Source organism: Cryptomeria japonica, chromosome 3 (assembly GCF_030272615.1).
Source record: "Cryptomeria japonica chromosome 3, Sugi_1.0, whole genome shotgun sequence".
NCBI lineage: Eukaryota > Viridiplantae > Streptophyta > Pinopsida > Cupressales > Cupressaceae > Cryptomeria > Cryptomeria japonica.
In genome coordinates this window covers 975,419,593-975,563,771 of record NC_081407.1, presented here as the reverse complement: position 1 = coordinate 975,563,771, position 144,179 = coordinate 975,419,593, and the positions used below count along the sequence as shown (strand labels likewise).

General features: G+C 36.2%; 1 protein-coding gene and 1 non-coding gene across 4 annotated transcripts; one reads left to right on the top strand and one right to left on the bottom strand.

Annotated features, from left to right (window-relative positions):
* Window positions 1-19,658: 19,658 nt before the first annotated feature.
* On the top strand, window positions 19,659-19,770 carry LOC131078388 (small nucleolar RNA Z279/snoR105/snoR108). The gene has a single exon (XR_009113778.1). It is a non-coding gene; the product is annotated as a small nucleolar RNA Z279/snoR105/snoR108 (small nucleolar RNA).
* A 56,740-nt stretch (window positions 19,771-76,510) lies between these two features.
* Window positions 76,511-126,064, bottom strand: LOC131078378 (uncharacterized). Of its 3 annotated transcripts, none has more exons than XM_058016053.2 (6): window positions 125,550-126,064; window positions 125,285-125,344; window positions 102,934-102,997; window positions 79,031-79,099; window positions 77,021-77,072; window positions 76,511-76,856 (listed from the first exon to the last, which is right to left on the bottom strand). In XM_058016053.2, exons 1-6 carry the CDS (start codon window positions 125,869-125,871, stop codon window positions 76,710-76,712), a joined length of 714 nt encoding a protein of 237 aa, XP_057872036.1. In that variant the 5' UTR covers window positions 125,872-126,064; the 3' UTR covers window positions 76,511-76,709. The 3 variants fall into 3 exon arrangements, with proteins under 3 accessions (XP_057872036.1, XP_057872037.1, XP_057872035.1); XM_058016054.2 differs by having other exon boundaries at window positions 125,527-126,062; XM_058016052.2 differs by having other exon boundaries at window positions 102,934-103,046; window positions 125,527-126,059.
* Between the last annotated feature and the right edge of the window lie 18,115 nt (window positions 126,065-144,179).

The window sequence follows — 144,179 nt, the reverse complement described above, 5'->3', positions numbered from 1 at the left end:
CCTTCTCCACTATAGGCTGGTTGTTGTCATTGCCTAAGCTGGCACTATGAATTGGACTATCTTGGTCGGACCCATCCTCAACTTCCTCTTCCTCTACACCCACGTCCTCATCTTTCTAGATTTCCTCATCACCAGACTCATCTGTTTCCATTTCATTGTCGTCTTTTCCAGTTTCCTCTGTGTCATTCTTGTCATCTTGGGTTTCCATCCCAGTGGCACTCTTGCCTTTTTTGCTCTGAGTCGACTCTTCCTGGCTGGGTCCGCCTTCCTCTAGCTTTCTCTTACCTTTCCCTGGGGAAGCCAACAACCTCTTGTTTTCCTAAATGGCAAGGATTTTGCAGTGCTCATAAATGAGCAGAATGAGGCCACAATGAAGCACTGGGTTCGAGGGGTTCTTGTTGTGTTTGTTGAGGGACCTCAACAAAGACCTGAAGAGATAGTAGGGTAGGGAAACCCTTTTTTCATGCCTAAAGTGGTTTAATAGCACAAAGTGGTATGTATGGGCCCTAGTAAAATGACCCTCAATAGTTATGTATTCCATGATCGCATTCAAAACCCAGCCCCAAATTTTCTTGATGTTGGAGGCATCATAATAACCCCCTATGGCTTTACCAATTTTAGCCCTCTCCTTTTCCTTACGTGGGAATAGTTTAACCGCATTATTGGAAACTTTAAGATATCTAAAAAAATTGAGCCCTAAGTGGGGCATACTTGTAACAGTCACTATGAGGCTCGCATCCAGTTTGAACCTCACACCATGGATTTTAAAAGACCTGTTACTCCAATTTTTCAGTTATTTTGGAGACTGCAAGATTAACCCTACCTTTATCGTAATCAACCAGCTTCTCCATAAAATTCGCCAGGGACCCTTTTTCTAGCTTCGTCCATACTTTTGGCATTTCCTTCCATCTAGAAATGTTGTCTGGTTCCTCCCTCCTTAGATCCCCTCCCATATTCAGTTTCAGAATGTCACCTCTATTCTTCTGCAAGCTCAAAGCTTTCTTCCCGTTGTCTCTTGGAATTTTGAAAATGAAAACCCACAAAGTGTGCGGAGTGTTAATATCTTTGATTGCAATTCTGCCACTTTGCCAAGTAATCATCACCTTTCTATAAATGCATAAAATACTCATTTCAACTATCATGATTATGCGGTCCTTCTTTCCCCGTAAATCTATCCTTTCTTAGGAGATCTTTAATACTAAAATTAATATTATCTTCCCCGTGCCAAATAGTTTGAGCTTCAGAGTTAACGCCTAGGTTCGCCAAGCCATCAACAACCAATTTTTTTTCTCTAAAGGCATGTTCAATTATGATAACTTTAAAACTAGCAATAATTTCTCTTGCTTTCAAAATTATGTTTTCAATAGACCACGATGGCTCGGTTTCCCCCTTCAAGCACTTGATAATATTTAGTGAGTCTCCCTCCAGCCATAAATTGTCATGATTTAGGTTCTTAGCAATAATCATAGTATTCAGAGCAGCAGAAGCTTCAGCATAATGACTGCTTTGACTACCCAGAGGGCCAACAATCGTCACTAGGCAACTTCCAGTAGAATTCCTGACTATGCCCCCATAACCAGCTTTATCTGGATTCCCCTTCGACACCCCATCAAAGTTGGCCTTTATCCATCCCTGAAGAGGAAAGCACCACACCAGACCTTCCCTACCCTTCTCCTTACTGGTTTTGGTTGTAGAAAGGTTCCACCTATCATTAAAGTCTTCTTTAGCTGCTAGACCATGATCAGTACCATTGAGAAATTCAAATATACTTATGTATATTTTATCCACCACAACTTCGGGATTAGCAATTTTATCCCTAAAAATTAAATAGTGTAATTTGCATTTAGATAGATATTTAAATAAATATTAATTTATTTAAATGTGAATGTGAATTTTAGATTTTATTTAAATAAATCTTAATTTATTTACATGAGAAAAAGGAAGTTAAAGCATTAAATGATTGAAGACTTTGAGGGAAACCATTAAAGACTTAAGAAGACTCTAGAAAGAAGCCATTAAGTTTGAAGACTTTAAGGGAAACCATTAAAGGCTTAAGAAGACTCTAGAAGGAAGCCATTGAGTTTGAAGACCTTAAGGGAAACCATTAAAGGCTTAAGAAGACTCTAGAAAGAAGCCATTAAGTTTGAAGACTTTAAGGGAAACCATTAAAGGTTTCAAGTGGGTGAGGATAAATAGGATTTTAAATAAATAATTTATTTATTTAAAATAGTTGTGCAACTTGCATTTGTAGGAAAATGCAAGTGGGTGGAGGATAAAGGTGATTTAAATAAATGTCAATTTATTTAAATGTGAGAGATGGGATTTTGGGGGATTTAAATAAATATTAATTTATTTAAATGTGAGAGAAGTTTTTTTTTTTTTTTTTTTTTAGGTAATAGGCCGAAGCCGCCGTATTTTGTATTATTATTATGTTTGATTAGATTGACCCTAGACCTTCCCCATTTTTATGGAAGGCCAAGAGTCACAGCTTAGAATTCATTTTAGATGTCCCTATTGAGAATTGAACTTGGGTCTCCATAGTGTGAACCCAGTGTTTTAATCAGTTAAGCTCAACCCCTTGGACAATGTGAGAGAAGATTTAATTAAACAAATATGATTTATTTATTTAATTAATGGTTTGAATTTGGTTAAGTGAATTAAATCAAATAAATTGAATAATTTATTTAATTAATAGGAGAAGAGGGTTAAGGTAAATTAATTAAATATTAATTTAATTAATTATTGATTGATGGTTAAATAATCAAATAAATACTAAATATTCATTTAATTAAGTGGACAAATTTACGTGTCTACAGAAACTATTGAAAGGCTACAGGAAAACTTCTGCATTAACATAAATTCATTCAAGCAATACTGGCTAAGTTCAATGTCGATAAACATAAATTACTCTGTTTTGGTTTGGCTGCACGAACAGTCAGTGGATCTATTTCCAGTGGCTACAAGAACAGTCAATGCAAGAACGTCTGTTGCAACTAAGGAAAGAAAACTAATCTTTAACAAATGCACATGAATACTCACCAAGTGGGCCCCCTTGGGTGAGTGATCCCAAGCTTCCCAAAAACAACTCTAAGTGCTCAGAATAACATATTTTCATACACTATTTAATGGAGAAAAATGGTTGTCCAACAGACAGAACTGATACAAAATCAGAGAGCAAAGTGGCATGATAAATATATCAAAGAGAAAAAATTCAAAGCTGGTGACTGGGCAATATTGTATGACTCCAGATATAAAGATACTATGGGAAAGTTGCAAACCAGATGGTTAGGTCTATATGAGATAGAGGAAGTTTTCAACAACGGAGCTATTCATTTGACCACAATTGACCCAGTTCAGTTTAAGCTTTTGGTGAATGGTCACCGATTGCATCTTTATCATAAGTTGGCTAGTAAAGAGGAGTTCCTGTAGCAATTTGCTAAAAAGGATCAAACACAAGTTCCTGCAGCAACTAATCAGGTTCCTGCAGCCACTGATCAAGTTCATTCAACAATTGAGCAAAGTAATGGAGGTAAGGTTCCTATAGCCATTGCAGTGAACATGCTTGCCACTTCATAATTCTCCTCGCATCATATCACAAAAATATTTCCATGTCTAATGGAAATATTATTCTCCATAAATAAAATTTCATCCACATCATCCCATCTCATTTTCTTATATGTCATTTCATTTCATTTCGCCTTTCTTCTCGTACGACTGCAGGTATGTACATATTGTATTTTATTTTAATTACACATTTATGATTTCATTATGATTATTGTCTTTCCTAAATCCTTTCCCCCTGTATGGACACGTGCCAACGTAAGTTGGGGGGTGTTTTATGGTTCGGTTTCCAAAATTAGTAATTACTCATCCTTTTCGGTACCTTGATTTGATTACTTGCCATCATTTCTTTAACAAGATATTCTTTGGCATAACTCTGCCACCAAATTTGGAGATATGTAAGGAAGTTTCAATTTTCAGTCTGTAGAATATTTTGGTTCTCTGTTTCTCAACTGCAAATTTTGTACATTAACAGAGTAAGAAATGGGTGGAGATCCAATCCGCCATGAACCAACAGTCCATGATGCATTGCTACAGGATGTTCTTTGTGAGCATTATTTTAGGCAGCATGGTTGGATTGTTTACTTTTTGAAAATCAAGGGTTATAATGAAGAAATTGTCGTAGATTTTATGCATTCATTCAACAAAGGAGAGGCTACTGTTAAAGGATTAAGGGTCATTGCTACGGAGCAGTGGATAGTTGAAGTTACAGGGTTGCCGCAAGAAGGAGAATTGTTTCCAGAATCAAAAGACGTCAAAAGTGCTAGAGAAGAGTTTACACTTCCCACAGATGGACCTCTAACAATGGACAAGCAAGGAACCAGGAGGGTTTCCCTAGCAGTAGAGTGGCCCCAAGTGGCTTTATATGTAATGAAATACATTACTTGCGAAGGGAGGTATTCAAGTTTACATTCACCCCATTTCAAATTTCTTAGTCATTTACGACATGGTCGGAGAGTGAATGTCCCTAATTTTCTATACCACCTCATTTCCATAAGTGCCAAAGAAACACGGAAGAACAAAAATCGTTCTGTCAGCCATCATGGTTTGATTAAATTGATTGTAGAACGTTCTCTTAGAGATTTTTCATAGATGGAATGGGGGGTATTTGAAGACATATTGCAGTTTAGGGTTGAAGATGCTCCTGTTGCAAATGTGCGAATATTTGAAAAAGAAAATATTGAAAAACCCTCTTCTCCTATAATTTTTGCAGAGAATGAATTGTTCATCGCTGAAGGAGCTGTGGCTATTATGGAGGAAGAGATGGTTGAGACAAATGTGGAGTAGCCCTCCACTTCTCTTCAAAGAGAATCACCATCTTCTAAAAGAAAAGGGAAGGAATTGAAAATAATTGATGCAGATGAAGAACCTGTGGTTCAGCCGCAGGCAACTTGAGTTTCTCTTGCAGCCAAGAGGCGTAGGTCTAAAAGAAATACTCCTACAGCAAAGCCACAGGTAGAAACCATTCCTGTAGCCACTCCAAAGGTTTATGTGAGAAGGACTCGGAGTAAAACCCAGAAGGCCCAACATCAGAAGAAGGGAGCCCTATAGATGTTGAAACTCATAAGGAAGATGATGTTGATAGACTCTCAAATCTTGTATATGTGGCAGAGTAGCTTAAGGAACCTATTAAAGATATTCCACGGCCTAAGGTAACACCTATTAGACCTCCATCATCCCTAAGCAGTTTATCTATTGCGTTAACATTTTATAGACAATGGGAAATAGAGAAGGCTAGATTGCAAGGGGTTATTGACAAACAACAAAGAGAAATTGAAAAGAGGGATAACAAAATTGAAAAATTAGAGGCTAAAGTTGATACAATCACTAGTATGGTCCCCGAATTGATGCAATGTAGAGCACCGCCAAGGGTTTATGCTCTACATTTAAGGGAGCGGTATTTAAATTTCAAATTGAACCGCATTGTCAGGGACCTTAGCCCCTCTTTAGAAACCCCTAAAGAATTTTATGATGCTTACCAAGCTTCTCCAACAGCTATGAAAAATTTGTTATGTGAATTTTATTTACATAACTATGTTGCAGCTTCAGGTAGTCAGTGGAATCCTTTGTTATATATTGGTGATATTCATATAAAAGCTTTAATGTCATGGATTCAAAATGAGATCAGCATGGGGGCACAAGCCAGAGCATACAAGGATTTTGAATTTCATTATCCATTTCCATTGAGGAAGGAGGCAAAAGAGCCAAGAGTTCTTTATTATGAATGGCAAAAGTTACTAGTAAGGCAAGATGTTAGGAATCTAGTGTTGTCGATGAGGGAAGAAGTATACCAAGCATATGAGCATTTAGTTCAAACTGAAAGTGCAGCTGCAATCGATGCTTTAACTCAGCACTAGAATAACTTGCCAGAAGAATTGAAGCAGGGAGAACCTCATTCACTGCCAAATTTCCAGGCAGCTATGCAAAGAGCCACTAAATATATACAACTGGGCAGAGAGAAAACCAATAACTGGGTACCTTTGATCTTTCAACCTCCAATTCTTATGTGGCTACTATTGGGATGTAAGACTACAGATAAGCCCTATGAAGCAGTTACAAAAGAAGCCAGATGGTCCAAGTTGGAAAAGATGAAAGGATTTTACTGGAATTTAGCTTCAAGAGGAACAGGTTAAGGAACCATTGGTGACCTAAGAGTTAGTGCAAGAATCAGAAATTTTCTTCTTGTTGGAGGATCACCAAGATCTTAATGTTGGAGGGCATGATGAGTTGAGACATTAGCATATTTTTATCCTTAGAACTCTTGAGCTTTTGTCATATTTTTATTTGCATAGTAGTAATGATGTATCAGAAGTTTACTATATGTATTTCAGATGTTAGCCTGAACCTATTAAAACATGTTTTGTCTTTGCCAGTTTATTCCTGCAGCCATGTTATTCATTCTTGTTGCCATGCGGATTGTTTAGGGCAATATCATGTGTGAAATTAATAGATGTCCTGATTAAATAAAATATGTATGTATGTTCTTGTATGTTATTTCTTTTGAAGTGCAAGGAATAAATGATGTTGCGATGGAATTTCGCCTCACGCCAGTTGCAATAAGAGATATTCAAGAAGATGACTAAAAGATCGAACAACAGAAATGTTGAAAATCGTAAGGAACGACATAGGAGAAGCAATCACGCGATACTACTGATGTCTAACTCAAGTGGATATTGGTGTTGTAAATACCGCCATAGTATGTTATGATTGTGGTTCGGTTTAGATCCGCATTTTTTTTAGCTTAACTCCAGCCATCTCCTTTCTCAATTAGTTATCTGCTTCTTCTCTTTGGCGTGATCTGTGTTGTCTAAAGTAGATGATTTATTTTAAAATAAGCTCTTCATCTCTTCTCAGAGGTTAGATAGAAAAGAGAGAAAGCAGAACAGGGGATTTTTACAAGTGTTTTTTAGTTTCTTTTTATGTTAAATCATGTAATGACTTCCAAAGAACAATGAATAAAAATATGTTATTCTGAGCACTTAGAGTTGTTTTTGGGAAGCCTGGGATCACTCACCCAAGGGGGCCCACTTGGTGAGTATTCATGTGCATTTGTTAAAGATTAGTTTTCTTTCCTTAGCTGCAGTAGACGTTCTTGCATTGACTGTTCTTGTAGCCACTGGAAATAGATCCACTGACTATTCCTGCAACCAAACCAAAACAAAGTAATTTATGTTTATCGACATTGAACTTAGCCAGTATTGCTTGAATGAATTTATGTTAATGCAAAAGTTTTCCTATAGCCTTTCAATAGTTTCTATAGACACGTAAATTTGTCCACTTAATTAAATGAATATTTAGTATTTATTTGATTATTTAACCATCAATCAATAATTAATTAAATTAATATTTAATTAATTTACATTAACCCTCTTCTCCTATTAATTAAATAAATTATTCAATTTATTTGATTTAATTCACTTAACCAAATTCAAACCATTAATTAAATAAATAAATAATATTTGTTTAATTAAATCTTCTCTCACATTGTCCAAGGGGTTGAGCTTAACTGGTTAAAACACTGGGTTCACACTATGGAGACCCAAGTTCAATTCTCAATAGGGACATCTAAAATGAATTCTAAGTTGTGACTCTTGGCCTTCCATAAAAATGGGGAAGGTCTAGGGTCAATCTAATCAAACATAACAATAATACAAAATACTGCGGCTTCGGCCTATTACCTACAAAAAAAAAAAAAAAATCTTCTCTCACATTTAAATAAATTAATATTTATTTAAATCCCCCAAAATCCCATCTCTCACATTTAAATAAATTGACATTTATTTAAATCACCTTTATCCTCCACCCACTTGCATTTTCCTACAAATGCAAGTTGCACAACTATTTTAAATAAATAAATTATTTATTTAAAATCCTATTTATCCTCACCCACTTGAAACCTTTAATGGTTGCCCTTAAAGTCTTCAAACTTAATGGCTTCTTTCTAGAGTCTTCTTAAGCCTTTAATGGTTTCCCTTAAGGTCTTCAAACTCAATGGCTTCCTTCTAGAGTCTTCTTAAGCCTTTAATGGTTTCCCTTAAAGTCTTCAAACTTAATGGCTTCTTTCTAGAGTCTTCTTAAGTCTCTAATGGTTTCCCTCAAAGTCTTCAAGCATTTAATGCTTTATCTTCCTTTTTCTCATGTAAATAAATTAAGATTTATTTAAATAAAATCCAAAATTCACATTCACATTTAAATAAATTAATATTTATTTAAATATCTATCTAAATGCAAATTACACTAGTTAAACCTTTCTATGTTATGTAACCGCTAAACCCCACCAGTTGCTTTCTATTAAACCCTAACCGATCAAGTTTGTTGGCTTAAGATCTAATGTTGAGCGGTAATGATGGAGACATGTGTGATCATTGTATGAGGATTTGTTCGGATTGATTTGACGTGTTTGTTATCTTGGAAAGGAGCAAAGTGGATTGCATCTAATGCATAGCACGTGATGAGTTACAAAGTCTGATGAAGCGGTTGGAATTTTCTTGAAGAATGTGAAGAGATTGTTATGATTTCTAACGGTCAAGATTGTACCGACTTGTTTGTAATCTCAATGATGAGAATTAGGATTTTGTTGTGTTACCGACCTAGTTGATTTGTATTTAAGGTCGATGATATTGTTTTGTTAAGCGTTGGCAAAGTTGACAAGATTGGGAGAAACCAGTTGAGTGTATGGTTGCCTAACCGGTGGATGGATCTGCAGTTTGAGTAAAGGCAGATTGAAGCTTAAGAAGGATCTGATCAAGCAAATGTAGTGCTATTCAGGTAGATCAAGAAAACCTGTTGTTTTCTAACAATTACAACAGAAATTAAAATCCCCTAACCGGGTAAGCTCTAGCAAGCTTGGTTACTTTCTAAATCCTCTAACAAGGTAGTCCATTAGTTTGGATTCTCAAATCCTCCAGCGAGGTTACTCCTAACAGGGTATTGTGCTTTTCATCAAGGCATATTTGTAAATCCCTTAACCGGGTGATTCCTAACCAGAATTAGTTCTTAACATGACTTATTGTAAAAGTTTTAACAAGATTGGTTCCTAACATGGCGAACTTCAGAAGAGTTCAGATAGCTATCCTTGTGAGTCTCATCTCACCGTGGTTCTTACCTATTTGGGTTTTCCACGTATAAATATTTGTGTCAAGTGGTGAATGCTTTTGTGGTTATGATCTTATTTGTTGATTTGATTAACTACTTAACTATTCTGATAAGGCATGATAATTGGAAGCATTGAGAGATGAATATGTTGACATATGATTAAGCATTTTTATGTTTACAAGATTGAAGTTGTTTACTGTTAAGTTGTCATAACAGTCAAACCGGTTGATGTTGGGTATTCATCTCGATAAGTGAAAGTTTACTTTGTGAGTTTGAATTTGAGTTTGGGAGTTTGTGTTAGTTTTTAAGTATACTGATTCACCCCCCCTCTCAGTATTCTATCAGATACTTATTCTTTCATCATACCATCGTCATTAACAAGGTGCTCAAAAAATTTGGGACTTGGAAGGGTGTGCTAGACCTACTTGTCATTCAATGTTGAACTTAATGGGAAAGTAGTCTAACAGGGTCACCTCTAGAAGAGGCATAAAAAGCAAGGATTTGCAAGAGACAAAAGAGAAAAATGATTGTGCCAAGATCATGAAATGATCAAGCTAATAAAAAACTCTATCAAAACCCACCCAAAAGTTACTTCATGTATGTTGGATGGGTTGAGAATGATGACAATTTAAATTAGGGTCATAAAGGCTCAATTTTATTGCACATGTAATACCATGCCTCATGCACACCAGTAGTACACTAAAAAGGAAAAGTCTTGTCTTTATCATATGCCACATCAACTATATTAAATTCACCGCATAGAACCCAAGTTGCTTGGGGCATTGAATCCACAATCCATTAACATAGGGTAGATCTCTCAACAACATCATTGGAAGCATAAAAATTATGATCCTAAAAGAATGATTATCAATATTCATGAGGATCTAGAAAATACATTGATTCTGACCAGACCCATGATTCACCACAAAGATTGTCAAGTTGCGGCACAAGAAAGGTGACACTCAACTACATTTTCATGTATACTTCTGTGTGGCTACCTTTGCATAATATTCTTGATTGAATTGGATCATGTAGGGAAGATATTATCACTTAGAAGGAAAGCATGGGTAGCACCTACCATGCATGGCATGTTCATCTCACAACACCAAAAAAATGATAATGAACTTATGTCAAATGGACTAAAAGATATAGAGCAGCTTGATGTAGAGGACATACACATTCTATCATCTCTTCACCCAAGGAATGATGTTTCTATTGATGAGATAGGCACACTTGGATTCCAAGAATTTGACACAAGATGCAATTGAGTTACCACTATAATTTCCCCTTCTTGGTGGACAATGTTATTGTATTCATTGAATACAATTGCTCAACACATCCTAGTCTTAAGAAACTAAATTCAATTGAAGCATCACAAAGGGGAAAGTTTATTTACATCAACAAACATCTTTCAACATTGTTGTTCATTCTTCTCAATCTAAAAGTGAAGCACTACTTCTAATGATCATACAAGAAATTTCAAGAACAGGGAAATCACATTTCTTTAATAGATTTCACTCTTCATAATTCCACCCCATACATAGAAACCATCACTTTTGTTCATCACAAAAAGTGTGACAAGTCTTTTAATGGAGATACATTAACCATCCATTTAGCAATTCACATACAAAAAAAGACTTGAACCCTCTTGAAGGTCAAACTCCATCAACTTTCAAAGAAATTTATTTCATTCATTATAGTCTAAATAATGGAATGGGCTTCATTCAACCAAGGTTTGTTAGAATGCATAAAACATTTCTATATCGCAACTATCCTCTTCAATGAAAATTACATTGTGCTTGTTGGTGACCTAAGACAATTACCACTAATGTGTGACATTCCAATATATGATAGATTGCCATATAGAATAAAACTTTGGACATGCTTTCAAATAGTGGTAACAATAGACATTTTTCTAACAACATGGGGGTGCACTTGCTTAAATGAAATTCCCTAACCTATTTAAATATATAAGGAATAATGAGGCAAAACACGTAGATTGGAAACTCCTCATGTCACACACAAGTACCAACTTATGTGCAAACAAACAAGATGTATTATATTCATACGTACACTTGATAGCAATAAAAAGTTTGGCTAAAGCACATAACACAAAATGTTAAAAGATTTGTCCACAAATGATATAGCAACAAACATGCATAACAAACTCATATTCAAATGCCAATGTTATGCTAAATGCAAATTTGTGGGTTGCAACTAGATTGCCATTGTCTAGAAAAATTAAAGCAAGCCACCAAATCAAGTTTTATTTGTTTGGATTTGCATGGAACAAAAAAGAAAAAAATGGTTCCAATAACTCCAGTCACACATGGTGGACATCAACAAATCCCACTAAAAATGGTTTGGGCACAAACAATCCATAAACCAAAAAATCTAACTAAAGATAAAACAATGATAGATATTGGAAACATTGATTGTCAAGGACTTACCTTCACAACAATTTCAATAATAAGAGGTTTGTCAAATCTATGAATATTCTTTATATTTTTATTCAAAAGATAAAAAATGTATGGAAAAAAAATGTGAACGTAAAAATGTCTAAAAAGATTCCTAAAAATTAATCTACTAAATCTATGCTTGAAATTATTTTGAATTTATTGTCCATCTTGATGAATTACAATGAAGTTATCTTATTTTTTCAAACTCAAATTTTGTAATCTATGAATACTTTGGTAAACTATTTTGTTTTAAGAATCATATCCTACATTCATAAATAAAATTAAAAAATGTAACAAATAAAAAGCTTGTAAAATAAATGGATGGTTTGATGAATTAATATCTAAATAAATATAAAATATTATACTATTGTTTTGTTTTGTTTTTTTTTAAAAGTGGCATAGCCACTAAACTTTATTTTATTAATAAAAGTATTTACAAACCTGGTTCAAAAAGGGCATACCGGCAGGAAAGAACCAAGAGAAGGAATCCTCTGGTTGTAGCCCATAAAAAACCTAAGCAAAACTACCCATGAATCCTGATATAATATCATCCACCCATGCACCCAAAAAAGAAAACCCATTACATCTGATATCAAGAAGAAAAAACTCAACCCAAACCCAACCAACCACCACCCAAAAAAACCCCATTACATATGTAGAATATTACAAAAAAGAGCCAACCCAATCATAAATCCACACAACTCATGAGTCTCTAAACCAATTGCTAGAGCTCTCATCTGGAGGGTCACCAAGAGGAGGAGGCACCACACCATCCAAAGGAGGAGGAACCACTTGCAAGGGTTTAGCAACCTCACGCATGCAAGAATTTGCATTTTCCAAAAGCCAAACTCTTCCCACCACTTTTCTAACTGCATAAGATACCTCAGGAGAACATAGATTAAAAATTTTACCATTTTTTTCATCATTATAAGCATATTCATCCTGAAAATCACCAAGAATTGGAGGAGCCAAAATTCTATATCGACCTGGCAGAATTGAAAACGACATGGAATACCCAGAGAACTCCCAAAGCAACACAAAACAAATGCATGTTCGAAATGGGGAGAAAAAATAAATAAATACAACCAGGAAAAAAAGGATAATAAAAGCTCACACAGATCGACATATGCAATCATCATAACAACAACAAATTCATATATGCACAAAGATATCTTTTGCAATATAAACATCCTCAGCAAGCCACCACAGTACCTTAACGAAAACGAAACATACAAAGCAATGATCAAAGCAGAACTTCGCACGTACCAAAATCCCTTACCATAAGTTAATTTACACACTTGACAAGACATTATACCTTTCCAATTAAATCACCAACTATTTAAAGTATCAAATAAAAAACGAAGCCATCATCGTATTATAAGAAGGAGGAACGAACTATAATTGTCAAGTACTCCCATGTGTACCATCGAAACAAATGCGAGACCTAAGAAAGTACAAGGTAAATTATATTTATTTTTTATGTAAAATTTAATTCTAATAATTCTTCTATTACTTTGCTATAAAAGTCATTACCATATATTTGATATCATTTACTATATAATAAAATACCAAATTTATCTAAGTTTAACAAAATTTTGCTCTAATCACATTATTATCAACGTACCTATTGAACTTATAGATTTGATTGATAATTTTATCTCTAAAATATAAAAACAAATTATTTTTTAATGAGAAAATGAGTCAACATGAATAAGAAAATGAAATACATATTTATTACACAAAGAGGTGTATTATAGTCACATGATGAAAAAACCTCTATCGATAAAAACAAAAAGCAAAAGTAAAACAAAATATATTCTTATTTTTTTATTAATTTTATAAAAGCAATATTTTTTATTTTAAAAAATTTCTATGACATTTTATGAAGATAATGTTTTTAAATAAAAAATAGCAAAACTAAAACAAAATAGATGTTATTTTTGTTATTAATTTGATAAAAGAAAATGTTTTTTTCTTTTAAAAACAGATAAATAGGCATTCTATTACAAGACAATATTTTTTGTTTTAAAAGCAAAATTAGAAAATCTATCATTTGTACAACAAAAACTCATTGTAAACACAATATTATTCTTTGTTTTAAAAACAAATGTGTACAAACACTATTTAAAAAAAATAGAAATACTATTAATGATGCAACAGGTAAAATTCTATTTAAACTAAGCAGGAAAAGAAACAATGATAATATCATCTATTACTAATCTAGAAGAGTTTGACTAGTAGAAGAAGAAGGTATAGCAATCTAAAGAGATTCATCAGGTGTGTTATGAATAAAATCTTAGAAAATTGAATATTATGAGTGTTTTTAATTATCCGTCTTCTTCTTACCATATTGGCTTGTCATTTATGCACTTATGGTCGTTGGAAAGTTGTGTTTTTTCCCTTACATTATTGTTCTATTTCCTCAATGATAATGCAACTACAATGATTGTCTAATCTAAGTTTGATATAGGTTCAACATGTATTTTAGGTGGTTTAAGAAAGTTCTATTATTGTGATCTTCATTTGGATGATTGTGAATTGGTAGACGAGTTTGATAGAACATTTTATTTGATCTTTAATTCTTAGAGTGATTTTGATTTTTTTTCAAGGCACATTTTCCTTATGTTTATCCCTGCTTATCATGAATTAAAGTTCGGTAAATGTTGTAAAATCACATAAATAAATTAATGGGGATGGTTAAAAATATCAATATTAACACTCAAGCGGAGGCAAAAGAGCCTCGTAGGATTTTGCCTGGTGAACAATTCAAAAGCCCATTACCAACTTTGCTAAATCCCCAAAATAAAACTCTAATGGCAAAATTCTTCATCAAATTTTAGGGCTGTAAAAAATTCAAATGACATAGTTATAAGATGATCCTTTAATGTTGCGCTATGCCTACAAGAAAAGAGAAGACTAGTTTTCAAATTTGATTATTATATGTATATTGTATACTCTTAGATTAAGATATTATCTCATTTTGATTGTTACATTTTTTGCTTCAAATTCATTACAATAAAAATCTTAATTACATTTAAGGCGTTCCCTTATTTGAAAGGGATGACCTCAATTCGGCTATCAACTATGTATAACAAAGGAGAAATGATGCAAGACGATTTAGAAATCGATGGTCGTTAAAGATTATTTTTGCAGATTTCTTTATTTTCCCTCATTATTTTCGTTAATCATTTTCGACATTCATTGCTTCCCATGTATATGTGCATGTTTCATTTAGACCAATTGCACCATCATCGCAACCATTTTAATGGCTCCATTGCTTCACAACTATTGTTTCCGCTTTGCGTTCAATAAGCTCGACATAAATATTGAGTACCGACACACAATACTATAATTCCATTCCACGAATCATTTATTTTGATTTGACTTTTAATAATTTTTACAAACATAAAATTTTGTATATTATACTTTTTAATTATATTTTGAGTTTTAAAAATAATTTATTTTAATTTCTTCTTTTAGATTTTTATCTATTATTTTTTTATAATATTGAAATGATAAATATAATATAATTATATATTAATTTAATTTAATAATAAGTTATCTCTTCGTGACTTTTTAATTTTTTTTCTTATTTATTTTAACAATTATTATATTATAATATAAGGGAAAGGACTCAGTAGTTGAGCATGTTCCAATTGTTGTGATAGAAGTTGTTGATTTAATACCCATACTTGTTGATTTAATGTCCAATTTTTTTGACAACATTGCACCAATAGTTGTGACTTTAATACCCATAATTGAATGAAATTTACCCTTAGTTGTAAAAAGCAACCAATCATGCGATGCTACATCAACTGCATAAGTATGGGGGGCCCTAATGCACGACTATTGGTCTCACCTTTTATTTGGGAGCCTATTTTAGACACCTTGGAATAGAGTATGTTGATGTAGCATCATATTTAGTGATGTGAACTTGAAACCTTAGTTATAAGCATGGGACTTGCAAGTAAGCTGCTGTAAAAAATTGGGAGTGATTTAAAATTTCCACATATGATTTTGAGAAGCACAAAGTTAAGGTGTTGGGTCCTCTCCCCTATATTATGTAAATAAGTGCATAATAAATAATAAAATATTTATATGGGGATGACCCCACAATGTGATGGTTAAGTCAAGAGCCTCCCATTGAGGAGGTCATGAGTTTGACTCCCACTACCCCTCTGCATGGAGGAGTGCTCAAGGTGGTAGTGGCGCAATCAATCAACTGCTTACAGAGCAACCCCGCACCCCAAGGAGGTGAAGCAGACATGACGTGACAGGAGGCAGAGTGCCCCAAGTTTGTGGTGGCCACAACAGAGCAGGAGAGGGAAGATGTGGTTGACCAACCCGGTGCAGTGGAGTGCCAACTTCAGTGTCAGTGCCAGTGGAGAGATAAGGAGTCTCAGCTGGTAGTCTCAAATATTGGAGAAATAAGGTGTTGCCTAGGTGTGGTCAATAGAGCTAGATGACACAAGGGAATATAAGGGTGTAATAATTGCCAAACATATATGAGGATGAGACACCTAAAAAATGTGATCTCACTAGTATGCTCCAGTCAAACGCAACTATATTGCTTTGGTTGTGGATGATAAAAAATAAATAAATACATAAAATAAAATATTTATATTATTTTTATAGTATCCTTTTTTTAATTAGTAAGGGGTTGTTGCCGATATTTAGTATTAAATATATAAAAACATTAAAAACATTTTAAAAAGTTTGAAAAAGATTGAAAATGAAGCCAGAGACCAAACCAGACAATTCCATCTGGGCTTCTTAGTCAAATGCCCATCCAGGGTAGGAAAAACCAAAACCATTCGAGTGGCCTAAGAATTATATCTTCGAGTTTAAACAAAATAATAGAGAACCCTAATCAACAACCCAAAATTTTAATGAAAATAAACCAGAAGTTGAAAAATAGTTGAATTATAGAGCTTGAGATGAAGAGGAGGGAGCCAAAGACCCATAACCTGAACCAGAGGAAGGGAGCATCATTGCTTGTCCTAGAGGGACCCTGCTACTATCAAAGACAACCTCGTGAGCAAATCAAAGGAGAGGAGCATGAGGGAAGCAAATCGAAACATCTGAAGGCTTAGGAACTAATTTCACTACAATTTCTTCAAGCTTTGCCACCCAAGTATTAATTCTCTCTTAAAAAATGGACAGAGGAACACCATCATCTTCCAGGTATTCTTTTATCCATCCTCTATTATCAATCTTGGTAAAACAGAAGAGCTTCCATAGAAAGTTTACATTTTCCTTGATCCCTAATTTTCTAGCCCAAAATGGCTTCTCATCCTTGATGTAGAGAATGGGAAAATGAGGAGGGGGTTTCCCATTCCTTATTGTGACCATATAGTCAATTGGGAGAGGAATTGTTAGCTTCTCATCAATGTTTCTCATCACTTTGCTCGAGTCCCCCAACAATCCCGCCTTGAAGACTTTCCTGCAAAAGGCCTCTGTCTTGTCCTTAGATAGTCCCGTGTGAAGGAGTGTCACCACAAAGACCATCGGGATCTCCATATTCACTCTATATTTGTGGTTAGTCCTAAGAAATTGTTATATAAGAATCTTTTTAACAACCCTAACTATCACAGGATGAGCCAAATTCATCACTTCCTACAGATGATATTGTTATATTATCCTTTATATATTACAATATAATTTTATTATTACATAATAAAATTATATATATATATATATATATATATATATAGAGAGAGAGAGAGAGAGAGAGAGAGAGAGATTATATAAAATACATAAGATATAGTATTCATATTATATTACTATTATATATTTATAAAAAAGAATTAAATATAAATATAAGTTATATAATTAATATTATTATAATTTTCTATATTACAAATCAAATTAATATATAAATATTATTAAATAAAAATATAAAATTATAATAATTAAGATTAATATATTTTTTATATAATACAAATTAAACTAACATGAAACTATAGTAGAATTATATAATTACATTTTAATGTTATTAATAATAAATATTATTTATATTCTATCTAATATCATATAATAAATTATAAATTATATCAATGTTATTTTTTAATCATAGAAACAACCTTGTTATACATAATTATATTATATTTATATTATTAATCGGTAATAGATATTATTTGAATTATATTTAATATTATACAATAAATATTAAATTAGTGTGATACTATTTTGTATTTTTTATTTATTAATCTAATATCATTTCTAATAATAGAAATAATATAGATTTTAGTTAATAATTAGATATATGAATAACGCATAGATATAATAGAAGAACTTAAGAAAATCAAAGTTAATGTCCGTTAATTTTAGAATGTAATTATCAACAAAAAAAATCATTAGAATGGTGCAAGGTTATATGGAATTTATGATGACTTGCCTCATAATGTATGGTCATAAGGTTTTATATTAAACTAAAGCATGAGAAGCATGAATACAAGAAAAATCATAACATAGTGTAATTTAAGATTCACGAAGGTGAGAAACAAGTACAAACAAAAGAAGTGAAAAAGAAGATACAATAGCTCAGTTGCAATGAAGTCATATCAATAAATTTTTTGTAACATCATACATATCAATGAAAAATGACACCTACTATGCAATTTCTAAGTAGCTTCCTCCATTGGCCCTTTCTCAACCAAATTCCTCATGTTTTCTATTTTGAGAAGTATAAGTGGATAAGGCCACTAAATGCCAATGCATACGTGACAAAAGAAAAATAAGGTTATGTATGTCAACTACAAATAATTCAATATTTTGTTAAAACTATTATTCGGTTAAAAGATTTCCCAAAGGCATAGCCGCCATACTAGGTGTCAACCTAAGTCAACATCTTCGTTGATGAGTCGGTTACAAATTGACCCATGCACATCTCTCCCCCTCTCCCTTTATCTCTATATCTCTTTTTTCTATCTCGCTCTATCTCCTTATCTTTATCTTTATCTCTCCCTCTACATCTATATTTCTCTTTATTTATATTCCCCCCCTGCGCCCCCCCCCCCCCCTCTCTCTCTCTCTCTCTCTCTCTCTCTCTCTCTCTCTCTAGACATATTTCATTCTCTTTATCTATCCATTTATCTCTCTCTTCCTCACTATTGAAAACATAACATGAGCCTCTTGTTAATGGATTCCTTTTATCTTCTTGATTCAAAGGTTTTCTTTCACTTATGTTTGGTTCCCTATAAATAAATGCATAGATGATTTTAATCTACCACTTCTTCATTGGGACCATTGTTGCATAAACAACACAATTTTCTAAGTGGCCTACCAATTGCCCTTATGTACTAGACAAATGTATGCAAAAAAGACCAAAATTTTTCGTGACTGACTTTCCATACAACTTCAGCGTACCCATTGCACACCAAGATGCGATTGCTAGTTATTATTTATGAATATTATATACTTACAAATTTGATATCTGTTGGTATATTTTACATAGATTTTTATGCCGAGAGGCATGTACAGTGACATCAAAATGTCCGTAAACAAAAATTCAACTTTGAAACAATTTGACATGCAAATGACGGGTAAATGCATGAAATATATCATCTTTTGGTTTTTGTGGAGGTGTTATTTTATTACTCCAAATAAAATAGAACCCTCGCCACTTGTTTCCAACTATATGAAACTGGTACATTCAAATGATAGTGGAAGAGTGCCATGATATTTTTGAAACTCTTGTATACTACTAATATTGTTGCAATAGTCAGATTCCTTTCTATTATAAGATATCTCTCGACATAATTTACCTATATTTTTTAAATATAGATATACCAGTTTAAAATATAGATATGCTAGTTAAATTATTATTTTTAAATAAAAACTTTATATATACAAAATCTTAATTACTATCTTAATTACGATAAAGCATATAAAGGATACTCTCCTAGAACTCCCGTGAAAAAGGACGGCAAAACGAAAGCCCGATTTGAATAATATCCCACATCGACTAAATGTTCGGATGTTAAGCAATAGGGCACTATATATAGATTGGGTGAATTAACATTCAGAGTATGCAGGTTCAAAGGGCGATGATGAGAGGTAGTTACTCACGATGTAATCATGTGAGAAGGGTGTCCGCCCGGAATTTTTCTTGTTACGCTTAATGGACACCCACAAACAAATCCTTTCTGATCCCTGTTGTTTTATTTTATCTTTCGCAAGGAAGAGAAAACGACGTTCCATTGTCAATCGGAGATAAAGCGGCCGTTATGGCGTTAGGGCATTAAGTTAGAGTAATGATTTTCTTTTCTGCAAGTGTTAGGGTTTGTGTTGTCAATACAGTGAGTGTGTTGAATATTGGAAAGTTGCTTCTGAAAGCTCTTGATTTACCAAATATTAATTCATTTGGGAGACGTCATAACTAACCCATAAAAAACACACAAGTTTTAAACCCTAGAAAGAGTATTGCTTCTGTATTAACGCTTTGCAAGTTTCTTTAATCAGGCTAATAGAGCCCCATGTAAGATTGATTTTCTACGTTGCGCAGGTTCTATCTCCTGGCTTATGGGGTGTTGACGGCGGCACATATTATATTTATAAACACATTGTTTTACTCTTCGTTCATTCAATAGGTTTAATTTTTAGGGTTTCTTTCAGATATAACAAAATATCACATTTTTTTGAAAATGAGGTTTTTCTATTTTTTGGTTTTTTTCATCCTCTTGTTGCTTATTTATCTTTTAAGGGAAGAGTGTGTTTTTGTTTTTTTCTTATTTAATCAAAGCTTGTTTATTTAGGTTTTTTATCGCATGGGTTTCGTATTTGGAAGCCTCTTTTTTGCTTTTCAGGCACTGTAGCAATCGCGAGCTGTTAGTTTATTGCGGCACTCTTAATTCTTTTTAGATGTTATTCAGAATAACGCACAAACTCGATTTCAACATCGCTCACAGGGTCTCTGCAATTCTTGAATGAATGAAATGAAGTCTTTTTATAGTGTCAAAGATCAAATTGTGTATGAAACACAGTTGAATAAATCTGATTAATAACCGTAACATTTAGATGCGGTAAAAAGAATGTGTTTGTTAAATATAGAATTTTTATTTTTTTTCTTTTTGGTTAGTTTTTCTAGAATTGATTTCTCTTCTAGACATGTTTTCATTGATATTTCTCTATTTTTTTATTGAAACAGGATAAAGCAGATAAATATAAAGAGCAGAGCATGACAACAGAGGACAGCAGCCGCAAAAACAAACCAAGGCTGCTGTCACACAGTCCAAACAATAAATGAATACATTGTCTTCCGAAAGAAATGAGTTTCAATACCATAAAGAAAAAACAAACACAAATTTCATCATCCAAGACGGTAACCATTCTCGGAAAATAATCCAAATGAAACTCCAGATCTATGCTAGGAATCCTATTTAAAACAGTACAATGATTTGTGCCAATTTTTGTCTCCAACTTCAAAATCTACCCACAAAATAACTCTATACTTTTCTAGGAGAGTGTTTAGTATGGAAGACTTTCTATGCAAAGAGTTGAGATTGGGAATCTGTTTTGGACTTTCAGATTTGAAAGCTGAGTTTGTTCCGTTTGAACCTAATAAAGGTGCATTTTTGCTTTTCATTGAAACTATACAAAATGGTCTGATTAGGGGAAGGAGGTGTTTATAAATGATATCAAGGTAAGAAAGGCAGGTGTTTATAAATGGTTTTTAAGGGGAAAAATTTTGAAGCTTAGCCATTTAAGAGATTGATGAAAAAAATTGAAGCTTAAGACATGAGTAAGAGATTGATCAAATCGGATCAGTCTTGGAGGTGATTTGCCAAGATTTTTTTAGACAAAGTTGGAAGGGTGCATATCTATGGGCTTTGAAAAATCGAGTTCAAAGTTATTGCAAGACAAATTCCTAGTGTGAAAAATATCAATGATTCTCAAGCTCCTTTTAAATAATTGTTTTGGTTGTATGCAATGTTGACACTTCTGGTTGTGTGCAATGTTGACAAGAAGTAGAAGGTAGAAAAAATTCTTGATAAGTTGGGTTAGTTGATTGCAGTAATTTTTTTAATGGCAGCCAATATGAAGATATATAGATGTGACGAGTAAGGAGAATTTTGCATGCTACTTATATGTGACCAGTCATGGAGATGAATTTATTAGTTTAATTCATGAATTAGTCTAGGAGAGGATTTTACTAGTTTAACTCGTGAATTAGTCTAGCTTCACATGTCTTTGATAGAAACTCCAATACGATTAGCCATGGTTGGTTGGGACAAGTCATAATGAATATAGTCTTGTGTATATAGCTAGTTTAGATATAAGGTATCAATGGTATTAGTCACCTTATTCGTAGAGTTTCTATGAAATGTATACCATCATTTGTAAAGTGTGAGCTGACAGCATAGTGGCCATCTAATGTGGTCATAAGATTTATCAAAATCCAATCTTGGACATTTTGGGCCCATTTAGTGGTTCCCCCATTTAGTGATTTCCCAAGCCATCAATAAATCTTCTTCTAAGGAACTTAGTTTGTTTTGGACGCACTATCATTTGGGTAATGTTAACGCTTTAGCTATGATCTTATAGTAGGGTCCAATCTTCTTCTTAGGAACTCAATTTGTGTTTTGGATGTACTATGGGTAATACTTTTTCTTCCCCCATTTAGTGATTTCCCAAGCCATCAATAATTCTTCTTCTAAGGAACTTAGTTTGTTTTGGACGCACTATCATTTGGGTAATGTTAAAGCTTTAGCTATGATTTTATAGTAGGGTCCAATCTTCTTCTTAGGAACTCAATTTGTGTTTTGGATGTACTATGGGTAATATGTTTTCTTCTATGAGCTAAAGCTTTAGCTATGATTTTATGCAAGGTATTAACTAGGGTTGCCAACCAATCATCATTTTTATCTTTAAGAATGTCATTTTTATCTTTAAGAATGAGTTTGATGAGTTTAAGAGACACATAATAGAAAGTTTGGTAGAATTCATTTAGCCACACTTTCTTCAACTATGGAAATTAAAGATTATTAGCAAAAATGAGCAACAAATTGTTGAATTGAAAGATCATGGGGATTGTTAACAAGGAGAGAACGACCGTGCACAAGTTGTTCATTAAGAGAATTTTATAGTCTTTGCCATTTAGTGGTAGCTTTTTGACCATACTCAAGAAAAGAGGTACAACGAGCAACATTTATTTTTCACTAATTTAATCCATCTATCTTGTTTAGCTCACATTGAGCTTATAGGTAGCTAAAAGGCCATCAATATAGTCTTGATGTTGGAGGCGAGTCACATTGAGCTTATAGGGGAGGTCATTGAGCTTATAGGGGAGGTCATTGGGAAGAGTTCGGGAATGAAACAGTTGGGGGAGATTAAAAATTTGTCAAGGCAACTCATTTTCTTCAAAAATCTTTCATGACAATTAGACTAGGTGAACTAATGAGGCATGAGAAGATTTTTTTGGCCCAAAGGTGGTTGATCATACACACCCAAAGCATTATGGGTTAGAGTCCAATCATCGAGTTCTAGTTGGGACAAGTAGGAAGGACTATCCCAGTTGTGGTCAATGGAGTGCTCCACCATATCAAAATCACCTCCTAACACCCATTCAAAATTAGGGAGGCCATCCATTTCCAAATTAGAGTCGGGTTCAGGGTTGTGTTGGGAGCATAAACTGAGGTGAAACCATATAAGGTACCATGGATAATAACAATAACCCAAATGCAATAGTTATTTAGGTCACTCTTGGAAGCAACCACATGTTTTGCAAGACAAGGGGCAAGACCAAGCACAACTCCACCACAATCATTAGAGTGATTGGTATGGAAGAAAAGAGCATCTTGCTAGATTGAGGCAAGAGTGGCTTTTAAATGCACGTCACTAACTTTCACCTCTTTTACCATGATAAAATCAAAGTGGTTATTTTGAATAGATTGTCTAACATGATATTTTTGAGGATATTGATATTTTTGAGTTAGATCTTTAATGAGAGGAAGATCAAGAATGAGATCTGGCATACAAAGAACAAAGGTGATGGTAGGGATGACTTCTTTCTATCTATTGATTGGTCTCAAGCTATCACTAAGGGTAACATCTCTAAAAGAAGGGGGGGCATGGGGTAAGGGTATGAAGGAGAAGAGGAGGGAATGGGATTATGTTGGAGGGTAGTAGAAGATGGGGGAGTGGAATTTGCATGCATTGGAGAAGAAGCTTTAGGGGTAGTATGGGGTTTAAGTGGAGTAGTTGACGAAGAATTGGCAATGTTAGGGTCCTTGGAAGGCATAGGACATGGTTTACGAATAGGGTAGTCTTGGATCAAATGACCTTCTTAACAGCGGAAGCAAGCATTTGGTTTATCTAGGTAAGAGATACATTGGTCAAACTCAAACCCTGTACCTACAAGTTTAATGGTGTCTGGAAGAGGTTGGGTAAGATCCATTTCAATGCAAGCCCAAGGTTGAACATGTGAGCTTGACCACTTATCAACACTTTGTTTGCACCACAAAACCCTACCAAGTTGAGAGGGTGTTTTATTCATGTAGGGGCATAATGCCATATTTAGGAATGGGAACTCAACTCACATCAGATACTTCAATTTTGAGATGCTCTTAGGGTGAAAGTCAAGGTCCCAAACTTGGACTTAGCAATCACAAATTATCCATGATCCATATTGAAGGATTGCTTGGGCATGGTCAAGATCCACAAATGTGCAAGCTGTATACCTCCTACCCAATCCTCTAAAGGATACAATGATCCAACCTTTTAACTCCCATGTATTATGAGTACATTTAAAGAATCCTTGTTCACATGGGACACCTCTAAGAAAAAAGGAATTCTTTGTTGAGAGACTATTGGAATTACATTATCCATGTAATTATTTATGTTCAAGTTGGTATGTGTGATGTTGGTTATTAATATGAGAGATGTTGTATATGCATATTGATATGTGAGAGGTTGTATATGCCGAGTTGCAACACAGTGGAAGAAAGGTATGTATGTTACATATTGCATGATCCTTCTTGTTGTTGATGTTGTTGTTGTCGCAGTATTTGAGATGATTATTACTCCGAAATCATGAGGATATGAGTGTATGAATGTGAGAGTGTTTTTTTGGTGTAGGTTGTGACATTTGTTCATGTGCTTCAGAAGTTGTTTTCTGGATGTCTGCTTCCGAAGCTGTTTTCCAGATGTTGTAGTTCAATTGTATGTTCGGATATGTTGTGGTTAGCAGATTCTTGTGCTTCAGTTTTTTTTATTGTTGGTAACATTCATTTGGTGTTTTGGTTCTCACGTCTTGAATCATGTGATGTTGACTTGGATCATGATTAGTGTGCTCCAGAATCTTTGGTCTTAGCTATGATTCAATTATTCCATTTTGTGCTACGGTAATTGCAACATTATGGTAGCATGTTGTTTTGGTGCTTCGAGGATTTTTTTTTTTCTGGTTTGGCCGACCTTGAAGATTTATATTGATATTTTGCTCTGGTGATTGTAGCGTGTCATTAAAATGCTCTTTTGTAAAATATCTTAGAGGTCGACTTGATGTATTTCCAAATTGATATGCATGTATATATATACAAGATCCCTTTATGATGAGAAGTGTGTGTGTGTGTGTGTGTGTGTGTGTGTGTCGAAGCGTATGAGCAAAGAATAGAAGTGGTAAGTTGTGTTCGTTCACTATAAGCAAAATCATGTAGAGAGTTGGTGAAGTGATTTGCAAAGGTTCCTAATTGGATCTGTTGAAAACAACCAAAGTACTGCAAAAAGTTGGTGAAGCGTTTTGCAAAGATTCTTAACTGGATTTGTTGCAAGAAGATAGTGAGATGTCAGAGCTTTAACTGGAATTGTTTTCATGCATGTGTAAATGCAACTTTCTCAGTTCACTCATTTTGGCAATAAGCCTTTCCAACTGTAAGTTGTTTGTATTTGAGCAGTAAAATTTCCGGGCAGTGAGCTTGTTTTATAACCTCATATAATTAGTTATATTATCTCAAGAGTTAACCCTCTCTCTGGTTTTTCCCTCTTTGGGTTTTCAACATATAAAAATCTTTTGTCTCTTGTGTGGCTATGTTTTTTATTAATAAACCAATGTTAACTAGGGCGCTGACCCTTAACATAGCTAGAGACTATCAATATTACAAAAACAACAACCAAGGGTGTTGCACCTTAAAAACACAGCCCAAAGGCAGTAAAGGAAACAACATAACAAGGGTACGAACCCCAGAGGAACCAAGGTCAAAAGGGTGAAAATAACATATCAAACTTGCAACAACTCAAAACCCAACTCAAAGATGGGGAGAATCATCAGAGCCAAAGCAAATTTGGGGGAGGGGGAAAGATTTTTCCTTTCGCCTACGACGAACCATGGTCCACATAATACAAAATTAAGACCATCAAAAGAAGGATTGGGCGAGGAGGGCCTCGTAGAGTTATACATGTAACATCGGGCCACTGCAGCAGAATGGCAGCAGGTTGCTGTAGCAAAACATCAACAGGCTATTGCAACAAAATAGCATCAAGAGCAAATTCGGTAGGATTGTGTGGCTATGTTATGTGATTTATTTCTTTTCAGTTATGTTCGACATATTAACTGTTTCAGTTTTAGAATTTGAAGTGGAATATTGCCCCCCCTCTCAATATTCTGGTTTGTTCAATAATTGGTATTAGAGCCTAGTCCCTTGCTGCTAAGCTTAACTGCTTGAGGGAGATCTTGATTTGAATAGATGGCTCCCATGGAAATAGATGAAGAATTGAAGATAGCCTTTGAAGATCTTGAAAGTGTGGAATATGAGAATGAAGAATTGAAAGAGAATGTGAAGGTAGTGCATGAATGTGTCCAGAAGCTAAGAGATCAAATCCAAAAGTTCAAAGCAAGGCACAAAGAAGTTAGCAAGGAATTGGAGCAAACAAATGAAACTATTGTGAATCTAAAATTGCAAATAGAAGAAAGCAAGAGAGTGGAAGAAAGCCAGAAGAACATAGTCAATCCAAAGTCTGAAGAAAATGGAAAGCTAGAACAGGAATTGCTAAAGCTAAAGTTTGTGAAAGTAGTGCATTATTGGATCAACTACTGTCAATGTAGAAAGCTCACAAGGATAAGGATTAGGATTCATCAGTGATTGTTCAAAAGACAAAGGTAAAGAAAAGATGGAAAAGAAGACTAAAGGTGCAAACAAAGTTCGGACTCCCGGACCTACTTCATACAAACCTCTAGTTCGGCAACCTAATGCTCAAAGGCATCCATCATTTAATGGCTATTGTTTTCGATGCAATTATTTTAGACATAAAGTTGTAGATTGTAGAAGAAATGTGAATCCGAATATTAAATGCTTTAGATGTGGAAATTTCGGACATAAGACTAACAACTACAATAGTCAAGATAATAACAGAAGTTATAGATCATTTGTGAATGAAATAAATGGATCACAAGTGAATGCATTTTTTCAAGGTCAATGTCACGCATGTCATAAATTTGGTCATAAAGCTAATCAGTGAAGATTCAAAGGAAATCTAGTGAATTCAGGATAGAAGAAGGTAAAGTGCTTTAATTGTAACACTAATGGAGATTTTGCTAACAATTGCAGGATTAAGAAGGCTCCAAAAATTAAACCTAAAAGGAATGTTATGGTATGGAAAAAGAAGGAATCTACTGAACCCTCTGCATCCATGTCCAACGTAGGTGCTTCTTCCTCCGAAAACTAATTCAGTAGTTAGTGGTCAGGGGGAGATTCAATGAAAAATTTGTTTGTTCCCCCTGTAAGAAGGGAATGCTTGTGATAGAACATGTTGGTGGTGATATTGCTAATAATGTATGTTCTGGTAGATTGCACATGCAGAAGAGTAAAGTTTTGCCTGATGTCATGTTGATAAGACAATTTTGGTGGTGAAACCTTGTGTTTTGAGTGAGATAAATGTTCAATGTTTCAATCATTTTAGCATCTGGCATTGAAGAAATTGAAGAGCAGAGCAAGCAGAGAAAAGAAGGAGATTTGGAATTTGATTCGTACATAAGGTATTTTTCACATCTCTTCTTATGGATTCTAAGTTAGCGACTGTTCAAATAATTGAGGATGTGTCTGGATGAATACAATCATGAGAAAATTAGGGAATCGAGAAATTCTCTGTCGAATGAAGATATGCGGGAAATAAATTTTTTAGGACATTAGGGTTTATATCTTTGGAATGAGTTTCCTTGGTTTGAAAATGAGGACATGATAAAATATCTCTTGAATTGCATTGAGAATGATCATATGATTTTGGACAAGCCATATTCGATTTCGAAATTTGTTTTTACTATAACTGGTTTATGTGATAGTGAATCCCTTATTGTAAAGAAATTGATCAAAAATAAAGAGGTTGAAACCCGAACTGATGTATGAGGTGATCAACGGACACTCATAATTGACACTATTTCTGACCTTGTTGTGAGGTATGTTGCTTATGGAGATTCTTATAAGATCTATTTCAGAAATAGAGAAGGTTCTACTTCAGATATTGTTGTATACATTGCGCATTAGATGGTGAGAGAAGACAAAAAAATTTGATTTATGTGTATTGTTGAGAGCATAGTTGGCAGAAAACATTAAGATGACTAAGAAACAAGGTTATGCTTTTAGATTTGGCTCCTTGATTGTTTGTTTGATGTTTTATTTCACAAAGTCTTTGCCCCTAAAAGAAAACATTACTTGAAAATCAAACATTTTAGTTGGAAAACAAATTTTTTAGGTATTTAGCTTGTTTGGAAAACAAAGATGTAACATGCAAAGAATATTTCTTGGAGTTTCAGAAGAAAAAGTTGTTCTCCGGTCCAATTCCTAGTTCTTTTTGTTTTCCTAAAGGAAGTGCCTCTGGTAGTAAGAGTTCAAAGAGGAAAATTGTGATGTCTCCTCCGGTATCAATGAAGAAGGCAAAAAATGAAGTTGTTCATGAGATTACTTCTTTGGATGATCCAGAATCATTTGTTGTAATTAAGGATGAGCATGTTGCTAAAGAAAGAAAGGATGAAGAAGATGATTCGTGGCATGTTGACAATATTCTAAATTTGCTAAAGGAAGAAGTTGGATTGAAAAAGGTTGGTGAATTGTGGCTTGAGCATCCCTCTTATGACCAGGATCAAATTGAGGAATTTTTTTTTGATTGATTATCTGGTCCGGAGCTGTATTTCTTTGGATAGTATTGCAGACATCTTGTCAGATGTCCTATGTGATGTGCTTAGAGATCAAATGAAGTAGTTTGTTAAGGCATTAGTTGCTAAAGAAGATATTCAAAATGACATGGAGAAAAAGTGCATATATGCTCATAATAGATTATTTGAAGACAAAGAATATGAGAGTCTACGTGGCTAAAGCAAGTAAATTTTATAGATATTGTTTCCAGTGGCCTGTTGATGTGGAGCATTTCAAAGCAAAAATTGACTTTATTGAATCTGAGTTGTGCTCCTTGGGTGAGGAGTTTGATATTTTTCAGTGATATTGATGGTGTGCAGAGAAGGAAGATAAATTCTTTGCAATTAGATCTTACATTTTATCATAAACATAAAGAAGATGTGGTTAGTATTTTCTTGAAAGTAAAAGGGATTGTTGAACCTTGGTTAGAACATCTTTCTGGAATTCTCTTTGAAGTTGAGAAGTGTGTGCGGAACATCTCCGTTCCCGATTCGTTGTCAGATGCAGTTGATATAATTGTGCAAAATGACAATTTGAGCTTAAGTATCCATTTGGAAATAGATTCTTGGAAATATTTCTATCCAGAATTGAAGGAGAAGTATAAGAGGATCTTTTAGGAGAGTAAGTGAAGTGTTCTTTCATTTGCAGTGTAGTTTTTTTTGTTTTGGTAACTCATTTTTTTGTTACCCTTTGTCCTTGATGTCAAAGGGGGAGAAGTATTGTGTATTGAAGATGTTGTGTTGATTTTTGAATTTTGGAAATCTTGGAAGCATTATCTAAGGGAGAGTTATGACAAGTTTTGATATATGTATTTTGCCATCAATGAAAAAGGGGGAGATTATTGAGAGACTGTTGGAATCACTTATCCATGTTGACATTGATGTCAAATCTAGTGCTCTGAATTGGTATGTGTGATGTTGGTGATTAATATGAGAGATGTAGTATATGTGGATTGATATGTGAGAGGTTGTATATGCTAAGTTGCAACAAAATGAAAGATAGGTATGTATGTATGTTATAGATTGCATGATCCTTGTTGTTGTTGATGGTGTTGCTATCACAATATTTGAGATGTTTATTGCTCTGAAATCATGAGGATATGAGTGTATGAATGTGAGTGTTTTTTGGTGTTGGTTGTGACATTTGTTCATGTGTTTCGGAAGTTGTTCACTGGATGTCATAGTTTAGTTGTATGTTTGGATATGTTGTGGTGAGTGGAATTCTTGTGCTTTGGTTTCTTTGATTGTTGGTAACATTCATTTGGTGTTTTGGTTCTCACATGTTGAATCATGTGATACTGACTTGGAACATGATTAGTGCACTCCAGAATCTTTGGTCTTAGCTATGATCCGATTATTCCATTTTGTGCTCTGGTAATTATGGCATTTTTGTGCTCGGTAATTGCGGCATGATGGTAGCATGTTGTTTTGGTGCTTCAAGGATATGTTCTTTTCCGGTCTAACTATCTTCCCACCTATTGAATTCTCATTGCTCCTCTAATTGAATGGTTGTGGTGACTAAACTGTCATTTATATCCTTTGTTTTTTTGGTACAAGTTATTCATTGTAGTGTTTATTAGATGCTTGATTGAAATATACTCATGAACATCAAATGATCTTTATCAATGAAGATCCATTAGTTTTGTGGAACACTAGATGTATTGTATTTGGCTACTCATCACCCAATGGCATAGTAGAATAAGTGTTAAAACCTAGGGATATGCGCTCAATGCTAGTATGTGGAGCCAATTGATACTTTTATTAATATCTATGTCAAGACTTTCCTAAGATCTAACTTAGATCCTCAACCAATTGCACTATTTCTTATATTTTTAAACCAATAAAATCCAATATCATGTGCATGTCATTGATTTATCATCTATTTCAATTGCCACAATTACTATACTTATGTCTTGGCTTTGTGAAAACAAAGACCCACCATATACAAATCAACATTAGTTAAGCCAAAGCACAATAAATTGGTTTGTCAAAAATGACAACTTTTGAAGTTTGTGAAATCCTTAGACATGGCTTGCTACTAGTTGAGAATTAATGATTAGAAAATATCCATGATTCATTACTTTTGATGAAGCTTCTACACATGGTGGCCTTAGACACAACTTGCTCCTAGTTGAGAATCAATCATCAGAAAATCCCTTTGTCATTAATTACTTTTGATAAAGCTTCTATATATAGTGGCTTTGTCGTTGGGTAAGCGCATAGAAATGGGAGACAAATTATTAGCCAATATTGAGATTTTCATTAAAATGTATTTGTGTTATGAAAAACATAACATGTATTTGTTTTCATGTGTATGCATTTTTAATGCCTTGAATTATTTCTTTTTATGATCCCACCCATTTAGACTTGCATTTTCAAACCTATAGGTTGGATATCTCTAATGACTCGTAAATTCGTATTTTTAACATAAAACATTTGAATTTGAACTTCAACCTCATTAGATTTTACATGTTTTGCAAACAAATTTTACAAAACCACGAGACAAATGAAGAGTTGCTTTTTAGATTTCTAGCCATACATATTCTTTTAATATTTCGAATAAGTTAAAATTTATTTTTATTTTTATTTTTGAAAGTGTTCATATTCCTTGCGTACATATATATTGAGTATTTTTAACTTCCAATGCATTTATCAAAAAACAATTACAATTATATAAGATTATTTACAGTTTATATTAATAAACATTCAAAAAAATCAATCAATTTTGTGCAAGTTATGTAACATTCACACTTAGTGATTTAATTTTCAAAATCCATCCACTTCAAAAAATCAATTTAAAAAAAAAATAGTATTCAAAACTACATAATGTATCAAAAAAATATAAAAGTACACGCTAAACTATATTATATTTTAATAATAAAAAAATAACATTTTTTGCTCAAAACTACTTAATGTATCAAAAAAATATAAAAGTACACACCAAAGCTATATTATATTTTAGTAATAAAAACAAGAACATTTTTGTATAACATTTGACTTCTGAATCTCTACCCATTTTTGAAATCTTCAATAATTTAAAAACTTAATTTATAATACTATTATTCTTATCTTATAATATTTTCAAATCTATTTTTAAAATTTTCAATAATTTAAAAACTAAATTTATAATATCATCTTGATGATCAAAACATTGATAAGAAAAAGATGCACAGTCAAATCCAAAAGCTCAAATCACAACAATTATAGGCTGTGGAAACTTAATGTCTATAATATCTTCAAATTTCAAAGTTTCTATATGTCCAAATTTAACTCTCAACTGATTTTTATTTTTTCAAAATGATCATTTGGAGAAGCCATTGAACTATTTAGTAATGTTCTCCCATGGACTGAAATGGTTTCATGATATGCATGGATCATAATCACTGAAAATGTTTAAAAAACTTGCAAGCAAATGCATTTTTACCAACACACTCAATGTCTATGTATGCATGTAAATGGGAGGTCTGATCAGATATGGATGTCTAAAAAGGACGTCACCAAATAGACTGAAATGATTGCAGGATTTGCATAAGATGAATTCATTGAAAAGTTTTTTGAAACTTTCAAGCAAATACAAGAATGCATTCAAAAAGCAAATACAAGAATGCATTCAAAAACCTCCTAATCAGTCGATCCGCAAGTTTCAAGACTTTCTAAATCCTGACTATTTTGAAATGAAGTCATTGGCAGTTTTGACAACTTGTGAAGTTTACAAAATGTCAAGGGAATTCTTGCCAAATTAAATCTCTGTTTGCAACATCACAGAACACAACAATTTGAGGAAAATGCCCAAATTGGTTTTTGTTAAACTTGAAGCAAATGGATAAAAGGAAATCTTCTCATTCTGAGTAAACCAGAGAGCAAACTGAATCATCACAGGCCTGAGTGTGATGTTAGAAAGGCCTTTTACAATGACAAAAAGAAAGGAAAAATGTGTCCTGAATATTGGGGTCAATCATACATGTATAAAAAATTCCTTTCTAATTTTGTGATGATGTTGAAGAAAATTACTACAAATAAGGGTGGGTTGAATGTACCAAATAAAAGTTAGTCTATTTAATAAATATGGGGCAACACATACAAAAGAGAACACTTGGCTCTTTCTTATATATGTTACAATTTAGTTGGCTAGAACATTAGTCGAAGTATGTTGAGTCCATTGCTCTCAATCCTTCTATGTACTTAAATGACATTTAAACTTTGAGTGCATTTGTGATAATTGATGAGTACTAGGGATCACAATCTAGTCTTAAGCCACAAAAAAGAAAGGCCACAGTGGTAAGTAATTTTTAGAGTGAATCTGATAGAAGATTTTCAAATAGTTGGAGTTGATACCATGAAAGGATATTTATTTAGAATGACAATAAAAACATGGAGCTTGTTAAGACTCCATGTCTCAAGCTGACAATCTTGTTATAAAAAAGGGGAAGAGGCAATTTGACTTAGTAATCATCATATATCATACTAGCTCTTAAAATGTTTCCCAAATCAACATCTAAATTTAATTCGTATTTTATTTCAATGAGTTGAATATGTATGCGCATTATAATACTTTATAATATTATATGAAAGGCAATAGGAAGAACTTTCATGCAAACACAACAACAAATAGCACAAAGGAAAAAACAAATGGTGAAACAACATGAACAAATATCATTATTATTCCTCCAAATGTTGCAAAGCATGAATAATTCTATTAATTTTATTAGATGTACACAAACTAATGGAGTAGAAGGCAACAACTCAAATCAAAATGAGTTTTGAAATCATACACATAATAGCAAGTTTCCAATTGGATAGACATCCAAACCCACTGTTGTAAATCAAGGTGAAGAAAATTTGCAATGTGAGTTTAAACTCAGTTATTGCAAATCTGAAACTAAAGATTAACCGTTAACACAATGATTGTAGAATCAAAACAAGAACAAGAAAACCATTTCATAAGAAACACAAGATTTACATGGAGAAACCCTTTTGGAATTAAACTCCACCACAAAAAGAGAGGCAAGTATATTACTAATCCAATGAAGAATGCAACAACAATACAGTTCTCTGTAAACCTCTATAAAACTCGGTAGCACTCTGTTATCCTTTGAAATGAACAAGATTGAACGAAGAATACTAGCTCAAGGCACTAATTTATAGGAGTTTAAGAGGATGACTACCACTATGGTATCATCAAACAACATGCAACAAAACCACTAGGAAAAACTTACATCGACCTCCCAAAACAACCTCTTATAGTTGTCATAAGGCATCTCTCATGCATGTGCACTTGTGTAAGGATTCTATCATAAATATTGTCATAGATGATGTCATAGCAATAATGACTGTCATAACCAGTATATATTCTCTTACACCTCCTGACAAGTGTCCAAGCACCTGAGGGGTCACCTTGCTATTTTTTCCTTTTCCTAAAGGAAAAACAATAAAAGTAACTTTTCCTTTACATGGTCTCCTTCACCACCATTGGTTAAACGATTTGACCTCTTATGGGTAAATTACAAAGATTTTAAGGAAAACAATAAATTATAGGATTTACAAGGTTGATGGCACTTAAATCCTAGCATTCTCCCACTTGACATCATGCATTATAAATTACCCCATAGAGATACATAATACAAATCAAGTACGGTGATCAAGGCCCATGGTCGTCTGACACCAATAGAACTTATCCATGGTTATTGGCTTCGTAAGAGAATCTGCAACATTATCCAAAGTATCGACTTTTTCAATCAAGACCTATCTACTCTCAACCATCTATCACACAAAGTGGTACTAAACATCAACATGTCTAGTATGAACATGATACATAGGATTTTTGGCCAAATGTATATGTCACTCTGACTATCACATCCAATCCTTGCTATCCTACAATCAAAGCCTCCCATTATCAAGTCTCTATAACCAAATTGCCACCTTGGAGACATGTGTAGCAAACATATACTCAGACTTCAGTGGTGGACAATTCAACTATAGGTTGCCTTTTAATCATCCAACTCACTACACCTTTGAACAAAGTAAACACATAGCCACTAGTGGACATCTGACGTAATCTGCATCAACAAAACCCTGTATGTTCAATGACTTACCCACATCATTAGTACCATGATAAACCAAACAATAATCAGAGTACCTCACAAGTATCTTAATACCCTTTTAACAAAAGTCCAAATCTCTTTACCCTAGTTAGAGATAACCTTGCTTAGAACTCTCACTACTTGAGGTATATTTGGTTTAGTACAAATCATTGCATATGTTAAACTACTAATGACACTAGTGTTGAACACACGACGGGATTGAGAGGCATGGTGAATCAGTCCGGAACTTCAAAATAGATTAATTATAAACAACACCAACTAACATGGCAATAACAAATCAATCATCAACACATGAACATCAACCATGAACACCAAATTTACGTGAAAAAGCCAAATAGGGAAAACCATGGTGAGAATCTAACTCACAATATGAATATGATTAAAAACATTTAGGCTCACTGCCAAGGAGCAACAACACCTGATGGAATTGCAAAGCTAAGACACACTACCTTAGGGAAAGATACAAGGACTTGCACAATTGAGGCTCATTGCTTCAGGATAACATACAAGTTGTTGTCAAAGGACTCACTATCAATCAAAAATGAAATAAATAGTAGAATTGAAATTGACAAGGATCTCCTAAACATGAAATTTTCCTTGAACAACTGGATCAAGCGACCAACATCATGGCAAACACATGTGAAAATCACCAGTGTCACAATTGGCTCACAGAATATATCACATTCAAAGCTCTGACTTTTGCACTTTTGCAATCTCAAACCTTCTTGCAAATCATTCACATACTCTTCTCATCAATTCACACACAATCCATACAACATAATCTCAACTCATACATCCACACTCCTTAAATATGAGATAGATCATCAAAAAGCTAATTGAGGGTTGGCCAAAAATAGAATAAACATTATTACACAAAATAAATCACCTGGACCAAAAATACTCAAAGTGTTCCACTCCAAAAGAAAGAGGGAACCAAAACACATCACAATACATCCTTCCAAGACGAATCCAACAATCCACACACACTAATAGATTCTTCAAAGATGTTGCCAAATAAAACCTTCCTATATGAAATACCTCATGTGGATCTCCACACGACATGGTGAAACTCGTAACAACATCTTAATACATCCACCAATGCATGTCTAGACCAAAATAATATGATCCAATCAAGATAACTCAATCGGTCACACCAAATCATAACACAATTGAATATCCCCAACATGAATCAACAAAGCTCTCTTGCGAAACAAAGAAACCATAAAAATAACATTCTAAGAATATTCCACGAGCCATAAAATCGTGTCCACTAAACCACAACACAATCTACGACATATCTAGAGGCCACCAAAGACTTTTCGAACCAGTCTGACATACACACTTACTACCATAGAATAGAAATAATCATTCGAATTGAAATACCACAACCAACACCAAAAGTACCAAACTCAACCTAAAACACAAACCACAACTGCAACAACCAAGAGCATATCTAGACCAGAATCCATCCTAATAACCAGGTTTGACATCAATGACAACCATACAAGCTCACACTTCCAATAACTAGCATAAGGAACATTAAACATTTTTTCAATATCATCATTAGAATTAGGGCACATGTCTAAATTCAACTTAGTACCAACCGAAAATGGAATACTTATGCTTACAGTCCTACATTTTAAATCTTTGCAAAGTGGTATCAGCATACTTACTTTGACTTAACCAAAGCTTTCTATGACCCCAATCCAAGCTAATTTCCATCCCAAGAATATAACTAGCAACCCCCAAATCCTTCATATCAAATGTGCTAGAAAACTGAGTTTTGACCTCTTTAATCATTTCTTTGTTGTTACCAATAAACAACATGCCATCAACATACAAGACAATAATCAATAATTGATCATCAATAACCTTAATATAAACATAGTGATCCTCTTCGCTTCTAACATAACCCAACTTTAATGCAAAAGCATCAAAATTCTAGTACCATATCCTAGGTGACTATTTCAAACCATACAATGATTGTTTTAACTTGAAAACCAAGTTTTTTTTTCCTTTCTCAACAAAAATGTCATGTTGTCGCATATAAATCTCTTCTTCAAGGCCCCCATGCAAAAAAGCAGTTTTGACATACATTTGCTCTATCTCAAAATCACAAGCAACGAAAATAGATAATAGGAATCTAATAGGAGTTAGCTTAGCAACAAGAGAGAATATTTCAGTAAAATTTGTTAGGAAAATGGTGTCTCAACCTTGCAATAATAAAGGGTTACTATCAATAAATAAGCACATTCTAATTTTATGTATAATTTGTGATTGTAAATCTTGACCATTTATCATTACGTCATAGATCTAACGGTGGATATTTTGTGAGCTTAGTTTGCCCAAGAAGGAAACTCTATTTTATGAGGGTATTGTATTACGAGTGTATATTATGATGTATTCAAAGGGTCTGGTAGCTGCTGAGTTGCCTCTGGATCTTCATTTGTGATACTCATATAAGAAGCCCACTCTACAAGTATATTGTTGCTGATTTCTAAATAATATATTGGGCGTCTTTTGGATTGTGGGTTTTTTCTCTTGAAAAGGTTTTCCCCACGTAAATATCTATGTTGTTGTATGCATTCTATTTATGTTTATTTTTGTAGCTTTTGTAAAGATTTATAAAAAAAATTGCATTATCCTCCTCTCAAGGTTAGTGTAGGAAGTTGTGTTGCTACTTAACTTCCTTACAAAATCAACTCCCTCTCTTCGGGAGTAGCCCTTGGCCACTGATATAGCCTTGTACCTCCCTAACCGACCGTCTACTCCACATTTCTTCTTAAATATCCACTTGCATCTAATGGGTTTTCTTCCTTTGGGAAAACTAACAAGATCCCAAGTGTCACAACTATCCAAAGTTGTCATCTCCTCCTGCATGGCCTACATTCAAGACTCACTTTCCTCGAAAGAGAGGGCTTCCCTGTAAGATCTAGGTTTATCATGAATACTTAATAAAATAAACGTACAATTAAAATCTGGTGGCCTATACCTATCAACTAGATTTTGTTGTCTTGTGGACCTTCTCAAAGATGGAGTAAGAGGTTCTTCCTCATGTTATTCATTATTTTCAACTTCTTTTGTCACAATTGAATCTTCGAAACTTTCACTTGAACTCTCTTTTTCTTATCCATCTTCTTGTCTATTTTACTTTTCTTCAACATATGCATCTTCTTGCTTAGTTTCAAAATGAATTCTTTTATCCTTTTCCTTTGGTTGTTCTTCACCTGAGTTAGCCCGAAATTCCCTAAAAATCACATCTCTAAAAAAAATTAATTTATGGATTAGAGGATTCCAAAGCTTATAACCTTTTAAATTCTCACCATATCCTACAAAGATGCATTTTTGAGCTTTTGGATCCAATTTAGATCACTCTCGTGAGGAACACGAACAAAATCCTCACAACCAAAGACTCTTAAATGTGAAACTAAAGGCTTTTACCCAACCACAATTCATAAGGTGTTTTTATCAACAAGAGCTTTACAAAGAGATCTATTAGTCAAATGACAAATAGTAGCAACAACTTCTACCCAATAGCATTTATCTAGCTTAACACTACTTAGCATTCTTCTAGATCTTTCCATTAATGTACAGTTCATTCTTTTTGCTACCCCATTTTGTTGGGGAGTGTAAGGTGTAGTCTTTTGCTTAACAATTCCTGCATGTTTGCAAAACTCACCAAATTTCTTAGAGAAATATTCACCACCATTGTCAAATCTCAATACTTTTATCTTATAACCTAATTTATTTTCAACCAATGCCTTAAATTCCTTAAACTTAGTGAAAACTTCAAATTTTGAATGCATAAAATCAATCCAATTATATCGCGAGACATCATCAATCAAGAAAACATAATATCGAGATCTATTCACAGAGTCAACATCTACTGGACCACATACATTTGAATTAATAATCTCTAAAAGTCTCTTACCTTTATTAACTCCTTTAGAAAATGAAGATCTATTTCGTTTACCAAGCACACAATGCTCACATAAATCATTCTTACTAGTTCATAATAACGAAAAATCCCCTCAACTAGTTTCTTATCTAGAATGGTCTTAAGACTTTTTTTACCAATGCGACCCAATCTATGGTGCCACATTATACATGAATTTTCAGTCCTAGTTACATAAGTTGAATTACAAAGAGTACAAGCATGTAGCTTAAACAAAGTCTTTGTCTGAGATCCTTTAGCAATTACCAAACTTCTTGTTACCAACCTCCAACCAGACTTGGTAAATGTCACATGCATTCCAAAATCATTTAACATGAAATCTGAAAGTAAAATTCTTGCAAGATCTAGAATATGTAAAGCATTATTAATGGAAACAATCCTCCCATGACTGAAACACAACTTTAACTTTTCTCTACCAACAATGTTCACTGAGGTATTATCAACAAGAAAACTTCTCCTCCATCATATCCTTTATACTCAGAAAACCACTCCTTGTGAGGAGTCATATAATAGGAAGCGCCTAAATTAACAAGTCAAGCATCATTACTAATAGAGTTAGCTGAAATAAACAAATCCTTGAAATCATCGTCATATGAGGACTTATCTGTGGAAGCTTCAATACTCTTTTTCTTGTTTTCACACTCCTTTTTTACATGTCCTCTTTTACCGTTGTTCCAACACTTAACTCTGTACTTTTTAGGGATCTTAGAACTTCCTTTTGCCTTATCCTTCTTTTTATCCCCTTTAGGCCCTTTTTCTTTAGGCCTTCCTCAAACATACAAGGTATCTTGGGGGCCAACATTCATGGTCTTTCTCCTCATCTCTTTTGAATGAAGTATGAGAATCACACTATCCATCTTAGGCTTTGCACCACCACTACTTATGACAGCAATTTGATTTTTTCAAGAATCAGACAAAGATCAAAGTAGAAGAATAAATTTATCTTCATCTTAAATACTAACATCTATTGATACAAATAACTTAAAATTAAACTAAAAGCATTCAAATGTTCAGCAATAGAATCACCATCCCTCATTTTCAAAGAATACAAACGTCTTTTCAGATATAGCTTGTTAAACAAACTCTTAGTTTGATAGATATACCCTATTTTCCTCCATAATTTGTATGTGGTGTCTTCTATAGAGGAATTTGGGAGGAAAAAGTTAATGAGACACAACCAAATGGCTCCTCATTCCTTGGTGTCAAGGTAGAATCCCCTGGCTTCTTTTCTTTTAAGACCGACAACCACTAATCTCTCTCTTATAGGATATCCTCAACTTTCAGCTTCCACATCTCATAAACAATTCCATTGAACTTATCAATATCTTGATGAGAGGTGGGGGCCATGGTATACAACCTTTCTCAAATCTATGAAAATCCCACAAAAAAAAGCTTCCACCACAACAAAAAACCTTCAACACTTATGGAGAAAGGCATCCCTCTCTCAACATAACTATTAACTTCAATACCAAATGTTGTAAAACAAGGTGAAGAAATCTTGCACTATGACCTTAAACTCAAAATTATTGTAAATTTGAAACTAAAGATTAACAATTAACACAGTGACTGTAGAATTGAAACAAGAACAAGAAAACCATTGCACAAGAAACACCAAATTTATGTGGAGAAACCCTTTTGAAAAAAAACTCCACCGCAAAAAGAGAGGCAAGTGTATTACTAATCCAATGAAGAATACAACAACAATACACTTCTCTATAGACCTTTGTAAAATCCCGCAACACTCTATGACCTTGCAAATTGAACAAGACTGAATGAAGAACACTAGCTCAAGGCACCAATTTATAGGAGTTTGTGAGGATGAATACCATTATGGTATCATCAAACAATAGGAAGAAAAACCACCAAGAAAAACTCATACCCACCTCCCAAAATAGCCTCTTACAGATTCTCTTACAGCTATCATAAGGCATCTCTCATGCATGTGCACTTATGTAAGGATTTTGTCATAAATATTGTCATAGACATTTTCATAGCAATAATAACTATCATAACCATCATATATTCTCTTGAAACTCCTAACAAGTGTCCAAGCACCTCAAAATAGAATATTTCAAGAAGGGTCACCTATCTATTTTGTCCTTTTCCTAGAGGACAAATGGTAAAAGTAATTTTGCTTTTACATGATCTCTTTCACCACCATTGGTTAAATGATTTAACCTCTTATGGGTAAATTATAAAAGATATTTAGGAAAACAATAAATTAAAGGATTTACAAGGTTGATGACACCTAAATCCTAACACCCACATAGCCTACATTCTTTCCTAGAGCTGAGTTGACACAAGAAGCGAAGAGATGAATCCCATAACACATGATTTTAATGTCTACATACATGAATACTCAAGACAATCTAAATGTTAAGCATCAAATCACAATCATACAATTCTATAATTTGAGAAATGAATCAAGAGGGAGGTAACCTATGCAACAATTTAACAAAGACTTACTAGAGAGGGTGAGTGAGCTGACTATCCCAACTTTTAATGTCTTGGTAAAGGCTTTTAGATGGGTTTGGGTTCCAAAAGTAGATATATACCTTTTACTCAACCCCATGACTGAAGATGAAGCTATCATATTTGTTATTCTTCATTTGCTTATTCTTCATTTGGATGGTACAACATAAAGTGGTGGCATCACAAGTTAATTGCACAAGAAAATTGTAGCATTATGACATGTGTTGATTTCATAGAAAGGCTCATATATAGGTTAGATAGGAAGGATCTTGAGGTGCATTTAAAAGAGTCAAAATGCTTAAGACAACATTTTTCAATGGAGGATTATATAGTAGAAATTGAACGAGTTTCAATCATATTGCTAGATATTATGGATATAAAACTTATGATCTTGTATATTGAAGGACTATTAGAATAATCTCAAAGGTTGGCTATGGATTTTGAGCCTATATATATATATATACATGATACTATTTGAAGGGTCTCAAGTGTAGAGATAGCCCAAGACATTTCCCTCGAAAACTAAGTAAGCTGGAAGAATATAAGAATGAGATTCAGGGGAAAAAGTTGTGTCTCATGTGTAGAGAGGCACGAGAGTCAAGGCAACATGCTTGGAAAAGGGAAAGGTAAATGTACATTGAGTTAACATTAAGATCCAAAGGTTGAAGGTCCAAACCTAAGACTACTTTGGATGAGATTCCTCATGAAGAGAAGGTAGGAGGAGATTCTCTAAGAAGTACAATTGTAGTACTTTTTAGGAGCACCTAGATATCACTTTATTTGAGTTAGAAGATTCTTATAGGAGCATAGGGTGATAGTTTAATTGATAGTGGGCCAAATAGTGGGGCGACCCACAACTTCATTGATAAAGGATTGGTGGCTATGATAGGTTTGAGGATAGAAGATTTTGATTGATTTAATTTTATAGTGGTTAATGGATTTGATATTCTATGCAACAAAAGGAATCAACAACTTGAGTCGACTCTAAAAGGGTACAAGATAAGAGATTGTTTATATATGATTGGCATTGGTGAGATAGATTTAGTTTTGGGAGTGCAATGGTTGCACTCACTTAGGGAGTACACAAAATTATCAAACTTTATAGTTGAAAAATTCAAACTTAATATATAGGAAGGAGGTGACTCTTTTTGGCATATGCAATGGGGGACCCATGGTTGTTTTAGAAAGGAGGATGTAGAGGAATTTTCATAGAGGTCAAGTTACTTGGGTGGCATAGTGTTTGATCACAAATATAGGTTCATCCAAGGATGTGAGGCCTTATCATATTGATGTCCAATCCATCCTGGATAAACGTAACAAGGTTTTTGACAAAATTCCTCTAGGTTCACCATTGGATAGAGGATCGTAATATGTGATTGAGCTTGAGGAAGAAGCAAAACCAATTATCACTACGCTTTACAATCACCCTAAAAGGCATAAGGAGGAGATTGAAAAAATAATTAAGGAGTTGTTGGCCATATATGACACATACAACGTAGATCTATCCCATTTTCTTATTTCATGGCATTGGTCAAGAAGAATGGTATGATGAAGATGTATATTGATTATAGGGCCCTAAAAAATAAGACCATGAAGAATCACAACCCCATAAAAATCAAATAAGATTCAAAGATTTCATGTGTCACTATAGGCATTATAAATTCTTAGTCATGTCATTTAGATTGATTAATGCATTGAATCATGCTTTCAATTATGCATGAATCTAGTATTTATTGTACAATTGAGGAAGTTTGTGCTAGTTTTTTTATGATATCTTGATTTGCATGTGGGAAGACCACTTGAGACACATAGATGAGGTGCTTGACATAATAAAGAAACATTCATGCTGCACAAAAAGCATCCAAATGTGAATTTGTCTTGATTGGGAAATTTCTTTGGGGCATAAGATTAGTGCCCAAGGGATTAGTATAGATGAGGCAAAGATCAAAACAATTAACAAGTGCCCTTGACGTAGGACTTTATCATATATGAGAGGATTGCTGGGACTTTGCAAGTACTCAAGAGGTTTGTGAAATGATTTTTATAATTTGCATTCCTATCAACAAATTTGATGAAGCTAGCCTTCTCTTAAGTTATTTCAGCACAAAGAGCTTTTGACAAGCTCAAGAAGGTAATGAGTTTGTTTCATGTTTTAGCCATTTTAAATGTTCCACTTTCTTTTGCTTTAGAATGTGATGCTTCAGGAGAATGAATTGAAGTGGTTTTAATGCAAAATGAACACCACATCACATTTGAAAGTGAGAAACTCAAGGAGTCAGAAACGAGTTGCTCTATATATGATAAGGAGATGTTGGTCATCATGCATACACTAGCTTAAATTCAAGTAGCATTTGGTCTATGAGATGTTTGTGGTGAAAACAGATTATAACAGTTGAAAGTTCCCCCTCAATCAAAAAGATTTGAATGATAGACAACAAAAATGGGTAAGCTACAAGCATATGATTTTAGCATTTTGTTTAGCGAAATAATAATGTGGTGGTTGATACACTCTCTAGGAAGCCTCATTTATGCTCTATGAGATATATCTATTGATTGGAAGGTTTCTATAATAGCTAAATACATCAAGAAAATATTGTATATTGACATTAGAGATGGAAAACTATAAGACAATAGGTACAAGGTTGTTGAGCTCATCCTTAAAAATGTATTGTATTTATTTTGTCATAAATCTAAGATGGTGAATAAAATTATGAGGACATGCCATGACACACCACTTGTTGGTCATTCGGGGTACTAGATAACATATAAGTAGGTGAGAGAGTGTTCTTCATAGAAGAGATTCAAGAGTCGTGTTTTGAAGCATATTAAGGAATATTTTGTTTGTCAATAAAACAAAAACAAAGCATGTGTTTTAGCTAGTTTGTTGCAAGACCTACCAATTCCAAATAAAAATGAAAGTGTCTTTCTATGGATTTCATCATAGAACTTCCAAATGTGCAAGGTAAGGATTGCATCAATGTGGTTGTAGATAGACTCACTAAGTATGCTCATTTTCATGCCACATAATACATGACTCAACAAGTGGCATTTTTATTCTTTATTCATACTACATGGGCTCCTCAGAAACATTGTGAGTGGTAAGATAGTAAATTTATTAGATTATTATGGCAAGAATTTTTTTGGTTAAAAGATACAAAATTGACTCCAAGCATTAGCTACCATCCTCAAATTGATAGGAAAATAGAAATTGTGAACAAATGGATATAAGGGTATTTGAGGAACTATGTTACAATGAAGCAAATAGTTTGGGTCAAGCGGCTCCATCTTGGGGAGTATTGCTACAATTCTACTCATCACATGTCTATGGGTATAACTCCTTTCCCAGAACTCGTTAACTATGATGCTATTTCATTCATGAATTTGATTCTATCGAATAAACAATAGGGTTCTTGGGGCTAAATATTTAACTCAACAATATTTAGACATTCTAAATGCACTCAAGGAAAACCTATAGCAGCCACAAAAGGAACAAAAGATGTGTTGATTTTCATTAGATAGAGAGTTTTTAACGTGGGAGACATAGTCTTCTTAAGGTTACAACCCTATAGACAATATTCCCTCAAGAAAAGTGATACAATTAAAATCAAGCCACAATTTTATGGGCCTTACAAGATCATAAAGAGGATAAGTGAGATTACATATGAGCTGATACTTTCAAAAAATATTAATTCATAATATTTTTTTTTTATATGTCATTGTAATGCCCCTTTTCTAATCCATTCCAACATTCTTGGAAGCCCTCAACTCTCTTAGAAAGCACTAGTGATATTGGGAAAATATTTTGATAGAGGCAAAGAATTTCAAGAGCCAAGAGGAGTTTAATGACATCATTTGTGTGCAAATCCAACATTTTGGGAGCACTCATACATCTTAGAAAAGCGTCATCTTAAGAGAACGCCAACTTCTTGAGGTTTAAAATCTTAAGTTAAATTGATAAAGTCACTTGAGGGGAAAAAAGAAATTATTTTTTTAAAGGCAAAAATTTGAAAAAGAAAAAGATTTTTACAAAAAAATGAAGAAAAGGGTCTATAAAGAGGTGAATGAAGAGGAAAATACATTCTTGACATTTTATTTTACAAACCCTATTTTAGAGAGATTGAACTTGGTTCATTCTTCAATTTAAAGATGAAAACCCTTCAAGCAATCAATTTTGTCAACAAAAACCTGCTTAATTGATCATGTGGATTCCTCTATGATTCACTTGTGCACATAATGTTTGACGATTGAAAAGATTTGTGCAAAATATCAAATTAATGTTTCTTCAATTTGTATCCTACCTAGCAAGTGTCCGAATTTATTTTCAACAATATCTACAAGCATATTTAATAGATTTATTTCCATATGAATATTAGACAAGTTGTACTCAAAGATTTCAGTTTGTAAATTTTATTGAAATCATCGAAAGTATTTTATAACAAATTTACCATATTTTGAAGATTTTATAAAACATTTATTATAGGGTGAAGATAAAAAACATTTACTTAAATTAATGTGCTAATTTGGACTGGCCATACCATTTTAGTTGACTGTACATATGCGAAGGCAAAGGTATTGTTTTAAAAGAGAGCAACAATTACTTCTAAGGAGGCATTTTCCATCTTAGAAGGCTAATAAGCTTTCACAAAATCTGTCACAGCCTTTGAAGGATTTTAGAGAGTGCATGAGGTAATTTAGGAAGTGGGAGAATCTTTGATACCATAAATTATGCTACTTCATATTAACTCAACCGTCAATAAAGAATGGCAAGGAATTATTCTCTACATGGAGTATTGAGCATTTAGAACAACATACAGGTGGAGCTGATAATTATATTTAGCAGCAATCTCATTCATAAATTATCGTAGCAGGTACCTAACAGCTACATAATTTATTGTCAATAGTCTGAAGAGTAGATTAATCCAACATACATCAGCGTTTGAAACATCATCAATCATTCTAAGTATCCACTCCACTGCAATTACAGGTTGTATGTTTAGTGTTTAACAAGATGTACATTGAAATCAATTATTGGACTTTTTGCCATCTATTTGTTCAAATACCCATGTGTCTTAATTTACGTAACAAGTGTTTGTGAATATTCCTATGTTCTCAAAATAAAAGTTGTAGCTATTCTTAATCGTAAACTCCAAAATATTGAATAGTTTTCAATTTTCCACCAACTATTTGATAGAACATCTATAAGCTGAAGTTGAAAAAGTGTGAAGTTGTTGAAGGCTTTTTTTGGGTATAGATGTTACAATCATGTCTTGAGAAGGCTTTGGGACAACAAGTCGCCCTTTCAATAAAGCTACCACCATTTGATGAAGAAAAGTTGTTTATGAAATCAAAAGCTATCATTGATGTGAGAGAAAAGAAGCTGAGAAACAAAGTCATTCTAGAGCGTTTGGTGAAATGGAAGAATCTTCTATTTGAGAATACTAAATGAGAATGAGAATGAGTGGAGACTTTTTAACAGCCAGGTTTGAAATTGTTTGGGGACAAGCAATTTGAGGGGAGGGTTGTTGTGCCCCTCTGTTGACGTGTATTTTGTACACAGCCAAACACGGAATAAAATACCTAAAGGTACCTTATCCTCTCTTGAATAAAGCCTCTGAATGCTAAAGATATCGCAAAAAGGATCAATCAGGGTGACTTCAAGGTTCTTCGTTGTAGGATCTCTACGTGTGGATAAGCTCTTTGTGGTATGATGTGATTTGCTGGAATCACAAGGGGACTTACACTTGATGACTAAACGTCTGATTTGCTTTGAATATTGCTGGAACACAGGATTTTACTAGCTTTGATTTGAAAAAAGGAAAAAAGATGAGGGTGAGGAAAAGATCTAATTCTGATACTAAGAATGTAGGAGCAATGAATGATCTTTGATGAAATTCTAACTAAGTCTTGTTTTGACATCACAGGACCATCTCCACAAGGTTAGTGCGATCTTTGAAGGAAAACTTTATGATGTTCAAATCATCACTACAAACATAGACACCATCAGGCTGATGCATATCAATGAAGAAGCGACAATTGAAGTTAAGCTTAAGCTGAATGATTCCAATTGACTACACAAGGCAAGTCTGCAATCAACAAACTGCTAGTAGTATGGATATACGAATTTCACCATCAATCAAACACATTTCTTCCACTCATCTAATAACATGAAATCAAATATGAGAAGTATAGAGACCATGCAAATTGTCGAATCGACCCATAAATTTCACCATTTCTTCAATGAAGTTTTACAAGTCTTTTACAACAACATCTTGGCAACAATCTTTGCCTTCTCTCTCTACTCTACTCTAATTGCTATTCTATCAACTGGCTAATCACCTTCTAACTATTTTCTATTCACTAACTCCTCTCTAACTGCCTTTACAAAATGAAGAGTCGGGGCTTATATAGTGCCCTTAATACAATTCGATGGCTAAGATCAATTTGAGATCAATGGCCAAGATTCAATAATGAAAACCCTAATTAGGGTTTGTTACAACCATTACATAACATTTAATGCTTGACCAATGATAAAATTACATTTTTAGGACACATGTCCTCTCTGGAAAAATCGACCAATGGATAGCTGGGGTAGGTACATTGAAGTTTGTGCCACTTCCCATGAGTTAGGTACATTGAATCTGGACATGCTGAGGTGAACCAATCCGACTGGAGGAGTGATGACTGGGATGCCAACTCGTCTGACACTTGGTTGATGCCGGTTTGATGTTGCTGAGAAGCTAGCTTTAATTAACTCTTCTGAAACTATCTGCTTCTTCAACGAACCCTTGCTCTAACTTCTTTTGTCTTTGATGTGCAGGATGATTGATGTACCTCGCCTTGGAATGCTGGATTGGAAGAAGTTATTCCTGATGATGCTTGACTGAAGAAGGTCGTCCTTGTCGATGCTAGACTGGAGGAGGTCGCCCTTATCCTTGCTTGATCGTCTTTGATGAGAACCTGCCGACTTGTAGATCCTCCGGGCTTTGGAGTCGCCATCTTGATACCTACACAACATTTCAAAATTAGTAATATATCTTGAAGTGTAGAAATTAGGATTCAAAAGGAAGATTTAAGATTTTAATTAGGAAACCTCATGATAAATCTAGAGTTATCATTTCCTAATTAACCATGCAATACTTAGATTTTTCCAAAACAAATGTCCAAAAATCAAACCTTAAACAAGGGTGTCAAGATGATTTTGCCATACCTCCTCTTGAGTATTAAACTCTAAGAAATGATGTAAAAAATGGATTTTGCTAGGCAAAATTTAAATCAAAATTCTCCCTTGGATGAATTGCACCTCCTCTAGCTTCAAAAAGAATAGACTCCACCCTCTTTGATCTTCAACACTTAGTAGAAATTCGCTCCACTCTAGCCAGATTTCGCTCCTCCAATTCGCACTTCAACTTTGCACTTGAAAAAGGATGAATGAATGATTTGAAATATGAAACAAACCCCTCCAATATATAGAGCGCTCACCTCTCTTCTCTCCAAGGCTGACTTGCTAAAAGGGAAATGAAAATGAAATAAAATCCCCCTCAAAAGAAGGCCGACTTGCTTGTAAAAGCAAATAAATGTATTTGAGCACTCACCTTCATTTAAAATTTGAAAATTAATTTTAATGCCTCCAAGGTGGATTTTTTATTATTTCAAGGCCTAAAAATTAATTAAATTAAAAAGCCTTTAATTTAATGCAAATTTTATCTTAATTTTCCACATGCCTTAAAATTAGCAATTCTGGCGATCTAATGCAATTTGGAGAATATTAATTTTTAAAACAAGGCTTAATGAGATTTCATGAGGATTTCGCCCTGGACCCTCTCTGAGGGTCAGGAGCGATTTTTGAATTTTAGCCTTGAATATTTCACATTTCAACTTGAAAATATCCTGGAGGGCAAATTGATATCCTGTTAACATGTTGCACTTCAAATTTGACATTTTTTATGAGGAAAAATAGGTGAAAATGCAAATTTCACTCTGGACCTTCATTGAGGGTCAGGAGCGATTTTTCACTTTTTGCTCAAATTTATCATTTTTCAACCTCCAAAATCCCTTCAAGACATTTCAACTAGGCCTCCTCACTGACTTCCAAACTTAGCTTTGTCAAATTTTGGGGAAAAGGTGTGTTTTTGGTGTTTTTCACTCTGGGCCCTCTCTAAGGGTCAGGAGCGATTTTTGCAAATTGGGCTTGATTCTTCATCATTTTTCATTAAAACTTTATTCATCATTTGGCAATGTCCTTCCTTAATCCACTCCAACCAAATTCGCTTTGTTGTTGCAAGGTAAAATGAGGATTTTCAACAATATCACTATGGGCCCTCTCTGAGGGTCAGGAGCGATTTTTCGCTGTGGGCCTTCACTGAGGGTCAGGAGCGATTTTTTGTTTTAGGAAAATTCCTTCATCTTTTAATCTTCAAATCACCTTCGAGGCATAACACATCACGTTCTCCTCCTGTCCAAGCAAGTTTTTACCTCAATTCTTCAAACAAAGAAGAGAAAACTGGAAAATCGCTATGGGCCTTCTCTGAGGGTCTGGAGCGATTTTTGTAATTGCCTTCAAAATTTTGATTCTCAACGATTTCTTTTCACTTCAAGGCTTTTCAAACATTGTTTCAAACCCATGCCTAACCTTAGCTTTCCTCAAACTTGGATGAAAAGTTCCCATATTAGGTTTCTCGTTGTGGGCCCTCTCTGAGGGTCCGGAGCGATTTTTCACTGTGGGCCCTCTCTGAGGGTCAAGAGCGATTTTTGAATTTTAGGTTGATTTCATCTTGTGTTGATCCTCCAAATTATATTCAACAGATAGAACATGCTTTCCTTCATCCCTTCCAATCATAAAACATACTTTGATCTTGTAAGAATAATGCATTTTTGAAAATCTCGCTCTAGACCCTCACTGAGGGTCAGGAGCGACTTTTGCTACCTGGACCAAAATGTTTCACTTTTCATCTAAAAATCACTTTTCCAAGGGAGATGTCATCTTGTTCTTTGCTATGAATAAAAATTCATGTCCAAGAAAGGTCCAAAAATGTGCACACAAAGAAAATTGTTGTGGGCCCTCTCTGAGGGTCAGGAGCGATTTTACCTTTCCTGGGAAAAACTCCTTCAATTTATCATCTTTGATCAAGTCTGGATACCTCATTATGCTCATTCTATCCTTCACCATGCTTTTGACATCTTAAATCGACCAAATAAGGCTAGCAATGACCCTTATAAGATTTCTCGCTGTGGGCCCTCTCTGAGGGTCAGGAGCGATTTTTCTATTTTCAACAAGGTCCTTCATTATTTCAAGTCAAAACTTCTTCAAGCGGGTGGAGAAAGTCATTTATTTCCCTTTCATGCTCAAAACTTAGTCCTTTTCCATTGCAAAATGAAGGAAATCAAAATCTCGCTGTGGGCCCTCTCTGAGGGTCAGGAGCGATTTTTCGCTGTGGGCCCTCTCTGAGGGTAAGGAGCGATTTTTGAATTTTTGAACTCTCTGTCAGGATAATTTTATGGAATATAACATTTAAGTATAAGAAAGAAGAATGATAGATTTCTTATACTTTAAGTTATATTCCATATATACTTTCAGGATGTTTGAGAGTGGTTTCAGACCTCCAGGAGCTATATTGCAAAATCTAGTTTTTGGAGGATTTTCAGTTTCCAGACTTAGTCAAATTTCAGGATCAAGACATTCCAGACTTAGCCAAATTTCAGGATCAGGACATCACAGACTTAGTCAAATTTCAGCATCAGGACATCACTCCAACAGGACCTGCTATCCAGGTGATCCCCTTGGCGACACTCAAAATGCAAAGGTTAACAGACAAAACCCTAAAAGACCTAGAAACAAACCCTAAAAAAGCAAAAAGTAGGGGTCCCCATTTGCAATGGGGCGATGTGTGAAATGGTCACAACACCCTCCCAAACTATATTGACCCAACAATGCATTTATATAAGTGTTTTAAACACCACCATAAAGCATATATTTAAATAACATTTAAATATTAATTGTAAATGTTAAAATAATAAATATTAAAAAGAATAATTGATAAAATAAAGTTATTTTTAGGCATCGAATTTGAAATTGAATTTAGGATCCCAATTAGGGCCTTGGACCTTGTTGGTAAACAGATTTGTTGCTTTAAGAAACTTTCTTGAAAAACTCTATTTTGCCCTGTAATTAGCAACAAAGCGTTCACAACAGTTGAAGAATCACAAAGAAATGGTAATTCTTCTCTGCGTTTGAGAGGGGCAGCTCCCTCGTATAATGGGGGTATTTGGATTTTTCAAAAATTTAAAGAACGCACAATAAAGAAAGATTGAACGCCATATAAGGTATGAATCTAGATTAGAATAAATTCCATATAATCAAGTTTGAGATACCACAACTTGAAATAAACTTCTTCATATTCAATGTTAAAGGGAAAGCATTAGGTAATCATCAATTAAACATAAGAACATTGATAATAACCCATGAGAATAAGTTGAACACACATCCAAATTGATCTCTATTGCTTAATTGCTTGAATAACACTATCCAAGTTTCTTATACAAAGCTTGTAAAAAAGTGGAATCCCTACATTGACTAATAATGAGGTATATATAGGTGAAGTGGTAACCACCTGAGGTAACTATCCTAACCACCTTTATAACTACTTTATAACTTCCTCAACTACTTGAAATAACTTCCTCAACTTTGGGAAAAATAACTACTTAGAATAACTACCCAAAATGAGAACTTAGGATAACTACCTCATATGAAAAGAGCCAAGATTATCTTTTATTACAATACAGAAATAGAGATGAGAGAAAGGAAACTCGATCATGAGAGTTATTTACAAAGAAAGACAAAAACATGATGCGAGTAACACAACAAAAATGAAGACTATACAAAATGCAACTCTGCACTTATTCTAAGCTAACTCCTTGGGCTGCCGATGAGGCTATTGCTTCTGTAGGCACATTATGTTGTCCAGGTCCTTTGTCTCTGAAGATTCTGAAAAGTCGGATGGCTGAAGTGACAGATTTTCCTTTGGGAATTAGGATGTTGGCTATCCTCATTTTCCATGTCTTCAAGTTTCTATGAATGCCACTTAGTTCTGTCACCATGTTGAGTATCTGAGACATAGAGACTCTCAAGGAAGAGTAAATATCAATCAATTTTTCCATGGTATTTTCATTGAAGTTTGTCCTATTAAAAAGCTGCTGATCTACCATGTTCTGGAAGCTATTCTATAACACCTGCAAATCTTCCATCAATGTCACATCTGGGAAAAGAGCAGTGAGTTGTCCTTGGAGTTTGGTACACACTTGATCACATGAAAGCATGAGCTTTTCTAACTCTGATGAAACTTGATCTATGATCACTAGTTTCCAGTTAATGCTTTCTATCCATATTTCTAGATAATCTTTTTCATTATTAGGCAGGATTTTCTCAGTTGCAAGGGTGTCCATTCCAATTTCTATCATTTGTTTGAAATCATTCACAATTTCCTTCCAAGTTGTTTCCTCTTTCTTGACATTCTTCAAGTCTTTCTCAATAGTATTTTTCTTTATTAAAGGCCTCATCATGGATAGATTTTGCTTGGACTAGGAAATCACATGCAAGAGTTTTGACCTTTTCTACCCAACCTTCAATTACCTTTCCATTGGCTTGGTACTTTTGAAGATTATCCATAACATTCCTTTCAATTACTCCTTCTGGTGTCAATATAATTGGCTGGCGATCTACACTTAGTGGCATAGTGGAGGTATCAACTACGGATTTCAAGTAAGAAGACAAAGTGTGCACTTGTTGTTTCAATTGATCCTTGGATTGCTTATCCTTTTCACTTCTCTCCACCATTCTGGCTGCCATCACATTAAAGTTCTGAATATCAGACTCATGAGAAGAAAGTCCCATATCAATCTTTGTCACAACAAAGTCCGCAGAGGTGGCCTCATTTGTATCTTTCTCAGATATGGGTTGAGCAATCTCTAAGCACATATTCTTTGAACTTGGATCAGTCTTTATTCTTGAGGATACTTTGAGTTTCTTCGGTTTTTCAGCTCTTCCAAAGAGATCAGATATGCTACTAAATTCAGGTACCACCAACTTTTCTACCTTCCTCTTCTTCAATAGACTTTGTTCTAACCATGGGAAAGAAGAATTTTCTGTGGACTCTTGGGTGATTTCTTGTCTTGCTACCAGTGTTGTTGTCACCTCTCTAATTTCTTCAACTTGATGACTTGGATTACTTGGAAATGATGAATCCATGACTAAAGTATTTTGTTGTGCTTCTTGTCGTAGGGATTCAATAGGAACTGAGGGAGATATGGAATGCATTCCATCATCAAATCTTGTGTCATCCAGAATTTCCACTAGAACTTGATCCTTTACTTGACTTGCAATAGAATTTTCTTCTATGTCTTTTGCTCTGGATTTCTTCCTCTTTTGTCGAGGTTCATCACCACATGTGTTCTGAAGATTGTTCCTCCTTGGAGGGTCTTCATCTCCATCACTTCCTTGAGTATTCTGGTAAGAAGGAGTATCCCTAGCTGGAGTATGGGAAGAATGTAGCGAAGTAGAGCTCTCAAGCTGATTTCCTTTTCTTCTTGGAGTTTCCTTTGTTGGTCTGGTAGCAATCATTTGAGTAATCTTCTTCTTAATCCAGGCTTCAGAATTCTTGATTACAAAGCTCGTTCTTTCTCTGACATCTCTCACTTCTGGATATGCCCAATTCAAATTGGGAAGTGGCTGGGACTGGACTGTAAGGAAGTTAAGTAGCAGAAACAACTTCCTACACTAACCTTGAGAGGAGGGTAACGCAAAACTTTTTCAGATCATTATAACAGTTTTAGAAAATAGAAATAGATATAATAACATTCATACCACAACACAATGATTTACGTGGGGAAAACCCTTTCGGGAGAAAAACCCCACCCTCCAAAAGCAGCTCAATATTTTATTCAGCAATCAAAAACAGATTACAACATACTTGCAGAGCAAGCTCTTCGCAGGAGTACCATTAATCAGAGATTCAGAGGCAACTCAATAGCCATAAGACTCTTACACACAACCTCTATCTCACACACCTCATAAATAGGAGATACAATACAAGAAACCGTCAAATGGTATTACAAAACCATGGGCTAAAACCACACAATAAGGTGTAGCCGACCTTATCTCCCTTCTATGACATGTTAAAGCACACATCAACACATGTCGCTCCCTTTTACAGCTCATTTATGTATCCGATACAAATTATTTTTCCTATTTCAGGAGTACAAACTTCCGGAGGCCATAACTTGAGAACCGGGTGTCCGATTGACGAACTGTTTGAAGCGCCGGAAAGCTCGCGAAGTGCTCTATCACCTCGTAACCCGCTTCGCCGGTTACGGCCACTTTTCAGGGCGTTTCAGAGCCTCTAAAGTCCCCAAAATTAAGTTTAAACATTTTATTGCACCCCTCCAAGATGAAAACTTTAATATCTTCAAAACTAGCTGTGACCTTGCGACGCAACTTTACCGGAATGCTTATCTAGCCAACCAGAAGCTTCAGGGAGAGTTTCGCACCATTTCGTGCTCAAATGAAAACTTACTATAAATAGTAACCTCGCATAAATGCAAGGTTGAGACACCATTTTTCCCAACAAATCTCCCACTTGTCGAACACCTTGCAAGAGCGGAAGGGAATGTCAACACAATGAATCAATTGCTAGGGACCATAAGGCCCATAGACTCTGAACACCATTTGAACTTCTCTGTGCTTACAGCCTTAGTTAAAGCATCTGCAACATTCATCAAAGTTTCCACCTTAACCAGCTTCACCCTACCATCTTCGACCATATCTGTAACAAAATGATACTGAACATCAATATGTTTGGTCCGGGCATGAAATGTCGGGTTCTTAACTAGGCTAATTGCACTCTGACTGTCACAGTAAACTGTCACTGTACCTTGTTTTATTCCAATATCCGAACATAGTCTCTTAAGCCAAATGGCCTCTTTACAAGCATGAGTAACTGCCATATACTCTGCTTCAGTAGTGGATAAAGCAACCACAGCCTGTCGCTTACTCATCCAACTAATTGCACCACCAAACAAAGTAAACACATAAGCACTGGTGGATCTTCTGCTATCAATATCACCTGCCCAATCTGAATCCACATAACCATGGATATCAAGGGAAGTCATGTCTCCAACTGAATTACCATGATAACACAAAGAATACTCTGAAGTATCTTTCAAATATCTGAAGACTCTTTTGACTGCATCCCAATGAACTCTACCAGGATTAGACATATATCTAGAAAGTACTCCCACTGCTTGGGCAATGTCTGGTCTAGTACAGACCATAGCATACATCAAGCTTCCAACCGCACTTTGGTAAGGCACTCTGCTCATGTCTTCCATCTCCAATGGGGATGTAGGACAATCTGAAATAGATAGTTTCATTCCAACTGTAAAAGGAACACTCAATGGTCTACAATTCTGCATGTTGAACCTCTGTAACACTGAATTCACATACTTACTCTGGCCTAGCCATAGCTTTCTGTTCACCCTATCTCTTCTAATTTCCATCCCAAGGATGTGCTTTGCTGCACCAAGATCTTTCATTTCAAATTTAGCAGCGAGCTGAGACTTCAGTTCTGAAATCATACCTTTCCCTTTACCAATGAATAACATATCATCAACATACAATGCAATGAATAAGAAATGATCACCATAAGATTTATAATAAACACAGTGATCTGATTTAGAACGTTCAAATCCCAAACTCAACACATATATATCAAATTTCTGGTACCACATCCTAGGACTTTGTTTGAGGCCATACAAAGATTTCTTCAATTTACAGACCAAATTTCTTTTGCCTTTCACCACATAGTGCTCTGGCTATGTCATATAAATATCTTCCTCCAAATCACCATGAAGGAAAGCAGTTTTCACATCCATTTGCTCAACCTCTAAATCATAAGCAGTAGCAATAGAAAGCAAAAATCTAATGGATGTCATTTTTGCAACAGGAGAAAATATATCACCGTAATCAACACCCTCAACCTGAGAGTAGCCTTTTGCAACCAACCTTGCTTTATACTTCTCAATGCTTCCATCTGAACCAATCTTTTTCTTGAACACCCATTTACAACCAACAGGTTTTCGTCCTTCAGGCAACGGTACAAGATCCCTTGTATCATTCTTTTTCAAAGCTGCCATTTCTTCCTTCATAGCAATCTTCCAGGATTCTGCATCATTCATACCTAATGCCTCTTCTACAGATTTCGGTTCATCCACACTAGTATTCAAAGCAAAAATACATCTCCAATCATCAAGTGAATACCTTTCAGGTGGTTGTCTATGTCTTGTAGACCTTCGAACAAGCTGAGTTGGAGGTTCTTCCTCCTCTTCTGAAGATTCAGAGCTAGACGAGCTCTCCTCAAATTCTTGCCTATCTAGGGGTCTCGATTCAACTCTTTCAGGTGTAGAAGGAAGTTGAATCACATCTTCTTTTTTAGTCTGTTCTGGCTACAATGTAACAGAAGGAGACTTAATTTCTCTAAAAATAACACTTCTACTGTGAATTACCTTTTGTGCAATAGGGTCCCAAAGCTTGTATCCTTTCACACCATAACTATACCCGATGAAGATACATTTCACAGCCTTGTTCTCCAACTTTGTTCGCTTCTCCTTTGGCACATGTGCATATGCCTCGCAACCAAAAACTCTAAGATGTCTCAATGAAGGCTTGTGACCTGACCATGCTTCCATAGGCGTTTTATCAACAAGAGCTGATGTAGGAGACCTGTTAATCAGGTAGCAAGCAGTGGCAACAGCTTCAGCCCAAAACTTTTGTTCGAGACCAGCACCACTCAACATACTCCTAGCCTTCTCCATCAGTGTCCTGTTCATTCTTTCTGCAACTCCATTCTGCTGTGGAGAATACGGAGTTGTCTTCTGCCTGTTAATTCCACAGTCTTTACAAAATCTATCAAAATCATTAGAGCAAAACTCACCGCCATTATCAGTTCTCAAACATTTTATTTTCTTTCCAGTCTGCAACTCAACCATTGCTTTAAATTCTTTAAAACGACTAAAAACTTCAAATTTACTCTTTAGAAAATATACCCATGTCCTTCTACTAAAATCATCAATAAATGAAACATAATACGTGGATTTTCCAATCGAAGAGACATCTACTGGATCAAACACATCAGAATGAATAAGATCCAGAACACCACAAGTTTTATGAGAGCTCGAGTAAAACTGAACGCGGTTTTGTTTTCCATAAATGCAATGCTCACAAAAATCAAAGTCAAGATTACAGTCATTCAAACCTTCAACAAGGTTTTTATTTTTCAAGGTCCTTAGACCCTTTTCTCCAATGTGGCCAAGTCTCTAGTGCCATAACATAGTCTTCTCTGCAGGTAACTTTGCTTCAGACGAAAGAGCACCCTTAGGTACCCAAAAACCATTTCCATCTGCTGAAGGTGAAACCTTCAAATCTTCCAGTGAAGTATCCGCAGATTTACTTTTTACAGAAGTGCTATTACACTCAACAGTGTATGCTTCAAGCTTATACAAAGTGCCAAACCTGACACCTCTAGCAACTACCATAGCACCCTTAATCATCTTACATCCTGCTTCAGAAAAGACTACCTGCACACCTGCATCTATCAGTTTGCTCACAGATAACAAGTTTCGTTTTAATCCAGGGATATGCAGCACACCATTAATCCTTTTTATTCTACCATCAGAAAACCTGATTCTAACTTTACCTCGACCAACAATGTCTAGATGTGAATCATCACCCAAGTACACCTTACCTCCATTAAATCCTTCATATTCAGAAAACCAATCTCTATTGGAAGTCATATGAAAAGATGCACCTGAGTCAATTAGCCAGGCATCATTACCTGCATGAGTCACCAAAGCTGCAATAAATGTATCGCCATCTTCCTTGTCGGACTCAGAATCAGAATCGAACTTTTTCTTTTTCTTTTTCTTCTTCTTCTTTTCTTCTTTGCAGTCCTTACGGATGTGACCCAGTTTACCGCAGTTCCAGCAAATGACTTTGGACTTTCCAGGAGATTTCGATCTCCCTTTGGATTTGGACTTGTCGCGCTTCTCATTCTTCTTGCCTTTCTCCTTAGGTCTTCCACGAACGGTTAGGGCTCCCTTTGAACTGATGGATACCTTCCTTCGCATCTCTTCACCGAGTAAGGCACCCACCACGTCTTCAGATTTCAAAACAACAGAAGTACTACCGATAGCCATAACAAGAGAATCCCATGAATCAGGCAAAGAACAAAGCAAGATTTGACATTTCTCCTCCTCGTCCATCTTAACACCGACGGATACTAATTGAGCCACCAACATATTGAATGCTTCCAGGTGGTCTGCAATTCGTCCACCTTCTTCCATCTTCAAGGAATACAATTTCTTTCTTAAGAAAATTTGATTTAATAAAGATTTCACTTGATACATCTCACCAAGCTTAGTCCATAGCTTCTTTGCAGAGTTCTATTCATGGACATTGATTAGAACAGAGTCTGCCAGGCACAGTCTGATTAGACCCTTGGCTTTTCGGTCCATAACATCATACTGAGCTACCGCAGTAGGATCTGAGGGCCTTTGGACATTCGCGTCAACAGCATCCCAAAGATCTCGATCTATTAGCAGATCTTCCATCTTCAGCTTCCACATCTCAAAATTACTTCCATTAAATTTCTCCACCTCTATTCTCCCTGACGAACTCACCATCTGAATATTCCTGCAACAAGATCAAAAAGTGTCTTCTGCACAAGTTCCCACTCAAATCTAGATTAGTTCAAAAAACCCAACTGCCCACAATTGAAACCAAAGGTGATCAGGCTCTGATACCACTTGTAAGGAAGTTAAGTAGCGGAAACAACTTCCTACACTAACCTTGAGAGGAGGGTAACGCAAAACTTTTTCAGATCATTATAACAGTTATAGAAAATAGAAATAGATATAATAATATTCATACCACAACACAATGATTTACGTGGGGAAAACCCTTTCGGGAGAAAAACCCCACCCTCCAAAAGCAGCTCAATATTTTATTCAGCAATCAAAAACAGATTACAACATACTTGCAGAGCAAGCTCTTCGCAGGAGTACCATTAATCAGAGATTCAGAGGCAACTCAATAGCCATAAGACTCTTACACACAACCTCTATCTCACACACCTCATAAATAGGAGATACAATACAAGAAACCGTCAAATGGTATTACAAAACCATGGGCTAAAGCCACCCAATAAGGTGTAGCCGACCTTATCTCCCTTCTATGACATGTTAAAGCACACATCAACACGTGTCGCTCCCTTTTACAGCTCATTTATGTATCCGATACAAATTATTTTTCCTATTTCAGGAGTACAAATTTCTGGAGGCCATAACTTGAGAACCAGGTGTCCGATTGACGAACCGTTTGAAGCGCCGAAAAGCTCGCGAAGTGCTCTATCACCTCGTAACCCCCCAAAATTAAGTTTAAACATTTTATTGCACCCCTCCAAGACGAAAACTTTAATATCTTCAAAACTAGCTGTGACCTTGCGACGCAACTTTACTGGAATGCTTATCTAGCCAACCAGAAGCTTCAGGGAGAGTTTCGCACCATTTCGTGCTCAAATGAAAACTTACTATAAATAGTAACCTCGCATAAATGCAAGGTCGAGACATCATTTTTCCCAACATGGACTTGCTCAAAATAGATAGGATCAATCAAATCAGATCCATCATCTTCAATGCCTTCTATGGTCCAATCCATCTTGAAATCATTCATTTGCTTCAAAGTCAACCTTGTCCAATCTCTTTTTCTAACCTCGAACTCATCTTCACAATCCTCCCAAAAGTCTTCAAGATTAGGAAAATGAAAATAGCCAGGACCTAACTTTAAGTTGTTCTTGACATAATCCTTACTATTAGAAGGAAACCTCATCTGGTATGGATACAAGTTGATCTTAGATAAAGCTTTTTCTGCCTCATCTGCTCTTGAACTTGACTCACATCTATAGTGCCTGAGACAAATAGGAAAGGCTACCCCTTTATTCTTTCTATCTCTACATTTCTTTTGAACTGAAACCAATTGCCGACAAAGCTCAACTAAAATGAGCTTATCATCAACATATCTAGGTAGCTTGTGTGGATAACCTTCAAATCCTCCTACTCGAAGATAGGTAAATCTCGAAAACTAGATGAAGAAACTTCCATATTTCTTTATCAATTTAGCGGCTTCCTTTGATATTCTGGTGGCAATGTCTCCTTGTAATAACCTTACTGCCCACATTGTGAAAGCATCATTCACCCGCCTGAAATACACAAAGCTTTCCTCAAGTTGCAATTGCTTGTAATAATGGTAAACTTGAGTTTCTTGATTTAGGACACCATTAGTACTTAACCCTGGCCATGACCTCAAATTAGCAATAGCATATATCAAGTAAGAGATCATATGGAAGCGTTGACGTGTTTTGAAGTGCACTAACTGGTCATGTATGCAGTTGCTGATGAGATGGCCCCAGTCAATGAATTGCTTACCGACAGAGATGACTGTTATGAAGAGGTACATCCACATTTCGAACTCAGTGGAATCAGGACTTCCTGTCACTCTATGGAGTAAGATAATCAAGTAACAAATCTCTTTGATGAAAAGAGAACGATGGAGTGTTTTTGGAAGCTGAGACTGTCCTCCTCGTGGTGTGACCATCCATACTTTAGCCAGATTGTTGAGGCATTTGCTTCTATTATCGCTGAAGTATTTGTAAGCTTTTTGCTTATCGATGTGAGTGAACTTTTCCTTATATGGCAAACAAAGAATAATAGCTATTGAAATTCCATCAAGTTTGGCCATTAAGGATCCATCTGCAGCTCTTATCTCTCTTGCATCTGGATTATATCTTTTTGAGCATTCTATCATCAAATATGTACATTGAATTGCTATGGGAAAACATGCTGCTTCAATCAAGCCGCTTCCTGCCACTCTACAGGACAACTTTGATCTGTCGCCTTCCATGAAGAACTTTTTGATTTCCTGCAAATTAATATGCCCAATCTTGGTATCATGAACCTCTGGAATCATGGTGGTGATCATCAAGGCGTACTGATACTCTTGAGCCTTGTATTTCATGATGATGTGTTTTGCAGATTCTTATATTGAAAACTGTTTGTAATATGTGAGTGAAATGCTTTAATAACTGGTTTGAACTTTGAATTTCAAATTTGTATTATCCTGCTTCAACCTTCTAGAGCATCCTCCTTTCAAGACTGCATAGACTCACTTATCTTTCTACAGCTTGTCGACGTATCTTCTTTGTCAAACACATCAAGTGTTAAGTCTCTGCTCCTTATGTGTGGATATTTGAGGGACGTTGTCAAACAACTCACAGCCTCCTTTTTTTTTATACACCTCCACATTTTGCATATAAGTTTACTAAATAATTTCGACTCATAACATCTGATAAAAACATTTTGTGCATATCTTGCAATCACTGCGATATATGCATTTCATTCGCTGAGATGACATCTCCTGAAGGCATGTTGTGGGAGCAAGGAGATTATTGGTAGAAAATCATGGAATTCGGTTGTAGGCTGGCGGAATACTTAGTTCATTTGCTTTAGTATTTCTAACGTTTTATCAACATACCCAAAGCGTGCAGAGATAATAATCATGCACTAAGGATAACAACCATTTCTTTGGAACTATTTTGATCAAACTATTTATTTCAGCGTGCATACAATCAATCAAAAACCACAAAAGAGCGCTATCCCATGTTGCAGGTCAACAGATCACATCAAGTTTGAAGTAAAACTGCGCATACATGACAATCTATAGATTGTGGATGATGAGAATTATTCATAACTGTCTTTATTGCAATGACAGGCATTTAAACTTTGGCGTTTATACTTTACATTGCTTTGAAGAGAACCATCTGATACACATACCACATATCTACAGAATACAAGGCACTCAAACATTTCATCTTCAATACCTGCGAGTGGAGTTAGGGAGCACGATAGCATGCATATCTATCGACATGCAAAGCAAATGGTTAATAGGTAGTTATAAAACCGATTTTGCTATCTTTCATAAGCCACATGGTGTATTCAATCCGCTAGATGGAAGTTTAAGGAGAAGGCGATATCTTTCAAAACACTCTCATATCGCCACTGAAAACTAAGAAGTTGAAGTGTATCGGCATCTTGCTAATGTTGGCTAACTCACCGAAAGCATGAAACCGTTACATGACTTTGAGTTTTCTCATATTGTGCGTAAGAACGTATTGGTAACTTGATGATTTTTACCAACTTGATGATAATTTCTAATTCGCAACCTGAAGTTGGTGTTCATTGGTCCCTTTAATCATTTTACCATGTTGCCGCTAACACTTGGTCAACTGCCAGCTTAGACCGCCGATGGTGTACATTTCCCAAGTGAGTAGTTTCTAGTGTAAGAACCTTATTATCATTTAAACCATTCTTTGAAGTGCCTTATCTCCATGCCATGAAAACCCGCAATCTATATTTCAAACTCGATTATATAATACAGTTACCACATTACATATCACAAGGACGGATAAGGGTGCGTTCGGCAATGAAGTCCGCCCGAGTCATTTTACTCTCTTTCAAAGCCAAAAATTAGTAGTCAACCATGGAATGAGAAGGCCATCCCTATCATAGGCATATTCACCTCTTGTGTCCTTGGTACATTTACAAAGCATTGTTGATAGTAGGTTTTTTTTTTTCGTCAAGGGGTTTCTAAATTCCTTGAATGACACGAACATTAAAACAACTTCAAGATTCTTTTCTTATGACCCATGACATAGGCTAAGATGGCTTTTAATTAATGTGTGAAAATAATTGATCGGTTAAACCTGTTGACTTCGTCAAATGAAAAGAAATCACACATATTCATGCTTTGCATATATTTATTTTTCTTTGAAAATCGTTATTGACTCAAATTGTCTAACACAAGAATTCCAACAATTTTCAATTCTCAAAAAGTAGGGTTAACAGACCTAAAGTTAGAATTAGATATTTAAGCTAGTTTAGCACTGTTTGGAGGACACTTCCAGGAGATCAAATTGTTGTTGCAACCTTCATTTTCTACTCAATAAGGATGAAACCTCTGTTATATAGCAAGTTGAAGTCGGGAGAAAACCCTTACCTCACTAAATCAGCCATTATTAGCATTTTTTAAAACTTCATAATTTCCTTCTATTGTCATTGTTTTCAATCCCTATTAACCTACAAACTAAGCATGATGGAATTCACTCCATTTTGTTGGATTGTTGTCCTTCAACAGCAAGCAATCAAGTTCATTGTTCAATTCTTGGTGACGAGCTGCAACGAACTAACCCAAGGGCATTTACAAAGGGATATGATCATATCTACACCAACATCCATCCATTTAGGATGAGTCCTACTAGTAGGCAAGACCAACAAAAAGGATGCAGATCTAGGCTACCATCAAAGTGCAATCCCAGATTGTTACCAACAACCCATAAAGCATTGTGTTAACCCTCTACAATCAGATCCATCATCTCCAAACATTAGAAATTGTGAACAACACTTTAGGGGAATACGAACACGGCCAAGTACATCAAATCCACCACAATTTCAGGTGCTAAAGTTTGAAGACACCATTTATTAGAAGTTGCAAGTTGAAGGCCACCTAATTGCTCAACATGAAGCACCACATCTTTCAACTATGGTATAACATACACCCCTAACAAAATTGAAATTTATTTGTCAATGATGCCACAACATGTATTCAAACAAAGAACTAGTGATCTTGGTATAAATAAGTCACTCTGTTGTACACCCCTTTATGATCATTTCATTCATTCAAACTCACTGATGTTACAAGTTTAAGACCCCCAAAAACAACTAAGAACAACACTATGATCACCCATGGGAAATAATAGCAATAAAGCATTTAATTACCTCACATTAGAATGCATCACATTACATTTCAAACCTTTTGTAGCAAATTTCTAAGTGTAAGCAGATAACAACAGTATAAATCAAGAGTCTTTACCAACCCTTCTGAGTCTCCAATTATTGCAATAGAATTCCTTGAGCTCTTCCCAACAAAAACCACTCCCTAATCTACTTATATTTTGCACAAACCTGAACCAACAATGAGGATTCACTTCAAAGGTACATGAACTCACTCAGACATCTCTGTGACAACAAACACCAATCTGTCCCCTACCCCAAAATGTGTTATTTCTTGCATGTACAACCTGCTAGAAGGGCAACTTCACTAGAAGAAATATTCAAGCCAAAAAACATACTTAGACCTCCGCAATGGGGTTGCCTAGCCAAGAGAAATAGATGAAACAATACCCAAAACCACCAACTCAACCCAACATTGTAGGCATCCACAAAGATAAAGTACGACCAACCCTAAAGGTGTATGACCAGCTCATAAAATACCTGCAATCAACTTGAGATCCACACCAAAACAATGTCAAAATCTCTGCTAAACACTCCCAAACTGAAAGATACACTTGCATAAAGATCTTTTTTTTTTTGAAACTTCGGGTCCAAAAGTCCTAATAAAATCAATGTATTTCCTGAATGAAAATACCAAACTAGCTAGGGTGGGTCTTTGTTGATGTGTTTTTCATGCACATGCGAACACAGAATAAAATACCAAGGTATCTTATCCTCTCTTGAACAAAGTTTCCCGACTGCTGAAAATCTCGCCGAAGGATCAATCGGGGTAACTCCAAGGTTCTTGTATGTAGGGTCTCTACGTGTGGATAAGCTTCTCGTGGTATGATGTGATTTTGCTGGAATCACAAGGGGAATTACACTCGATGACCTGAGCATTTGATTTGCTTTGGATATTACTGGAACGTGGAATTTCACTGGCCCTTGATTTTGAAAAAGGAAAAAAGGATAAGGGTTGAAACGAGATCTATTTCTAACACTAAGAATGTAAAAGCAATGGATGACCTTTGATGAAACTCTAACTAAGTCTTGCTTTGACATGCTAGGATCATCTCCACAAGGTTAATGGGCTCTTCTAAGGATGGCTTTATGATGTTCGGATCATCGCTACAAGCATAGATACCGTCAGGTTGATGCATATCAATCAAGAAGCAATAATTGAAGTTAAGCTTAAGCTGAATGATTCCAGTTGACTACACAAGGCAAGTTTGCAATCAACAAACTGCTAGTAGTATGGATATACAAATTTCACCATCGATCATACAAATTTCTTCCACTCATCTAATAACATGAAATCAAATTTGAGAAGTATAGAAACCATGCAAATTGTTGAATCGACACATAGAATTCACCATTTCTTCAATGAAGTTTACAAGTCTTTTGCAACAATGTCTTGGCAACAATCTTTGCCTTCTCTTTCTACTCTACTCTAAAATGCTACGAATTATTGACTATTCTCTCTAACTATTTCCTATTCTCTGACTATTAACTATTAACCTTTACAAATGAGGAGCCAGGGCTTTATATAGAGAGCCCTTTACAGATTGACGACTCTGATGGACTTAGAATCAATGGCTAAGATTACAAGATAGAAACCCTAATTAGGGTTTCTCATAACAAACTTCCTTAGCCAATGAGAAAATTACATTCAATGAGTGTGGACCAATAGGAAGCAGGGGTAGGTACACCGAAGTTTGTGCCATCACTGTTGAGTTAGGTACACTGAATCTGGTCATGCTGAGGTGGACCAATCCGACTAGAGGAATGATGACTGGGATACCACCTTGTCTAACGCTTGTGCCTTGGTTGATCTTCCTTCGTCCTTGATGTACTTTGATCAAAAGTGTACCTCCTTGACTCCCATATGCTTGATGAGGCCTCCTTACTGTCAAGTATTTCCTTCTTCTTTGATAATTCATATTGCTTTGAAGTGCTTGCAAAGCCTTTCTTTGTCATCTTGTGGTTCCTTTGTGTGGCGAAGTGAAGGTTTCATAGATAGCTGGCAACTCCTTGAACACATGTAGTTTTCCAAGGCTTCAAAACACCTTGAGTCCACCTTTATGCCTTTGGAATGTCCTTGATGATGATGGACTGGAATAGGTCGTCCTTGTCCTAATCTTCTTCCATCTGCAAAACAAACCAAAAGGTGATTAAGGACACATAATAAATCCATTCAACATAGCATTCTCTATCTTAAATCATCAACAAGAAGGCATTAGAGTGAAGTTTGCTCAAGATCCTCTCCAGGGACAAGCCCTATTAGAATTTCGCTCTGGACCCTTTGGAAGGGTCAGGAGCTAAATTTGCATTTTAGCTCAAATTTCACCATCTCCTTGCCTTGAACTTCTCTTGACCTTTGAATTGCTCTGAAGATATCATTGATTTGACCCCCAAAAAGACCAAAAGAGGATTTCGCTTTGGATCTAGGCCAAGGACAAGACCTATTTAAAATTTCGCTATGGACCCTTTGGAGGATTCTTCAATTTTCCAGACTTAGTCAAATTTCAGGATCAAGATGACATTCCAAACAGCCAAATTTCAGGACATTTGAAGATCAGGATGACATTCCAGACTTCATCACTCACCAATTTGCCCTAACTCAGACCTTCAAAGATGATATTCACTCACCAAGCTTCATTGACCTTCTAAAACTCAAACAAGACACCATTAGCAACAAGAGCAAAGCTAGGCCTAAGGGAGACTTTCAAAGAAACCCTAACCTGGAGCACCTGTTGACTCCCCCTGGCTCAAGCAAAGCCTGCCATCCTAGTGATCCCCCGGACGACACTCAAAATGCAAAGGTTAATAGGCAAAACCCTAAAAACCTAGAAAGCAAACCCCAGAAAGCAAAAAAAATAGGGGTCCCCATTTGCAATGGGGCGATGTGTGAATACGTCACAACAGTCTTCCACCACCAAAACCAGCAAGATTTAAGAGAGTTTTTGTCCTCAATAACATGAAGAACTCCTCTATTCATTCCGACAACACCTCCTTGTATTGGCAAACTTTGATTTTTGTCCCTCATAACACTCGGTGTCCAGCTTTGGGACAAAACATAACACTTTAATATCTAAACACCAAAGTGAATAACTAAACATCACTTTACTACTTAAGTGCAAATATTAAATAATACCATTCACCTTGCATGAAACTCGCCAAGGCACTGTAAAAAAAACCAACCATGCTGGAATATAACTGATACTAAAGGATGATGATAGAAGTCAAAACAAGAACTAACTATAAATAGCAGTGTTCTCAAAGGATTGAGGAGAACAAACCTAGAAAGATCGATGCTGAAACGAGCAATTACTATAAATAATAATGTTCTTCAAGGATTGAGGAGAACAAAACCAAAAAAACCTAAAACACTACAAAGAACATTGTCACCAACTGAATTGCAAACCATCACTGGATGTCACAAAATCCCTGAAACTAAAGCCAATGCTCACAAAACAAGAAGGTGTAAGAATGGGAACATTACATATAGTATCAAGGACAATTTTGATCCACCATCTATAAAGGCATACTCATACTATACTTCTAGATCCACCATCTGTCTAGGCAACGCTAAGTCATACTATACAAAATGCAGATCAACATTTGGTCTGTTAACTATTAAGACCAACACCAAACCTCTAAACTATATTTGTAAGTGTTGTCACTATTTAAAAACCCTAAGACTAGTTTGCAGCTTGTATAGGTGGGAGAAATTGCTATTGAAAACATTGACATTGCAGATTTGTTGTATGACCAAAACTTCCTCATTGACAACACCATTATTTTGAATAAATTTTCCATTAATATTATTGGATCTGAATTTTAGAGTCTCTAAACTGTTATCAAGTTATGCTTGGCTGTTCAAATGTCTATTCAATAAGTGGACTGAGTAAACTGTTGATTTTAGTGATCAGAATTAACATAACTCAGAAATAAATAAATTCACATACACAAGAACACCGAGATACCCTGGGAAAACCTCCCTTTTGGAGGTGAAAAACCTAGCAACAATTCTCAGATCTTGATTACACAATAACCAATTGAATTTAAAATGAGCTTCAACACTTGAAGCTAACAACAAACTAATCACAGTAATATCTTCAACCTAGGGCACACTGTAATAGTGAACTTATCTGCAAATGTTGTTGATGATGTCCACAACCCAATGATAGTTCAGTGACCTTCCAAATGTAGACTTCTGTCAGAAGGAGCAGTAGCAGAGCAGTTCGCTGCCCTTGGATGGAGTTCGCTGACCTTCCACAGGTGTTAGCTATGCTTCAAAGGTGTTCGTTGTGTTGATGTGTTTTTAGGCACATGCAAACACAAAATAAAATACCATAAGTATCTTATCCTCTCTTGAACAAAATCTCTCGGATGTTGAAGATTGTCTTAAGGATCATTCGAGACGACTCCAAGGTTCCTGAACGTAGGGTCTCTACGTGTGGATAAGTTCATTGGTTTGATGTGATTATGCTGGAATCACAAAGGGACTTACATTCGAATGCTTGATTTGTTGGAACTTGATCATCTGATGTTTCAATTGGGCGATGCTCTTTGTCCTAGGCTAACTTGAATTGAAAAAATGGCAAAAGACGAAGGGTTGAGAGAATCTATTCTAATGTAGGAAGATGAGTGAATGATCAAATGAAATCCTACTGAGCGAGGTCTCACCATCAAACTGAACAATTTGACACAAGCTCAGTGCAATCTTCTAAGGACGTTTCTAAGATGTTCGAATCAATACCATCAAACATTGATCACCATTTAAGTTAATGCATAAGCAATGACTGTAGAACGATTTCGAAGTTAGGGTCATATCATTCCAGTCGACCACACAAGGTGCACTTACAAGCAGCAAAAGGCTAGTGGTATGGATAAAACGGATTCCACATGAATACATTCAACAACTTCTTACATTCAATCTAATCAACATGAAAATAAATTGAGAAGTAGAACCATGAGGCTTGTTGAAATAACAAATTTGACCATAACTTCAATGAAAAGTGTATCTCATTTACAAGTCATACCAACAATTCTTTCCTCTCCTAATCTACTCTATTCTAATTGCTATTCTTCTATTAAGACTATCTATTGACTATTAGCTATTCTACTCGCTATTTTCTGACTATTAACTATTAACCTTTACAAATGAAGAGCTTGAGTCTTTTATAATGCTCTCAATACAATTCAATGGCTCAGATCAATTTGAGATCAATGGCTGAGATTTTACAATGAAAATCCTAATTAGGGTTTGTTACAACAAACTCAATTCTGGCCAATGAAATAATTACATTCAATATTTGTGAATCAATAGGAAACAGGGGTTGGTACATCGAAGTTTGTGCCTTCATGCATACGCATGGTTCACCGAATTTGGGCATGTTGATGTTGACCTTTCTGACTGGAGGAATAGTGACTGGGATGCCACCTTGTTTGGCACTTGTGCTTGGTTAAGGAATGTTGAGCAATATCTCTTGATAATCAAACTGATGATGATGAGAAGAGGACTTTGATTAACTCTTCTAAAACTATTTGCCTCTTCGATCATGTTCAACGTACCCTTGCAATGACCTTGGTTGATCCTCCTTCGTCCTTGATACACTTGATGAAACGTGTACCTTTCCTTGACTCCCTTGTGTTTGCCTATGAGATCCTCTTGAAGAGGTCTTCCCTTGACCTTGATGTTGAAATATTCTTCTTGAGATCCTCGTTCCGATCTCCCTTCAACCTGGTCTTTATGATTTCTTTCTTTTCCTGCTGCAAAACAAACAAATGAACATCAAACCCATATGATATGTAGCTTATACAATCTCTTAATTTGATATAATCTCTGATTTTATGTGATTTGCAGGGCTGATAGGTGCAGGTTTAGGAGAGATTGTCCTTTGCTTGAGCAAATTTGCTCTTGCCATGATGAATTCAGTCCTTCCTTTGTTGAATTTTGTTGTTGTTAGGATGTACTCCGCACCTTAAAGTGACTGATCTGCTTTACGTATTAAAAAAAAAAAACACTTCTTCGGAGGATCACTGATCCTCAAACTTGCCCTTTAGAGAATCAGGGCTAAGATTAAAAGTGTTGATTTTGTCTTGACCAACCTCTATAAGACCTGAAATTTGCCTCCTCAATCACCAATCTGTCTGATGAAATCTACTTTTGAAATTCGCCTTGATGAATTCGATTGCTCCTCAAATTCGCTCTTGTTGAATTCGGCTTGTGAAGATGGAATTTGCTTCTTAACTGATGAAGGATTTCGCTCTTCAAGTTCGCTTTCATTGAACCAGGTCTAGGCTTGAAATATGTCTAGTGAAGATTATTATCTCACCTTCATAAGATTTGAAATTCACTTTCTGTACTTGAAATTCGCTTCTTAAATCTGCTTTAGGTTTGTTCCTTGAAGAAGAATGTTTGAAACGAATGATGAATAATTTAAGAATCAACCTCCCTCATATAGGCGCCTTTATGGGAGAATGCACTTCTTTGATGAAAGCCGACTTTGTTTGGATGAATAAATCAATTGTATTTCCCTTTAGCTGGCCGACTTCTATTTGAAAATTCGAATTTGCTTTTTCCGCCAAAGCGAGATTGGTTTATTGATACATCAAATGTTTCTCGGTTGACTTGCACTTTGTCTTCTCTTGATCTTTTTGGTTTTTTACCATAATGCAATTTCCTTTAATAGAATTTCGCCTTGGTACCTTAGAGAGGGACATGAGTGAGCTAGGGTATAAGTCAAATTTTCATCAATATTTGATGAAGGCAAGCTTAGTTCTCACGATCTGCATGAAGTTTAGGATGCTTGAACACTTGAAACCACCATGAAGAAGACTTACAACACACCATCATTAGCATATTACTCATCCTCAATGAATTTCGCTCCCCTGAGCGAACTAAGGGTTGATCTTAGTTTTCTCTCACATACTCAATTTTCATTTTTTCATTATCATTAGAAGGCTCATGCTGCAACAATGGCTTAAATTACCTTTAAGAAGGCTTGTCTTGATATCTTGATTAACAAAACACTCTTCTTCAAGAGATTTCGCTCCTGTACCTTTGGAAGGTACCTGAGCGAATTTCTTCCTCTTGACTCAATTCACGCTTCATTCCTATCACTTTGCCTTAGAATTGTTTTTCAAATTCTCTTCTCATCGTGCTCAAGTCAATCTGCTCCCAACTTTGCTTAAAACAAGATCTTCTTAGTGTTTTAGGTGAGATAGGAGGTCCTTCCAAGAGATTTCGCTCCTGTACCTTTGGACTGAGCGAATTTGAGGCAAGAAGCTTAGATGTTGATCAAATGCTCATTCTTCACCTCCATTCACGTTGCTTTAGCCTTGGTCCATGCTAATAAATCACCTTAAGGTTTTATGCATCAAAATTTTGGATCAAACATCAAGTTTTAACACCTTCGCTTGTGTACCTTAGAGAGGTACAAGATTTCTTAGTCAATTCGCTCCTGTCCCTCTGAGAGGTACATGAGCGAATTTGGCAATAATGTTCAAATTCTTCACATTTCATCATCAATCTTTGTTTCAATTCACTCCAAAGGTACGCATGAATCATTTTTCTTTTAATCAAGCCCTGGGAGCAAGGATTTTGATCCAAGTAAGAAGCAAAAGGGAGCTTTAGGAAAATTCGCTCCTGTCCTCCTGAGAGGTACAGGAGCCAATTTGATATTTGGAATCAAATTCTTCATCTTATGATGATCAAAGTTCATTTAGTGCATCTTTAAGCTGTATTAAAGTCCATTTCTCTCCCATCAAAGCCCGGAAACACAAGTTTGATCCAAATGAGAAGCAAGAAGGGGGGTCTAGGGGAATTCGCTCCTGTCCTCCTGAGAGGTACAGTAGCGAAATTCACATTTTCACTTTAACTTGGAGCAAAGGAAGTAGCTCTCAGGATCACCATTTCCAGCTCACTGTTTACCAATCTTCTTTAACTCAGTCAATCTTCATGCCAATCTTTCATTATCAAAGAAAAGGTGGTTTTTGCATCAAGTTAAAGAAATCTTCAAGAGTCTTGTTCCATTCACCTAAGCTCTTTTCGCTGCTACAAGATTATCAAAACATTATTAACCATTAACCTTCAAACAGCCTTTTGTGTACAGATCAGTCACCAAGGGATCAAAAGAAGTATGCTTTTAGACCAAATCGGTGCTTTGAAGGATCAGGATGATCTCTTGCAAAGGGAGTAATTCGGGCTTTTGAAGAGCAATGGAAGTAGATTCAGGTTTTTTGGAGTGGCAACAGAAGTCATCTTTGGATAGCTATCTTCCAGCTTGATGTTATCTTGAAATATGAGTTGCTTATTGTGAATTTGATCTTCTTGACTTCTCCACGTGACTGGTCTTCTATGCTTCCTTGAATGCTCATCTTTCCATCAAACCTGAAAGACCAAGAAAACACTTAGATCAAAATTGTGGACAAACACCCGGTTAAGTAAATGTGAGATAATTCACGGGATTCACTTCATGAAATTCTTCAATATCTGGAAATAGCATCAATGGGCTCTGCACATAATAATTCAAATCTGCAATTGTATTTTTAGTCGTATCAATGACATATCAGATCTGGACCTGCGCAAAATTAGGGAGGAAAACACCTAGATTTGAATATGAACAGCTTGTTTGTCTTCAAGAATTACTTCCCTTCTTCTCTGATTTGGCTTAAATTTGATCTTCTTCACTAGATTACATTAAGCTCTGCTTGAATTCATATCAGGACTGCATATACTTGTTTCCAGAATCCGATGTAGATTGAAATCCATGTGTCAGATTATTCACTTAAATCTGCACCTCTTAAATTCTCCTTAAAATCTGATTACCTCAATTCAAATATGAATTTGTATCTTTGCCTTGTCATTTACTTATGCTCTCCTTATGATCTGATTTTGAATTTAAATCCCCCAAATGGTTTTGTTCATGTGACACATCTTTCCCTTCAAAGGCCAGCTTGTTTATTTCCTAAGTGCCACACCTTACATTGTGTTTCATCGTGCCATGTGTTGGGAATATATGGGGTCAAAGAAATGATGAGGTGGCTGCTTTCTTTCTAAACAAATAAAAATAAAATGTCTTAAAAACTTTTTCCTTCACCTTAGAGTTTGGTGGGGCCCAATTATAAGGTGGGGCCCAATCAAGGCTACGGTGGTAAAGGAAGTCAAAGGAAATATTATACCTTAAAACAAGCTTTTAAAATCTCCATTTCAGATTTTGTGGGGCCCAAGCAATATGTGGCAGGGTAGAAAGGGATTAAAGGCAATGAGGGGATGGAAAGGAGTGGTAAGGAATAGTCACGAGAGTAGGATGTAAGGAATTGAAGGGGGAGGATAAGAGAAGTGGGATGTAGGGAGGGGTAAGGGAAGGTGGATACGGGGGTTATAAGAGTTAGGATATGTTGGGGAATAAAGTGGAGTGGGAGGTATAAGGGGGTAATGAAAGGGTAAAGGGGATGTAGGCTATAATGGGAGTTATAAGGGGCAAGAAAAGGGTAGGGGGTAGGGTGGTAGGTTAGGATAGGGATAGGATAGGTGATAAGGTGGGAAGGTAATTAGGAATAAAGGTGGGGAATGGGAATAATTAAGTAGGTAAGGAGGTTAAAATGTGGTAGGCTAAGGGGTATAGAGATAGGAGGGTAGAAGATGTAGGTGTGGGCAAAGGTAGGTGTAAATGTAGATGAAGGGTAGTAGATGAGTATACTAGGATGGGGAGAGGGTTAGGTAGGTAAAGGTATAGGTTAGAAGATGGGATGTAAGGTAAGGAACATGGAAGTGGTAGGTTATGTAAAGATGTGAAGGAGGTTAAGGCATGGGGTATGAAAGGTGGATGGAGGATAGAGGATAGGAAGGTAGGTGAGTTAGAAGGTATGGTAAATGGAAGTGAAGAGTGTTAGGGGAGGTGGAAATGGAAGGAAATGAAAATGGGAGTGATTGGGTTTGGGCACCCACTAATAGGATCAGGTGAAGTGGAAGGGATTATGCCTTGGCTGGGCAAAGGGAATGTTAAACCTCACTTCATCTCAAGCAGAAAGACTTGGACAGCTCCTGAGCAACTACGAACAAAAGGTTAATAGCAAAGACTCGACAACAACTAACTAAGCTAAGACAACTAACCTAGAAAGCAAAGAAGTGGGGGTCCCCATTTGCAATGGGTACATCACAACACGTTGTCTTCTAAATATATTCGCTGTCTTCTCAATGATGATCGCTGTCTTTAGATGAGATTCGCTAATCACTAAAGACAATTCAGTGCTTGATGACAGATAGAAGGTATTCGCTGAATGTGTGTCTTAGCAATTGCATTAGCATTACATATATATGAGACTCTAGCCATCAGTTTGCCTTAGGATGGCTAGGAGTCTAAATTACAATACAAAAATATAAGTTGGCGCCAAAACCAAATAACCCCACACATTAGGCAAGATAGGGTAGGGTTAACAAAACGTGCTAGGTGCAAGATAAACCCACAAGTTACATATGCCGCCCACATAGGGCATGATTAATACAAATATGTTTTATGCCTTTTAATGTCGATAGGCTCATACACATGCTATGTGTGCTAGGTCGGCCCTAGAAGGGCTCCGACCTAGCTACATACAACAACATAAACAACATTTGTTGTAGGAGGGATTGTGGTAAACTGACAGCCAAGGACCATAACATTTTGTGACAAGTATAATGGAACTCTTTCATGCAATATTTCCATAGGTTTTTGCTCGTAAGTGATTGGGCTTATTGCCCTGATCAAGTTTCCTGTATTGTTTTGATGCTGGAATATTCTTGGTTTGATTCTGATGTTTCTTGTTGGGCTGCTGTTGTCAGTCACCTTATATTGTAACCTGGTCTCTTTTCTTTTCTTTTTCTTTTTTTGTTTTTTGTTTTGGTGAATGATCTTCAATATTAAAAAACATAAATTCCAACATTAGATATCTTAAGTCACTCCCACACTATTTATCACATATTTGTACAAGCCACTGCCCAACATGCAATTCAGTATCTGAAATGTATCACAAACAACACATAAAAACACTCCCTCACTACTCCCCACAGTACTTTTACATACTTGTCTACCAAACCTCTATTCCAAGCATAAAAGTAATCTCTCCAAGAAAGGTAACCAGATCAAGCAGTCACGGGATTCCTACACCAAGGTATAAACAATTGGGTAAAGCACCTATCAATTAAAACTATGTCAATCCAGTTATTTTCCATTAAGTAAAAAAACCTAATATTCTTTACAATCCATAAATTGAGTGATTTGGCACATACACCAATTGCCAATAAAAACTTGCTGGCTATTGTTTACTTCCAATATCAATATTATCTAGCACATTTTACCAGTTCATGCACTATCATAGGGCCAATAACCTTTACCAAAATCAATTGGAAAAAGATTTTAAATGTAATTGCAACCGCAGAAAAAATTATGATACATCATATACCAGGAAAAATTAGGGAGGATAAATTTAATCAATTGCTTCATGCAATATTAAAGCTGGTTACAAAAACTCATTGTTTTTTATGCTTCTATAGGATGCAGATGTTGCCATTCCAAGTATGTCAGCAACTGATTGTTAGCCACAAATACTTGGTTGCTTGTGTGCCATTCTGTGATCAAGTTTGAATTGTAAAACATTCTCAATGTCTTCAACAGAGGAATAGACATCGATTATTCTATCATTTTCCTTGGCTTTTAAGCCATAAAAGACCCTGAGCTCAGTTACGTACTTTCCTACAAAGTGCACACAAAGAACAATCTCCTCATACACGTTGGATAATGGTCCAACATTCTGGAATTGAATTGCTTTAAATTGAGTCCCCAAAAAGACTGCAAAATTATCAATCTGTTATTTATGTATTTACTCACCACTACTAGGTTAACAATAACCATTATATAATTGGCAGAATTACCATTATTGGGACAACCCCCAAGGTAAAAAATTATTGGCAAAAGATTAAGACATATTTGTACACACAGTAAGGATCTAAGATGCATTACATATCGCAGAACAAAAACTAGGAATGCTAAATATAATTGCCTGATTTACAATATCTGAGTTAGTTATGAAACCTCCAGTGAGTGTTTAGCTGTTGCTTCTGATACTTCAAAGCGATGCATCTGTTGTGATTATGAGTATTTCTAGAAAAGACTTGGATGTTTATGTGTTGCCTTCATTAAATTTGAATTGTAAGACATTATTAATGTCATAGGAAAAGCCATTGATCATTGCTACTATTTTTGTTATTTTTTAAGCCACAAAAGACCCTGTTATTGCTCAGCTTTGCACTTTCCTATAAAAGACACAGGAATCATCTCAATGATCACTTTTTGATAAAGAATTATTAAAGCATAATGCTAGAGCACTCTAGAATTTGATTTCCATCAAACCTTGCAAAAAGACTGCAAATCCAAGTTGTTTGGCATGGAAAACAAACTTATCACATGTCACAAATGGGCAAATGAAAATAAACAAACTGAAGGAAAAAATAATCAAAGCCATCCTCATTGTCAAAGAGTAAAATAATCAAAGCCATCCTCATCGTCAAAGAGTGACATTGCTTTGCGTTGTCGGATCTTCTCCTGAAGTGCAGTATCTTTTGGCCACACTAGCTCAGCCTCACTTCCAGCCATTTCAAAATAACGTTTCAATAATATCTTTACAAAACAAAAACTGGATGTTATCAGCTTCAACTTCAATGCATATAATATTTCTAGAAAGAATTATTGACAAACAGCATTACTAGCAGACTCCATTGTAATGAAAAGCATAAAAACAAAGATCCATGTTACATCCTCTACTGAAAGAAAAGAGAACGCACCACAGCAGCATATGCATCTATTTTTTCATGACGTGCACGCTTATTTTTGCCACTGAAAAGCACAAAAAGAGAGCGAGTGTTAATATATAGTGTAGAAATATTTAACAGTTTTGATTAAATTGAGGGATATAACTACTTAGTTAGCAACAAATGTTAAATAGAAGTCTAATAATTGCATTTGTTGAATATTGAACTTCAGTAAGGGTAATTGTATTCTATTTACTAAAGTAAAAACGGATCAAGTTAAAAAAAGTTAAATCATCTGAAAATGGAGAGAAATAAAAAGATCAATATGAGAGAACACAATTTCACAGCAGGCTTACGGTATAATTTGCCGAATTACAATCACTACTTAAAATATCAACAATCTTCCTCAATATACAATTAAAAATTTAATACCAATGTTCAATGGGGATATGTCCCCTCCTAAAATATGTTGTTTTGAGAGATAGGGAAGTCCCTAGAACTTGGAGACACATCCCCCACCACGACCAATAGGGAGGACACATCCTCCTTGATGGGGACGTTGGGTAGATGCTTTGATGTCCCAAAAACAACCAGCAAAAATCTATTAAGTTACAAAAAAAAGAAAAAATAAAAACAAAGAGTTGGGTTTCATTTAGTTGTGATTTGCACTTGTAATCTGTTCAGTCACGTTTAGGGATTCATTTCATCAGAATTAGCATCTGCAGTCACAAATGGTGTTGTGGAGAGTCGGAAAACAAAGAGTTGGGTTTCATTTAGTTGTGATTTGCACTTGTAGTCTGTTCAGTCACGTTTAGGGTTTCATTTCATCATAATTAGCATCTGTAGTCACAAATGGTGTTGTGGAGAGTCAGAGACCATAGTAAAACGAAATACAGAAATAAAAATTGCAAATGTTGTACAAATTCCTTGTCAAAAAAATTTTACAGCGTGATTTACACACACTCAAAGCTAGCTCAATTTTAATCTGCCGCTTAAATGTTTGGAATTGGCACAACTTTAGTGAATGCAATATATGGTATTAAAATGTTTTACAAATTGAAAAAATCAAATATACTATAATTATTAATATTTTTCCTTTTCATAGTTCTTTGATGAGTGGGAAGATGGCTTCACCCAGTTTTTCGAATGAGGATATTCATGAAAATGAAGACATGGAGGAGGAAGATGAGGGGGGAGGCTCTCTGGATGAAGAAGAGGTATTACAAATCATTGATATGTGGTTGGAGGTTGCTTACAACTTATTGATATGTGGTTGCCATAATCTTTAAGATGGTTTCACAATTAGGCCATCAGATTTTTTGGTCATTGTTCAAAGATTTTCTTCAGGCCTATTTCTTACAAGATGCTGCATTTGAAAGCTTATGACACCATCCAAATCTCTGCAGGTCATTTTGAAGATTTTGATTTTCAAACCCATAACAGATGTCATCCAAAGTAATTGAATTCCTACTTTTGTGTCACTGAAATATCAGCAAACAAACAGCTACGATACAATTGCAAGGAAAAAGACAGGTGCTCCATTTTTCTTGTATGCATATATGTTACAGGAAATCTGTTGATTTCATACAAACGCATGCTCAGAAACAAATTTCATTAACTTTGAGAATAATGATTTATATTTCCAGTAGCATATAGCCTTAGCTTCTTTATTGTCCTGACTACTTAGAGAGGATTGTATGAAAATGTTTTCTCAATACACATGCTCTAGCCTTCAGTAATTAGAAATTCGTGTCAAATCCTTCTTACATATATAGGTGGATAAGGTTTTTCAATTTAAACCATAGAATTCTTGCATTATTTACCTATTATTGCAGCTCGAAGTATCTATGTGTTCCTTGATAATGTTCAACATAGTAGACAACTAGCAACATGAAGAAAAACATCCAAGCAAATATTTAAATTTCCAGCAAGAAATATATTTTCAATCAATTATAAATTGCAATTATTGGAAATCAGTCTCTAAACATCCTCCTTCCCAATTCAACAACTTAAATAAATAGCTTGAACAAGAAAAAGTATTACATATTTATCATTAAGTCAAGAGCATCTGCAGATGTCCCATATTCATTCTGCAAATAAACTCTCCAGCCCCTGCACCATAAATAACGCATTAGTTTAAACAGTTTGATTTTCTTCAATTCAGTATATGAAATAACTACTATAGACAATGATAGTCTAATTACATTATAACACTTCTTATCAGTGTTGGGTTGCATGTACCCCAACTTTAGGCCATACCAGATACACACCCGCACCAATTACACAGTTGTGGGTGTGAAATGCACACTAGGTGCACCATGCACATTTGCCTAGATTTCATACACACCCCACACAAAATCAAGAAAGAAAAAACTGAAACAGTAAAAAAATTCAAAGAAAAAAAACAATACTTTTCTAAAAATCGTAATGCATATTACCATTCACATTAAATCAAAGTTGACTGATACATTTAGAGCACATTTCAACTGCATTACTAAGATTTGCATGTAATAACAAAGAATTATCTTCTAAATACTTTAGATATGATTTTGTGATTGTATCATGACACATATTGATGTATTGATTTATATCATGTGATATGCAACATACAAATCAATGCTAATATGATATTCAGCATATTAATTGCTGATATTATGATATAAATTAATGTTACAAAATATAATTTCTGTCAATATAACTGATTTAATCACGATAATAATTTATTCTCAGTTTCACTTTTCATGTTTGTTGTTAAGTGTTATAGTGTATCAATACTTTTAGCTGTGCACAACCTGCATATCACCACACTGTCGCATCCACAAGCCCAAACTTTGGGATGCACTGAATGCTGCATGTCTGCACCTTGCCCTGCACCTGGGCACCCATATAAGCCTGTGCTTGGGTTCAACCCAGGGAAATCCAGGTCACAAATTTTCTATAACATATTTTTCAGTTAAAAGGAGTTTTACTTTTTTTAAAGTGAAAAGTAAAACCTAATAAAAAAACATTAAATAATCAATTATCAAAGAGTGCAGTTAATTTTATTATTCCATGCATATTATGGTTGAAAATTAAAAATGTTGTTTAAAAAGATCGTTTACATTTTTTATATCTCCTAGACTTTCTGTACGGCCATACCTATAGCATACCAAACTTGGGTAAAAACAAATCAGTGAACCACCACAATTGAGCCCGGCATTCATACCTGGACCCGGACCCAAAGCAAAATCGACAACTTCGAAAAAAACCAGAAAAAAGAATATATACAATTTATTTTCTTTATATTCTCATTTCATCTTAGATAGGTGCACCAATGTTTTTGAGGAGACAAACAAAAATAAATGCCTGGCACAGTCTATGCATAGAAAATGTCAGTGTTTGGATCTTTGAGTTGATCACAGCACGTACTTTTTTGGACTCAAGCTTTAAACACTTTATTTAATTGTTAGGGTACATTGTTACTTGCCAAACACAAGTGGTGAAGGACTAAAATGCAATAAAGATTACTTTGCAACGTATTAGCAGCCCCTATAGGCACAAAGAAAAGCTACTCTATTACCAATATGATCTGCAAAGCTCTATGGATATTCCACATGTAGTTCTACCATCACAAAACTTTTAAACATTACTTAAACGACTAATTTTAAGCTAAAATAGAGCAACATGAAGGACTGAAATCAATATAAACTAGATATTCTCTTTATCCAAACCTAATGTGTTTTAGTTGTCAAAACTTGTCACATCATGACATGTCATAAACAATTAGTTTGCAAAAATAACAAACACAACACAAGCAAACTCTAGAAATTTACCCTAGAGAAAACCACCGTGGAAAAAACTCTAGCAAAAAGAATCAACTACGAAAATTAGTTTTGCACAAGCTGGCCCCCTTCAATGGCCTAATAAGAACATCCCCCTTCTTGCATTCTCACTTGTATTGAATGTAGTGAACTATAATTATTACATGCAATCACATGATCATCGAAAAATATGCAACTAGACCTCTACCTTTAATTGCCAATAACCCTAAGATTACCATGACCAATATGTGACTCTATCAAGAGGATTCTATCTCTAACAAACTTTCTTTGACTTCCCCCAGGGAGTAATAGCTATAAAAGGAAGAACCAAAAAGTACTTACGCCAATGGGTGTATTCTAAGTCACAGGATACGGCGATTTTCATGGATGAGGTTCGAATTTAATCGAATTTCAAACTTCTATAAAAAAAATCGAAGTTAATCGAATTTCTTCTATAAAGCACTGCTATCCGCCTCTAAACACAACTCAGCTGGTCGTGGGAATTCTTTGTATATTCTTTGTATCTATTGGGTCATGGGTGTTTGCAACTGCTGGGTCGCCCTCGGATTTTCTCCAACAAGGGTCGCTATTTTGATAATTTATTAGAAGTATACATATATCTAAAAATAAACAAAATTATAGAAGGCAAATTTTATCTGAAATTTTTTTCGAATTTTTCCCTTGTAGAATTTCATCCGAATTTCATGGCTATCGAATTCGAACCTTGTGACTTAGGGTGTATTTATACTAGAAGATAAGTACATTAGTCAACCAAGAAGAAAGTAACACTTTGCGCATGTCAAATAAGGAATTTCAAGTCCCCAGACAACCTTCAGTTCCACCTTTCTGTCATATATGAGATGTGTTCAGCCGTAACTGAGCTTGTCATCTGTGAACAGTCTCACTGTGACAACTAAATGGTTGAACCCAATAAGTGGAGACATTCCTTCCTTTTTCTTCTGTTTCCATCTGAGCATGTCATATTTTCTGTCTCATTGTAACTGGGATCTCATCCACCTTGTTTAAGAGTAAATAACTGAATTTGTTTTTAATCAATAGTTGGGGTTTGAAACATGATATGCAGTGTACATAGCATGCATGAGCAAAAGTATAGAATTGCAAAATGAAATTTATGATTAGATGGCAGCCAAAAGGGTTGTAGAAAGCATTAAGTCTTCGCATTTGAATGATGTTTCAATAGAATAGAACTTGGGAACAACATACAAAAGAACGTAAATCCATCTTGATGAATCATGCAATGAAATATCCATCTCAATTATGGGTCACACCTGATGGCTGTTGCATTGAATCCAAAAAGGTACAAACAAGCTTAGGAGAGTAACAAGCTGATGCTCTAGAGGTGGGGGGAATCCAAAATAACAATAGCAAACAAATATAGTCACAAGGAGGCAATGTTATCATATAACAGTTTTGTTGGTGTAAATTATGTCTCATATAACAGTTAACTTAGGATAATGCATCTCTTCGTAGTTTGGATATGAGACACTTAGGGAAGTATGCACATAGGGATGATGCATGTAGAAGAAATTCCACCTTTTGTCGTCTTATCTTGTTGTTACATTCCACCTTCGGTGGGTGATCCACCTCTTGTGGAATATTTTATTATTTCTCCTACCTACCCTTGTTTCTCATTGAGCCACAGGTTATGATTATGTGCTCACATATCCATATGGCCTTGCCTTTATAAGCAGGCTCATCTACATTGTATATAATGATCCAGTTGGTGGTATTTTGCATCTTGATTAGAATACAATTTTTTCTTATCAAATCTTTTGTCTCTCTTCTGTGCTATTCATTGTGCTCTAGATCTTGGCTATATTTGACAAATTCTTACAAGTTTCTATACTTTGTCAAAGTAAATCATTTCTTCAAAACAAAATCTGCTATGACAGAGATGTTGACTTGAAGCCAGCATAATTGTACTAGATGGAAGGAGATGAACGGAGATGGCACTCCAAAGTTCAAAGGCCTGATACAAGCTTACTTTCTTCCTAAACTATTGAGAGGAACTAATTCATTGATTAATTCATCTATTCTAAAAAGGAACAGATTGACCTTTATTAAATCAAAAAAATGGGATAGATGCACAAATAATGATGGTGACAGCAATGCTAGAAGCACAGTTGGTGTGTCACTGGACACCTTGGTAGATGTTGGTGAAAGTGATACAAATAGTGATTAGAATGAGCCAAGTGCCTCCCATTGTAATTTGATGAGATGTGTTTGTAATTTTCGGCATACAATTAACACACAGTTACTCATACCATCCCCAACAAGGTGGTGAACAAAGTTCAAAGGATACCTCCATCGCTTGACTTCTGAAAAATAAAATGCCCAATACACATGACTACCTGCCGTAAAGTGGTAGTACAAAACTACCTTTCACACTTCTAAGATGACATCATTTGATGGCACTCTACAAGTAGCTGCCACCACTAGAACACTTTCTATATTCAAATGTCCCTCCGAGGTTTAAGTAGTACAGGGTCATAATCAGGATGAAGTAATTAACAGACCAGTACAGGTATAAGGCGCACTATGAAGTTGAAGATGGAATTTTCCTAGGACTTCAACTTTATAAGTAGTACTCTATCAAGAACGAGGAAGACAATAGCATTCACCTAAATTCAACATATCATACAAGAAAACTCATTAGAATGGCATCATAGTTTATACCTCTTGGATAAACCCAAGTTTCCATGTATCATGCCTGATGAAGGTTTTCAGCTACATGGAGCCTCTAGAGCTAGGCAAGGAAGGCAAAATCATATTGGAGCCTCACACGATGATTCATGAAAGGTTGAAGCAATTGTACAACATGGCAATCACAAAGTAACTCATCAAATGGATGAACATGCCAGGGAGGATGAACAATTCATGCAAAAGCACTTACAATTACCAAGCATTGAGTGCAAAACTTTTCCGAAGGCCAAGGGCATGGTACAGCACACTAATCTGTTTTTTCAAAAGTCATTCTCATGGCACACATGATCTTCGATCATTCTTGCAAAAGCTTCTTAGCTTTCTATTTTTTATTGGTCAACATTATTAGATTTCTGGGATTTAGAAATCATCAACTGATTAATTTATTTATTGTTGAATTGCTTTTGAGATGTCAGCCCCCTTGGAATGGCTCTGCTTTCTCACTTCAATATTTCAGCATTTTGCTTCCATACATCAATTTGTATCAGTGTTTATCTGCTCTCCTTCACCATGTGAATGGCTACTAGTATATTTTTGGATCAGAGTAGCTGCTTTCTCATTTCAATATTACTGCAATTTGCTTCAATATGTTATTTTGGATCTCTGTTTGTTTACTCTTACTTCTTATCATTGTGAAAAGTTGAGTCCCATAGTAGCCAAAATTGTTTGGGGAAAAAATCAGCAAACCAAAAGTATAAGATTTTTTGAAAAAATGGTGAAAATTTGGATTTAAAAAATTGTAGAAAAAGAGACAAACTATTTTCTTAAATAACTTAAGGGCATTTCCATAGCATAGAGATATAAAGAGCAATAAAATAGAGTTTAACCCATTAATTGTAGAAAATATTTTTGTTGTTGTTTATATTCATATTGCTGATTACATAGGGCAAATATTCAGTTAACTTTTTAAGAGGGCAGTCACCAAATACACCAAATAGTTGTCTAAGTCTGAGATCAAATATCAACTAAGTCTATGAAGTAACTAAGATCAAAAGTTAACAGACAAAATAGTAAAAGTGGAAGCCATTTGGAAGTGATCCAAGAATTTCATTGTGATTTAGGCAAGGAGTTTTGTAGGGTTAATTCAATATTTTAGAAAGCTTATCAAATCATATTCCACAATTGCAATGCCTTATATCATAGCAACAAAAATCGCTTGGGAAAAAAATTGGCAAACAAAAAGTAAAAGATTTTTTGAAAAAATGGGTAAAAAATTGGACTTTAAAAAATTGTAAAAAATTGTAGAAAAATAGACACAAACTTCTTTTTTTTAAAACTTAAAAGGCATTTCCATAGCATAGAGATGTAGAGAGTAAATAAAATAGAGTTTTAACCCATGAATTGTAGAAAATAGATTTTTGTTGTTAATATTCATATTGCTGATTACATCAATATTCATTTAACATTTTAAAAGGGTAGTCACCAAATACACCATATAGTTGTCTAAGATTAGCTGAGTCTATGAAGTAGCTGAGATCAAAATTTATCAGATAGAGATCCAGCTATTGTTAGGAATTTAGTAAAAGTGGAAGCCATTTTGAAGTGATCCAATACTTTCATTGTGATTGAGGCAAGGAGTTTTCTAGGGGTAGTTCAATATTTGAGAAAGCTTATCAAATCATATTCCACAGTTGCAATGCTTTATATTCCCTGATAGCATTTGGTAAGTCTTTTATATGGGGTAGAATTCAACAAAAGGCATTTGTTTAGCTGAAGTAAAAGATTAGCAAGCCATTGGTGTTGGCAATACCTAGCTTGCAACTACTATTTTAAGTAGAGACAAATTTTAATGGTTGTGCGTTGGAAGCTCTTTTATTACAAATATGTAAGCTTGTTTGCTGTCATTCAGATTTATTTCGTGGAGCACTTTGGATATATTGCTCACAAAATTAATTGTATGTCTTTGTTTGAGCAAAAATTAACTATATCAATTATAAATTATAAATCATATATCCATATATATTATATATGTCTTCGGGCATTTAGTGTTGTGGTAGAAACACTCCATTGATGAGGCAGCCACCAAGGTTCAAACCCCTGCTGGGCCATTGAGCTCATGAGCTTTCTGCCTTTGTTGGGTCATTGAGCTCGTGGGTTTGAACAAGAAGTATGGGGAATGGTGAACCCCCCAAAAATGGACAAAATAACAAACTTTTTCAACGTTGATTCCACATTGTCTTGAATCAACCCTATTTCAACGCAATTCAGTAATTTCACAAGTTTTCCTATTGTTTTGCAAGTAATTTCAATGATTTTTTTCACTTTTTTTGCCATTTTTGGGGGTTTTTAACGTGATTTAAATGCAAAAAATCATTGAAAATTGGGTCAACAATTTTTTCGTGAATTAGGATTTTTTCGGGGAATAAATTGGTTGGCTCTAGGATTCAGGATTAATCAGGTATAATCGCGATTTTTTACAGACTAATGCTACTATGGTGCAAACTGCTGCTACTATATCAATGGATCTTTACTATTCACTAACAGAAAATATATATATCATTATTGTTGAATATGAAGTGTAAATAAACTAGTTAACAGAATCGGAAATAAAGAATGAAAGACAACAACAAATTGAGACATGGAACACTAGATTTATGTGGTTCACCAATTTGGCTACATCCATAAGGAGTAGGGGAAATCTCTGTATTAATATCTAAGTTTTGTTTGTACATACAGCAGCAAAGAAACTGCTTCAACAAATGAATACAAAAAGACTATATCATCCATTATTTTATCCATCTCCAAGAGAAGTCAAAAAGACAAACAATTGGAGGGAAAAAGAAGTGTCTCTGTTGGACTTCACATAACTAACAAGCTCCCACTTGAAGTCAAACCACTACTGCAAGTCACTCAGAGATGTTCCCCCACTTCAGCCCTATTGTCACATCTTGACAATGCTAAGAGAAGCCCTGCAAACTCGAGCTTCTCCCTTGGAACTATCTTCATCAACACAATAGCCAGATTCGCCTTGGTGTGGATCTTGTCAACTTTGAGTTTGCCTTCTTTAAGTATGCTACGGATGAAGTGATATCGCAGCTCAATGTGCTTAGTTCAATTATGAAAAGCAGCATTCTTGGCCAAGTGAATAGCATTGTTGTTAGTGTAGTTTTTTTATTTTTCCTTATGTTAAGAGGTATTTATTTTCCTATACATATTATTTAAGCTTGCTTAAGTTATTAGGAGTGGTTAATATGAGGACACATAGCGAAATACTTCAACTACATGTGTAACTCCCACCTACTCATGGGTAGTTGGGTTACACACTCTCTTTTGGCTTGTGCCACCTCACATAACCACTATTTTGTCATTTTCTAAGTGGGTTATGGGGTAGTTGGATTTTTCACCCTCTTTCGGCCTTATATGCCACCTTTATAACTCCCTTTTTGTTTTCATGTAAGGAGGTTATGCCACATGTTTTGACTTTTACTAAGTAGGTAAAACCTCCCACTTTTTATGGGGAGTGAGAGTTAATGCACCTCTTGAATGTATATGCTATTATATTTCTATATAATAAGCATTATACTTTCACCTTCATTAGTTCAATGATAGTTTGGTGAGAGTTCTCAAAATTCTCTTCTTTCTCCTTTTTTTTCTCTCATTTTAGATTTCTCTTCCATTCAACTATTTTGCTCTTCGATCATATGTTGCTTGGAGTTGCATGTAATTTACGACCAACATCAGATCCTATCTCGATTCTCGCTTCTCACATAACAGAATCTAACATGGTATCAAAGCCATGTTGTCTGGTATAGTTCATTGTTTTTTTTAATTTTTTAGAGAGATTTAAGACTATTAGATAGCTAGTATGTTTCTTAAAAACCAAGTATGCTCTTCTCCTACATTCTCATGTGACCTGGAGAATCAGAACTGTTTAAAGGAAAATAAGCTTCTAGTTAATTTGGTTGACATATATATATGTGTTCCTTTGAGATCTAGGTGATTGCAGCATTTTGGTAATATTGGAGGCTTTTTTCAGCATTTTGTAGTGTCCCCAAAATTGGACATTACATCACTAGTATTTCTCAATTTTGTGAAGTCTCTAAAAGAGACAAAATTGCAGAAATGATAATCAATTAAAGGGTATTATATACCCTTGTTGATCATATCAGCAAAGCTGATGAAAGATTTGTATCAAATGTGAAGTGTTACAGAAACATGTGATAGCGATGGGTGGTTTTGATCTCAGCATGTCCTAAGCAGTGAATATTTCCCAAGCCGTCTATGGAGTAGAAGCTGACTCATATTGATAAACCAAAACTAATATACATCATAGTGATAGATGTCATCAACTAATACCATATTCAATCGTGTTGGTGAAGTAAAAGGGCAAAAACATTTTAATATTAGAAGATGGAGGAGCTCATCCATTGGAATTAAGACTCGCAAGCATCCAAGGACCATTCGTATGGAATAATGGCTACAAGCAACATAGTGATCTACTTGGAAGCCAATAAGCTCTATATCAAACCACGATGAAGATTATACAACAGTGGAGTTATTAGAATACTGGTCAATGCATAAGCGATCAAAAGCAGCGATAAAGACATATCATCAGACAGAGGAGACGTCAATACTAGGCGGGTCCATATCCTATGGTACTACGATTAACTTCATTGGCATCGATTATAATGTCCAATGATTAAGATAGGATCCGTGTCTAGCGATTCATTAAACTTTAATGGAAGACAAAGAAAAATCCATATACCGGCAGAAACATTCCCGTAAAACGGGATGTTTCCATATATAACAGTAGCGATGATAATTAAAGCAGCGATTACTAATATAAGTACAACACCATAGCATCTATCCATTGATCTAGTATAATCATAGCCGATAGTCATAATTACATTATAAAGTGCCATCCTTGTAATATTTTGGAGGGGTGATGTTTTGAGACTAGTGGAAAGGAGGGTGTCCTGTGTGTCTTCTTTCTTGCACTCTTCCTAATTATTTGCAATCTTCTCTTCTACAATCATGGATGCATCTACAATTTATCTTTTAACACCATATAATTATTTTGAATGGAAATCTAAGATGATAATATATTTGAAAAGATATGGATATCATTGCGTTACTATGGGACTTGATTTTTGAACCTCAAGATGCTAAAGAAAAGATAAAATGGTTTAACAAATGTGATGAAATCTTTGGTACTCTATGCATGTCAGTCTCCCCTGGCCTTCTTTTTCACATTGAATCTACCACTACACCAAATGGAGTGTGGACCACTTTGGAAAACCTCTTTGGTAAGCAGGACGAGTTTAGAGGTCATCAATTGGAAAATGAACTCATAGGGTTGAATCCAACCAATTTCAACACTATACAAGACTTCTTCACAAAACTCAAATCTGTAAGATTGCAGTTGGAATAGTGTGGAACTAAAAAGATTGATAAGCAACTGATCTTGAGCATTCTTTCTAAGCTTGGCCCTAACTATTCAATGTTTGTTTCTACATTCTATGCTACAAAATGTTCCCTAGGTACTACATTCAAATGCCTTCTCTAGATGAATTTACTGCAGAGCTCACTAAGGAGTAGGAAAAATTGGTTCAAATGGGTACAATCAAACCCTCTAAGTCACGTGTGTTAGCTGTAAATCAAGGCACAAAAGAACAAAAAGGATTTAGTAAACAAGATAAGAAACAAAAGAACCAAGGAGAGAAAAAGAAAGATCAAAAAATCTTCTACTTCAAAAGCAGATAATCAGACCTCTTCATCAAAAGGTGAACAACCTAAGAAGGAGAAGATCGAGTGTTCTTACTGTAAGAGGCCTGACCATGATGAACATAAGTTTTGAAAGAAACAAATTGATCACCTTTCACATCTTCTAGAAAAGAATAATATCAAGGTGCCCGATTCAATCAAACAGAGTTCATCAAAAGGATCTTCTAAGAACACTAATAAGAGTAAGGGGAAAGGAAAGGGTAAGGCCCTAGTTGTTGTTGCTTCACAACTAAATTCTTCGATGAGTGACTCGAGTGCTTCACATCACATGGCTTCTTCAGAAGATGATTTCACCTCTTTAGAGTCATATTCTATGCCTTCCATACTAATGGGTGATGACACTCCTGTTGATGTGCATGGGAGAGGATCTGTTGATGTTGGTGAAAGAACATTTGAGGATGTCCTTTGTGTTCCATCTTTATCAACTAATCTCCTATCTATTTATCAGATCACTCACACTGGTTTTGACAAGCGAGTTGAGTTCACACCAGATACAGAGGTAATCAGTGAAATACATAATGGGTCTACTAATGTTGTGGGAAAAGCAAATCATCAATCCAGACTTTATTAGTTTTCTCATTTTGTTCCTAACTCTCATTCGGCAGTCTTACTCATGCAAATGAGGTGAGTTATTTGGGGCATCAACGGCTTGGCCACTTGAACTACCATTACTTGCAACAACTTAGTCAACAAAACATAGTTTCAGGGTTGTCTTCTATTCGATTTTCCGATGGAGTTTGCCAACGATGCATTCTTGGTAAGCATCCTCGGGAGAAGTATGATAACGGCAAAGCATGGAGAGCTACACAACTATTGTAGTTGGTACACAGTGACTTGGCAGGACCATTTCAACAACCATCTTTCAGCAGGGGTAGATATGTCTTGACATTTATTAATGACTTTTCTAGATATACATGGATTTACTTTCTCAGAAAAAAGTTTGAGGTCTTTGAGAATTTTCTAGATTTCAAAGCTTTTGCAAAGAAACAATCTGGGAAAAACATCAAGATTTTGCATACAGACGATTGGGGTGAATATGATAACAATCAGTTTGAACAGTTTTGTGCTTCAAAAGGTATCAACATGCAACACACAATTCCATAAGGTCCTCAACAGAATGGTGTCGCAGAAAGCAAGAACAAACCCTTGAAGGAGATGGCTAATTGTATAATTCACTCCAAGTCTTTGGCACCTTAGTACTGGGTAGTGGCCATTAACTATGCGTGTTACATCCAGAACCGAGTTCCTCACAAAGTTGTGAAGGGGGTAACTCCTTTTCAAGCCTAGATTGATTGAAAACCCATAGTTAAGCACTTCAGAGTGTTTAGTTCTCTTGTATGGGCCCACATACCAGTAGAGAAACATAAGGCTATGGACCCGCAAAGCAAGCATTGCATATTTGTTGGGTATCCAGATGATGTCAAAGGGTACAGACTGCTCCATCCAACCACCCATGAGTTGTTCATTGAGAGGAGTATTTGTTTTGAGGAGACTTCTTCCAATTCTTCTCATACCACTTCTCCATCCACCATCACATTGGAGACATTGCATCATGATGATAGTTCTTCAAAGGATCTTAATCCTCTTAATCCTAATGAGGAGTCTTCTTCCTCCACTTCCGATGGCAACAATGATGATGAGGATTCACATTCCTCTCGTAGTCATCATTCAAAGGTTGATGATTCTCCCCAAGACTCTCTAGCCTCAATGCCTCTTTGGGCTCACCAAACATTTGAGTCAGCTGGTGATTGATTGGGTGATCCATCAGATACAAGAAGAACAAGGTCACAATTTCAGCAAGCTCCACATCTCTTCATTGCTTCAGTTTCTCATCCGCAGTTTTTTCGAGAAGCTTCAAGTATTCCAGAGTGGGATGCTGCAATGCCGAAAGAGTTCAATTCCTTAGAAAGGAATCACACATGGGATTTAGTCCCTCTTCCTAAGGGAAGAAAACTTGTTCGATGTAAGTGGATCTCTCGAACAAAATTTGTAGCAGATGGGTTGGTTTATAAGCATAAGGCTCTCTTGGTAGCAAAAGAATTCTCCTAGGTTCTCAGGATTGACTACTCTGAGACTTTTGCACCAGTTGCTAAGATGAATTCCATTCGACTTGTCCTTGCTATAGCTGCAGCCCATTGTTGGGAAGTTCGTCAGATGGATGTGAAGAGTGCCTTACTTCATGTGACCTTTAGGAGGAAATCTACATGGAGCAACCATAAGAGTTTTTTCAAGATCCCTCACTTGCGTGTCGACTTCAAAAGTCTCTCTATGGCCTTAAACAAGCTCCTCGAGCTTGGTATGCCAAGATGGACTCATTCTTTCTAACAGTTGGTTTCACTCAATGCCATTCTAATCTAAACGTATACATTTTGCAACAGGATAACACTCACATTTCTGGTTCTCTATGTTGATGACTTGTTGATCACATGGGGTCACCATCAAGGTAGTGAAAACTACTCTACATGATAGATTTATGATGTCAGACTTGGGTCTTTTGAATTATTTCTTGGGGATTGAGATCACTTAGTCATCTTTAGGTATCTTCCTTGGACAACCCAAGAATGCACTTGATATGCTCTCCAAATTTTGCCTAGCGGACTATAAGATTGCACCGACTCCATTTTTGTCAGGGTCAAACTTGAGGCTAAGTGCTCTTCACCCTTGGTCAAAGGTACTTTATACTGACAACTTGTTGGGAGTCTCATCTACTTGACTTATACGATACCTAACATTTCATATGTTGTGGGCATGGTCTCTCAATTCATGCAGGAGCCACATGAGTTGCATTGGAAAGCAGCTAAGCGGATTCTCCACTACATTCAATGTACTCACAATCATGAAATTCAGTATGCAACAAGCGTGGATATTGGCTTGGTGGGATATACAGATTTAGATTGGGCAAGTGATTCTTAGGATCGCAAGTCTACTTCAGGATATTGCTTCTCACTTGGTTCCAGTCCAATTTGTTGGTCGAGCAAGAAGCATTCTGTAATTGCTCTTTCATCAATAGAGGTTGAATATCAAGGGGCTGTTAATGCTACCACTAAGGCTATTTGGGTTCGGAATATTCTCACTGAGTTTGGTATCCCAGTCAAAAAGCCAACAGTCATCTTTTATGATAATCCGAGTGCTATACAGATCTCAAGAAATCCAATTCATCACCAAAGAACGAAACACATTGAGATACATATGCACTACATACAAGAGCTGATTCAGGAAGGCATCATTGATCTAAAATATTGTTCTACATCAGAGCAGACTGCAAACATCTTCACCAAACCCTTCACTAGAAGAAAGTTCCTTCATTTGTGAGCTTTGCTTGGGATGCGACATGTGTCTACTTCAAGAGGGGCTTCATGGTCCTTCATGTTTTTTCTCTCTATTTTTTTTATTTTTTTATTTTTATTTTTCCTTATGATAGGGGGTATTTATTTTCCTACACATTTTTTAAGCTTGCTTAGGTTATTAGGAGTGGTTAATATGAGGACACGAGGTGAAATACTTCAGCTACATGTGCAACTCCCACCTACTCAGGGGTAGTTGAGTTACACACCCTCTTTTGGCTTGTTGTGCCACCTCACATAACCACTATTTTGTCATTTCCTAAGTGGGTTATGGGGTGGTTGGGTTTCTCACCCTCTTTCAGCTTTGTGTCACCTTTATAACTCTTTTTTTTTTTTTTCATGTAAGGAGGTTATGCCACATGTTTTGGCATTTACCAAGTAGGTATAACCTCCCACTTTTTATGGAGTGGGAGTTAATGCACTTCTTGGATGTATATGCTATTATTTTTCTATATAAAAAACATTATACTCTTACCTTCACTAGTTCAGTGATAGCTCAGTGAGAGTCTTCTCAAAATTCTCTTCTTTGTCTCTATTTTCTCTCATTTCAGATTTCTCTTCATTCAGCTATTTTGATCTTCAATCATCTGTTGCTTGGAGTTCCATGTGATTGCGACTGACAACATATCTTGGCTCGGTTCTTGCTTCTCATAGAATCTAACAATTGTTGCTATCGCAAAACAGATTGAAAACATGTTGTTTGTGTGTAGGGGAAAAAGTGAAACTAAGTATGGAAACCCTAATCCCACTCTCATACACACTCACGGAATACGAAAGAGCCTAGGGAGGTGACACACTTCGGGCTACTTCTTGTGTGGAAGAGAGAGTCGAGGACCACCTCTTACGTTTTCTATTCCCTTGCTGTAAATGAGAGAGAGGAATGATTCAAAATGCAATCTAACCTAGGATGCAAGTAAGCAAGCAAACCCTAATCTGGAAATGCAGATCAAAGAACAACTGATACACTACTGATAAGTACAGATTAGGAGGCAAAATAAGAGGTGCACCTATGTCTGAAATCTGAGCAAAAATGTCCGGGACCAAGGTGCCACGCCACTGTCCTAATTCTGCAAGTTTGGAGCTGCAACTGATAGGGTGAGTTCTGAGGCCTGCAAGACATTGTTCTACCAAATCCTGTTGGCAGGACCAAGGCACCACGCCCCTGTCCTAGGCAGGACCAGGGCGCCATGCCCCTGTCCTTGGGGTTTCTAGTGAAATCTACACTCAAGAATTGTCTCTGTGCGCTCCTCCGGTCCTAAAAACTTTCGGCGACACTAGTATCCGAACTTGTGTCTGAATCTGCAAAATAGGGTTTTGGGTGGCTATATCGGGTTTCGCCTTAGTCAAACCCCTGTGTTGGTGATTTCCACCTCCACAAATAGTCGATAATGTACTGAAAATGTGTGTGCAAGAACCTTGTGTGTGTGCAAGATCCTAAAATGAAAGCAAACAATCTAGAGCAACCCTAAAGAGTAAACCCTAATTGCTTATAATTGACAAAGTAAATGCTCCAAATCTATGATGCAAAGTGACCTAAAGCATGAATATGAATCAAATGAAGCTTATGCAAAGACATGAAACCATACCCAACACCAAGGGAGAGGTACAAGCCAATCTTTAGTCGATGATCTCCTATTGTTCTCCTACATCTTCAAAAGCCCCCAATTGATGAAATAATGGTTGATGAATGAATGTTGAATGTTGTTGAAGACTTCAAAGATCTACTCTTTCGCTGCAAAGAAGGCTCTTTATGCTCCAAAAACCTGTTCTTAGATTCTTAGAAGAAGACCCCTTCAAATGAAGAAAGAGAGCTCTTAAGTATGAAACCGTAGATCTTAATTTCGTCTTTAGGCCGACCTAGAATTTGAATTTCCCACCAATCTTTTGGGGTTAAGTGTTATTATATCATAGAATTATGCTCCCGAAATTTCAGGAAAAAAGTCGAGGACCATGTGCATTCCCGCCACAATCCAACCAACTTTTCACCAAATTTTCGGGGCCATTAGACATGATGATATTAGAGCACATCCCAAAGTTACAGCGGATTTCGAGATGTTTTGATATGCGAAATCGGGCCTTAAAGGTCGAAATAAGACATAATTAGGGTTTATGATTAAATGATCCATTGGAGGAATAAAATGAAAAGGGGCACACTTAGGGTAAAGGGCCCAGCTTTATAACATGTAAAGTGATGAAACATGACTTTAGATTTAATTAAATTAATTAATTAAATGCTTAAAGGGGAATTAGAAATGCAAGATGCAAGACACACTAAGGCAGGTGCTAACCTAAGTGTGAAATTGTACCACCCTAGCAAGGGTGTACAATTTACGACACTACAGTTTGCATCCCAATTCACCTAACAACCATTGTAACCATATCATTTCTTTTGCATCTTCAATGAGAGAAATGCATTCAACCTCGGTATTGGAGAGTGCAACTACCTGTTGCAATCTAAAAACCCAACTGATCATTGTCCCAGCAAATGTAAAGACATAACTTGTAGTGGATCTTTGTTCGTCCAAGTCACCAACCATATCAAAATCAACGAAACCTTGCAATTGTGCATCTTTCCCACCAAAGCACAAAACATAATCTGAAGTACCCTTCAAATACCATAGAATCCACTTGACTTCTTGCCAATGAGTTTAACCCGGATTGCTAATAAATTTGCTCACTGCTCCCACTGCATGGGCATTATCTGGACGAGTGCATAACATGGAATGTATGAGACTCCCAATAGATGATGAATATGAAATACCTTTCATTTCTTCTTGTGTCTTGGGACACATTGTGAAGGATAAACGAAAATGACCACCTAGTGGTGTGCTAATAGCCTTAGCACTCTTCATATTAAACCTGTACAAAACCTTGTCAATATGTTTCTCTTGTGACAATCTAATTTCTCTCTTCCATCTATCCTGGATTATGATCATACCAAGAATCCTCTTCACTACCCCTAAATCCTTCATTGCAAACATGTGAGCGAACTATTGCTTCAAATCACGAACAACATGCATGCTATTTCCGATTATACTAGCATATCATCAACATAGAGCAGCAATAAAACAAACTCACCATTATCTAGCACCTTGTAGTAGACACGTGGATCAAATTCGCAACGTGAGAAATGTTGCGTAGTCATGAAGGAGTCAAACTTGAGATACAATTACCACGAGACTAGTTGAGCCCATATAAACTTCTCCTCAATCTGCAACACAAATCCTCTTGCCTTTGTTTCTCAAAACTTTCGGGCTGCTGCATATACAATTCCTCTTCAATGTTGCCATAGAGAATTGCAATCTCCACATCAAGTTGTTCTATCTCAAGGTCATATACCATTGCAAAGCCCAAAGCGGCTTGAATCGTTGTCATCTTCACAACCGGTGATAAAATCTCATTAAAGTCTATCCCCTTTTGCTGATCATACTCCTTCACTACCAATCTGGCCCGATAGCATTTCTTGCCTCCCTCTTCCTCTTTCAATCTGTACACCCATTGATTCTTCAATGCACTTTGATTAAGTGGAAGCTTCACCAAGTCCTAGATGTGATTGGCCATGAGTGAGTCCATTTCCTCCTTCATTGCATCCATCCATTTCTCGCAATTGACATCTTTGCAGCCTTCCTTGAAGGTAGTGTTGTGAGGTTTTCACACATCGCCCCATTGCGAATGGGGACACCCTACTTTTTAGGTCCTCTTGGTCTTTTGGTTGTGGTTCTATGGGTCTTTTAGCAGTAGTCTCTTCGGTCTCCCCAATTTGCAAGTGTTTTGGGTGAATTTGATCAAGTTTGCAAGTCATTTGAGCAAATTTGGCTAAGTCTGGAACTCGTTTGGTCCATTTTAGGGTTATGCCCTTCAAACTTAGATTTGAGGTCTTTTCCTTAGGGTTTTGAAAAACCCAAACATTGCATTGGAATCAAGACCCTTCAACGAAGCTACCAGTGAAATCTGAGCAAATTCTGAATATTTTTTAGGGAATTTCACTACCTCCCGGATTGTTTTCATTTTGCCAAAAATCAAACTTGCTATTTTTAGTAGTTTCTATTTTTCGTAAGTGCCATCCTGTCCTGATTCACCCTAATTTTGGTGTTTTGAAGTACTTACTACTTTTAGTAAGTTTATTTTTGGCAGGTTCTTCACTGGCAGGGCCGACACTGAAGGCAGAACATTCCTGAGAATATTTGTCTAAATCCGAAAAGTTGAAAAAGCAGATAGTTGATCAAAATGGTTGTCTGGATTCTTTCCTAAAGTGGAAAAGCTCGAAAAAATCTTCTAAGGCAGGGAAAATCACTTCAATCCTAAATTGGCATCCCAATCTAGAAAAGATTAAAAAATTGGCTAAATTTGGTCACAAATCAAGGAAATCCTTACATTGGCAAGAGCATATTCCAAATAGGTGGGCGCCAGATCAAGGTCTTGGAGGAATTTTCCTCCAAGACAAGAAATCCTTCACCATGTGTTTCTAGCGCTCAAGCATGAGAGATGGAGTGCTAGATTGGGGTTGTGGGGGAATTTTCCTCCCAACCCAAAATTCCTACACAGCATCATTTCAGCGCCCATGACCAGGGAGGGAGCGCCAAAGCAAGGTAAGGAAGGAATTTTCCTTCCAAGGTGAAATTCCTCCATGGCATCAAAACAGTGCCCAAGTTAGAAGCAAAGCGCCATATTGGGGGTATGGAGGATTTTTCCTCCAATTGCAATTTTCCTACTTAGAGTGAAATTGGCGCCCAGTTTAGGAGAGGAGCGCTAGACAGGGGTAAGGAAGGAATTTCCTTTTGGGTGAGGAATTCTTCCATGTGATGAAATTGGTATTAAAAGAGGGGCATGGAAATTAAGTCAAGGAAGAAAATCAAAATTCCTCTCTCAAGGTAGAAATTCGCCCAAAGAGGAAGAAATTTCACGACGAAGGAAAAATTGACCAAGGAAGAGAATTTTTTCTCTCCTGAATTCCGGAGCTAAAAATGGAAAAAATTCCTAAAAAATAGGAGAAGTGACAAATTGATCAAAAATCTTTTACGGAACAAGATAAATTCAAAAACACAAGAAAATTCTTCCAGGATAAAATTCTCTCTCCTCGAATTCTGGATGTGTAGGAATCCTTGAGAAGTGGAAAAGATTGTTAAAATTCTTCCAAGGCAGGGCAATCGTCCGAAATATCTTTTGTGAGCACGGAATGGAAAGATTCTTGTAAAGGATGAGTTGGCGGCATGCAAAGAGAATATTCCATATTAATGAAGCACAACCCGAAAAATTATAAAAGTTCCTAGGACAACGGGGTCCACTTGCATGGCGAGAATCTATTGAATGCATGGCAACATGGTGGCACATTCATTGCTAGAATATTTGACCAAGTGGCGGCTGAGTCAATGCATGGCGAGATAATGGAGCATTTATTGCATGTAGCTGATTTTGGAGATGGTGGAGCATTCAAAGCATAATGGGCAATTTCTGGCTTGATGGGGCACTTATTACACATTGGGCGAATTTGAAAGAAGTGGTGCATTTAATGCACAATAGACGCCATTTTTGGCAGGAATGTAATTAATTGATAATGGGCAAAATGTCCTCGATATTTCTAACTCCAGGAAAGTCATCAGCCGCAGCTTGGTAATTGCCTGACACTATATTTACAATCTATGAAATATCCTTATTGCTAACAATGCGGGAATTTGGAGTGATTGTTGGTGCTAAATTTGGATGTTGCAAACTTGAAACAAACTCTGCACCAATGACCTAAGGCATTTGCATAAATGGCAAAGGAGATGCATGTTGCAAAGCAGGGCACAAGTTAGAGGGGCAAATCACGAATAGGAGGCTATGTGTGATCCATTTGTGATGCAAGAGGCTCTATTACATGCTATCATGAAAGGAGACTATGCTCCATGGGAGTTACTTCTCCCAACTCAGGCCGTGAGTTTGTGTTTATCGACAATGATAAGTAGTGTTCAGATGATTACATGGAGCCTTGAACACTTCCTACATGGGTCAAATCTAGCATGGACTGGTCAGGCCGTGGAGGTAGATTATTAGAGATGAGGAATGAAGAAGAGTGGGATCGTGGCAAGGTAGAAACAGGCCATTGTTGTGATTTCTATGAAGCGGAGTGCATGGTAGAAGCTTCCTCATGCATAGAAAAGGTAATAGGGGTGGGTGATTGGGAGTGCAAAAGAGGAGCTTCTCCCACAACTCTTGTTACTGTGGGTAGAGAAATAACTTGGGTGGATTGCAAATTTCCTAGTAACACTTGATACTGTGAATTACTTGGTGCTAGTGGATTGTGAATATTACCATTTGTAATATCAGACAGAGGCACGTATTCTTTCACTAGTGTCTTGCAAACCTGGGAACACCTTTTCATTGAAGACTACATCCCGACTATTGACTAGTTGTTTGGCCATAGGATCCCACAATCTGAAACCATATTGTTCCTCTTCATAGCCAACAAAGACGCACCCTTTTAATTTGGGATCCAGTTTCGTTCTCTTCTCCTTAGGAATGTGAGCAAACGCTTCACAGCCAAAACTTGTAGATGAGTGCAAGAAATCCTTCTCCCCAACCATTTTTCCTTTAGAATGTCAAAAATCCAAAAGAGATGAAGGATCTTGATTAATTAAATATATTGTTGTGTTAAGCACCTCTGCCCAAAATTCCTTGCCTAAACTTGCATTAGAGAGTATACTCCAAGCCCTCTCTAAAATAATTCGATTCAACCTGTCAGCTACACCATTTTCTTGAGGGGTGAATGGAAGAACCTTGATAAGTTGGATGCTATTATTTGCACAATAATTATCAAACTCCAAAGAGCATAACTCTCCCCCATTATCTGTTTTTAAACATTTTATTTTATTCTCCATTTGATTCTCAACAATAGCTTTGAAATTTTTTTAATTTACTAAATACTTTTGATTTCCTATTTAGCATATAAATCCACACTTTGTGAGTGCAATCATCAAGAAAAGTGACAAAATAATTTGCTCCTCCAACAGAGGTTGCCTTCAAGACCAAACACATCTAAGTGCACGAGCTCCAAGGGCTTTGTCTTCTTGTCATGTTTGGTCTTCAAAAAGCTGGTCCACCTTTGTTTTCTATAGATACAATGCTCACACAACTCCAAATCAATGGATTTCAAACCTGGAAATTGATTCCTTTTGAGCATGATTTCAAGTCCCCTCTTGCTCATATGCTCAAGCCTCTTGTGCCAAAGTTCTATCTTGCTATCCACAACCGCCATCGCAGCTCCCACTTTAGCGAGGTTCTCTAGCACATATAAAGTACCCAATTTGTTGCCTCTTGCAACCACTAAGGCTCCTTTGGTCACCTTCCAAGAGTTTGAAGAAAAGGCAATGTTGCATCCTTGAGCATCAAGTTGTCCTACAGAAATCAAATTACTTTTGAGTTTAGGAACATGTCTCACATCCCACAATAGCCGCTTATTTCACTCTACCAAGTTTGCCTTCATGATAGTTTTTGAAAGCTTTCCGCATGGAGTTGAGTCCAACACCCACAAATCTGTTGTAGTTTCACTTATTGGCAAGACCAAAGCACCTTCATCTTGTTCGTATGTGGTATTAACTTCGTTGTCCTTTGATTGATTCTATACTTTCTTGTATGACCAACAATTCTTTTTGGTGTTTCCTTTGCCACAAAACCAGCAACCTCCATTTCTTCCTCTAGACTTAGATCTGCTTGCAGATTTTGATATCCTCCTATTGTTATTTCTGCCTCTATCTTGATGCCTCCCTCTATTGCCAAAAATCAAGGCATCACCCAATGAGGTTCCTTGATTGTTCCTCCTCATGTCTTCACTAAAAAGAGTCCCAGCAACATCATCAAATTTCAATGTCCTTGCCAGATGCCAAATTGCTGATTGCCATTACTACTCCTTCCCAACTCTTCAATAGAGAACACAACAATAAAATAGCTTTGATTTTATCATCCAAATTTATGCTCACCCAAATCAATTGGCTAATTAAGGTATTGAATTCATTGAAATGATTCGACATATTGCCTCCTTCCTTCATCTTCAAATTATGCAACTTCTTCATGAGGGAAATTTTGATCAAAGCTGAAGCCATTTCATACACATCAGACAGTTTATCCCACAATCCTTTTGATGTTGTTTCTGCTGAAACATTATATAAAACGTTGCCGGATAGAGAGAGGATGATGATTGCTCTTGCCTTCTTATCCAACCTCTCCCACTCCTCATCAGCCATCGTATTTGGCTTCTTGGCTTTGCCTTCCAACGTAAGTGAGAGGTATCCTTTAATCAGCAATGATTCTGTTTGCATCCTCCACAATCCAAAATTCTATCCTTAGAATTTTTCTATTCTCCATTTATCCACATCTTCCATGTTTCCGGAAATTCTTCACCAATTTTCCATCAGCTTCTTCATCGAGCTCTGATACCAATTGTTGAATATGAAGTGCGAATAAACCAATTGACAAAATCAGAAATAAAGAATGAAAGACAAACAAATTGAGACACGAAACACCAGATTTACGTGGTTCACCAATTTGTCTACATCCACAGGGAGCAGGGGAAATCTATGTATTAATATCTAAGATTTGTTTACACACAGCAGCAAAGTAATTGCTTCAGCAAATGAATACAAAAAGACTACATTATCCATAACTTTATCCATCTCCAAGAGAAGTCGAAAAGACAAATAATCGGAGGGAAAAAGAAGTGAGTCCATTGGACTTCACATAACTAACACTTACAATCCCTTCAAAATTCGCTAATATTTATTTAAATTTTATTAAAATTTCTGAACAAAGCTTTGTCTGTAAAAAGTAAAATTCTACTCATCAAAAATAAAGTGTACCTAGAAGGAATTTCATAATCACATAAAAAGTTGTGAATTATATGTGTGTGTTTGTATGTAATAATCTCAATTATAATGTGTGTGTGTGTGTGCAGTAAAATATATATGCATTGGAGTCAAATGGGCTGAGCTCAAGTGGTAAACTGTTGGAGCTATCATAATGAAGAGTCATGTCCATGTCCCCTAGAGACATGCCACATGCTTAAAAAGTATGAATATTGAATGATAAATTGAGTAAACTACCACATACAATTCTATGAGCAAGGCTGAGTGCAAGTCCTGGCTAAATTTAACAAAAGAGATGCCTCTTAGCCATGGCATCTATGCCAAATGGCACCTTCTAAGGGGAGTTTACCAATAAAAGATATGCATACCGATTACAATATTATTAATGTTGATATGATGCAATGCATTGTGAGATTGCAATGAACTATGTGGTAATCTTAGTTATGCAATATATATGAAGTTAGTTATTTTATAATTAGTTTTTGCATACACAAAATCTAATTGAATTGGCAAACTGGACCTTAAAAGTTTAAGGACATTCATTTTCCTAGACATCTATTGCATTCCATTTTCCTTAAAAAATATTACTAGCATAGCCCTTTCAAAGTCTACTATATTTTGAATGTAATGGGAAAAGATGAAGAACCATATACAGGTTCAATGAGAGAATGATATGTGACCACAGGTTAAGATGCTGCCATTGAAAAGCCAAACTGAATATAATGAAAATCCTTAGGTTACTATTCACATGTTACATTTGAAATTGGGGCAAACAAAGCAACACAAACCTCATATATAAAAATCTTATGCACTCCTTGCACACTGACCCCTAGTAATCGTCTCCTATGTTGAAAATCGGTTCTTGTCTCAAAGACACATATGGGGACACCTCTAGATAACAAGAGACTTCAGATGATGTTTCCTATTAGTCTCCAAATGTCTTCCAAAACCATCTGTCAAAATTGGGAAACTTCCTATAGAACACAACATTTCAGAGACTTCAGATGGCGTTTCCTGTAGAGTTCCATAACATCTGTACATATCAGTGATCCCTCCTCCTTCCTTTCTAATCCAATCTTCACAACAAAGGCAAAGTTCACAACATTTCCTCCAAAATTAAGGCCAAAACAATATGTTAAAACTTTCGTCCCTACTTTCTCAATTGCTGCCACTATTAGCTACCTATTGAATTTAAAAGAAAACACCACAGGAAGGAGGGAGCAATACAAAATCACTAATATGATTGCATCAAATCCCAGCATTTTTCTTTTCTACAAATGTGATGAAGTTTAAGTAAATAATAAACTAGAACATGTGCCAATGGTGAAGAGATAGCCTTTGTGGTGTAAATGGTGAAAAATGTGTATGCCTATGTGATCCTAATTTGTGGCAGCCATAAGGTAAACACAAGAAATGAATCCAACCAGAATGATTGATGTATTATAATTTAAGAAATAGAGCCTTCAACTGTATTATATATTAATTGGTATAGATTTAAAGGGAACTAAAAACTTCACCTTTCTGCTGCTCGAACTGCAATCCTGCCAGCAATGCTTCTCACCTTATTGGACTGAACATTTTCTGTTCCATCAGATGATTTTGGAATCCCAATAATTAGTTCATCTACCTCCTGAATTCACCAATCAAAATCCTCATCATATACATACATTTAGATGGATCCCCCTAAAGACATATTGGAATAAAGAATGTGTCGGGTATCTAACATACATGAAGTAGAAGATGAAAGTTCAAAATGCTTTTCTTGTTAGCATCCCCTCTATACAGTGATAGACACAATTACACATATATTTGATATCAAACAAAGCCTTCTGAAATTTATTTCTAAAACAATTCCAATCATAACCTAGGATGAAAAGAAAGCAAACAAAGCCTGAAGGAATTTATTTTTAAAACTATCTTTCCTCTAAAAAAATTTATTAGAATATCTAATTATATTTTAGTCACTTATATTTAGTTCTTTTATTAATGGTCACTTAGCTTTTTATCTTTTTAGTTCATTAAGTGAAACCATTGCTTCTTTTATAAGAACGAATAGTTTGCTTTTTAGGTTTTGACTTTTTAGCTTTATTTAGCGTCTTAAGCTTTTTAGCTTCATGTTGAAGCTTTGGTTTTACGGTTCATTCTTTTTAGAACACCGTCTTATAATTCCTTTATATACGGTTGTATATTCATCATGGAATTAGAGAATGAAAATTAAAAAATTTCGAAAGTTTTTTTTTAAGAGATTTTTTAAAAAAAGTCTCTTTTCTGGGATAGGGTTCGTGTTGAAGATTTTTTGCAGGCCGCAATTTTTTTATTCTGGTCGTGTTTTTTTCTGAGGTCTTGTTCAAGGGTTTTCTCTTTCAAACATCGCAGGTTTGGCTTACTGTTTTTTCCATTGGTGGCATGACATTCATCAAGGTTGTCTGAAATTTATTGGTGCCCTTTTCATCTTTTCAACCTACAATTTTCATCGGGGTTTTCTACTATTTCGTGGTGCCATTTTTTGGCTTTTCGAGGGTTTGCAGTGTCGGCGTTTTTTGGCATCTTCTTGAGTTTTTTCCGTCGCGATTTTTTTTGCATTTTTGGCGGCTGCACGATTTTGTGGGTCGCTTTTTTTATTGGCATCGTGTTCTGCGCAATTTTCGCGACTTTTCTTGAGCATTATTTGTTGGGTTTTGTGTGGTGACCTGCGGATTTTCTTACACCTAGGGTCTTCTGCGATTTTTTTTTTTGTGATTTTTCAAGCCTACGAACAGTTTTTTCGTGCACGATTTTTCTCTGTGTGCCCTACTTCTCCCGCCAGTGCCTAGGGTTATTGCCAATGCCCTATTTTATTTTTTTTATCAGAAAAATCATCTTTTTTTACTATTTTTTTAAGAAAAAAACATATTTTATTTGCAAATTATTATTTTTCTGATTTTTTTCAGAAGAATTACAGGTTTTAAATTTGCAGAAAATTTTAATTTCTGGGTTTTTTCAGCAAACCTCAGAATTCACGCATTGGGATTCGTGCCTCGAATTTCATTTCAAGATTTCAAATTCTTTGTGCAGTTGTTTCTATTCTGATTTTTTAATCAGCTTCTTCTATCTAATTTTTCGTGCCTTCACAAGATTGACCTCGTTCAACCTTAATTTCCGTGATGGCATCTTTGACCAATGTCATGTTGGAACACAGTCAAAAGTTCAACGGCCACAACTACAACACCTAGAAAGAACGCATGTTGACCATTTTTCAGTATCATTGCCTTGATCACATTGTTTTGGGCAAGGCTTCTCGTCCTACAGCATCAGGTTTAGACCAGGATAAATTTGATGAGCACGCTCGAGAGGTTGTCATGCTCATCAAGTTGTCTATCACAAATGATCAACTCCCTCAGGTGCCTTCAAGTAAAACAACTAAAAAGATTTGGGATCTCTTGAAGGATCTTCATGAAATGTCCGACAAGAGTTGAGCTTTCTTTCTAAAGAATATGTTGCTTTCTATCATGATGGATGAAAAGACATCTATCCAGGCACATCTTATGAAGATCAAGGACATCCATGACCAGTTGCAAGCTATTGGCCATACCAGGGCTGAAGAGGCTATGGTAGTGATCACACTGAAGAGCCTTCCCAGATCCTACGAGCATTTCATTGATACGCTCAATATCACTTCTACTAGTGTTGATCTGAAGTTTCCTAATCTATTGTAACATGCTAAACGAAACAACATGCTAAAATGAAATAAAGCATTTGAACATAAATGTAACATGCTAAAACAAATATAACTGTTAACATGAACATTGCAACTTAACATATAAAGGAAGAGTTTTTTTTTTTGGAGTATGAACAAATATCTGAAAGTAACTAGCTCTAACTAGCTTTTACTGAGAATTGCATCATAATGAACTTAACTTTTGATTTTCCCAGGTTTTATTGGATGTATTTTAATGTATATATCTGATTCAATCTGATACTTGCATTCTTGGAATTCTATGTGTTCTCAAATTGAATAACATTATACTATATATATTCCTTTGGAGAGGCATGTCCTTGAATGGACATGTCTCTCCTTTAATTATAATAATTTAATCAATATTATAATGTTTCATCAATCAATTATTAATTTAGAATAATATAATAGATTAATATTGAATATTAGATTTTATATGATTAATAATAATATAATAATATAACATAATAATATATTATTATTAATCAACATATATTATATGTATTCTAAATGATCATTCGACTGAAGCTACAAACATTAACACTCCCTCTTAGCTAGGGAGGATGATCAGACATAATGTGTAGTGATCTCCCATGTCAACACTTATGGCCCTCGCCATAGCTACACAAAACATAATTAACACTCCCTCTTAGCTAGGGAAGATAAAATCAATGCAAATGCATTAAGTCTAGATTAATTATGGAATAGAGAAAATATTATCTCACTATGATATCAGGAAGTATGGTATAAACAAGAATATCAAGGCACGTGATATTCACCATAACTCAAAAATATCATCTCATAATATTGGGAGTATTTGCATCAACCATATGATGCTCATCACAGGGGACCATAGTCTCAAGGTGTGAATTTGCCTCCGTCGGCGATTCTATTCACAAGATCTTGCGTGGATTGCCTCTGTCAGCAATTCTATCCATAAGCTCTTGTGTGGATTGCCTCGGTTGGTGATTCTATCCATGAGCTCTCACGTGAATTGCCTCAGTCGGCGATTCTATCCACAAGCTCTTACGTGGATTGCCTCAATCGGCGATTCTATCCATGAGCTCTCACGTGGATTGCCTCAGTCGGCAATTCTATCCACAAGCTCTTATCAGTTTGCCTCTGCAGATGCGAAGACCAAGCAATTATATCTTCTACGTTCACCACATGTATCGTATGTAATTTTATTCAACAAGGGTGGCAGATATATATCATTTGTCTTCATTGGATCGTGCCTCCACAGGGGGTCGCGATCCTATGTGGAACCACATGGTTCCACATAGGGTCGTGACCCCTGTGTGGAGCCACGATCCTTCTACACCGGCGGGATTACTTAAACCAAACATAACAATAACAAACTAGTATGTTAGTTTAATACTAAATTAAATCGCAAGTATAAAATCGAATTTTCTGGGCGCTAAAACAAATTACGATTTTAGAGTTACGACTAAGACTAAATTTAACACTCCCTCTTAGCCTTAGGAGTATAGACCTAAAACTTAATTTAGCTCAACACTAATCTCATGATAATTACATCACCTAGGTGTAAAGAATCACCCTGTGATTCTAAGGATATACTCACTTTGATATCCCTGTTTTAAGTATCAGCCTGTGATACTAAGGATATACTCACTTTGATATCCCTGTTATAGTATGTGCACTGACATTAATCCACTTACATAATGTCTACTATAACTTATCATATTACTGATATTTAAATCGTCTGATTTTCAGTTTATATGATCTTCCAAACATTTATAAGATCGTCACCTTACAATGTTAAAATACAAGTGTTCGTTAACTAAAGAATCGTCATCCTTTAGGAATGAACACAGGGAAAGGTTACATAATTCATGTACTCAAGTAAATGACCAAGAAGTTTACATAATTTTAGACATCAATTACATTTTAACCATACCAAGATACCTCCTGAAGTGATCAATTTTCACTCTTGCTAGGGGTTTGGTGAGAATGTCAGCTGTCTGATCTCCTGTATTGACATATTCCAATCTTATTACCTTTCTCTCTGTCATGTCTCTTACATATTGATATGGGATCTCAATGAGCTTGGATCTATCATGGAAAACTGGATTCACTGAAAGTTTAATGCAGCTCTGATTGTCACAATGAATGATAGTAGGCTTCAGACTTCCACCAAACAGTCCTACTATCAATTTCCTCAACCATACGGCTTCCTTAGCTACCATGGATGCAGCTATATATTCAGCTTTTGTGGAGCTATGAGCTACAGATGATTGTTTTCTGCAAATCTAAGATACCATAGTTGATCCCAAGCTGAAACAGCATCGTGAAGTGCTCTTCCTGTCTATCACGCTTCCAACCCAATCTGAATCAAAGTATCCATGTAGGTTCAATGCAGTGTGTTCATAATGCAGTCCATAGTCCAAGGTACCTTGAAGATATCTCAATATATGCTTTACTGCAACCAAATGTATTTCTTTGGGTTCAACCATGTGTTGGCTGAGTGCATTTACTGCATAACATATATCAGATCTGGTATTGACTAGGTACATTAATGATCCAATAATCTATCTGTATAATGTTGGATCTACAAATTTGGAATCTGCTATAGCTTCTTTTAGTTTATGTAGGTTTGTTTCCATAGGAGATGATATTGGCTTACAATTCATCATTCCAAATCTCTTCAGAATGTCAATGGTGTATTTACCTTGATTTAGATAAATACCATCTGGTTTTTGCCATACTTCTAATCCAAGGAAATAATGGAGTAGACCTAAATCCTTCATCTCAAACTCTGAAGCTAGTTCTTGTTTGCATTTTGCAATGAGATGATCTTCGCCTATAATTAATAAGTCATATACTTATAATATGAGTATCAACATTTCACCTTTGATTATTTTGAAATACAAATTTGGATCAGCAATGTTCTTAGAGAAACCTATCTCTAATAAGTAACTGTCAATTCTTTCGTACCATGCTCTGGGAGCTTGTTTTAATTCATATAGTGCTTTCTCTAACTTGCATACATGTGTTTTAGCATTATTTACCTCATAAGTGTTTCACCTTCAATAGTGAAAATCCCTCTCAATCACTATGATCGAAATTGTCACAAGTTGACTGAACCATCTTCTCCCTCTGAAGCTCAAGTTCTTGTATCAACCTCTTGTCCTCTTTTGAAATGTCAGACTCCCTCTGCATCTGGTCTCAATCATCAATTTGTTTATAAGCATCAATTTATTTCTCCCTTTAATTCAATTTTATTGTGCTTTCATCCTTAAGTTTAAAACATTTCCTTTCATAAGGTGAGCCCATATAAGAAATATCACGCATGAATCATCTCTCATCATAATTCCCTTTGAATGATGTAGAACATTTTCATAATTTTGATCAACACTTTCATTATGATCTGCCACACACAGTCGTTAATAACTTTTGCAATTTACCAAGTTTATCCAATCTCTTCGGTGAGATGTTAGAAAAGCTAATTACAAACATTTCCTCCAAGTTATAGCGAGATCCAACGGTTAAAACAAAAGTTATGACATTTTTCCCAAAACTGCTAACCCTAGGTAGGGTTTCAAGTGACATGCACCAAAGTCGTCATATCTTGCACAAAACTGAATCAAATTTGATGAGATAAACATATTTGAAAACTAGAAACACAGATCTTTCCATCCATATATTATAGTCCTCATTTTGAGGCCAACCAAGGGCCATACAATGGCATATTTCAGACTGAAAATTCTAAAAAAACTGAATTCTCCAACCCTCTCCAACCTCCAAATTAAACTTCACATCCCTGAGCTCTAATACCATTTTGATTTTCCCAGGTTTTATTGGATGTATTTTAATGTATATATCTGATTCAATCTGATACTTGCATTCTTGGAATTCTATGTGTTCTCAAATTGAATAACATTATACTATATATATTCCTTCGGAGAGGCATGTCCTTGAACGGACATGTCTCTCCTTTAATTATAATAATTTAATCAATATTATAATGTTTCATCAATCAATTATTAATTTAGAATAATATAATAGATTAATATTGAATATTAGATTTTATATGATTAATAATAATATAATAATATAACATAATAATATACTATTATTAATCAACATATATTATATGTATTCTAAATGATCATTCGACTGAAGCTACAAACATTAACATTAACCCAAAACATGAACGGAAGATATGAAAGTATTTAACACATTGCATTAAAATGAAGAGAGAGGGTTTAGAGAGTACATTTCATCTGATGCTAACATTATGAACTTCATAACTTTATCAACATACCAGTGAGGAGGGAAAGTATCATCAGGGCGCTTTTCCGCCCAACCACGGACTTACGAGTCCCCCGTGCCATATCCAACTAGATTGGCCCGACCCTTCGCAGGGAGGTAACGGGAAGTGGAACTCAATGCCATCTAAGACTTGGTGTTTAGGACCTACACATGCTAGTCGGCCATACACTATGGGTAACCCCCAACTAGTATGACGATCCGGACTAGAGGTGTATCTGGTACTAATGATCTAACGGTAGCTTGAACTAAGCAGCACCACCTTGGCCAAGGTTTAAACATTGCAAGCATGAATTAGCGTGCTATTAATGATCACCACCCTTCTCGGCATAGGTCTAGGGTCAAGTAGGTTCAACTAAACTCATTTAGGAACTATGACCAAACATATGTTTAACATTCATTTGTTATCAGCACTAGTACTCTTAAAAGTTACTGTTTATTTCTTCTCATTCATTTTTGCAAAGATTTGCAATGATACCACTAAATCCCTTAAATGAGAAAGTAGGGGGCATAAGAGCCGCCAGTTGTACATCCAACTCATAAGTATGGAATGTAAACCATGCCTGACATGTCTTTGTTGTCCTAGCATCTTGAGAGTATTCTTTCAATGGTGATGCTATCTGCATCGAGGTACAGCGGTGACCTTCTACCCACTACCTTCCTAGTCTAGGGTATTAGTTTTATCATAATCAAGGGATGGTAAATCCCAAACAATAGGACATCCTTGCTGCTGTTTTGACTTTTCAGACTTAGATAATCCAGAAATAACTCAATTAAGAGGTAGAAATCTTCTTATTTCAGGTCTTAGGAAGATCACCCTCTCTAATCTGAGAGGTATGCTTGAAAACCTTTTACTAGTTTACTCTGTTGATTATCAGTTATAATCTATACTGATATATGCTTACAAGTATATGTTAATGTACATATACAAGTATACATAAGTATAAATACCTTCACGTATATGTTAAGTATTACCAGTTGCTTCAACTAGCTGATTACCAGTTGTAACCATACTAATATACACTTACCAGTATATGTTAAAGTACATATTAAGTATTATCAGTTGTTTCAACTAGCAGGCATTCTTATTTAAACAAAAGTGACAAACAGTTCCTATTCAAGGATTTTCTTGTTTAGCTTCTCTTAGTCATCAAAAAGACTGCTACTACAGTCTTTGGTCTTAAAACAGTGGAATAATTTCACAACTAGTCATAAAAGTATGTGCTGAGTAGAAATTATTTTTAAAAGCTCAGATAGTTCCAACATACCCACTGAATTCATAATGATATAGAGATTTTGCTGCTAAGGCAGAAGCTGAAAGAAGATTTATAACAGAATTAAATGTATATTTCCTTTTATTTGCAGCATACCCAAACCCTACTCAGTATTCATAAGAAATAACATTAGGCCGGTTGCTATTAAATGTTTTAGCAGAAAACAGTAACAATTATACTCTTTATACTGCAGAAGGGTTTAACCTTATACCATTTTCAAAGCAATTCTCTATACTTGCTCCAAATTGAGCATACTCCAGAGATAACAAGATATACCAGGGAGTTTTTAGAAATCCCTTTATTTTTTTTTAAATTTATCCAATACTTTAAACAAATCGCACATAACAGATATATCTCGGTATTTCTCTTTTTTTTTCATTTTCATATCACTATATTTTGAAACTTAAGAAGCAATGAATGGAATTTAGAACAAAATCGCAGGGTTTTAGCCAGAATACATGACCTGGTGTATTTATAGAAAAAGAAATATCTGAAGGATGCTTCCCAACGTTGTTCCTTACAGCAAACCCTCCGTTCTAGAGACGCAAAGTAGAAAACGAAAAATTGCAGAGCATCAAACTTTATTTCCTCGGCTGCCAAAACTAAGAGAATGAATCGTTCAATCCCCCCAAATTAGCTTATGTATTTCCAAGCACGTTTTTCCCTTTTGCAAAACGCCCTAATACCAGGCTTGAATCCCAAATCCGCCTTAGGAAGGTCACTCTATGCATGCTTGCTTCCTCACGGGGTTTGTGTTTTGGCTTCTTGGAGAAGACTTTCATATTCACACCCAAAAAATGACCAAGACTTAATTCATTTTTTTGATATATGAAATCTTCATAAAACAAAACGTTTTATCTAACACCAAAACGCTTTATTTTGGCCAATAAAAATATCATAACCAAATAATATTAGAAGTTTAATGAATTGCACTAAAAAGGGGGGGGAATAAATGTTTAATATCCTTATTACCTTAAGTCACTAATACCTTTAGCGACAAAAGGATGTGTCTCTTTTTTTTTAAATTGAACTTTACCTTTTGCTAGAATTTTGTAAACATTTTTATATTTATGTATACGAATATATATGCCCTATGTATGCATGCCTATGGGAGCACGTATACTGTCGGGTATACGTACTCTCATATACATGCTATGCATAAGATATATATATTGATATATGTAAATATATAAATATATTAACATGATAAAACATGGGCCTCTGTGAAATTTAAATAATAATTAATTAAATAATTAAAAATTCAATAATAATAGTAGCGAAACACCACGAAAACAAAGTCAATAACCTAGGGTTGAGAACCCTAAATCTCTACACGGACCAACTCTGGTTACCTGACGCACAGACTAACGCAGTTTGACAAGGTCAAACATGAGACTACCAGCTCAGGGTTAGGGTTTTAGATGGCATTAGTTCTTTCTTCTCTTTACCTCCCAACCTGATGATACTTTTCCTCCCTCCATGGAGGACGACGATCTCCTGCACACACTTGGCCAATTTAACCGTTCGATCAAAATCTTTTCCTATTCTGACATTTCATAAATCATTGACAAAAGTAAAACATCATGTCATAATGTTAACTATCAAGTCATCAATTTACCAATTATGATTCATCAAATCATCATTCTAAGCATAGTTGACATCATTCAAATATGCATGAACATCTGAGCATATTCGTTCAAATTAAAACATGAAAAACTAGGGCACGTTAAACATCTTGCAAGTATAGCATAAATGCACTAGGGCAAACGGATGTAACATCTATGCAACAAGCTTCTACAGCAAGGATCAATGGAAGCAGCGCTAGTTTGTGCACTAAACAAGCCTTCACAACCAAAGCTTTGGATAAGAACAAAGGTAAAGCTCAGTCCTTCCAGCAGAAAGGACAAGGTCAAGGTCCACCTTAGTAGTCTTCGAAGAAGAAGAGCTTACAATGTAACTATTGTCATCAGTTTGGCCATTTGGTGAAAGATTGCAGGAAGTTGATAGCACCCCAGCAATTTAAATAGGGAGGGTCCAAGTAAAAGGCCAATTCTGCCACGCATCCTAATCAGAAGGAATCTGCCTTCTATGCGTTCATGGCCCAAAGCCCATCTGATGATGTGCAATCATCAGCCCGATACATTGACTCTAGAGCCTCTCGGCATTTCACACATCGTCCGGATTGGTATACAGAATACATGCCTTTCACTGATTCGGTGATCTTTGGAGGAGGCGAGGAGTATACTATTGTCGGCAAGGGCAACATTCAGATTTCATCTGGTGGGAGGGATTTGATATTTCTCAATGTATGCTTTGTACCTAGTATGAAGCTCAATCTATTGTTTGTCACTCAAATTATGCAGCATTCTCCGCAGCCGGATGTCATCTTTGGTTTGCACAAGTGCAGCATTGTTGACAGGGAGACTCACACTACAATTGTTGTTGATATTGAGGATCATGGTCTTTATAGACTTGTTGAGTCTGGTGGTTCTCAGGAGCTCACCATGGCAGCTAGTAGTACTTCCATCAGCACTCTTTGTCATCAATGATATGGGCACCTGAATGTTCACTATCTCTCTCAGTTGATTCGGGAGGATTTAGTTGTAGGATTACCTAAGATTCAAACTCAGAATTAGGAGTTTGCAGAGCTTGTCAAGCTGCAAAGCAGCATAGGACTCCGTTTTCAGATTGAGACGCTTGGAGAGCATCCAAGGTCTTGCAGCTCATTCATGCAAATATCTGTGGTCCCATGAATACTCCATCAGTCACTGAATACAGGAATTTTCTATTGTTTGTTGATGATTTCAATAGATGCATGTGGGTGTATTTTCTCAAGCAGAAATTAGAGGTGTTCGACATGTTTCAGAAGTCTAAGGACTTAGTGGAAAAAAAGTCTGGCTATCAAATAGTCACTCTTCGGACTGACAATGGAGGGGAATTTTGTTCTACAGATTTCACCAACTTTTGTGCATCACATGGCATTAAGCATCAGCTTACCACACCTTACATCCCTCAGCAGAACGGTGTTGTTGAGCAAAGAAACCATATAGTCATTGAGATGGCTCGGTCTATGTTGGAGCATAGAAATGTTCCAAAGCAATTTTGGGCAAAAGCAATCTTCACTGCAGTCTATCTTCTGAATGGGTCTCCCACAAAAGCCATTAAGAAGATGACTCCAGAGGAAGGTTGGTCTGGCAGGAGGCCCAAAATCAGTCATTTGAAAGTTTTTGGCTCTACAACTTATGTTTGGATTCCAGATACCAAGCGCACCGCTCATTTATGCAAATATCTGTGGTCCCATGAATACTCCATCAGTCACTGGATACAAGAATTTTCCATTGTTTGTTGATGATTTCAGTAGATGCATGTGGGTGTATTTTCTCAAGCAGAAATTAGAGGTGTTCGACATGTTTCAGAAGTTTAAGGACTTAGTGGAAAAAGAGTTTGGCTATCAAATAGTCACTCTTCGGTCCGACAATGGAGGGGAATTTTGTTCTACAAATTTCACCAACTTTTGTGCATCACATGGCATTAAGCATCAGCTTACCACACCTTACACCCCTCAGCAAAACGGTGTTGTTGAGCAAAGAAACCATATAGTCACTAAGATGGCTCGGTCTATGTTGGAGCATAGAAATGTTCCAAAGCAATTTTGGGCAGAAGCGGTCTTCACTGCAGACTATCTTCTGAACGGGTCTCCCACAAAGGCCATTAAGAAGATGACTCCAGAGGAAGCTTGGTCTGGCAAGAGGCTCAAAATCAGTCATTTGAAAGTTTTTGGCTCTACAACTTATGTTTGGATTCCAGATACCAAGCGCACCAAACTGATTCCAGGAGTCAGAAATTGATGTTCACTAGCTATAGTGACAACCATAAGGCTTATCGATTGATTGATGTAGACACTAATCATCTCATATTTAGTTGAGATGTAGTATTTGATGAAGAGCAAGGGCCTTTTCAGCCTTCTCCTGTTTTGAGCACTGAGGATCAACCTCCAAAGGCTACAGATATGGGTGTTCGCCTTCCCTTAGCTCCACCTAATGGGAGGGATTCAGTTGACTCTACAGTTGTGGGGTCTCCTAGGCATGACATTGCGCCACCTAATTTTCCTCGGGACCATCTGGATCCACATCCAAATGAGCTTGCTCTAGATATTCAAGGTAATCTTCATCCTACAACAAATGTTAGTACTTCTACTCTACGACCTAAGTGGTGGGCCCAGACCATTGGTGATCTTCATGATAATGAGCTCATTGAGGCTAGATCAACTAGAGGCAAGAGCAAGCAAAACAAAGTTAATTTTGCTCTTATGGCCAACATTCACAATATTTATGAGCCTCAAACATATTCAGAGGCTAAAGGTGTACCTGAGTGGGAACAGGCTATGGCAACTGAACAACATAGTCTTCTGAAAAACAACATTGGGGTATTGTCAGATCTTCCTCCAGGGAAGAAGCCCATTGGCTGCAAATTGGTGTTTAAAGTCAAGTATAAAGCTAATGGAACCCTTGATAAGTACAAGGCTCAGTTAGTAGCAAAAGGGTTTTCACAAAAGGAGGGCATTGACTATGAGGAAACATTTGCTCCCACAGCCAAGATGAGTATCATTTGGCTTGTCCTCGCTCTATCAGCTCAATTAGGATGGAAAGTCCATCAAATGGATGTCAATCCTCAATGGTGATTTGCAAGAAGAAGTCTACATGACGCAGCCTCTAGGTTTCAAGGTTGTCGGTAAAGAACACCAGGTATGTAGACTAGTCAAAGCACTCTATGGCCTCAAACAGGATCCTTGTGCATGGTACATAAAAATTGATAAGTATTTGATTGATCAAGGCTTTCAGAGGAGTCCTTCCGATCCCAATTTGTATGTCAAGCATACTGATGATGATATTCTATTTCTAGTCATCTATGTTGATGATCTCATCATTACTGGCAATGCAGCACATTTGATCAAGCAGGTCAAACAAACTTTGTGCAAGAATTTTGATATGACAGATTTGGGACTTCTCCATTATTGTCTCAGTGTAGAGGTTTGGCAGACTGATAGCCACATATTCATTTCTCAATCAAAGTATGCCAAGAGCCTACTGGATAAATTTTGGATGCAAGATTGCAAACTTGCATCTACACCTATGGAGATAGGGTTGAAATTATCAGCCAAATCAAATTCACTTGTGGTGGATGAATCTTCATTCAGGCAACTAGTGGGCAGCCTCATCTTTCACACTGCCACTAGACATGACATGAGTTATGTTGTGAGCTATATTTCTCACTTCATGTCAGCCCTAAAAGTTGAACATTGAGTTGTAGCGAAGCATGTACTAAGGTAAGTGAAGGGCACTCCTGATTTTGGCATTTTGTACAACAGAAGCAAAGATCCTAGGCTGGTTGGTTTCACAGACTCAGATTGGGCAAGTTGTGTCGATGACAAAAAGTCAACTTCTGGGTATGTTTTTAGCTTTAGTACAGGTGTAGTCACATGGACCAGCAAGAAGCAACAGGCGATAGCTCTTTCATCGATTGAAGCAAAGTATCAGGGAACTGTTAAGGCAGCATGTGAAGCAATTTGGCTACGTAGGATGCTTGCAGACATGTAAATGTCTCAACCAAGACCTACTCCCTTGTTTTGTGATAATCAAGGGGTTCTGGAATTAGCCAAAAATCCAGTCTTCCATGAGCAGGCCAAGTATGTGGAGCTTCATTGTCATTTCATCCACAAGCATGTTGAAGATGGATAAGTGATATTACAGTACATTCCAACAGAAGATCAAACTGCAGATATCCTCACCAAGTCTCTGAGCCCGGCAAAGTTTGTCAAATTTAGAGGGCAACTTGGTGTAGCAGATAGAATGACTATTAAGGGAGGGTACTAGAATATTTTTTTATATTTTAGTCACTTATATTTAGTTCTTTCATTAATGGTTGAAACGCTATGAAGATGGAGATTAGCATTAACCAATAGGAAATCATGTTAGTAACAAGCTTTCAACCATAAGCAAAACATGAAAACAAATCCATCTAAAGCATTATCAAAGAAGATTAACACAAGAAGCTAGTTAGGAAATAAATAAAACAAAACATGAATACTACTCCCTCATGATGCTCTCTATGCCATGGCTCTTCCTTGTCCTCCTCCTCTCCAAGATCCTGCTACTATGTGAAGTATGCCTTCAGCTTGAGCACTAGCACGAAGGGATGTCAAATGGAGGATGGCAGATGGTTGATTATGTCAAGTGTGGATGAGGATGCAAATGAAGTGTTAATGTAAACTAGCATCTCCAACTAGTGGAAGAGCTAAAACATCATACAAATCATTCAAAATCTAAGAAAAATAACAATGCACGGATAACTCTTTTGTGTGTGTGTGTGACAATGAAAAAATGAGCTCTATTTATAGGCAAAATGGGCAAATGAAGGGTTGAGATTGAGTTGATTGAGGAAGGGTTAGAATTGCTTGAGGAAGTGTTGATCCTCAATCCATGTGCTCTCTTTTAAGCCAATCACATGTCGACAAGTGTCAACAAGGGAAGGCTTGAGAGGAGAGGGGGTCAAAGCATTAAATGCTTGAAGACTTGAAGGAAGCCATTAAAGGCTTAAAGACTTTAAGGGAAACCATTAAAGGCTTGAGAAGACTCTAGAATGAAACCATTAAAGACTTAAAAACTTTAAAGGAAGTCATTAAAGGCTTGAGAAGACTCTAGAATGAAACCAGTAAAGGCTTAAAGCCTTTAAAGGAAGACATTAAAGGTTTGAGTTGATGGGCTTTGGATTAACCTTTGGTTTAGGAATGTGCAAACCATTAAAGGGTGATTAGGCTAATGATAGGGATTTTAGAAATGATTAGGAAGAGGGTTAACTTGCAACTTGCATTTTCTAGAAGATGCAAGTGGGTGAGGGATTTAGGAATTTAAATAAATATTTATTTATTTATGTTAAGTTTATAGTCTCAGACGAACGTCGCACAGTAACGATCGTACTGATTGCATATTTGTTAGCAGACTTAACTAACAATACTTAGACATAAACAAACATCCTAAGTATCTCTTCAATTGTTGACGCCAATGTTGGGTAGGATCGTGACTCCACACAGGGGTCACGACCCTATGTGGAACCACGATGGTTCCACATAGGATCGTGACTCCCTGTGGAGGCACGATCCAATATGTGAATGATATATAGATGCCAAACATGTTCCCTGCAGATGTAAAAGAAAAGATAATAGAGTATAGGCGACCAATATACGGATAAATACGAAACTCCATACTGACATTGCCAAAGATTCATTTTATTACATATAGTAATAAAATCACTGCAGAAATCACTCACAGATATATGTAATTTGCAAACCAACAAAGGCAATTCAATAGAAGAATAAAATCGAATTAACAACATATAGAGATCAAAGAACTGATTAAATAAAACTATTCTAACAGTCTGTTTAACATTTACATGGTATCAGAGCTAACTATTCAAAGATCCGAACAGACTAAGGGAGAAGTTTACAATTAAACAAAGACTCATTAAAATGGCGCACACAATCAGATTCGAAGACAGACTTGAAGGAGCAGCAAATTTTGCATCTTGGAAAGTCAGAATTATGATCGTGCTAAAAGAGAACAAAGTAGACAAATTCGTGAAAGAAGACAAACCTGAACCCGAGGCTAAACCAGAGAAATCTATATGGACTGAAGGAAATGATAAAGCAGTTAAAATCATTATCGACGCAGTTAGAGATCATATAATACCAATTATATCAAAACATGATAAAGCATATGAAATGTACAGAACCTTAGAGAAGACGTATGAAATAAACAATACGAGCAAAACCCTAGCTCTAAAAAGACAATTAAACCACATAAGCATGAATAAAGGGGAATCAATGAATTCATATTTCATGAGAGTAGGTTTTCTAAGAGATCAACTACAAAAACTTGATTATCATGTCGAGAAAAGGGAACTATCAATGATTACTCTAGATGGATTGCCTAATTCTTGGGAATCATTCAAACAAGGCATAAATGCAAGAGATAATTATATAGAATTTGACCGACTAAGGGAAGACTGTCTTCTAGAAGAATCAAGGCAAATAAAAGGGGGCAATCATAAAACTAAAAATCAGGATCTTCACATTCTCAATACTGACTCTCATAAGAAAGGTAAGAAGAAAAACTTCAAGAAAAGAAAATTTCACCATGGGAAAAGTAAGAGAGACATGTCAAAAATTCAATGCCACAGATGTGATCAGTACGGACACATGTCATTCAATTGTCCTAACAAAGTAAAACAACAAGCATCATTCACCGAAGTAGGGAGGAAGTCAGAAATTGAATCTAAGAAATTTGTATTCTACTCTACACTTTCAAGTCAAGCTTCAAACAAATCTACCACTTGGGTGATAGACAGTGGATCGTCAAGGCATGTCACTCGATTCAAAGAATCACTAGACTCAATGGAAGAGGAATCTAATGAGGAGGTAACGATAGGAGATGATTCTGCACATCCGGTAAGAGGTGTCGAAACATGCACCATAAAATTAAAGTCTGGAATCTCAGTTCAACTCACCGGAGTACTATTTGTACCAAGAATCAAAAGAAACCTAGTTTCTATTTCTGCGCTTGAAGATAATGGATATAGGGTCTCATTCATAGAAGGAAAGGTAATGGCATGGCCAAAATCATCCACCTTCAAAAGAGCACAAGTGATTGGTTACAGACAAGGTCATCTATATGAATTGTGTAATGAGCCAAATCAGACTTTATTTCATGAAGTCACAAATCAAACGGAAATTTGGCATAGAAGACTAGGGCACTTACACTTTCGCGCTCTACCCTCTATGGAGAAATTAGTCATAGGACTACCTAAATTAAATCAAATTCATTCAGGCACTTGTAAGGGATGTGCACTAGGGAAAAACATTAAAAGCTCATTTCCCTGTAGCTCTAGAAGGACTAAGGATGTTTTAGAACTAATTCACTCTGATTTATGTGGACCTATGTCTGAACCATCAATAGGAGATTCATTATACTATGTAATATTTGTAGATGATTTCTCTAGGAAAACTTGGATTTATTTTCTTAGAAGCAAGGAATCTGAAGAGATACTTAGAAAATTTAAAGAATTCAAATCTATTACAGAAAACCATTCTGGTAGAAAAATCAAAACACTAAGGACTAACAATGGTAGGGAATACACTTCAGACTTATTTAAAGAATTCTATAAAGATGCTAGGATTAAGAGGGAGTTCACAGTACCCTATAATCCTCAACAAAACTGGGTTGCAGAAAGAAAGAATAGAACAATGGTAGAAGCTGCAAGGGCTATGTTATTTGATCAAAACTTAGAAATTGCACTTTGGGGGGAGGCTTCTAAAACAGCTGTATATATTCAAAACAGATGTCCTCACTCTCATATCATTGACAAAACTCCTGAAGAAGTCTTTACTGGAACTAAACCTGATATTAGCCATCTCAAAATATTTGGATCTCCTGTCTATATTCATGTACCCAAGGAGAAAAGAACTAAACTAGAACCCACTGGGCAGAAAGGGATTTTTGTAGGATATAGTGAAACTTCAAAAGCCTACCGAATATACATCCCTGGTCAAAGACAAATAGAATTAAGCAGAGATATCATATTTGAAGAAGATGTAGCTATTAACAAAACAAGAAGTTCCATTACACATGAAACTTCAACCAACTCCATAAATTTGGAGGAAGATTCTATTTTTGAAACATAGAGGGAGCATCCTGAGGAAAACACATTGGGACAAAAGAACACTACTACTGAGAACCCCAGGAAAAGACCACTATGGGCCACCAAAACAGTATAGGAAGCAGAAACCTATGCAGCACCAAGAGGAACAGTTAGGGAAAGCAAAAGACCTTCAAGATTTTCTAGCTATGTGACTCTAATGTCAGAAATCATAAATGTTGAACCCTCAAATGCAGAAGAAGCCCTTAAACAACAAGTATGGAAGAATGCCATGATAGAGGAATATCAATCTATCTTAAAAAATGATGTATGGAAAATTGTGCCTAGACCTAAAGAAAAATCAGTTGTATCCTCTAAATGGCTCTTTAAAATCAAGCATGCTGCTGATGGCAGTATAGAAAAACACAAGGCAAGATTTGTTGCTCGAGGCTTCTCACAGAAGGAGGGAATTGATTATGAAGAAACATTTGCACCTGTTGCTCGATACACTTCAGTCAAAACAATCCTAGCTACAACAGCATCTAAAAGATGGACAGTTCATCAAATGGACGTAAAAACTGTGTTTTTGAATGGGAAAATTGAAGAAGAAGTATATCTAGAACAACCTGAAAGATTCGAGGTAAATAATGCAAAAACACATGTATGCAAGTTAGAAAAAGCACTATATGGATTAAAACAGGCTCCCAAGGCATGGTACGAAAGAATTGACAGTTACTTATTGGGAATAGGTTTCTCTAAGAACATTGCTGATCCAAATCTGTATTTTAAGACAGTCAAAGGTGAAATGCTGATGTTGATACTATATGTAGATGACTTATTAATTACAGGAGAAGATCATCTCATTACAAAATGCAAACAAGAACTAGCTTCAGAATTTGAGATGAAGGATTTAGGATTACTCCATTACTTTCTTGGATTAGAAGTATGGCAAAGACCAGATGGTATTTATCTAAATCAAGGTAAATACACCATTGACATTCTAAAGAGATTTGGAATGTTGAATTGTAAGTCAATGTCATCCCCTATGGAAACAAATCTTCATAAACTAAAAGAAGCAGTAGTAGACTCTAAGTTTGCAGATCCGACATTATACAAGCAAATTATTGGATCACTAATGTACCTTGTCAATACCAGACCTGATATATGTTATGCAGTGAATGCACTTAGTCAACACATGGTTGAGCCCAAAGAAATACATTTAGTAGTAGTAAAACATATATTGAGATACCTTCAAGGTACTCTGGATTATGGACTTCACTATGAACACACTGAATTGAACCTACATGGATTCTCTGATTCAGATTGGGCTGGAAGCGTAACAGACAGGAAGAGTACTTCTAGATTATGTTTCAGTTTGGGATCAGCTATGGTATCTTGGATATGCAGAAAACAATCTTCTGTAGCCCAGAGTTCTACAGAAGCTGAATATATAGTTGCATCCATGGCAGCAAAAGAAGCAATATGGTTGAGGAAACTGATAGTAGGATTATTTGGTGAAAGCCTAAAACCTACAATCATTCATTGTGACAACCAAAGCTGCATTAAACTTTCAGTCAATCCAGTTTTCCATGATAGATCCAAACACATTGAGATTCCATATCACTATGTAAGAGATATGACAGAAAGAAAGGTAATAAAGTTGGAATATATCAATACAAGAGATCAGATAGCTGATATTCTCACCAAACCTCTAGCAAGAGTGAAAATTGATCACTTCAGGAGGCTTCTTGGTATGGTTAAAATATAATTATTGATATATATATAAAGATGTTTAATTATGTAAACTTCTTGTTCATATAAATGAGTATATGAAATTTATAATCTTTCTTGTGTACATTACTAAAGGATGACGATTCTCTAGTTAACGAACACTTGTATTTAAACATTGTAAGGTGACGATCTTACAAATGTTTGGAAGATCATATAAACTGAAAATCATACAATTTGAATATCAGTAATATGATAAGTTATGGTAGACATTATGTAAGTGTATTAATGTCAGTGCACATACCATAACATGGATGTCAAAGTGAGTATATCCTTAGTATCACACGTTGATACTTCACACCTAGGTGATGAGATTCTCATGAGATTAGTGTTGAGCTCAGTTAAAGTGATATGTATTAGGCCTATTCTTCTGAGACTAAGAGGGAGTGTTAAGTTTATAGTCTCAGACGAACGTCGCACAGTAACGATCGTACTGATTGCATATTTGTTAGCAGACTTAACTAACAATACTTAGACATAAACAAACATCCTAAGTATTTCTTCAATTGTTGACGCCAATGTTGGGTAGGACGTGACTCCACACAGGGGTCACAACTCCCTGTGGAGGCACGATCCAATATGTGAATGATATATAGATGCCAAACATGTTCCCTGCAGATGTAAAAGAAAAGATAATAGAGTATAGGCGACCAGTATACGGATAAATATGAAACTCCATACTGACATTGCCAAAGATTCATTTTATTACATACAATAATAAAATCACTACAGAGATCAGTCACAGATATATGTAATTTGCAAACCAACAGAGGCAATTCGATAGAAAAATAAAATCGAATTAACAACATACAGAGATCAAAGAACTGATTAAATAAAACTATTCTAATAATCTGTTTAACATTTACAATTTAAATGTGAGAGATGGGATTAATTAAACAAATATGCTTTATTTATTTAATTAATTGTCTGAATTTGGTTAAGTGAATTAAATTAAATAAATTGAATAATTTATTTAATTAATAGAAGAACATAGTTAGGATGAATTGATTAAATATTAATTTAATTAATAGTTGAATGATGGTTAAATAATCAAATAAATATCAAATATCTATTTAATTAAGTGGACAAAAATGGGTGTCTACAATAGTCATTTAGCTTTTTAGTTCGTTAAGTGAAACTATTGCTTCTTCTATAAGAACACATAGTCTGCTCTTTAGATTTTAGCTTTTTAGCTTTATTTAACGTTTTAAGTTTTTTAGCTTCATGTCGAAGCTTTAGTTTTACAGTTCGTTCTTTTTAGAACACCGTCTTGTAATTCCTTTATATGCGGTTGTATATTCGTAATTAATTCATTCAATTACTTTTCAAAATTAACACACATACCAATAATTTTCGAAAAAGGGCATTAAAATCATCCCATCTCATAAAAAAATGTTCAAAAAGTATTCTAAGAGCCTGCCATAATGGAAATTGCATAACCTCCAACTTCTGCATTATATTTTTGTCTTCATTTTGGTGTTCATTTCCCTAGTATGTTTTAGGCTCGTCTAAACCTATTTCTTGCCCTCTTGGTGGTCACAATTTGACAATACAAGCTCTCCAGACCCTAACTAAACACCCCTAGGCACCTCCTAAAAGCAAAGATTTGTTGCATGAAGGATCACCTACACCCTTGAGTGCTCAATCCCAATTCCATAGTGCCCATGGGCACACCTGACCTTGCGAAGTGAAAAATTTAAACATTCCATGAGTGTTTTATCCCTAACCCTAATTAGGTTTTTGTCCACGCAAACCTATAGTAACCTTTATTTGGTGAAGCCTACTATCAATGCACTCATACACCTCTCCAAGGGTAGATTCATTAGCATCCCCATATCTCATGACTATGAAGACTAGAGCAATGATGGAGGTAATATATTTCATCAGCCCAAAAAATGTCCGGTGATTGAAAACTCTTGTCAATAACACACTTCATTGAATAGATGCAGTCATCCTGGTTGCTGTCACTGCAGTGCATCTGATTTCTGAGTACAACGGTGAGAAAAATGAGGTTTAAGCAATGCTTTGACTCATAAGTTGCATGCAGACTGAAGTATCTGAATCAGATATACTAAAGGAGATCAAAATGGTTGAAAAATTACAGTCAGTTGATAAGCAGGTAAAGGAAAAAATGGATCTGCTTTTTAGTAGATTCTAGTAGAACAGTGAGGGGTTTTACGCTTTTCAAGGACACAATGGAACTTCTACCTATCTGAAATTGCAAGAATAGCAACTTGGAAAAGCCATCCACTTCTCATTTACTAAGGATGAGAGAACACTTCAAGGAAGAAGGTAGGAAAATAATAGTCATCCACTATCTAAGTAGCATTTGTGGGACCGAAAGCCTTTTTATTGAGGATGTATAATCAGAATATATTCCAAGTACCTTGGACATCCATCGAGACAAAATGATCAGAGCGGAACTTGTTTGCAATGCTGTCCTAACTGCCCATGGCCCTTCATTTTAGTTCAGCACTCACATGGGACTAAGAATAGGCGAAGAGACAATTCGTAGCCTTCGGGTTAAACTTGTGAATTCTTAGAACACTCACTGATTCTTCATCCCAGACACGTGGGAGATGAGAGGAAGCATTCCATCGAGAGTGGTACTCACGAGAAGAGCTGGAAGGTAAAGGTATTCTTTTAGACCATCACTAAGGAAACGCCAATTCGGTGATTGAGAACGTTCAGCTGGAAGCTCACAACTAGATTGTTTTCTTGTTCACCTTACATCAACAAGGTGTGCATACCCTAACCCTATTCCTCCTCCATGAAGTACACATCTTCACTATTATGTAAAAAATTGTTTTATAAGGCATTGGCTAGCCAAACTACAGGAAGATTTATTTCCAGTTATGTTAATACATTGCTCAAATTTTATACTGCTGGATTTTAATCTTATGACCAGGTTCCCAACTTAACCTTACGATGCCAATTGTTGCAAAAGCATATGATTAAGTCAAAGCAGCCTTAAATTTTATTTTTTTCTAAAAGAGAAATAGTTTTACTGCGGGAAACAACAATGTATCTTTCTAGATATATTGGTTGGATTCAACCTTATGACCATCTCTAAATTCAACTCGAAAAAACAAATGAAAATCGCCTGCTTACCTCTTTTTCGGCTATCTCTATGAGCCGACGCTCCAATGGCTCTCCTCGCATTTCCAAAACCTAGAGCCACCAATAAGTGCCAGTCAGTAGAGAATTAATGCATCACCGCTAGGAGTTCAAATCATTGCTAATGATGAAAGATATGCATAATTCACTAGTATTAGGGATTTAGATTGTTGGGAATGTTGAAAGTACGCATAATGAACAGTGTCTAGGATTTTAAAATTTGGGGTAGGCGTTACAGAAACGGGGCGAGGTGCATAACCATTGCTGACGGCAACCCCTGTTCTGGCCAGCCCCAGGTCTATGCCCAAGCTGAACCCTCCGCTCCATGAACAGTTCTGCTTCATTCTGTATGAATTGCATTGAAGCTTCGGCTCTAGTTTCACTTGTTCCACTATTTTCACCTTCTTCTTGACCTCTTGTTTAACTGGTTCTGCTATTTTCTTCTCCTGTTCCTTACTACTGCTAGCTATGCATCTCACACCAACTGTTGTACTCTTCCTACATCCGTTTTCACGATTCCCCGGAAAAATTGAAGGTAAGGAGTAGCGCGAAAATAGCGAGTAATGACAGTAAACTGCCATGGATTGACAGTTCTATATCATTTCCATGGATGGAGAGTCTCTACAGTCGGGATAATTAATTTCAAATATTTAGAGCTGAATGGCACTCTAAATCCCTCCCTCCACCAGTTTTTTAGAATTTTCCTGTCATTTAAGGCTATGGTCGTGAAGAGGTTGCTACCGAAACTTTCTACGGGTGTTGCTGAAGGAATTGAGGTGATCTTATTGAGCAAATTTTTTAAAAATCTTTATTTAAAAGAGTGTAAATGAATCTTTTTATAATCTACCCTATTGGGTTAAAGATGATCTATATTATATGGAATTACTTTTTACATATGGCTATGAATTTGTGACCTCTCTTTCAAGATTACAAGTTCTTTATCATTAAGTTGAGATAAAAACAATGTCATGATATTGTAAGATACCAAAACATAACAACAAACCCTTAAACATCGAGCTCATAACAAGATTGAAACAAGGCTTACATTCAATCAAAAGTCTACTAGCATGGCCTATTGTAAACACCTAAAATTGACCTAGCACCTACAAAGCAAAACTTTACTTTCTGGATCGAAGAAGCAAAGGGGAAATTTAGGGTTAAGGCGAAAATTAGGTGGTTATGGCAGCAAAGGGAGACAAGAAGATGCAAGACACTTTTTGCAGAGCAGAGAAAGAGACTGGAAGCCACCAAGATTGGCTTGGGAGGAACCGAAGAGGGGGGAATCCCTTACAGAAATAGAGATGGAGGTTTTTTTAAGCTGCTTTGGTTTCCTAGAGGTAGAGGGGGAAGACAACCTTTTCGCCCCGACATCTTAAAGACACTAGTCAGGGCTAAGGAGGATAGCATGTTAAATTTAGTTATGAAGACACCCAAAATCAATGTGACTAAAGGAAAGCAAGACAAGAATCTAGAGATGAACAAAACTCGACACTCTCCTAGCATTGAACTAGACTCATAATTTGAGCTAGCGTTATGATTCTCAGTACTTAGCATAGGGAGAGGTGAGGGCTTGTTTATGTAGAAAAATATGGGCATATAAAACCAAGAGGAATAATAACTCCCTATAGCCCAAAATAGGAGGGCGTTTTACCTACTTGGTAAATGTCAATTACATGGTTATGCTGACTTAGGTAAAGATAAGAAATGGTTATGGGGAGGTGGCTAATAAATCCAAAAAAGGGTGTGACATTCAACCACCCAGATGTGGGTGTGAATGACATGTGAATGTAGGATTATGCTACATGTCCTCATTCTAACCATTCTAATATAACCTAAGCAAGCTTAATAATGTGTGGGAAAAATAAATATTCCCTAACATAAGAGAAAATAAAAACCTACACTAACACCCCCCTTGAGCGTAGCTTAGGTGGGTGCAAAGACACAAAGATGGGTCCTGGCTACAATGCCATGTTAGGTACCCATGTACAAAACAATCTCTCACAAATGGAGAAAACCCAATGGGACAAAACTCCTCCCCAAAAGAGAGAAAATATAACAAGTTTCCCAACACGAGAAATACTCCCATGCAAGGAAGAAATCCTCTCCGAGATAGAAAGGATAAGAAAGACTATGTAGCCTTCCCAAAAGTAATCAATTGTACCAATGGTTGATGCTCAAAACTATATGTAGAAGATGGACCATGATCGTCAAACAACATTCCTCCCCTTAGGAAGAAATAAAACCAAAGGTGTATGTAGACGATCTTCCCATTCCTGAAAGGAATATGAAGGAAGAAAGTGCAAAATGTATGAAGTCTCTGAACACTGCTCAGGTGTCTCCATGTCGATGTTGAAAGTTGTTACATCCAAATCAAGCATTCTAAGCCACACTAATGAAGATGACAATCCAGAACCTAGTAGAGATGTATGTAACAAGATCAAAAGACTTCACTATCTCCTCTGAAGATAAAGACGCCTCCTCCAAATGTTGCTCAATAGTATTCACACTCATGTCAAACTGAGATGTATGATCATGTGGAGAATGAACTATAGGATCCAAGGGTTCCTCCATAACATCTGAAGAAGAATCAACTTCATCAAAGAGAAGATGAATGTTATGTATAGTGTCTCCCAAGTCTGAAATATGAGACTCCACAAACAAACCTACAATGTATGTCAAGTAGTCATCCCAAGAAATTGGATCTGGAAGATGATTTATATCCTACTACACTGAATCATATGTAGGAAAACAAGAATCCTCAAAAGCAATAGTAGAAGGAGGAGAAGGAATGCAAGGTTCAAGAACTGGATCTGATGTGAGAATACCCAAGTTCAAGTAACCAAAGTTCTCCTCAAAATCAATGTTCACACTAGGAGTGTGATCAATAACCAAAGGATTAGAACCATCATCAAGTGCAAAGTTTGAAAAGGTATATAATCGAGATGCATGATCAACCATCCCAGCATAGCAATTATCTATCTTCTTTCCAAGTCTCAAATGATGACTGAAACAAGTGTGAACTTCACAATCTTCCTTGTTCCACCATGGGTGATCTGATAGATGGAAAGAAAATTGTTTGACAAATGAGGTACGCACAACACATCATTGAAGGTGTCATCCCCAATATCAATAGAACCTTTCCCAATCACACTCATGTAAGCGTTATTGCCCATTAGAATAGGTGGCATAATACAAGGCTCAAAAGAAGAGAACATAGACTATGTAGAAGAAATATGATGAGAAGCTCTAAAATCTAGGAGCCATCTCCCTGATTCATTACCTGTACAAGCACAAAGAGCTTTACCTTTACCTTTAGCTACTTCAAGTGCAAGTCCCACATGACCTTTTACCTTGGTAGATCCTAATTATTTTGAATTGGAAGAAGTTGACTCAGACATTCTAGAAGGTAGATCAATGTTGTTCTTCTTAAGAAGATGTTTCAATTCATCAATACCCTTATTGTAGCAAGAATTCTCTTCATGCCCAGTCCTTTTGCAATATGCACAAGTAGACTTCTCCTTCTTAGATGAATCACCTTTTGAAGATGATTTATTATGTGCTTGATCTGTTTGTAGCTTTTTCATTGATTTCTTTTGTTTCTTGTTAGATTGTCCTAACTTTTTATGTCCCTTAGGCTGGCCAACCAACAAGGCCTGGCTTTTTGATGGCTTAATGAGACCCATAGAAAGAAGCTTCTATTCTTCATGTATCAACATCTCAAAAAAAAATGCAAATGAAGGCTTAACATAAGCTTGTCCAATAGTTAGCCTATGAGTATGAAAGCTAGAAACAAAAGATTCATATTCAAGACCCAGTTTGTTCAATACATTATAGACCAACAAAATGTCCTTTTTCTCAATGCCACATTCTTTACATTGTGCTCTTAAATCATTAACCTTAGTTATGAAGTCCTCGATGTTGTTGAAGTTCTTTGGATCAAGGGTCATCAAGTCATTGTCAAGTTGATAGCCTCTTACTTCATCAGTTGTACCATACAATGTTTTTAACTTTTTCCCAAGCTTCATATGAAGTTTTACATGCTTCAATCTGAAACATTAAATCAAGGGAAACAAAATTGTGAAGACATCCAAGAGCTTTAGTTTTTTCAAGCATCCATTTTATCTTCTCCTTATCTTTTGTAGGTTCGGCTACCTTTTGTTCAACGTATGCAGTATACCCTAGTTGCATTAGTGCATTCCATGCATGTTGATGTCAAGTTGCATACTTATAAGGTGTTAGCAATTGAACCTTGGAATGATCCATGTGAACAGGAAAAGAAGAGCACAAGAAAGTAGATCAGAAACACACACAGCAAGAGAGACCCCCCCGCCCCCCCCTTTTTCACTCAATCAGTAATCCCCCCAACAATGAATGATTGTGGCACTTTATTAATCAGTGTGTTTACAATGTTCCATAGTTGTTTTCTAGAGTTTTACAATGTCCAAGATGGACTCAAATACTGAAAGTAAAATTAAATATCAATATGAGAACCTCAAATTAGCACCAATGTGTAGTGCTCAGAAAAATATCAACTTTAAAACAAAATAGCACCTCAATTCGAGGTCATATGTGAAAGTTATAATCATTTGAAGTTGAAAAAATGAGGATTGTCTTTCAGTTATGATGAGAAAACATTATTTCTGGAAAATCGGGGTCACTTGAGCAAAAAATGATCACTCCACTGCAAAGAGCACAAAAGTCTACCCCAAATCAAAAAAATTGCACTGAAAATGGATTTTGTATGCTTGAGATATCGCCTTCAGTAATTTAGGTGCAAAAATGAAAACTACAACAGTGAGGGGTCTCCAAATTTTGAAAAAAATCAACCTCTGCCAAATTTGGTGAAGCTTTGCTAAATCTAGTGAAACGGGCTATTTAGAATATCTCCACTCAGTTTAGAGAAGCTGTCCAAAATCAATTAATCTCCAAACGAAAAAAATGAAGCTCTGCTGAAATTGGTGCAACAGCCAACCAGTTTGGAATTTGTAGCGTCGTAAATTGTACGCACTTGCTAGGGTGGTACAATTTCACACCTAGTTTAGCACCCGCCTTGGCGCATTTTGCATTTTGCATTGCATTTCCCCTTTAGCACTTAATTAATTAAATTAATTAGGTCTAAAGTTCTATTTTATCATCTCCCATATCATAAAGTTGGGCCCTTTTCATTAAAGTGTGCCCCTTTCATTTTATTCTTTCAATACATCATTTAATCAAAAACCCTAATTAGGTCCTATTTTGAACTTGGGGGCTTGATTTCAGGGGTCAAAACATCTTGAAATTAGCTGTAACTTCGGGATTCTCTCTAAAATCATCATATCCGACGACCCTGAAAATTTGGTGAAAAGTTGTCGGGACCATGGCGCCCCGAGAGGACCATGGCGCCCGGAGTGCACACGGTCCCGAACATTTCTCCCGAAATTTTAGGAGCGCAATCCAATCATAAAATAAAGCTTAACCCCAAGAAATTGGCGAGAGATTCAATCTCTAAGTCGGCCTAAAGTTGAAATTAAGACCTAGGGTTTCATATATAAGAGCTCTCTTTCTTCACTTGAAAGGATGGGAATTTTTGGTTTCAGGGGCCTTCTATGCGGCGAAAGAGCAGATCTTTGAAGACTTCAACAACATTCAACATCCATCCATCAAGCATTCATCAATTTCATTCATCCATTTAGGGCTTTGAAGACATTGAAGAGCAATAAGGGATCACCGACTGAAGATTGGCTTGTACCCCTCCCTTGGGGTTGGGTATGATTTCATGTTGTTTTCATGTCTTTGCATAAGCCTCATTATATCATTTGTATTCATGCTTTAGATCACTTTGCATCTTGATTTGGAGCATTTACATTATCATTTACAAGCAATTAGGGTTTACTTTCTAGGTTGCTCTAGTTTGCTTACTTTCATTTTAGGATCTTGCACACACACAAGGTCTGCACACACAACTTTTACTATACAACTTGGCTATTCGTGGAGGTGGAAATCACCAAAGCGGGGGTTTGACTAAGGCAAAACCCTATACAGCCACCTACAACCCTTTTCAGATATAAGTGCAGATTTCTGAATTCAAAGGACGCCGCAAGTTGCAGATCCGACGGGAGCAGACTGAGACGGGACAACACACCAAATTACAGAGCAGAAACCCAGGACAGGGGCATGGGGCGCCCTGGTCCTGACAGGACAGGGGCGCTGGGCGCCCTGGTCCCTCAGACAACAACAGTTTTCAGCACTTTTCGACAGCTTTCAGGTTGCCAAAAGGAGCAGTTTCAGGTGCAGAATCAGGTCAATGGCGCATGTGCCCCTGTCCCGAACATTTCCACTCAAATTTTAACCCCAAGTACACATCTGCATTCTCCTTTTATCCTTGTGTTTGCAGCTTTTCATCACTTAATCTCAATCTTGCAATCTTGTTACTAGTTCATACTTGCACTCTAGGGCTAGTAGTTGAACTTGCATCATTCTATCTATCACTTGCAACAAAGGAATAGAAATCCTAATAGGTAGCCCGTGGCTCTCTCTTCCACAAAAAGAAGTAGCCAATTGTGCAATACCTCTAGGCTCTTTCGTATTCCACAAGTGTGTGATTGAAAGTGAGATTAGGGCATGTTTGCTTAGTGTCACTTTTTCCCCTACACATTTTGGTGAACCCGACGTGAATTCCAATCTTCTCTAATTTTGATTTATGTTTTCAAATTTGAGTGTTTATGCTATTTCAAATTCAAATTTGTATTTACAAGTTTTAATTTCTTGCAAGATTCAAAAATTTAGAGGAAATTTTTGCTAAAACCCTAATTTTTCAATTCAAAGTTGAACTTGTGGATAGCTTAATTAGGATCAAATCTGATTTAGGAACTCATTTGAATCATAAATTTCATTTTCTAAATCTACATTCTAAGTGCTTGCATTGAACATTTCCTTCTATTTTGCATGTGTTATCATTTGAAAGAGGAAAATTGTTGTCATGATGCATTCATTTCATAGATGTGATAATGGGTTAGCTTCCCTTGTTTCAATTTTTCCTTCTCCTAAAGAACCTCCCCCCATCTATAACAACATTTTAGTGCCTAAAAGAGTTGCTACCAATCCCTTTGAGACTCTCCCATGCTCTAAGGATGAAGACTTTAAGAGTGATCTTGACAATTCTCCTAAAATGTGCCCTTCCTATTTAGCTATCCTAGAGGAAGAGAATGATATCATAAACACCTTTCTTGATGTTACTTCACCTTCCCTACATGATGCCTCTCTAAGTGAAAAGGTATTGATGGACGTTGACTTATTTTCTCCTAAAGTTGGTCCTTCCAATGGGGGCATGTTAGTGCAACAAGAGGTTATGAACACTTCTTTCAAAGATCTCCTTCCTAAGCATGAATCTTTGGAGAAATATGTTCATGTTCCTCCTAAAAAACACTCCCTTCAGGAGGATCCTTTTGTGCAAGAAAATGACATTATCCCTACATTTCTTAGTGATGGCATTTCCTTTTCCAACAAAATTCCCACTAGAGATGATGAATTAATGATAAATGCTTACCCTTCTCCTAAAGTTTGTCTTACCCATAAGCATCCCTTAGAGAAAGAAGATGAAATAATAAGCAATTTCCTTAATTCTCTCTCCCCTAAAGATCATATTGAACATATTTTGAGGAAAGAGGATGAGTTTAACACATCTATTGATGCTCTCCCTCCTAAGGATGAGGAATTAATAAACAATGTTATCTCCTCTCCCAAAATTGACAATACTTCAAACATTCCTTTCAACAACCTCACTATTTGGGATGAACCATTAGAAGAAGGTGTAGATTATTCTCTACCCCATGAGAGAACCCTAGCCAAAGGGGATGAAATCAAGATTGAAAACTCCCTTGATAGTTTCTCACCTTCCTTGAATCTCAATTATTCTCCCTCTAAAAATAAAGCATCTCCCTCTCCTCAACTCGGTTCTACTCATAAGGATACCCTAGTTCAAAGCAATATGGTTAACATCTCTTTCAAAGATCTCCCTCTCAAAAGTGAGACTTTAGAGAGTAATGTTGATCCTTCTCCTAGAGAGTTTATTCCCCATGTAGATCCTTTGATGATAGAGGATGATATGACCTTTCCTAGTATTACTCTTCCTACTAGAACATCAATGCCTACCCCTTGTCTCTCTCCTAAAATTGATTTAATCCATGATAAGATTTTAGTGCAAGAGAAGACTATCAATAATTCTTCCAACACTTTTGTTCATTCCTCTAAACCATCCTCAATCAATTTGATACATGTAAATGAAACACCTAACAAACCTCTCTTCACTGTCCAAGGTGCTTGTCCTTCTCAAAATTCTCAACCTTTAAATAAGCCTATCTTAGTGGTTCAAGGTGGTTATGCTAATGATTCTTTTTGCACTCCTAAGAAACCTATTATTACTGTGCAAGGAGGTTATTCTACTAAGAGCCCTTATGAGTATGCTAAGCAACTGACTAGAGAGAGTTATAATGCGGTTGCTCATACCTATAACACAAGAAACAATAGGCAACCTAATCCTCCTCCAGTTATCCCAACTTCACTTCCTCCTTCCCAACCTATTCTTCCTCAAGCTCCTCGTATTTCACAAATGCTTAGTAAGGACTATGATCTTATTGAACAACTTAAAACTACTCCGGCTAAGATTTCTATTTGGGATTTAGTTCAAACTTCACCTGCTTATCATGGGATGTTACAAGATGCTTTAAAAAATTTAGATGTCCCACCTGCAGTGACACCTAATAATAATAATAATAATAATAATAATAACATGGCTTCCCTAATTGATTCTACAAGCAAACCCAAAACTCAAATTGTGTTCACACAAGATGAGTTACCTTCTCATGAAATTCAAAATCAATATGATCCTCTTATGATTGTAGTTATTATCAATGAAAGTGCTATAAGACGAACCCTTGTGGACAATGGATCTGGCCTTAATGTTTGTAGTATTGATTTATCGGACAAGCTTAACGTGGATCATTCTCTCATCAAACGTTCTTCTATTTCTATTCGAGGCTTTGATAATGTTGGTAAAGAATGTTTGGGTATCATAACCTTACCTATTACAGTAGGTCATGTTACTTTACCTACACCTATTCATGTCATCTCTGGTAATTTGACTTACAATCTTCTATTAGGGAGACCTTGGCTTCATAGTATGCAAGTTGTCCCCTCAACTTTGCATGGGCGAGTCAAATTCATTTATGACAATATAACATACACCTTGATAGCTGATACTAATCTTCAAGAACCATTACGAACTGGATCTTCTTGTTCAACTACTTCCAATCCTTCTACCACTTCAAATGCATCTACTTCCTTTAAGGATTGTGTCCCCTCTAGTACTCTTGATCCTTCTACTCAATCAGAATCTTCTCCCAAAGATATCTTTTCTGCCGAAAAGGCTCTCTTAGATGATGATTGGGGATCTTTAGACTTTAACCCTACTTTTGTAGGAGAATATAGAGTGCCTAAGATTGAGAAGGGAAAATCTATGGAAGAAACTAAAGAGAAGCCCACTTTGTCTAAGCAATTCAGTAACAAATTTGTGGCTACCTCTGATTCAAATAACTCTTCAACATCTTCCTCTAATACAAATAGCACTGAGACCTATGGGGCATCACCATCTCTCTCTGATTTAGCATCCCTTTATGGTCGTGGTTTTCACATTTTGGCTAAGAGTGGCTATAGTGGAAATGGTTGTTGCACAAATGAACAAGGAATTAAAGTTCCTTGAGAACATAACATGCATGAATATTCATTTAGACTTGGATATGATCTTTCTAAGCCCACCAAAGCATCTAAAAGACCATCTCTCAATGTGAATGCTATATTTAGTAGTGATGATGATTTCACTTCAACTAAATCATCTTCTACTTCTATCAACTCTCATTCCCCTCATAAGGAAATCTTGGCGATGAATAAATCTCTTTATGAATCCCCTCAAATTTCTAAATCCACTTATGAATCTTTATCTCCTATTCATCATAAAGTCCTTTCCTCCAAGGATAAGGCTCTAATAAATTACACTCATCCTTCTTCTAAGATTTCTTGTGACTTTTCTTCTTCAATTTTTATCATTTTATACATGTTTTTGATCTCACTTATAGTTGAGCATTTAGCATGTCATATTCAAATACCTCATTCAATCTATCATGTCTTTAAATAACATTAATGGCTATTATGTTGCTCATCATTATGTGACATTGGTAGCTCATTTACTGGGGGCTCATTGTCATTCATGATGGTACAATTTAAAGTGCAATCATATTTTTGAAGCAACATAATAGCCTAATTTTCTATGTTATCTCTTGTTCCTATGGGGACAAGAGTGATTTCATACATCTCTTCTTTTTATGGTTAAAATTTCCCTTTGGGGTAATAGTGTGGAAATATTGATCATCTTTTCTTTAGAATCCTCTTTTCCTAGATATGGGAGAAGATGTGTATTCTCTTTCTTATCCTACCCACTTCTTGTGAGGAGCATTTTACATACACTAATGTCTTGCTTGCATGAACTCATGTGAGTATGTAGTACATTTTGCTTATGTCTAAATCTCTCCCTAGAAGATTGTGTAAGTCCTTCTCATTGTCCTTATCCTTGGGAGGCAATGATCTTTCCTTATTTTTATCTAAGGATCCACTTTTTCCTATTTCGTGGATGGTGTGAACTTTATTACTTGATGTTATTCCTTGTATGCATTTGTTGTTGTTTGTTCAAGGATTCTCTCTTACAAGAGGTGTAAGTCCTTGACTACAACCTCTTTTGCACTTGGTAAAATACATCCATAATGAATTCACTCTCCCAATTGGGTTAAAAAGAGTGTCATCCTTCATTAAGAATCACTTTCACCTCGCAAAAGAAGGAAGTATTGCATTCTTATTCTCTTCTTTGTCTTATTCTAGAAGATGTTATATTTGTCTAAGACAATTCCTCTCGGGGATAGGTGTCTTTTGTACAAAGATCTCTTCTCCTCTAAGGATCTCCTTTACACATACTACAAGATATCCCTTTTCAACTATCTTATCCTTGCTTAAAGAGTGCAAAACTCTCTTGCTTGGATCTATGACATTGTTGCATTTTTGGGGTATCTTCTTTTGTGATGAAGGTAGGTATCCTTGTTCTACTTTGCTTATGACATAAACATTACACTTTTTGAGCAATGGGTCATTCTCGGAACAAGAGCATAGACTGTTAGAGCGAGATGTCTTCATTTTTCTTTTATGCAAGGTGATTATTCTCGAAACCAGAGCATAGACTCTTAGAGCGAGATGTCACGCTTTTGTACTATACATATACAGGTTGTAGCATACTCGGGCATAGACTCCTATGAGGTGCTTCTAACCTCACCTACACACACATGCACGAGGTTGAGTGGAACTAGCGGCATAAGGCTAGACTTTCTCACTCTCCTCCCTTACATGGATCACCTAGACAGACTCTAGGGGCTAGTTTTCCATGTCCTTTTTCCCATGGATCACCTAGACAAGATCTAGGGGCGAGAAGTCCATGTTTTCTCTCTCACTATTCTTCTCATGGATCACCAATGTGTGTATTCATGCTTTTTTCCTTTCTTTTCTTCTCTTTGCATTTTGTTTCCATTCACATCCTTCATCTTGTGTTAGAGAACTCTCAAATCCACACACTCTTTGTTGTGTTGGAATTAAGATTTAGTCCTCTTTCTTACCAAATGATTCTCCATTAGTTTTTGATCTCATATCAAATCTTCTTGTGAGCATTTGTCATCAATATTCTTTAACAATTCGAAGTGGTAAACATGATACCCTATTTCAACTCACTAAAATTAGCAAGCCGAAACAGGGGGGGCATATAGCTGCCCTCGAATTTTCATCACCTTCCTTAGTAAGCATTAGGTGATTTTGTGATCTAACGTGTGTTTTGTAGGGTACGGTTCCTAACTGTGTACTGCAGATACCGCTGGGGGCTTCGTTCGACAGACTTATGGATATATCCTTTTTCAAATAATGTTTACTTTTCTATACTTTAGCTTGCATATGCACGTAGTGTTCATATGACCGCTAAAGTGGGGGCTAAATGTAGCGTCGTAAATTGTACGCACTTGCTAGGGTGGTACAATTTCACACCTATTTTAGCACCCACCTTGGCGCATTTTGCATTTTGCATTGCATTTCCCCTTTAGCACTTAATTAATTAAATTAATTAGGTCTAAGGTTCTATTTTATCATCTCCCATATCATAAAGTTGGGCCCTTTTCATTAAAGTGTGCCCCTTTCATTTTATTCTTCCAATACATCATTTAATCAAAAACCCTAATTAGGTCCTATTTTGAACTTGGGGGCTTGATTTCGGGGGTCAAAACGTCTTGAAATCAGCTATAACTTCAGGATTCTCTCTAAAATCATCATATCCGACGACCCTGAAAATTTGGTGAAAAGTTGTCGGGACCATGGCGCAAGGAGAGGACCATGGCGCCCCAAGTGCACACGGTCCCAGACATTTCTCCCGAAATTTTAGGAGCGCGATCCAATCATAAAATAAAGCTTAACCCCAAGAAATTGGCGGGAGATTCAATCTCTAAGTCGGCCTAAAGTTGAAATTAAGACCTAGGGTTTCATATATAAGAGCTCTCTTTCTTCACTTGAAAGGATGGGAATTTTTGGTTTCAGGGGCCTTCTATGCGGCGAAAGAGCAGATCTTTGAAGACTTCAACAACATTCAACATCCATCCATCAAGCATTCATCATTTCATTCATCCATTTAGGGCTTTGAAGACATTGAAGAGCAATAGGGGATCACCGACTGAAGATTGGCTTGTACCCCTCCCTTGGGGTCGGGTATGATTTCATGTTGTTTTCATGTCTTTGCATAAGCCTCATTATATCATTTGTATTCATGCTTTAGATCACTTTGCATCTTGATTTGGAGCATTTACATTATCATTTACAAGCAATTAGGGTTTACTTTCTAGGTTGCTCTAGTTTGCTTACTTTCATTTTAGGATCTTGCACACACACAAGGTCTGCACACACAACTTTTACTATACAACTAAGCTATTCGTGGAGGTGGAAATCACCAAAGCGGGGGTTTGACTAAGGCAAAACCCTATACAACCACCTACAACCCTTTTCAGATATAAGTGCAGATTTCCGAATTCGAAGGACGCCGCAAGTTGCAGATCCGACGGGAGCAGACTGAGATGGGACAACACACCAAATTGCAGAGCAGAAACCCAGGACAGGGGCGTGGGGTGCCCTGGTCTTGACAGGACAGGGGCGCTGGGCGCCCTGGTCCCTCAGACAACAACAGTTTTCAGCACTTTTCGACAGCTTTCAGGTTGCCAAAAGGAGCAGTTTCAGGTGCAGAATCAGGTCAGTGGCGCATGCGCCCCTGTCCCGAACATTTCCACTCAAATTTTAACCCCAGGTACACATCTGCATTCTCCTTTTATCCTTGTGTTTGCAACTTTTCATCACTTAATCTCAATCTTGCAATCTTGTTACTAGTTCATACTTGCACTCTAGGGCTAGTAGTTGAACTTGCATCATTCTATCTATCATTTGCAACAAAGGAATAGAAATCCTAATAGGTAGCCCGTGGCTCTCTCTTCCACAAAAAGAAGTAGCCAATTGTGTGATACCTCTAGGCTCTTTCGTATTCCACAAGTGTGTGATTGAAAGTAAGATTAGGGCATGTTTGCTTAGTGTCACTTTTTCCCCTACACAGAATTTTTCCAAATTAATTTGGCATACTACCAAAAAATTTTAACTTCCACCAAATTGGAACAAAATGTCAAATTTGATTAACCTCCAAATATATCGTAGCCTGCTCAAATTTCCATGAATGCTGAGTAAAAAATAAGGAATTTTAAATAATAAAATAAAATATGAAAATGCCACAAAGGTTGAGCTGGGCACTGGTATAGGAGGTCGGTGAAGAAGTACGGGGTTGTAGGCCATGCAGGCTTCAAAGGGGTTCGTAGCAAGGGTTGATTTGCCACAAAAAGTCCACACAAGCTTCACACAATCCCCAAATATGGGTTTGTGGCAAAAGACGCTTGCATGGAAGCCAAGACGCACGACTTAGATGGCATTGACTTTTATTTTTATTTTAAACAATAAAAAATACTTTATATTGTCACGGGGGTCGTAGCCACTCCCGAGCCACACAAAGGGGTGGTAGGGGTTCAAATCCCACCCTTTATCAATTACCCTACGGGTAGGAGCTGACAGAGGTTTGTTCAAGGTACCCTATCGTTACCCACAATAAAATAAAATAAAAATTCATTTATTTATTTTTTAATTTTTTAAAAAACTTTTTCAATGTTTTTTTTTCAAAAGTTTAAAATAAACCTTTTTTAATATAAAAAATCTCCATTTTAATAATTTTTTATTTTTTATTTTTTATTGACAATATTTTTGAACAATAATAAAAAAAATTCAAATTTGTACCGTATGGGCAAGTGGGCCATAGGGCTCATTTGCTAAAAAAAAAATTGCTTCAAATTTGACTGTCTCCAAAATTGACAAATTGATAATCAATTTTAGCTTTTTTGGGCATTCTAGACACGATGGCGCTATTTGTTTGGCCTGAAAATGCACCAAAAATCAGGTACCCTCTAGATTAGCTAATGAAAGCTCTATTTCACACCTTCACCAATTTTGCATCTAGTGTCCGATCTAAACGAAACAAAAGGCAAATCTGACTTTCTCAGTTGTTGTAGACTCAATGGTGAGCTCATATTTGCTACAGGAAGCTCCAAAACACCTGCTCTAATAAGAAATAAATAGGAACCCCCCATAAGCTATAATTCCTTGAAGCTTTTCTAATTCTTCAAAACATCGTCAGATGCAACAGAGATCATATAGTGATATAAAATGATTCTAGATTCTTAAAAAGAATGTTAACCCACAACTCACGATAGGCTCTTATATCATGTTAAATTTAGTTGTGAAGCCACCCAAGATCAATGTAAATGAAGGAAAGCAAGACAAGAATCTAGAGATGAACAAAACTTAGCACTCTCCTAGCACTGAACTAGACTCATAATTTGAGCTAGTGTTATGATTATCAGTACTTAGCATAGGGAGAGGTGAGGGCTTATTTATATTTAAAAATATGGGCATATAAAACCAAGAGGAATATTAACTCCCTATAGCCCAAAATAGGAGATAGTTTTACCTACTTGGTAAATGTCAATTGCATGGTTATGGCAACTTAGGTAAAGACAAGAAATGGTTATGGTGAGGTGACTAATAAATCCAAAAGAGGGTGTGACATTCAACCACCCAAATGTGGGTGTGAATGTAGGATTATGTCACATGTCCTCATTCTAACCATTCTAATATAACCTAAGCAAGCTTAATAATGTGTAGGAAAAATAAATATTCCCTAACATAAGAGAAAATAAAAACCTACACTAACATAGCAAGCGTGTTTTCTCCAAAGAATGGAAACCAAAGGAACCCTTGAAAAGGGATGAAAGCAACAAGGTATGCCCATTATTGTCGAAAAATGGGGTTGTTTCCTTTTTGTTGGATTCACTAGTGTGGAATGATACAGTTTCTTGTTTTAGAGAAACAACTTTCTTTATTAAGTGGGCTGGAGAATGGTCGGCTTTTAGTCGAGTCAATAAATGGTGTGTTGAGACATGGAAGTTTCCTTCTAACCTGAAGACCACGCGGAATGGTTTTTATATGGTTATTGGTGAAGACTCAAAATTGAAAAACTGGGTACTCGACAATGGACCTTTTTTCATGGGTGGGATGGGTCCATTTGTGAAAGATTAGGAAACAAACTTTGATCCTGTTGGTGCAAATAAATATTCATTTTGGATATTATTACACTTACTTAAGTTAACTTAGGATAATGCATCTCTTCGTAGTTTGTATTTGAGACACTTAGGGAAGTGTGCACTTAGGGATAGAGCTTGTAGGAGAAATTCCACCTTTTGTGGTTTTATTTTGTTGTTACACTCCACATTCGGTGGGTCATCCACCTCTTGTGGAATATTATATTATTTCTCCTACCCACCCTTAGTATTTCTTACCTACCCTTGTTTCTCATTGAGCCACATGTCATATTTGTGTGCTCATACATCCATATGGCCTTGCCTATATAAGTAGGCCTCTATTCATTGTATTGGTTAATCCAGTTGATCATTTGTATATTGATGAGAATACAGTTTGTTCTTGTCATTCTATTGTCTATTTTATGTTTTTCATTGTGCCCTTGATCTTGGCAAAATCCTACACGGTATCAGAGCTATTGGGGCTTCATTGATCGGTTTTTGGAGACATCGTGGAAGGCTTCTATTTTCGGATTTGGGGATCTTCATTTTTTGGGGGGCGTCATACAGCGATTTGGACATCACCGTTGAATCCGGGAGGCCGTTTCCATAAATTTCAACTATAAAGTCGACCTATATTGGTGAGAAAATTGTTTTCCCCATTTTGGCTAATGTCGTACGGATTTCGAATTTTTTTTTTTTAAAAAAAAAAATTATTTTTTTCAAAAAAAAAGATTTCGAAAAATTTCAAAAAAAAAAAAGAGTTTTTTGGGGATCCCCAGACCCCCCGTACTCGGCCGTACCCACTGTGCGCATGTTGCAGGCCGCGCAGGACCCCGGCATCCGCGCCGTGTACCCGTCGGTCGCCTCGCTTCCCGATGGCCACCCTAGTTCTCCTCCCGCCGTGCTCGCCGCTCGTACCCGCCGAGTTCCCCGCGTCGCCGTCACCGTCACCACCGGTAGCTCCGATCGCCCCGACCCGTAGTGCCCGTCTACTCAGCGCCACCGCCGGCCAGAGACCTCCAGCAACGCGCAGACTCCCGCTGCCGGCACTCCGGCGCCACGTCATCGTGCAAAAACCTCCGACGCATCCAGTCAGCATACCGACCCGCCATGTGGCTCTTAAATAGCCCTCCTTACGCCACATCATCTGTACAGCCACGTCAGATCCGTATAGTCTGTACCGCACAGTCACAGAGCCACGCAGTCATCCGCACAGTTCCACGTCATCCATACGGTTTGCATAGTCAACTGCACAGTCAGCAAGGAGGTGAAGTTTTTGTGACGGTCATACAGCCGTCAAATTTAACACAGTGACTTGCTGACGTTAGCACCACATCAGTACTTTTTGAAAAAAAATTGACCCCTCTCCATTGGGCTTTTCAGTTTTGCAGTCCAACTTTGGAAGGCCATATCTTGCTCATTTTTGCTCCTTTTTTGGTGCAATTTTTTTTGAAATGGGCTAAAATTTCATGATCTTCACAATGGTGTGGTTATTTTCTGATTTTGGTGCACAGGTTTTTCAGAATTTTTGGATTCTCTCAGCTGTACCTGTCCAATCCTCAATTCTGCAACTTCAAATGCCTCGTTTGAGCTCATACGACCTCCTTTTCAAGTGCCATTTTTTTTTAAAGTGCTTATTTTTTTGTCTACTTTCAAAATCTATGATCAGATTTCAGAGATTTTGAGTGAAAATTGTACTTTCAGATATTGGTCTTATTTGGCCTATTAGGTACTTGTAAATTGCTTGGATCTTAGTTAGATCTCTTGCATTATCAGTTTGAGACTCTTTTGGCCTTATTGAGGCAGTTGTAAAATTGTAAATCAGAAGTCCACTTTGCCATTTTTTGCAAGTGGCCCATTGTATACGCACTACTTATAAAGTGCCAAATCATCACATTTGGGGGGGGTTCTTTGATTGAGTGAATTTGGGGGGGTGTCTTGTGTGATTGTGCCTCTCTTTGTGCTCTTTCCATTCTTGTTGCAATGAGTCCTAATAAGTTTCCACCATTAACTCCACATAATTATGCATCATGGAAAATTAAAGTATGGAGTAAACTAATGGAAAAGGGTCTCACACACTACATAGATGGAACAATAACAGCACCACCTGATCCTAAGGCTGATCCAATTGCTCAATTAGAATGGCTCACAAAGAATTGCATGGCTCTTGGAACCTTACGCAAGTATGTATTAGATGACCTCATTTTCCACATTGAGAAGTGTAAAACAATTAAAGAGGCTTGGGATATGTTTCAGAAATTGTATGGACAAGTTGATGAAATCAGAGGCTATCAGATTGACAATGAGCTCACCAACTTAGATCCCAAGAGTTTTGATACAATCCAAGATTATGTCACCAAAGCAAATGAGCTAAGAGCAAAGCTAAAGGATTGTGGAATTGACAAAAAGGATGCTCAATTGATATTCAACTTGTTGGACAAGCTTGCACCCGAATATGCAGCATTTGTATCTAGCTTCCAAACTCATCGTTTGACAGTGGGGAGTTCTTATGTTATGCCTTCATTTGATGCTTTCACATAAATGTTAATATTGGAACAAACTAAGTTGTTGAACATGGGGTTTCTCAAGTCTTCAAAGTCCAAGGCTTTGGTAGCAAATCAAGGAAATCAAGGAAGTCAAGGCAAAGATTCCAACAAGAAGAAGAAGCATTCCAAGTCTAAGCCACACCAGGAAAAAGGACAATCATCCTCTCCATCACAAGGCGATTTTTCATTCTCTTCCAAGAAGGGGACACCACCTAAGAAGGATAAACCAACTTGTGCATATTGCAAAAAGTATGGTCATGATGAGCATCGATGCCACGCAAAGCAAGTTGATGAGTTAACCAATCTTCTCAAGAAAAACAACATCAACTTGCCATCCGCCTACACAAAGAAGGATTCAACTCCTTCCTCTTCCTCGTAGTCTAAGGGAAAAGGGCAAGCATTTGTGGCTACAACAGGTTCTTCACAGCAATGGATACTTGACTCGGGTGCCTCATATCACATGGGTTCTACAAAGGAGCAGTTTTCTTCATTGGAGCCATCTAAGGTACCTCACATTTACATAGGTGATGACACACAAGTAGAGGTTGAAGGGAAATGTTCAGTTGACATGGA

Bases quoted from the DNA above. Each gene is read 5' to 3' on its own strand.
- LOC131078378 (XM_058016052.2), bottom strand. From the start codon at position 125,871: ATGGCAGTTTACTGTCATTACTCGCTATTTTCGCGCTACTCCTTACCT. The intron at 103,047-125,284 runs GTAAGCAGGCGA...TGGTGAATTCAG, and splicing joins TAGAGATAGCCGAAAAAGAG to GAGGTAGATGAACTAATTAT. The intron at 77,073-79,030 runs GTAATACTTTTT...TGTGCTTTTCAG, and splicing joins CTTGACTTAATGATAAATAT to TGGCAAAAATAAGCGTGCAC.